The following is a 110,534-nucleotide window of genomic DNA, read 5'->3' as shown; positions in this document are numbered from 1 at the left end:
TCAGGGCTGGGGGAGAGGCAGCTTCTGAGGCTGTGCTCTGCGGTGTGTAGGCTGGAATTCACGCACTGGCAGAAGCAAGAGCAGACCCCGAGCCTCAGTGTTGCCTCTGGTTTCTATGCCCACACTGCAGGGATGGAGATAAAACAGTGACGTGAAATCCAACCACCCGGTGCCCGCACACGGGGAGGCCAAGGCAGCGCGCCTCCAGGCCACTCACTGTGGATTGCAGGATGAGAACCTGTCTCTAAATAAATGGTTTGGAGCGTGCAGTTCTCAGCTCCCACATTAGGGGGCTCACAACCACCGCAACTCCAGACCAGGGCATCTAACATTCTTTGGGCTTCCAAGGGCAGCTGCACTCTTTTGTACAGACTCCCTCCCATACACACACACACATAATTAAAAGTAAAATCGTTTTTTAAAGAAGTGTTTAGAGGCCTTGCATTGGTTATGCATGCTTTTAAGAGGGGAGACAGGCTGATCCCTGTGAGTTCAAGACCAGCCAAGTCTACATATTAAGTTCTAGACCAAGGCTATGTAGTGAGACCCCCATCTCAAAATAAATATCTAGGGAGTTGAAGAAATGGCTCAGTGGTTAAGAGCACTTGCTGCTTTGGCAGAGGACTTGGGTTTGGTTCCCAGCACCCACAGAGCAACTAACAACTAACTATCTGTAACTCCAGTTCCAGGGGACCTGGTGCCATCTTCTGGCCTCTTTAGGTACTGCACACACATGATGCATAGATATGCATGTAAGCACTGGCTGGAGAGGCAGCTCAGCCATAAGGCTAAGCTCATAACCAAAAACACATACAGGCAAAACAACCCATGCATATAAAAATAAGTCAGGTTTGGTGGTATGTACATATAATCCCAGAACAATAAAGGCTGGGGAGGAGAATCATGAATTTTATGTCACTTTGGAGTACATAGCAAGACCAAGGGAGAAATGGGAAATTTAGAGAAATAACAAACTGTCTTTCAGTAACTCATTTCCTAGGCAGATGGCAAACCTCCTTAATACAAATTCCAGGAAACAAAGAAAGAAAAACAACCAACCAAGGGGAGTTGGCTAGGGAGGAGAGACGCTGGGCTGAGCCGTGGAGGGAGCTGTTGCCTGGCTGTGGACGGGGTGTCCATACTCTCTCCTCTGGGCCTGTGGGCAACTGTCATCTGGCCAACAGCCAGCATTTGACAGGCGCTCTGCTGATAAGGCTAAAAGCAAACAGAATCTTAATCCAATGTGTGTGAGTGTGTTGATTTAGTCCCGAAAAGGGGAGATCTGACAGTGTCCGAATTACCACTGTCAGGAACCTTCGGGAAACTCGTGGGCAGACACGCTGGTGTTTGTGTGACATGGTGTTACATGCAGTTGTGTGGGACATGGTTCGAGTGAAACTTTCTGAGTGGAAAATGGGTGAACACATCTCTCCCTGGGACCGACCGTAATCGAAGCCCCACGTGGCAGCACCCTGCAGTCATGAACAATGACAGCGATAAAGGACACAAGTTTGGGGACACGTCCTGCTGTGTGGGGTGCTCCCTCCAGCCCTGCTTTTCCGAAGCCCTGGGCTCTGATGCTACAGCTGCCTCACCCCAGGCTGTCACTCTGCTGTCCCAGGATGTCCCTGGCCCTTTTTAAAGATTTACTCTTTAATTTTGTATATGGGTGTGCATGTGTGTGTGTGTGTGTGTGTCTGTGAATGTGTGTCTGTAAGTGTCTATGTGTTGTTTTGTGTCTCTCTGTATGTTGTGCATGTCTGTGTCAGGGTGTTTGGCTGTTTCTGTGTGTGTGTGTGTGTGTCTCCGTGTCCGTGTGTCTCTGTGTGTCTGTGTATGTAGAACTGTGTCTCCGTGTCCGTGTGTCTCTGTGTGTCTGTGTATGTAGAGCTGTGTCTCCGTGTCCATGTGTCTCAGTGTGCACTCTTGGCTGTTGAAAGTCAGTCTTGGGTGTGGTTCTCCCTCCCCCTGGCACTTGAGGCGGGTTTCTTACTTCCTGTGTGCAGGCAAGCTGGTCCTCAAGATCCCAGAGGTCTTCCTGTCTCTACTTTCCATCTTGTTGTGAGAACTCGAGGGTCACAGGCACACCAGCTTGTACAAGGTCCTGAAGACCCAATTCAGGTCCTCACGATTATGTGACAAGCACTTCACCACTGACCCCCAGCTCTCCATTTTTTTTTTTTTTTTTTAAGACAGGCACTCTGACTAAACTTGTAGCTCCTGACTTGGCTAGATTGACTGTTCTGTGAGCCCCCAGGGTTCTCCTGTCCCTGCTTCCCAGTGCTGGGATCGCAGGTGAGCACTGTGAGGGATGAGACTGTTGCTTTGAGCCTGCAAGGCGAGGAGTTTTACCAGCAGAGCCGTCTCCAAAGCCCTAGCTTTTTTGTTTTGTTTGGGGGTTTTGAGACATGGTCTCAGGCAGCCCAGGCTGGCCTCAAACCCACTGTGTAGCTGAGGAGGACCTTGAATCCCTGATCCTCTTATCCCCCCCCATCCCAAGAGCTGAGGTTACAGGCATTGTAGCCCGGCTACCCTCTCTGTCTGTTAGGCTCTGTCATTAGACTGAGAACCCATCCAGACAATGTGGCACGACCTCATTTCAAGACCCTTAACACATCTGTAAAGCTCCTATTCCCAAACAAGATCCCACCCTGGTCCCAGGCACCAGACTGAGTGTGTCTCTTCTTGGATGCTAGACTTGGAGCTGAGCACTTCAAATCACACACACACACACACAAGTCCTCAGCGGCCGATAAAGCAAACACACGCATTGCCTGCATCTTCTCAGTGAGCTCAGAGAGGTGTAAAGCCTTCCTTCAGGCACACAGCAAGCTGGATGAGCTCAGATTTCAGATTCTGTGTAAGGCACTGAAGAGACTCCTGGCTGGACCAGGCAGGCAGACAGGCAGGCAGGCCCCAAGGGACCTGCTCCTGTCTGTCAACAGGCTCCTGACCAGACAACAGATGCAGGAGACAAAAGGGCAGAAGGTGTACCCTGGGAGCTGCACTGCAGAGGGCAGCTGGGATTGGAGAGCAAATTATTCATCAGCCCTTTCCAGGTGGCCCAGTGACCCCCAGGACACCCACCGGGGCAACACAGGCCACGAGACTGTGACTGAGAAAGGACAAAGGTGCACGGCGCTGACCACAGTGTGACATCAGAAGAACTTGATGCACTCATCCAAGCCTCCCCGTCCTGTAGATGAGGAACGGCCACAGTGAGGTCGAGCGATCCCTGACATTCACACAGCGAGAGTCGGCCGAGGTGACAGGCAAGCCTAGCCTGCCGTCACTAGAGTCTTGATTACCACTGTTTTCGCATTTTGATATAGTCTTGCTCTGTAGCTCAGGCTGGTTGGGAACTTACTATGGAGCCTTGATTGACTGGAACTTGTGGCAATCCTCCTGCCTCAGCTTCCTGAGTGCTGGAATCAGGAGGTGACCACTGCTTGCATTTTTCACTTGGTTTTAATTTCAGTGTCATTTCGTTTTGCTCATGTGTTCATGTGGTGCATGTGTGTGTGGTGTGTGTACATGTGGAAGCCAGAGGCGGTATCGCGTGTCATGGGATCTCTCACTGAACCTGGATCTCATCCATTCAGCTGGCTTGTGAGCTCCAGGATTCTGCCTGTTCACCCTTCACCCCTCCCTGCCTCACAGCACCATTGGGGGGGGGGCAGACGTTACTACTAAACCTGGCTTTGAAAGGGCTTCCAGGATGGAGCTTGGGCCTTCACATCAAGCGTTTTACCAACTGAATCACCCCCAGCCGCTTGTTCTTAGTGTTTAGAATGAGGTGAAATGACAAAAAACTTTCTCTGTAGCTCTAGAATCCACCCAGCCAGTCACGATAAGCACCGAGCCACACCCTCGGCCCAAACTGATTACTGTAAAGAATTCTATTCCGGGGCTAGGGCATGGCTCAGCAATCCAGCGACTATCTGCCTGGCATGTATGGAGCCTGAGCTGGAGTCTCACTGAAGCCAGATCCGGCAGAGCCAGGGACCCAGCTCAGCAGGTAAGGGTGTCTGCTGCCAAGCCTGAAACTGAGTTTGACCCACTTGGTTCCTGGAAGCTGTTCTCTGACCCTTGAATGTGCACAAACACTCACCAAATGAATGTGATGATGACTATGAAAGGGTGTGGTGGTGCATGCCTAGGTGGAGGCATGATGATCGGGAGTTCAAGGTCAGCCTCAGCCACATAGTGAATTTGAGGGACATATGAGACCCTGGATATTAATATATGTGCAAATATTCATGCATATATGCCGGCAGGTAAAGGCTCGCACTATCAAGCCTGAAGACTTGATTTTCATGCCAAGACCCACACGGCGGATGGGGAGAACTGAGTGCCAAGTCTTGAAAGGTGTCCTCTGACCTCGCATTCATATCACAGGACTAGCACAAGAACAGAAGCATAAAAAAGACACTAAAAATTTGATGATTTAAAAATACTATTAAACTATAATCCAATAAAAAAAAAAAGCCAGCCATTCACAAACCCATGTCTGTGGACTGTGGTAAGGCTCAATATCTCTTTCCAAATGTGTCTGAGGCCCTGGGTTCCTCTCCAGGACTTCAAAACACTAAAAATCTATTAATGGACAACAAAGCAATGACGCAAAGGTGAAAGGTGCCAGCCTTCTGTGATGAAGGGAAGAATGGGAACCAGCAGGATCCAGTAGGAAGAGGACATCTGCGTGTGTGCTCATCCAGTCTCCGGTCCGAGGAAGAGGAGAATGGGCAGCCTGTCTATATCCATCTTTAAATAGTGCTTGTCAGGACTGAGGACACTGCTCAGGGGGTTTGCTGCAAAAGCATAAGGACCTGAGTTCAAATCCCCAGAACCCACATTAAAAACCTGGATGTGGCCCCACGGGTCTGAATCTCCACTGCTGTCGAGGTTGTAGACAGACCACTGGGGCGTGCTGGCTGCCAGCCAAGCTCGGGTTTGGGGAGAGACCCTGCCTCAAGAGAACATGCTGGAGAGTTATAGCTGAGGATGCCTTATGTCCTCCGATCTCTGTGCACACCTGTGCTCCCCCTGCCCCACACCACACATGCACACACTGCACCTATGGCATACCCACCCACAGCGCGCGCACACACACACACAGACACACACATACACACACACACATACACACACACACACAGACACACACACAGACACACACACACATACACACACACACACACACACACACATTACACCTGTGCCAACCCATCCCCTCAGCGCACACACACTTTTTTTTTTTTTGGTTTTTCGAGACAGGGTTTCTCTGTGTAGCTTTGCGCCTGTCCTGGAACTCACTCTATAGACCAGGCTGGCCTCGAACTCACAGAGATCCGCCTGGCTCTGCCTCCCGAGTGCTGGGATTAAAGGCGTGCGCCACCGCCCGGCAACACACACGTTTTTAAATGACTGTATTTGTACTCATGGGTTTTTCTTTCCAGATAGCCTTGGAGTGCTGGCTAGTCGATGTACTCGTTAATGTTTCAAGAATCTGACAGGTCAGGAGTTGAGAAGCATAGTGACTGTTCTAGAGACTTGGGTCTGATTCCCAGCACCCACATGATGGCTAAAAACTGTCTGCAGCTACCATTTCAGAGCCTCTGACACCCTTTCTGGCTCCAAGGGCTGTGCATGCATGTGATACTCAGGCACACACACATGCATGTGATACTCAGGCACACATGCATGCATGTGATACTCAGGCACACACACATGCATGTGATACTCAGGCATACATGCACAGACACCCACATAAAATGAAGTGAAATGCTGGGACTGGAGAAATGACTCAGTGGTTAAGAGTAGTCCTTGCTCTTCCAGAAGACCTGGGATAGCACCCATATGGGGCTCACAGCCTTTTGTAACTCCAGTTCTGACCTCTTCAAGAAGGGTGGGACACAGACAGACATACAACCAAAACACTCATACACATAAAATAAAATAAATCCAAAAGAATTTTTTAAGGTTTTTTTTTTTTTTTTTTTTTTTTTTTTTTTTTTTTTTTTTTTTTTTTTTGGTATTTTGAGACAGGGTTTCTCTGTGTAGCCCCTGGCTGTCCTGGAACTCACTCTGTAGACCAGGCTGGCCTTGAACTCAGAGATCAGCCTGCCTCTATTTCCTGAGTGCTGGGATTACAGGCGTGTACCACTACTACCAGGCAGTAAATAAAAATTAAAAAAAAAAATTTAAAGAAAGATTTGAAGACATCGAGCTGCCATCTCACTGACAGCTTGGAATCAGCCAGAAACTGACGAACACTGCAAATCAGAGCCGACGGGCTGACCGCAAACATTTCCCCAGCCGGCCCCAGAGCAAGCACTGTGGCTGAGTTCTGTGGAGGCTGAGGCAGGGGGAGGGCAAAGTCAAGGCAGCTTAGACTGCGGAATAAGTGCAAAGGAGACATGGCAGCTGAGTGAGACCCTGCCACACAGCAAAGCAGTGCTGCCAGGGAGGGCTGGCTGGGTGGGTGGGTAAGGGTGCTTGCCACCAAGCCTGAAAACTGTGTGTGCGTGTGCGTGTGTGGGTGCGTGCATGCGTGCGTGCGTGTGTGTGTGTGTGTGTGTGTGTGTGTGTGTGTGTGTGTGCCTTCCTCCCTTCTTTCTATCCCTTTCTTTCTCTCCCTCCTCTTCTCCCTGGATTCTCTCTCACCCTCTCCCATCTCTCCCTTTTGCCGCCAAAGGAAAAAAAAATAAGAGAAAAACCATATCACTAATCACTTCTCTGCAGGGGCAGAAGTGCGAGGGTTCACTACAGGTTCAAGACTGTTTTTTTTTTTTAATTATTTTATTTTAAAATGAGTCGGGCGGTGGTGGCGCACACCTTTAGTCCCAGCATTCGGGAGGCAGAGGCAGGCGGATCTCTGTGAGTTTGAGGCGAGCCTGGTCTACCAAGTGAGTTCCAGGAAAGGCGCAAAAATGCACAGAGAAACCCTGTCTTGAAAAACCAAAAAAAGAAAAAAGAAAAGAAAAGAAATGATTTTTATATGTGCACGGGTGTTTTGTCTGCACGGATGTCTATGCACCACATGCATGCCTGGTACCTGCACAGGCCAGAAGAGGGCATCAGATTCTCTGGAACTGGAGTTACTGATGATTGTGAGCTGCCATGTGGGTGCTGGGAATTGAACCCAATCCTCTGGAAGAGCAGCCAGTGCTTCTCGGAGCCACCTCTCCAGCCCTAAGGCCATTCCTGTGTATGCAGTAAATTCCAGGCAATCCAGAACTACAGAACAAAACCCCATAATAGTAAATTGGGGCTGAGAGGCAGCCCCGTGGCTAAAAGCATTTTCTTCCTGTGCAGAGGACCCAAGTTCTGTTCTCAGCAGTCACGTCAGCAGCACACCCTATGGCTCAGCTCCAGGGGTTTTGACGCCCTCTTCTGGCCTGTAAATGTAGCACACACACAGTGACATAAGTAAAAATATACACATAATTCTAAAATAATTTTTAAAAGTTGAGCTTTGTAAGACAGGGGTCTTACAATATAGCTCTGGCTGTCCTGGATCTCACTCTGTAAACCAGGCTGGCCTCAAACTCACAGAGATCTGCCTGCCTCTGCCTCCTGAGTGATGGGGATTAAGGCTGTGAGCCGTCATGCCTGGTAATAATAATAATAATTTTAAAGCAAAGTCACACCTGTCACCTCAGCACTCAGAATCGGAGGCCAATCTGGGATGTGCAGTCACTGACTAATCCAGTACTCGGTAGGAATTCTGTCTTTATTGTTATTTTTTTTTTCAGCAATGAGGATTGATTGCTCTACCACTATATTAAAAAAATCTATTTATTTGTTATTTGATGTGTGTGTGCCCGAACAAGTTTATGTGTAGCATATGAATGCAGATGCCTCTGGAGGCCAGAAGAGGGCATCAGATGCCCTGGAACTGGAGTTCGGGGTGATCGTGAGCCCCCCGGGGTGGGTGCTGAGAACTAAATGCCTGTCCGCTCCCTGAAGAGAGCAGCCAACGTTGTGGCATCCCTCAGCCTCCCAGCCTGTCTATTTTCAGACAGCGTCTCATTATATTGCACAGGTTGATCTCACACTTCTACATTCCCACAATCCTCCTGCCTCAGCCTCATGAGTACAGGGAGCAGAGTTGGCCCCCAGGATCCAGGGGAAAGGTCAAGGGTCACAGCTGTCCTGCAGGACAGTGACCTTGCTTTAAGGCGTGCTTTTTATTGTTGTTTATGTCTGTATATGTGCACACATGTAGAGCGTGTACATGCAGGTTCCACAGGAGGCCAGACAGGGGCGTCAAATCCCTGTAACTGGAGTTATAGGCAACTGTGAGCTTCCTGCTTTGGGTGCAGGAAGCCAAACTCAGGCCATCTGGAAGGGCAAGACGCCTCTTATCTACTATGCCATCCATCCAGCTCCAGTGAGATCTTGATGCCAGAGTTTGAGGATAGCCAGGCTAGGAGATTCTGTCTATAGGTAGGTAGGTAGGTACATAGGTAGGTAGGTAGGTAGGTAGGTAGGTAGGTAGGTAGGTAGGGGATAAGGAAGGAAGGGAGGGAGGGAGGGAGGAGGTGGCTTACTCTTATGATCCCAGCATTTAATAGACGGAGCACGAGAGTTTCTCCGTGTGGAAGATGACAGAGAGCTGAGCCATGTCACCCTGTCTGCACGAAAGGTTATCTCTTTGCAAGGAGATGGTAAAGGTCAGGTTGCCAACTACCTCCCCTCTGCTAGGAAGATAACTCAGGTCAGCGGGCGAGGCTGAGAGCCAGCCTGTATAAATGGGGGGACAGAGGTGGTACAGAGGGAGCACCTCGGTCACAGGCATCTCAGTTGAGCATGGCAACGCTCGGGCTGCTGCTGCTGGCTTCCTGGGCTCTCACTGGGACTCTGCAGCTGCAGGCTGATGCGAGGCCAGCGCCCTATGGGGTGAAGTTGTGTGGCCGCGAGTTCATCCGAGCGGTCATCTTCACCTGCGGGGGCTCACGATGGCGCAGGGCAGACATCTTGGCCCACGACTCTCTGGGTGAGTGGGGGTGGGGTGGGGAGGGGGTAATCAACCTGGAACAGGTGGCCAGGTGGGCACATAGCCACGTATGAGCCAGGTCTGGTGCACACTGACCTTCCAAACACTTGAGAGGTGGTGGCAGAGTTTCCTGCATTTCAGAGCAGCCTGGGCTCCAAGGTAAGACCCAGTCTTAAAAATTCAAAGGAAAAAAAGGGAGGTGTGGAAGAATAGAGTTCCTGTCTAGCTATATGCAGTGGGAACACCCCTGCCTGGCCTTTTAGCTTCCCCCAGACCAGGGTGGTACAATTATAAGGTTGAGACAGCTGGAAGCCAGCCATTCTGGGTTTACCAGCAGGAGTGGGACAGTGGGAATCACCAAGCCACCCTTTCCTGAGTCCTGGCTGTGTGCAGCGTGGCTCCAAGCACGGAGCAGAGGTGCCACTGATCCGGAGGTGCCTGACGGGTGAGGGCCAGCAGGGTTTTTAGCCTAGTGAGCAGAGGGGCTGGAGGGCTCGATCCTGCCACCTTCTGGACTCTCTGCCCCTGCCCCCCCTTGCAGAGACTAATTCACAGTGGGTGAGACCTGGCAGAGTTCTTTACAGGGTAGACAGTTTAGTGTGGTTGGAGTAGGAGAGGCCAGGAGAGTGCAGCTCCTTAGAGGCAAGGGAGATGATGAAGGCTCACACTGGGCTAGAACCCCACATTCTGGGACAGCTAAGGCAGGATGGTCATGAGTTCTAGGGCAGCCTGAGACCCTGTTCTCAAAAAAACAAAAATGGAGGAAGATGATGGTGGTGATGGAGTGATGTATGGGTGAATGACGAACATACACATGGGTGATGGATGTGTGTGCAGACAGGAGCGTGCCTGGGTTCAAACAGTAGCTCTGGGGCCGAATGGTGAGTCCTCACGCAAGCTCACTGAGGAGCCACGGTCTCATTTGGATAGTAGGTGGCAGCCACAGGTCAGCGGCTGTCACCGAGTGGACCGAACAAGTTAATGTGGTGGACGATCAAGGCAGTCAATAATGATCGACGTTCATTTGAGGCCCAGCGTGTATCCAAGATTACTGTGCTTTTACTGGCGTTAAGTCCCCCACTCGTGATAAAACCAAAGAAAGTAGGAGCTATTATTACACACACACACACACACACACACACACACACACACACACACACACACACACACACTTTGTGGAAAAGAAAACCGAGCCTCAGAAAAGTAATCTCATTTATGATTCTAATTTAGGGAGCCTAGCTTCCAAATGCATACCTTCATCTACGTGAAATCCGTGACAGGAAAGTCGGGCTTAGTATTGAAACTGGTAACAGAGCCCAGGACTGCAGGAAATAAAATTTTAAACAGCCACCTCGATCCTCAAGACCAGAGATATAGCCTGGTCAGACAGGAGCCGACATTCTGAGCCCTAACGCTTCCTCCGCTTTGCAGGGGACTTCTTCCCGGATGCAGAAGCCAACACGGACCACTTGGCCAGCGAACTGGACGAAGCTGTGGGCTCCAGCGAGTGGCTAGCCCTGACCAAATCCCCCCAGGCCTTCTATGGTAGTCGACCCAGCTGGCAAGGGGCGCCTGGAGCGGTGAGGGGCAGCAGAGATGTCCTGGCTGGCCTTTCCAGCAGCTGCTGCGAGTGGGGCTGTAGCAAGAGCCAAATTAGCAGCTTGTGCTAGGACCCGGGTGGGGAAGCGTGCGGTGCCTCCAACCTGCGATGCTCACGACCATTCCTATACGCAAAGCGTTCACTGAAGCCTCCGCCAAGACGCGGTGTGCCAACCCATTCCCACCTTGCTCCGGGCCACACTCCTACCTAGCCAAACAGAAACTTGATCTTCGCGGCTGAGTTCTTCCCCTCCCCAACCCCAGCCCCAGAGAGCCTGGCTGCAGCCAGGTGCCCACCTATTCAAACTGGCCACCCTGAGCACCCGCGCCCTGTGCGGACCTAATTGCCGCGCTGTTTCCCGGCCAGGCCAGTGTAACCTGCCCCCTGCTCCTCTCCCTTCGGTCTCCAACCCAAAGCACTCCGCATGCCGACCCCAGGGCTGGGGACGCGGGGGCCCCCAGTACTCAGACTTTCCCACCACAAAATAAAGGTTCAGTTCCGAGCATTTGCACGCGTGCGTGTCATTGTTGGGGGTGGGCGGATTTGGGGACTTCCCGCCAGGGGCGGGGTGTCTTCCTTCTCGAAAGCTGCAAGCCCCAGGCCTGGAGGTGTCTGTTGTCCCTGGGAGCCATGAGCGGGCCCCGGGTTGCCAGCCTCAAGCCTTTGGAGCTGCTGCTGCTGCCGCTGCTGCCGCTGCTGCCGCTGCTGCTCGGGACGCGGCCCCAGGGTGAGAGGCTTCGTGAGTGCCAGTTTGGGATCACAGTTTTAGGGCGGCGGGGACCAGGCGACAGCAGGAGGTAGCAGGATGGGGAGGGACCCGGGAATCGCTCTGCGCCATCCCAGCACGTGCCAGGTCCTGGGCTCCGGTCCCACACCCTCGCAGGACCGGAGAGTGGACGCATCCACAGTCTGGCCTGTTTAGGCCCCGATAACTTGATCGCGGCCCTCCCGGCCCTCTGCGCCCCCACAGGCAGCCCTGGTCCACTGCAGTGTTACAGCGTGGGACCCTTTGGAATCCTGAACTGCTCCTGGGAACCTCTGGGCGACCTGGAGACTCCACCTGTGCTGTATCACCAGAGTCAGAAGTAGTGAGTAACCTGGAGTGGTCTGGGGAAACTGAGGCACGGGGAGTGGCCACTCGGATTTCAACTGGCTTTGGTTAAGAGGACCCCCGAATCCAGCTACTGGGAATTCCTTCCACACTTTCAAGACGCTCAACCAGGTCCCACTCACTTCCTTACGGCATGAACTCTGCATCAGTCAGTTTCCCTCTTTAAGTGTGCTCCCCCACCAAACCACAGTAACGACGACACGTGCCTCCCACGACTGATTCTGCCCATCGGCGAGGGAGGCACATGGCAAAGGGAAAATGCTTAGTCCTAGGAAGCAGGTTTACATCGCAGACATCAGGCAGATCGCTTGACTTTTTGGAGCAGTTTAGTTCACTCTTTGAACACACCACCAGTCTAAGCTGGCATGGTGGCACACACCCTTAATCCCAGCACTTGGGAGATGGAGGCAGGAAGGTCAGGAGTTCAAAGCCAACCTCAGGTCAGCTTCATAATCAGTGGCCAGCTTCAGCTACATGAAATCCTGTCTCCAAAAATTAATTAATTAATTCAAAATTGGTCTAGTGTTTGGAATCACAACAATGAAAGCTGGTCCTGGTGGGGTGCAGGGTGCAGATGTGTGTCTGGAAACTCCATTTGCGTTGGGCTAAGCAGAGGACAGCGAAAGGGACTTTGGGAGGAGGGATGGAGGAGGGTGTGTTTTCCGCGAGGGGTATCACTCTGTGAGGCTGCCTCTGACAACACTCCTGCTTCCGTCTCCGGTGTGCTGGGGTGACAGGTGTGGACGGTCACCTGGGCCACTGTTGAGCTCTTTCAGGATGTGCACATATTGTGTACATTTTGTAGAAGAGGAATCGAGAGGTTAAGTCGTCACTTGCCTCAGGGCCACACCAGTTTGAAATAGAGCAGGGGCTTCAAACGCCGGCAGAGCAGACTGAGGGCAGGAAGTCGGTGCAGGGATGCTCGGCCTGTGCCAACGTGTGTCTCTCCTCTGCATGTCTCCTCACAGCCATTCCAATAGAACCCAGGAGGTGAAGGTGCCTTCCAGGCAGAGCTGGGTGACCATTCCCCGGGAACAGTACACCATGGCCGACAAACTCCTCATCTGGGCGACCCAAGATGGCCAACCACTCTGGTCCCCTGTCTTTGTGAACTTGGAAACCCAAAGTAACACAGTGGGAGGGTGAGGCGCAGGGGTGGGAGGGTGGCTGGAGGGCCGAGCTCAGTGCACTCTGGCCTCCTATCTGCAGTGAAGCCAGACATGCCCATCTTCTCTGATGTGGAGATTTCTGAGGATGAACCCCTGGAGGCCACTGTGCTGTGGGAACCACCCCCATGGCCAACTCATAAGGTTCTCGTCTGTCAATTCCAGTACAAAAGATGCCAGGAGGAAGAGTGGACCCAGGTGAGTGTACAGGGTGACTGGGACAGGGCTTCCTTCCACCCCATCTCCGGTAGGTGGGATAGCACCCCAAGTCCTAGAGAGCACAGGCCCACTTGGCACCTGCCACAGAATCCCCCCAAACTCACATAGACAGCCTCAGAAGCAACCTTTTCTTTTGTTTCTTGTTTTTGAGAGAGTCTGTCTGTGTGGCCATGCAGCCAGCCAGGCCGGCCTCAAAGCCGCGATCCTTCAGCCTCAGCTTCCTGAGCTCTGGGGCAGCAGGCTTCCTTGCCACCTCTAGATACTGCCTGGGTATCTTTTCGTGAGTGTGGGAGCCAGTGAGACAAGCTTTCACTGTGTGGTCCTGGCTAGCCTGGAACTCACAGAGACTCACCTGCCTCTGCCCCCCCCATGTTGGGATTGAAGGGTGTACCACCACACCTGGCCTGCATGACTATCTTGATCAGTTAAAAATTTTATCTCATCCTGGAGCTTATGCAGGGACACTGGGCTCAGACTGAGAGGAAGGGACTGGACCTGCCTGGACTGAGTCTACCAGGTTGATCGCAGTCCTCGGGGGAGGATTTGCCCTGGAGGAGGTGGGAATGGGGGGTGGGCTGGGGGTAGGGGAGGGAGTGGGAGGGGGGAGAATAGGGGAACCCGTGGCTGATATGTAGAACTGAATGGTATTGTAAAATAAAATAAATTAAATTAAAAAAAATTTGTCTCAGGCTGGACAGATAGCTCAGTGATTAAGAGCACTGGCTGCTCTTCCAGAGGTCCTGAGTTCAATTCCCATCAACTACATGATGACTCCTAGCCATCTGTAATGAGATCTGGTGCCCTCTTCTGGCCCGCAGTCATACATGCAGGCAGAACACTGTATATATAATAAATAAATAAATCATAAAAAAAAGAACATGCATTTACTGTGTTAAAAAAAATGAGCTACATAGGAAGACATTTGACATCAACACCTGCACACACACACACACACACACACACACACACACACACACACACACTCCCAGGGCTTACTGTAACTTCTCAGTGTTAGAGGGCTAGCCCGTGCCAGACCCCGGATCATAGCATTGGAAAAAGAGGAAGTCTCTGCACAGAGGGCTACCCCATCACTTTCCCCATCCTTTTCCCAGCTGGAGCCACAGCTGACGACAGACCTACTGACTCCTGTTGAGATGCAGAACCTGGAACCTGGCACCAGCTACCAGGTGTCTGGCCGCTGCCGCGTGGAGAGCGGATATCCATGGGGCGAGTGGAGCCCGGACCTGTCCTTCCTGACGCCGTTCTTGGGTGAGGATGTCTCCATTTGTCTTGCACTCCTGAGCCTCGGCCCACCGTAGGCCAGGCAGCCGTGTCCGTCTAACTGTCCCCGCTTCTCCTCGTCCTCATCAGCTCCTGAAGATCTGTGGGTATCGGGCACCGTCTGTGAAACATCTGGCAAAGGTGCAGCCTTGCTTCTCTGGAAGGTAAACTGCAAGTCGAAGGTAGTTAGTTCTCTGCAGGGGTCTGGGAACGCCCAAGCAGCGATGGCTTCCTCTGCTGCCCCCTGGAGGTTACTTCCTGGATTGCAGGGGTCTCTTGCCGTGCTGGGGGAGGCAGAAGTCTCCACCGACCATGAACTCGTGAGAGATCTGAGGTGTTGGGTGGAATCTAGTGTCCCCGGGAGGAGACAGCAGATATGAAAGTGTAGACTCAGGACATGATCGCAGTGCATCTTGGCAAGATGTAACACTTGTGCTGTAGATCCGGTGCTGCCATCAGCACGGTAGAGGACGGTGTCATAGTCCTCCTGATTCCAGGTGGCCCACGCTACTCAAAAGGCAGAGGCAAGAAGATTGCACGTTCAAGACCAGCCAGAGTGAGTTCAAGGTCAGGGCATCTTAGTCTGAAAAGCAAAAAAAAAAAAAAAAAAAATTTAAAAAGGGGGCTTGGGACTGGAGAGATGCTGAGCAGTTAAGGGCACTGGCTGCTCTTCCAGAAGACCCGGGTTCAACTCCCAGCACCCACATGGCAGCTCAGCACCCTCTGTAGCTCCAGTTCCAGGAAATCTGACACCCTCACACAGACACACACGCAGGCAAAACACCAATGCACGTGACATAAAATAAAACAGTGGAGAACACTAGGTAGGAATGTGTGAGGTCCCAGGCTCCATACTCAGCAATGAAAAAATACACTATTGAACATCTAATGTCTGCTGGGCATGGCTGACCTCTGCAAAGAATAAAACATATATGGCCCCTGGGGCCACACAACTGCCATCCATTTAGTTCCACGTGTGTGTATGCATGCATACACGCAGGGATGTAGGGGTGCATGCATTTGAATGCATGTATGTGTACATGCACATTTACATGCAGGTGTGTAAATGTATGCATGCACGCATGTAAAAGCATGTATGTGTGTACATGTGTGTGTACATTTATACTGTCTAACTCACAGAGATCCACCTGCCTCTGTCTCCCAAGTGGTGGTGTTGAAGGTGTTAGACATTGCTCCTTGCTGGAGTTTTCTGGAATCACTTAAACTATTACACATTTCCATCCTTGTAAGTTTCCACTGGGGAGGAAGTAACAAAGCCACAAGGGAGGGAGCCGGGGGTGTGCAGCAGGGCAGGAGCCTTTCATGAATATTTCAAAGCTCTTAGGTCCTGCTGGGACGCAGTCCAGAAGTACAGCTTCCCTGGGATGTCTGAGGTCATGGATTCTGTCTGCCGCGCTGCATGAGCCAGATGTGACGTGCCGGCAATGAGAGGTAGAAGCAGGAGGCCAGGGGACCAACAGTTCCAGGTCACCCTTGCTGTACACTCAGTTTGAGGCTCTATTTGTGACGTCCTCTATTTGTGACGTCCTGTTCCAAAGAAAAGAGAGAAACAAGGGGTGGAGGGCCGAGGGAGGCCTGAGAGTCAGAGTTCAGTCTCAGGAACTGTGTAGAAAGCTGGCTGTGGAGCTGGAGGGACGACTCAGCCCTGGCTGCTCTTCCAGAGGACCGGGTTCGGTTTCCAGAACCCGCCCCTCAGCTCACAACCAACTGTAGCCCCAATTCCAGGGCATCCAATGCTTTTTTCTGGACTCTGAGGGTACACTCACACACACGCAGTCAAAACACCCCTACACACACACAAAAAAAACATATGAACAAACCTTTTTTGTTTTTTATTTTGAGACAAGCTTTCTCTGCAGCCCTGGCTGTCCTGAAACTCACTCTGTAGACCAGGCTGGCCTCGAACTCACAGAGATCCACCTGCCTCTGCCTCTAGAATGCTGGGATTAAAGGCTTGTGCCACCATGTCTGGCTAATAAATCTTAAACAAACAAACAAACAAACAAAGCCACAATAAGCTGGGTGTTGTGGTGTGCATCCCAGCACTCATCCAGTGAGAGGGACGGAGACAGAAGAGCCCCCTAGTTCCTGGACCAGCACAGTGGCAGAAACGTGAGAGACGCCACTTAAACAAGATGGAAAGAGGAAGCCAACTCCTGAGAAGCTGTCCTCTGACCCACACATGTGCCATGACACACACACACACATAAAATAAAAAGAAAAGAATTTGGTATTTAAGATAAAGGTTTGTGGGCTGGGGAGTTGGCTCAGGAGAGCTTACTGCTCCTGCAGAGACTGTGATCTGGATACTAAGTGCCCACATCAGGTTGCTTTCAGCTGCTCATAACTCCAGCTCCAGGGAATCCTCTGGCCCCTTGGGTACTGAAGTCATGTGTACATACCCCAAAACACACACATGCTCATGCACACACACACACATACAATCTTGAAAAAAGACAAGTATCAGTGCTTGTGTGTTTGTATGTGCTTAGGTGTGTATATGAAGAGGCCGAGGACTCTTATCTTTCCTCAGGCTCCGACCACCATGATTTTTTTTTGTTTTTTACTTTTCCTGTAGCTTGCCAACCAGGGTAGGCTGGCTGGCCAGTGAGTCCCAGGGATCCACCTGTCTCTGCCTCCCTAGCGCTGAGGTTACAAGCATGCCACCATGTCTGGCTTTTTAAACATGTGTGAGGGATTGAACTCGGGTCCTTATACTTGCACAGGAAGCCCTTTACCAACTGAGCACCTCTCCAGACCTAGAGATGAGCATTTTCAAAAAATCCAGTCAACACACTCAAGTGCCAAGACCAAGGTGTTGTTGTTTTGTTTGTTTTTAGAGTCTTGTCTGATTGCTACCTAAGCCGGCATTAGTGAGAGCAGAACAGGGCAGGGCCGTGAGTGCACAGTCAAAGCTATCTCTATGAAAAGTCGGTACCCTGCTTGCTACACATTGACTTTTGTTTCCTAAGACAGGGGCACATGTAGCCCAAGCTGGTCTCAAACTGTGGCAACTCCTCCTCCCCTGCCTCCTGAGTCCTGAGATTCTAGATATGAGCCACCACGTCAAGCTCCTTAGATTTCAGACCCTCGGGGTGTCTCCTTTCCCTCCCTAGCCCTCCACTGTAAACCTCTGTAAACTTCTCCGAGGCTCAGTGTCTACATCCATAAACAGGGTGTCCCATGCTGCCACACTGCCTGACTTAGCAGGTGTCTTGCCATTATAAATAGTGGACACTCAACAAAATGGGGGGATGCTAACCTCAACTTCTCCTCACCTCAGGACCCAGGACCCTGTGTGCAGGTGACTTACAGAGTCTGGTTTGGGGTTGGAGATGTTACCACAACTCAAGAAGAGGTCCCTTGTTGCAAGTCCCCATCCCCGCACTGATGGAGTGGGCTGTGGTGTCCACTGTCAACACCACCAACGGGCCGTTGCTCACCAACCTGTCTTTGGTCTGCTTGGGTAAGACAATGTGAACGTCCTCTGTCCAATTCCTTAGGGGACAAGATAGACTTCCTGAATGGACAGTCAAGATGTCTCCTCCTGTTCCAGCTCCAGAATCTGCCCCCCATGATGTGGTCGTCAGAAGCATTGATGGGAGGCCAGGGCTACTGGTGACCTGGCGACAAGGGACCAGGGAACCGTGGGTGTATGTGGTGGACTGGGCTCGAGATGGTGACAGCCTGGACAAGCTCAGCTGGATCCATCTCCCCACCAAAAACCTCAGCACTTCATTACCAGGTTAGGCCCTGGGGCCCCTGGGATCCCATCTCCTGGTACCCGGGGCTGGACACTTATAGAGATTGCTTTAGCTCAGTTTTGCAGCACCCAGAACATGGTGCTGCCTCTATGGGTCGATTTCTCCATGGTGCCCTGGTGGGAGTCTGTGCCAGAGAGGGATTACATGCTGACACAGGAAGCCAGATAAGGTTCAGATTGTAGCATTATGGGGGAAAACTCCAGACGCCACCACAGGCTTCTAGACTGAGGCCTGATATTTGGACGAATGTCTCAGGTATGAAGGAAGAAAATGAGGCAGTCGGGGAGAAACGGAAGTGAGATGCTGGAGCTTGTGTGTGCACTGGATGGAAAGAGAGGAGTCCCAGCCCGTGGTGGTCTACATCTGAACTGAGGAGGCTGAGGCAGGAGGATCACTATTTACTAATTTTAGGACAGCCTGGGTGAGGGGGGAAAAGGGGGGAAGGGGGAGAGTGAGGGAGGGGAAGGGAAAGATGGAGGGAGGGAAGGAGGGAGGGAGGGGGAGGGAGGGGAGGGAGGGGAAGAGGAGACAGGAAGACCAAAGGTACGAGGAATGAGGGGGCATGTGGAAGGAGGGGAGAAAGAGAGAGAAGAGCACTGGATAACGATTCTGGAACATTCCTTCTTTGGCCCACTTTGTAGGCACAGCGGTTTAGAGGCAGGGCTCTCCTCAGGAGCCTGACTCTCTTGAGAGGAGTGTCCTCAGTGCAGGCCTGTGTCCATGCCTCTCTGTACTGGTAATTTTATTACCTGGCCTTGGGGCAAAATCACTGTAGTCACTGAGGAGCAGCATTCCTGACGACAAATGCTGGAGAATCAAAGCCCCTCAGGAACAGCCCTGACCAGCAATGAAGAAGGCTGAGCTCTGCTCTCCATTCTCACACCCAGCCGCAGAAACTCGCTTCCCGACTTTGGGGACTGACTTATCTTATTTCATTTTTATTTGCTTATTTTTTTGTTTTCATTTTAGGTTTTTTGAGACAGGGTTTCTCTGTGTAGCCCTGGCTGTGCTGGAACTCACTCTGTAGACCAGGCTAGCCCTGAACTCAGAGATCCACCTGCTTCTGACTCCTGAGTGCTGGGATCAAAGGCATGCGCCACCACTGCCCCTACTTATTTTATTTTTAGTTTTTTTTTTTTTTGAGATAATAATAGAATTGCACTTGCCCCTGCCCTCTCCTCCCCCAAACCCTTCCATACACCCCTCCATGCTCTCTTTCAAATTCATGGCCTCTTTTTCATGAGTTGTTATTGCATGTGTATGTACACATATTTTTTAAAAGATTTATTTATTATTATGTATACAGAAGAGGGCACCAGATCTCATTACAGATGGTTGTGAGCCACCATGTGGGTACTGGGAATTGAACTCAGGACCTCTGGAAGAGCAGTTGGTGCTCTTAACCTCTAAGCCATCTCTCCAGCCCAAAATTTATTTATTTTTTTTATAATATATGCATTGATGTTTTGCCATGGGTGTCGGGTTCCCTGGAACTGGAGTCACAGTTGTGAGTTGCCATGTGGGTGTTGGGAATTGAACCCAGGTCCTTTGGAAGAACAGTTAGTGTTCTTAACCACTGAGCCATCTCTCCAGCCCGTATGTACACATATTTATCACATGTAGTCCTAATACAACTTGCTCGGTCTGTATAGTGTTACCTGTGTGTTTCCAGGGCTGACTGGTGTTGGCTACCCAATTGATGTGCTCTTTCCTGAGAAAGACTGTCTCCTGCTCTCTGCATGCATTCCTTGGCAGCTGCCATTTTGTGTAGGGTTGAGGCCTCCGCGCGGGGTTCCCCATCCGCTTTGGCTCTGTTGGTGTTGCCCTTGCTCAGCTCACATTTGGGCAGTCATGCTGGTGAGACTTCACCGGTGCATCTTTTTGTTGTTGTTGTTGTTTTGGTTTGGTTTTTGGTTTTTCGAGACAGAGTTTCTCTGTGTAGCTTTGGTGTCTGTCCTGGAACTCACTCTGCAGACCAGGCTGGCCTCAAACTCACAGAGATCCTCCTGGCTCTGCCTCCCGAGTGCTGGGATTAAAGATGTGCACCACCACCGCCCGGGAGCAGCAGTGCAGCTTTTAACTTCAGTAGGAGACACATCTGGCAGCAAACTCCCAACCCTCTGGCTCTTACTCGGTGCCTGTGAGCGAAGGCTCAGGAGTGGTTTGTAGATGTATCCGTTTGAGACTGGACTCACAACTCCACGTGTTGTGTGGTTTTATTCTTAAGGGTTTTAAACAGTTTAATTGTGTGTCTGTGCACGCGGGGGCAGGTACTCTCCGAAGTCACTGGAGCTGGCGTCATACACATGGTGTGGAGACCAAACCTGGGCCCTCTGTAAGCACAGGATGCTCTCTTACCCATGGAGCTATCTCGCCAGCCCTTGTTTTATTTAATTTTCTTTCTTTCTCTCTCTCTTTCTTTTTCTTTCTTTCTTTTTTTTTTTTTCTTTTCTTTTCTTTTTTTTTTTTTTTTTTTTTTGAGGCAGGGTTTCTCTGTGTAACCCTAGCTCCCCTGGAACTCACTCTGTTAACCAGACTGGCCTCAAACTCTCAAACTTACCTACCTCTGCCTCTCAAGTGCTGGGACTAAACGTATATGCCACCATGCCTGGTTTCTAATCCCCCCCCCTTTTTAAATAATTTTTTTAAATTTTTTTTCCCCCGGAGCTGAGGACCGAACCCAGGGCTTTGCGCTTGCTCTACCACTGAGCTAAATCCCTAACCCCATAGATTTTTTAAATTATTATTTATGTATATGGGTGCTTTGCCTGAATGAAAATATTTTCCAAGTGTGAATAGTACCCATGGAGACCAGAAGAAGGTGCTAGATCCCCCTGACATACATACAGATGGTTGTGGCTGCCATGTGGGTGCTGGGAACTGAACCTATGTCCTCTGGAAGAGCAGCCAGTGCTTAAGCCCAGAGCCACCTCTCTGGATGCGTCACGCAGCCCTTTAATCCTGTTTTCATTTTTGAAACAGTCTCACTGTGCAGCCCTGCCTGGCTGGAACTCCCTGTGTAGACCAGGTTGGCTTAGATTAAAGGTGTGTAAAGCTACACCCAGATATTACTTTAGTTTTACCCCACCCCCACCCCAATACTCTTCTGTATCCCAGGCTGGCCTTGAATTCACTAGCCAATGATGCTCCTGAACTTCTGCCCCTCCTGTTTCTGCCCCTCAAGTGATGGGATGACGGGCATGCGGCCCTACACCAGTGCCTTTAATCCTGGCACTCAGGAAGCAGAGGTAGACAGGTCTCTGTGAGTTCAAGGCTGGCCAGGACTATATAGTATGACCCTGTGTGAAAAATGAAGTAAGAGTCTGGAGAGACGGCTCAGTGATCGAGAGACATGTCACTTTTATTGAGGACCTCACTAGGGCTTTGTGGGAGCCAGGCAGGCCCTCTGCCCACTGAGTCACACCCTCAGTCCCGCTCTTTAGTTTTCGGAGGCAGGGTCTCTCTGGCAGTCCAGCCTCAGGGCTCCACAGGTTCAGGTCACTGCACACAGCTGGGACTCGCCTGCCTGTGCTGTTTACAGCTTGCTTTCTCTCCCTTCAGTCTCGGTCCCCCCAGGGGCCCCAGTGACAGCTCCTGTAAGTGAGCTCTGCCCTGGGGAGGGAGAGCCAGCTGTAAAAATGTTCTCTTCTTCCTGTTCCCTCCAGGGGATTTCGAAGGAGGGGTCCCCTATCGAATTACAGTGACTGCGGTCTTCCCAGAGGGCTTAGCTGCCGCCCCCTCAGTTTGGGGATTCACCGAGGAGTTAGGTGAGAAGTGTCACTGAGGGTGCGGCTGGGTCTTAGGGAACTGCACGAGGTGCTGACACACTGCGTTTCTTCACAGCACCCCTTGCTGGCCCAGCAGTTTGGCGACTCCAGGATGACCCTCAGGGACACCTGCTGTGGCATGGGGAGAGGTGCCAAGACACAAGCTCCGAGGCCAGGTTGCTCACTATACCGTGTGCATGCAGGGCAGAGACTCCCCACCGTCTGCATGAATGGTGAGCTTCCTGCCTCCTGTTCCTTCCTCTATCCCCAAGATCCGCCTGTCATCTACCCTGTCTCTACCTTCTCCGCACCTGGGAATTCTATGTCACCAAGTTCCCAGAGGACAATAACAGTCTTGGCTACTGCTGAAAAGCTTACCGAGACATTAAAGGTGAAGGCTCCAGTGTGTCTTCGCTGACAGTGATGGATACCTGTCATATTTCATTAAGTGAAAAGTATAAAAAGGATCACAGGTTCTGAGATGGCTTTGTTTTTGGTAAAAAGGCCCAGCATTGAGCAAAGCCAAGACTCAAATATGCCAAGAAAAATTTCTCTCAGTGTTAACAGGGCTTGTAGGATTGCTTGTGATTTTTATTTCCTTCTGCTACCCTTGAGATATTTTACTGTAATAACAAATTCCTGGGGCTGGAGAGAGGTTCAACAGTTAAGAGCTCTGACTGCTCTTGCAGAGGTCCGGGGTTCGGTTCCCAGCACCTACATAGTCTCTGTCCTCCAGTCTCAGAGGCTCTGGTGTCCTCTTCAGGTCCCCATGGGTACTGCATGCATGTAGTGCACAGACAGACATTTAGGCTAAACACCCGTACCCATAAGAAAAAAATCTAAAAGAACAGATTCCTTTTTAAAAGTATTGTTCTTGGCTTGGGGCAGTGCCTCAGCATAGAGCTCCTGTCTATAATGCCCAGTGAGGGTCTGGAGTGTGGCTCAGCAACGGAGCAAAGTTCAGCATGTACAAGGCCCGTGGTTTTATCCCCATCATTGAAGAAACAAAACCATTATTCTTTTCTTCCTAACCATAAAAGTTATCTGAACTTGTTACAAAATCTGCCTCACAGGCCTGTGAAATGGCTCACCAAATTAATACTCCTGCCATTGAGTCTGATGACCTGAGTTCAATCTCCAGGACTCACACGGTCAAAGGAGGGAACCAACTCCCACGTGACCTCCACACTTACCCCATCACACACAGAGACTGAGGAAATAGTAACTGAGTCACCATGGGGACACTCCAGGGACATCAGCACCCCCTCTTGCTCCCCATTCAGAAAGTGCAGCTTTCTCGAATACTGTGCACACGTGGTTACAGTAGGTTTGGGAAACTTGAATTTTTTGTTCGTTGAGACAGGGTCTCTCTTGATCTCAACCCGACCTGGAAATTGCGTTCTGAGAAACTGGAATGACTGACAGGCGCACACTACAGTGCCCTTGACAATTCCCTTCCCTCCTCAGGGCTGGGGTTCAAACTCAGGGCCTTGTGCGTGGGGGGCATCACTCAGGCAGCTGACTCCCCAGTAGGAGATTCACAGGCACAGACAACTGAGCTAGCATCTAATCAGCCACATGGCGGTTAGAGCTGTGCACAAAATCAGGGTCCATTTAAATGAGGGGTCAGAAGATTGGTTAAGGAAGTGTGATACTGGACAAAATTTACAGACCAGGAGCTATGAGATGGCCCCTACCACGAAGCCTAAGACTCCTATGGTGGAATGGGCGGTGAGAAATGACCCCTGACCTCCTCATGTGTGCCATGGCAATGCTTATGGACAAGCGACCCAGAAAATAGTGTCACATAAATAAATAAAGAAGACGGAGACAGAGCCACATGGAAAGTCGCACAGAGGAAGGGGTGTGTGCAAAGTCCCCAGGGCATGATTACTGCCCCCCCCCAACTCCTCTGCTCCTGTCCTTCAGTGAGCTGTAATACCCAGACGGTCACTCTGCCCAGCCTTCACTGGGGTTCCTTCGAGCTGTGGGTGACGGTGTCCACCATTGCAGGGCAGGGCCCACCAGGTCCCAGCCTTTGGCTTCACCTACCAGGTATGAGGTGGGGATGGGGCTGCCTGCCCACTCCAGGCAGGGGTGTCTTGAAGTCCTAATGTGGGTTTCAATGGTGGAGAGCCTTCTAATGGAGAGGATGTGTATAGGATAGTACTGAGGATGGAACCCAGGACCACACCCCAAGTCTGCCTCAGGACACTTTGCTTCTTCTAAATGCTGTTCTATTAGCCAGCAATTTACATCTGGAACAGCGTCTCCCCGACCCTGCCCATGCCTGTCAGCATACCCTATGCCCCTTCTTCATGATGGCTGCCCCTTCAGCCCCGCCCATGACCAGACCCCTTGTTCAAGGCGGTGTAGTCCTACCTATTCTCCCCACCCACAGATAATGGGATCATGTGGAAGATTCTGCCTTGGGTCCTGTCCCTGTGGGGCTTGATCCTGATGGGCTGTGGCCTGGGCCTGGCTACCACCAGGTAAGACCGTCAGATATGGGACCTCTACCCTGGTGGGTTCAGCAGCTAGGCCCTGGATGGGTGGCCTTGGGGCTCAGGAAGTTCATGGATCCTAGCAACATGTTTGCCACTGGGTCCCTGCTGGCCAGGTGCCCCCGCCAGCGACACAAGTTGATTCCCCAGTGGATCTGGGAGAGGGTTCCCGACCCTGCCAACAGCAATTCCGGGCAGCCTTACATAAAGGTGAGAAAATGCTAACTGGGGGAGCGCCACTCTCCAACTGGAGGATGCTGGGGCAGGTGGGAGGGGAGGACTACTGAGTTCCCGGCCTCGGTCTCCCCAGGAGGTGAGCCTGCCCCAGCCACCCAAGGACGGACCCATCCTGGAAGTGGAGGAAATGGAGCTAGAGCCCATTATTGAGTCCCCTCCAGCCTCTGCCCCGCTTCACTCTGGGTATGAGAAACACTTCCTACCCACACCAGAGGAGCTGGGCCTTGGGCCTCCAGCCCCCAGGTTCTAGCCTGTGTCCCTATCTTGGGTTAGACTTTTTTATTTTTAGTTTTTTGAGGCAGGATCTCACTACGTAGCCTTGGCTGGCCTGGAACTCACAGAGATTCACCTGGTTCTGCCTCCCAAGAACGGAAATTAAAGGCTGTGCCGCCATGCCCAACCGACTCTGTTTTCTAGCTTCGGCACCATTGACATCTTTTTGTTGCTGTGGAAGAATTAATATTCTCATTGGCCCAACCCTTTTGTTGTTGTTTTCTTTACTGTGTCAGAGTCTTGGTCTCAAACCTGTGATCCCCCTGCTGCAGCATCCCCGGTGCTGGGATCACAGGTGTGTGTCATCTCACGCAGCCACAGCCTTTGATGCTAGGAAGATCGACTTCTGAGCAGCAAACCAGGAGGGAATTCCACGTCAAAAGGCACATTCCAGGGGCTGGGGAGACGGCTGAGCAGTTAGAGCCCTTGTTTGCATGCAGAATACCACAGCCTGGTTCCCTGCCCTTGCAGAGGACCCAGGTTCAGTTCCCAGCGCCCACAGGGTAGCTCAGACTCACCTACAACTAATTCTAGGGAACCCAATGCCCTCTTGTGGCCTTAGTGAGCACTGCACACACATGGTTACTTACGCCCAGGCAAAACACTCACATATTATAAAAATAAATAAAGAAGCCAGGCAGTGGTGGCGCATGCCTTTAATCCCAGCAATTGGGAGGCAGAGGCAGATGGATCTCTGAGTTCAAGGCTAGCCTGGTCTACAGAGTGAGTTCCAGGACAGCTAGGGCTACACAGAGAAACCCTGCCTTGAAAAACAAAAACAAAACAAAACCAAAAAAAAAAACGACACACAGTCAGACTGCCAGATTGCCTTAACATTTAATTTTCAAGTATAAAGGCTTCATTGCAGAAGGGAGTCAGGGCCACGGGCAGTGGGCAGGGAATCTAAAAGCCCAGGTGTGGATAAACACAGGACCTGCTGGCTCCTGGGTAACCACTGCCAGTCCTGTGGTACCCTGTCTGTGCCTGGGACCTTCTGCTGGAAGCCAGGCAGCGAGGTAGCTGTGAGAGGAAAAGGGTGCTGGGCGGCCGGTGTCGGCTCACATGACCACACAACACTGGCACGTCTTTTGCTTAGGGCCACCAGCCTCTTTGGCCTCAGCTACCTCAAGCTGCCGGGCAGGTGCATAAGTGGGTGCAGGGTGGTCGCCAGGGTTGGTGCTGGACACCTCCTGATGGAGCAGTGGCTGGCCTTCCACAGGCTGCTCCGGGGCTGGGGTCTCTGACAAGAGCGGGGTGGCATCGCCGGGAGGACCCTCACTCTCAGCACAGCGCTGAGGCTCCCTGGCTGTCTCTTCCACCGGTCCTTCTTGCTTCTCCAGGCTCTGCAGTCCTTGCTCCTCTGACGTGGGCTCCTCCTGGACACAAAGAGGGGTCCCTGGCTGCTTGGCGTCCTCCACCCGAAACTCTGCTCCTTCATTGGATTTGCCTTGCTCTCCCGGACTCACCTCCTCCTTGGCGCCTGGGGTCTTCTCTGCCTCTGCTGATGGTTCACTGCCTCCTGGCTCTCCTTCCAATAGTTTCTCGCTTCCTTTAGTTTCTTCATCCAACGAGCTCTCGCCTCCTGGCTCTCCTTCCAATAGTTTCTCGCTTGCTTTTGACTCTCTGTCCAATGAGCTTCCGCCGTCCCTCTCCTCCTCTGACGGCTCCAGTGGACCCTCTGTGTTTTTCTCCGCCACCAGTGGCTTCTCCGTGGTGTCTGGCTCTTCCTCACCTCCTGTTTTCACTTCCAGTGGCTCTTCACCCTCCTTCCCCTCCACGGCCCACTGTTCCTCCTCTGTGGCTCTCTCTGCCCCCAAAGGGCCCTGGCTGCCTTCCCCCGCCTCCTCTTCTGCCTGGCTCTCCTCTCTTCCCTGGGCGGGCTCCGGCGCCTCAGGGGCCCCACCCCGCTCTACCCCGAGCTTTTCTGCCGTTGGCCTTTCTTCCATGCCCTCTGATCTCTCCACTTCTCTCCTCTCCACCTCCCAGGACGCTTCACTCCCTCTGGGCTGTGCTCCCATCAAAGCCTCGGGTCCTCCCACACAGCCCGCCCCTGGGGGTGCTTCCAAGCCCTCCATCAAGAGCTCCTCCCAGTCTTCACTGAGGGCCACTCTCTCCACCCAAATGAAGGACCCCTCCTCTCCTCCAGGGTCCCCCTGCCCGGCACCCTCAGGACTGTCTCTAGAAGCACCTTCCTCTTTCCTGGAAATTTCCACCTCAACCTGCTCCTGGAGCCTTGGGGGACTGATTTGTGCGGCCTCTGCATTACTGCCTGACTCCCCTGTGACATCGGGATCACTGCCTCCCAGCCCCTCCCAGACCACCTCCACCACACCCCTGCCCTCCTTCACCCAAGTGGGGAGCTCAGGGCTGCTGGTGCCCTGCCTAGTCCCGATGGCCTCGAGGACCACCTCTTCCACCTTAGCCTCCAGCTCCACGCCCGTGGGGTCTGTGGCACTGTTCTCAGTGGCCCGAAGCCCAGCCCAATCCACCTCTACCACCCCATCTCCTTTGGCCTTAGTGACACTCGCCGCCCCTCGGCTCAGCTGCTCTGGGAGGGGGCTATGCTCCGGGCAGGGGCCGTTGGCTTCTGAAGAGGCCCCTGTGGCCTCAGGGGATGGCCTCAAGGCTGGCAGAACCTCAATGAGCTCCTCCCTGGGACCAGAGGGGGACTCAGGGGACATGCCCACCGGGCCAGCTGGCAGGGAAGTTCTCTTGTCCACATCAGTGAGGCCTGGGGGAATCAAAGGAGGGAAGGGCAGGGAGGTCAGGACGATGCGGGACGAAGAGGACCCTCACCCCAGATTCTTTTGGGTCAAGTGAACTGGTGGTGACTGTACCCCAGACCTTGGGATTCCAATACTTGCCTGCAGGACCTGCCTCCATGGTGGGCTGAGAGAGAGGACGGGGCCCCTGCAAATGGAATAGAGACAAGGTCCAACGGGCCCTGGTTTCTACCGCCCAGGCACGTTTGTACTCTACCTGCTTAACCAATACTATGTTAACGCTTCCTTGGCCAGCTTCTGAGGTCGTCCTAGACAAAGGATTTGGGGGGAGGGAGGAAGTGCTGGTATAGAACCAGGGCCTTGGCGCACACAAGGTCAGTGTAGTACAGCTGAACCATATCCCCAGCCTGAAAAGACCTGATGCAATCAGACGGGAAGAGGGAAGTGATAAACAGAACAACCAATAAATACACAGTGTTTGCACATTGGAAGGGGAGAGGAAGAAGCAGCGATGGGAAGAAGCCGGGAGAGGTCGGGGGTGTGGGAGGTGTGGGGGTTCCAGTGTTTCCTGTAGAGACAAGCCTGGGCGTGGCTTCTGGAGGTGTGCGGGGTGGGGTATGCTCTGTCCAGAGTGCTGAGTTGGAGACCGTTGTTCCAGGCTAAGGAACAGGAACAGCACTGATCTAGACACGAAAGGGAATAGGAAAGAGACAGTGTGACAGCATGGAGTGACGGGAGAGATGAAGAAAGGCCTGGGGCAGCTGCACACATCTGCACGCACACAAACCCCCTTTGTGATCCAGGCATGGAGGTGGACGCCTGTAACCCTGCCACTGGCAAAGCTGAAGCAGGAAGACAGTGAGTTCTAAATTATAATTTCACTGGCCCCTCCTAAAGGCACTTCTGAGTTGGTTTTCCCGTTTTAGGGATAAGGAAACTAAGGTCTAGACAAGGAAAACCAACCTGCACCAGAACACAGCAAAGTAACAGTGGGTTTGACTGCACACCAAGGCAGAGGCTGCCTCTGAGAGAGCACACCTCTGCTGAGTCCCGGCCTAACGCTGCTGACCACACCCCCCTCTCCACCCCTCCCAGCCCCTGCTCACCTCTCTGCGCCAGGAGGGCCTGCCAGCAGGTCTGTGTTGGGCACCTGTGGACGCACTTTGCAACAGCTGCAGCTGTGACTGGAGTCTGAGGGAGAGAGGAGGGGGGCTGCTGGAAGCGGGCCGGACTAAACCTGCTCCATTTCTGGGGGCTGTCAAAGGCTGGGGCATGGCTCAAAAGCAGGCATTCCCGACTCACGAAAACAAGCTGTCTTCCAGGTTACGAATTCGAGCCTGGGCCTGTCCCTCAGGCGACTGTGGGTCCTTGGAGGCCAGGTCCTCCGGCCGCTCTGGCCCTTCAGCCGCCCCATCCATGAGCCAACGTTCTCGAAGAGATTTCCTCTGGACATGGGAAGAGAGTCCGGAGCTAGCCACGGGAAGCCTGCCTTCCCACCCATTGCTTGCAAACGCCCAGAGGGCACATCCATCAGGCTGGGAGACATGCCCATATCTGGTCCCCCAACACCATGCAAGCAAGCATCCTTCCCAAGCAGAGGCACACAACCATCATCCTTCCAGCCTGCTCAGTCCACTGGTCCTGCCAAGCCAGAAAGACCTCCCAATGCGCCCCTCTCCACCCCAGCGTTGGCCTAAGTCTCCTCCATCACCGTCAAACGGGGAGAAGCCCTCCACCTTCCCCACACTCTTCCAGAGTGCGGCTGCTGTCTCCATGGCTACCTTTCGCCCGCCTCCTCTCCATCTCCCCCTCCCCAAATTGGACAGAGGTTCCTATTGTCTCTCAGCCGGCCTCACAAAGATAATAACCCCACTTCACCGCCGGGGCTGGACGGGAGTCGCCAACCTTGAGCCGCTCCACGCGGAGTTTCTCCTCCTCCAGCTCGCGACGCGCAGCGCCGATCTCCTCCTGCAGCCGCCGCTTCTCCTGCGCACACACGACCCAGAGCTGCGGGCGGGCCCGGTGCCGCCCTTCGCCCGCCTCCCCGGGGCTCCCGGGACTCCCGGGGCGTCCTCCCGCGGGCGGGGGCCGCAGAGCGCTGACTCAGCAGCGGGAGGGGCGGGGCGGGGCGGGGCGGGACCGGGCGGCCGCGCCCTGATGCTGCGGAGGCCGGGCGCACGCCCAATGGTGGTCCGAAGATGGGGGCGGGGCGGGGCTTAGGAATGGGGACTAGGGTTTCGGACCTCTGGGATGGGGAGGATGGCCAGACGAGGGGCACACCTTTGTAGCCCCAAGACTCAGGAGGCAGGAGTAGGATGGTCTCCCTGAGTTCCATGCCCGCCTGGACTACAAAGGGAGCAGTAACTTGGAGGCTACTTTGGGCCACAGAGACCCTGCGACAATAAATTCTTTAAAAGGGGGGTGAAAGGATTCAAAGACATGTGGGTCTAGATGTAGGGAACGTGCTAGTGAGATGGAGGTCAAAATGGGGGTGCAGGGGTAGACATCCAGAGAGACTCAGGCGTAGATAGAGGTGGGGGCAGAGAGAGGGTACAAAGATGGAAATGCGGGGTGCATGTTGTGTTCAGAGACATGAACGACAGCCGGGCGGTGGCGGCACACGCCTTTAATCCCAGCACTCAGGAGGCAGAGGCAGGCGGATCTCTGTGAGTTCGAGGCCAGCCTGGTCTCCAAAGTGAATTCAAGGAAAGGCGCAAAGCTACACAGAGAAACCCTGTCTCGAAAAACAAAAACAAAAACAAAACAAAAAAAAAACAAACAGAGACATGAACGAGGTGATAGTGCAAAGCACCCATGGGCCACTTAAAGTTGGGGTGCTGAGGAGTCGGGTCCAGAAAAATGGGGGTGGATGAGGTGGGGAAGTCAGTAAGGTGGAATACAAAAGGAAGGATTAGAAAAATGGAGAGTACACAGGTGACCAGAGACTTGGGGTACAGAGGGGCTCCAGGGTTGAGGTGCAGAAGTGGGCTACAGAGAGTTGGGGAGCTAAGAGGTAGAAGTCTGAGATGAAGTACAGAAGATGGAGTGCCGAGTGGAAGCCAGAAAAATGGAGCAGACACAATTTAGAGGTCAGGGTTCAGGGATGAGATATAGAAACAGGTTTTAGAAAGGGTTCTGAAATGTGGGGTGCAGAAATATGGAGTGCAGAGTTGGCTTGGAGACTAGAGGTGCACAGTGGTGGTCAGAAATACGGAGTGCAAAAATGAGGGTGCAGAGAACCGAGGTCCAGAAACAGGCTAGTGAGGAAGGGGCGCACGGAGGCTGTCAGAGCAGAGGTAGGAGGCACACGGGTGGATTAGCGTCACGGAGTGAGCGGACTGAAGGGACAGCGCGCAGACGGTGGGGTTCCCTAAGGAGGGGCTCCAAAGGTGGGGTGCCATATATGGAGACCTAAGAGGCGAGGCGTGTGAGTGGCTTCGGAGGAGGTGTTTCTGGGCGTCCCAAATGACACCCTCCATTCAGCCAGTGACAGGGACCAGGCACAGGAGCTGCCTGAGGCGTGTCCTGGACAGGACGGGAACGTGCAGCTCAGTTCTTCACAGATCCAGACTCGCTCCCTATGGGGTAAACATGCCCTACTCCGATGGAGCAGGGCAAGAGGAAGCCTGAACAACTCCTGGGATTCTCAGGGTTCTGGGAGTGTGGCACTTACAGCGATGACCTCCAGTCGCTGCCGATAGAGGGCGCTCTCCGCCATGACCCTGCGGGGGGAATGGGGAGCTGAGGGGCGTTTCCTAGGGACCCCGGCCCTCAGCAGGCGAGCTCCTAAAGGTCCTTTCCTAATTAAGAACCCTGGGCTGCCAAGAGAGAGCCCAGTGCCTCTGTTTCCCCCTCTCCACCAGGGAAGAGCCGGGAAATGACTGGAGTGTGGGAATGCGAGGCCACGACCATCAAGCTAAAGGAGGGTTTCACACCATCTTTCTCAGTCTCAGTCTCAGCTGTGAAACCCCAATCGTGCAAGAGAGCAATCTAAGCAATTTCCACACTTCATACAATTTATACTCAGCTGTAATAACTATTCTTACAGGCTCCCACAGACTCTCCAGTTCTGCCGGGCTCCAAATATGCTGTGTGTCTCCTGCTAGTCCCACGCCTTCTCTGGACCTTAGCTCCCACCCTTAAGCACCAGGGTGTGCGGTATGAGGGAATGTGGGGGAGAAAAGTGACCATTAAACCATTACCATGGTAACTCCCAGGCTGTCTCCTTTCCACTTGTCTACCCCCTTCCTGCTGGGGGCAAGGGTCACTGGGCCATCCTGCCTAGCTGTGGACTTTGAGCTTCAAGGAGGGGGATTTGAGGTTTACGGTTTAACCCGATCTTTCCCCACCCTTGTTCTAACTGGAATGTGTCAGCATCCTGCTCCCCACCCCCAGGGGGCCCTGGGTCTTCATTTAGGGGACAGGCAGTGTCAAGATGACATGGTCACTGAGCAGCACAGGTGTGGGGCTGTGTTAGGCCCACTTCAGCCACGGGGCAGAAACGGGATCTCCCAGCCTGCCTTCCTCCAGGCCAGACAGGGTGGGCACGAAGATCTTAGTGTTTATTAATTTAAATCCTAGCACATCGGGGAGAGAATCCCAGCGCCACTGTCCACATTCCAGCCAAGTCCGCTCAGATCCTCCCGCCACACCCTGAAGACATAACAGTGCTATTTATAGTGTCCTAAGTGCCCTGCAGGGCTTCCGCTGAACCACAGCCACCTCGCTCAGGCTCCACCCCCACCCCGGCTGGCTGCAGTCCACTCTCCCAGCTGACATTCCAGCTAAGAACAGACCCAGCGTAGCCACAGCCACGTGCCCATCGGGCTTTGAAATGCCCTGTCTGGAGAGACACTCACTCTTCCCCGAGGTCCCGTGCGGCAAACAGCTGACGGTCCCATTTACCAAAGGGGAAACTGAGCCTCTCAGGGTAGCAAAAGGACTTGTCCAAGGCTGGCGACAATGCCCAGTGAGCTGATGCTCAGAACCAGCTTAAACCTGTGCTCTCAGCTCTGCTGCAGCAGGATAGCCTGGTGTCTGCTGCAGCAGGAACAAAAGCCTGTCTCAAGGTGAGTCAAAGACCACACCAGGTTGTCCTCTGTCCACACACACGTGCAAACATGCACACATACCCTTACTCTCACAACCTTGTACACACACACACACACACTCTTACACACACACTCACATAGTCAAACATGCACACACACACAAACATGTACACATACACATACTCTCACACTCTTGCACACACTCTCATATGCACACACATTCTTACACACATATACTCACACAAGATGCACTCACACAATGCACCCACACACACTCACAGCACAAGACTTGTCCAAAGTCGGAAGGCAAATGTGAAGCAATTCTCCCTTGGTGCTGGCAACACACAGTTTGGGGTTCAGGGCCTCCAGAGACCCACCTAGAGGTGAGGACTTCCACCGGGGCAGGGGCTGAAGGTCGCCTGTCAGGTGTCCCTGGGGGAGGGCTGAAGTCCCCTCGCAGTCCCCCTCCTAAGATGCTATCTCCCTAACTCTTCCTTGGGGGGGGGATCGGGTTCCCGTTGCTAGGCAACCAGGTTTGTACTTGGTAAATAATGCAATGGAGGGCACAGGAGAGTGAAGGACAGAATTGGGGTCCCAGGTGGAGGGAAGCCTCTTTCTGGAAGTTTCTATAACCCCTGGGAGCCCTGCTCGCTGCTAGGGATGGACCAGACGCACACTAGGCAAGAGCCGGCGACTGAACCAAGCTTCTTTCATTTGAAAAGCCCTCGGCTAGGGCCAGCTCCCGAACCTTCCTCCACAGTGCTCATCGCCAGCTCCGGGGTCGCGCCTCAGCCACAACCTGCTTAGTACCAAAAAGGCGCAGAGAGGTGGCCACTGCCTGGCTGCGACTTTGCCAGTCTTTGGAAGCTGGAGCGCTCGCTTCCTCCCTTCCTGGACTCCAGCATTCTCGCTCACTCTGCAAACTTGGGGGTTCGGTGGCACATTCGTGTACCCCGACATTCTCTGCCCCCTAACTTGGCAGCAGGCCCCGCTCTCTGGGGAAGTGGCTCTCAAGGAGCCCGGGCTTGGCCACTCCACGTTCTCCCCAGGCTCCCTTAGGAGAGGCCAGCTGGGGCTCCCAGGGTAGGCCGGCGCGCACCCCCCAGCCTTTCCACTCTGCCCATCCGTCCCCACCCCAGACACTTACATGGGTGTGGCTGTGGCCGGGGACAGTACCGGGGTCTGCAGGGCCATCTCTGCCCTCGCGCGCGCGCGGTGTGAGCCGAAGCTCGCGGTCTCGGCCCTGGCTGGTGGGAGGGGGCTGCGGGGCGGAGCGGGAGAGCAGGTCCGGCTGGTTTGGGCGGGAGGCGCGGCCCGGCTGGGGCTGGGGCAGTGTAGGGAGCCCTATCAACTTCTCAGGATGAATTATTTACCAGCCTCCGGCCTCCGCGCTGCACTCGGCTGCTTCCCAGTTCACGCGCGCGCAGCCACGCTGGTGCTCCAGCAGGTGGGGGAGAGCGGCCAAGCACTGACCCGCGGCCGCCCGGGGACCCACGCCTGCGATGGGCACTCAGACATGAACGTTTTAGTAAAAACCCAGGGTCACTGCCTCCCTTCTAGGACCTTGGAGCAGGCGGGAGGGAGAGCTCTCTGACTCAGCTTCTGGAGACTATAGCAACCAAGAAGCCCGGGATGAGGGTCACGGTGGACAACTGGCATCAGGTTTCAAGGCCTCAGTTTGCCTCGCTGTGAAATGGGAGAATAAATTCAAAAGGCCTGCAGATCAGAAGACCTCGTTGTATTATACAACGTTTAGAGGTGAGGGTAGAAATGAGAAAGGACAGGGAGATGACCTCCAACTCACTCCTGAGGACGCCTTCCCTTTGAACTCTTGGGTGCTGCAATGTCAGACCAACACACTCAGACCAAGTTTGCTCCTCACCTTGTGAGAGTGGCCCTGGTCTCTTTCCCTAGGCGTTTCAGAGGAACTCTGAGCAAAGACCCTCCCCGCCAGGCTAAGTGGTATGCTCACCCACCTCCAAGCCTTTCCAGTCCTGACCGCTTCAGGGCTCCATGCGCACCCTTGGCATGTAAAATGGAGATCTCCTGCGTACACACGCTCCACCATGCTGGCTAGGGGCTGTCCACAAGGGCTGGGATCTCCTGTGTCCCACCGTCTATGGTCTGATTGAACTCAGCCAGGCAATTGGCCTGACTTGGGATCCCACTACTAGGGAGGCTGAGTTAGGAGAATGGCAAGGTCAAGCCTTACCTGGGTTACAGAATGGCTTAAAAACCAGCCTGGCAAACGGATGGAACTAGAAAATATCCTGAGTGAGGTAGCCCAGACTGAGAAGGACAAACATGGTATGTACTCACTCATAAGTGGATACTAGATATAAATCAAAGAACAATCAGACTGCAACCCACAGAACCATGGAGGCTACATAGCAGGGGGGACCCTAGGGTGACTGTGGTTTATAGCAAGTTTTGGTTTTACCCAATCACTGGGCAAGTTTTAGTGAAACATTTCACTATTAGGATAAGAATTTGTACTGTATCAAGCTGATGAAAGAAAATGCTGGCCGTACTTTCAGGAGGGGAGGTTAAAATCTTTTTAGAATATGGATTAGCCTATAGAAAAATGTCTGCCGTAAATCAAACAGTGAAGGGAAAGATGAATAGGAATCTCACTTACACAACTTAAGTAAAACATAGCTCTCTGAACAGATGAAGACAGGTTTCTTCTGTATCCCAGAATCTAATCAATATTTATATGTATAATTCAGCTATCATTTGGCTTAAAAGGGCTTATTGGGAAACATTATCATTTATACTATTTTCTACAGAGAAAATATTTTACTGTTTAAAATAACCCTGGATTTTTAAGTTATAGCCAGTTTTTATGTTCAGGTTATCTGTGTATTATTTCTCCTGCAGTTGTATATAAAATTGTTTTTACATTAAAAAAAAAGGACAAATACTATAGAATTGTATTACATGAAATATATAGAATATATAAATTCATAGAGACAGAAGGATTAGATGTTATCTCAAGATGGAGAAGAAAGGAATATAGAGCAATGGTTTACTAAGTACAGAAGCTCTGTTTTGTGTGATGGAAAAGCCCCACAAATGGACAGTAGTATCAGGACATAATATCATGAATGTAATAAATCAATACAATTAATGTAATTAATGAATATCATAAATATAATTATTGAATGAATACTGCAAGTGTAATCAATGAATACCACAAATGTAATTAATATCATGAGTGTAATTAATGAATATCATAACAGCCTGGGCATGGATGACACACACCTTTAATCCCAGCACTCTGGGCAGAGGTAGATGGATATCTGTGAGTTCAAGGCCAGCCTGGTCTACCGAGTGAGTTCCAAGACAGCCAGGGCTACACAGAGAAACAAAAACAAAACAAAACCCAAAAAATCTAGCCTGGGCAACTTAGTAAGATACTGTCTAAAAATAAAGCGTGGTGGGGGGTGGGCGGGTGCTCAACATGTAGTTTCCTGGTGAACTTTTTTTTCCAAGTTTCCTGCTTGTCTGACATACATGAGGCCCTAGATTCAGTTCCTAGTACAGGAAGGGAAAAAAGTTAAATTTGAGTTTCTAGCTCATTCTGAAAATATATTTCCACGATGGGAAGAGAGAACATGTATGTGTGTATATATGAATACACATTTGTGTGTGCTGGAGTGGATGGAACCTAGGGTCGTATACATACATGGTGGGCAAACCCTCTACATGGAGTCACGCCCCAGCCCTTGTTTTATGTGTCTATTCTTCTGCATGTGGAGGCGGATGTGAGTGTCAGGTGTGTTCTATCCATCTCTATCTCACTTTCTGAGACAGGGCCTCTCACTGAACCAGAGGGTCACCACGTGGCTAACTAACTGGCCAGTAAGGCTCAGGAACACACCTATCTCTGTCTCCACAGTGCTGGGATTGAGACATGAGCTCCCACACAGGCTCTCGCACACTCAGGCTCCCGCACACACAGGCTCCCTCACACACAGGCTCCCTCACACACAGGCTCCCCCACACTCAGGCTCCCCCACACTCAGGCTCCCGCACACACAGGCTCCCCCACACTCAGGCTCCGCACACACAGGCTCCCGCACACACAGGCTCCCGCACACACAGGCTCCCGCACACTCAGGCTCCCCCACACTCAGGCTCCCGCACACACAGGCTCCCGCACACACAGGCTCCCCCACACTCAGGCTCCCCCACACTCAGGCTCCCGCACACACAGGCTCCCGCACACACAGGCTCCCGCACACACAGGCTCCCGCACACTCAGGCTCCCCCACACTCAGGCTCCGCACACACAGGCTCCCACACACTCAGGCTCCGCACACACAGGCTCCCGCACACACAGGCTCCCGCACACACAGGCTCCCCCACACTCAGGCTCCCCCACACTCAGGCTCCCCCACACTCAGGCTCCCCCACACTCAGGCTCCCACCACTGCCACACTCAGGCTCCCATGCACACACAGGCTCCCGCACACTCAGGCTCCCGCACACATCAGGCTCCCGCCACACACTCAGGGGCACACAGGCCCATGCACACAGGCTCCCATGCACACACAGGCTCCCGCACACTCAGGCTCCCGCACACTCAGGCTCCCGCACACTCAGGCTCCCGCACACATCAGGCTCCCATGCACACACAGGCTCCCATGCACACGCAGGCTCCCGCACACACAGGCTCCCGCACACTCAGGCTCCCGCACACTCAGGCTCCCGCACACTCAGGCTCCCCCACACTCAGGCTCCCCCACACTCAGGCTCCCCCACACTCAGGCTCCCGCACACACAGGCTCCCGCACACACAGGCTCCCACACTCGCACACACAGGCTCCCACTGCACACACAGGCTCCCGCACACTCAGGCTCCGCACACTCAGGCTCCCCACACTCAGGCTCCCCCACACTCAGGCTCCCCCACACTCAGGCTCCGCACACTCAGGCTCCCGCACACACAGGCTCCCATGCACACTCAGGCTCCGCACACACAGGCTCCCATGCACACACAGGCTCCCGCACACTCAGGCTCCCCCACACTCAGGCTCCCGCACACACAGGCTCCCGCACACTCAGGCTCCCGCACACTCAGGCTCCCCACACTCAGGCTCCCCCACACTCAGGCTCCCCACACACAGGCTCCCCCACACTCAGGCTCCGCACACACAGGCTCCCCACACCAGGCTCCCGCACACACAGGCTCCCATGCACACACAGGCTCCCACACACAGGCTCCCGCACACACAGGCTCCCGCACACTCAGGCTCCGCACACACAGGCTCCCGCACACACAGGCTCCCATGCACACACAGGCTCCCATGCACACTCAGGCTCCCGCACACAGGTTCCCTCATAGGCTTTTTTATGTGGGTGGTGGAGACACAAACCCAGGTCCTCACGCTTGCACAGAAGGAACTTTGGACTGAGTTATCTTTCCAGATGCCTTGAATGTTTTTTTGTTTTGTTTTGTTTTTAACATTTTCCATTTGTGGTAGTTAGCACACTCATAATAGCGGACGGCTCTCACTCTATCTAGTCCAAGAACATCTCCAGGCAGGCGGTGGTGGCACACACACTTGGGAGGCAGGGGCAGCCAGATCTCTGAGTTCAAGACCAGCCTGATCCACACAGCGAGTTCCAGGACAGCCAGGGCTACTCAAGGAAACCCTGTCTCAAAAGCAAAAACAAAAACAAAAACCATCCATCTCCATCACCCCAGAAGGGAGTCCTGTCCCTATAGCAGTCACCCCAATCCCTGTGCAGCTCCCACCCCTCACTGAAAACACCCTCCTGCACCTGTCTGTGGGGTTTGCCTGTTCTGTTCTACACACCACACACACACACACACACACACACACACACTGACACACACACACTGACACACACACATGCACACACACACACTGACACACACATGAGCGCGCACACACACCACGCACACACACACACTGACACAATGTAGTTTTTTGCATCATTTTCTCATTCAGCATCATGGTTTGGTTTTGTTTTGTTTTGAGCTGAGGATCGAACCCAGGGCCTTGCACTTGCTAGGCAAGCGCTCTACCACTGAGCTAAATCCCCAACCCCGTTTTCTTATTTATTTATTTATTTAGTTAGTTAGTTATTTTGCAAGTTCTTGTGTAGCCCGAGGTGGTCTCAAAATCACTGAGCAGTGAAGGGGACTGTGAAGTTCTGACCCTCCTGCCTCTACCTCCCAAGCGCTGGGATTACGAGAGTGTGCCCCACACCCATACCTGGCCAGCATCCTGGTCTCAGTTTGTCCACACCATGGCAACAATCAGTTCTTCATTTCCCTTTATGGGTAAATAATATTCCACTGTGTGGATGGTCTACTTTTCCCCCTTAAGTTTTAAAATATTTTTATGGTGTGTGTGTGTGTGTGTGTGTGTGTGTGTGTGTGTGTGTGTGTACATGTATATGTGAGTACGTTTGTTTCAGGAATTCTGTAATCAGGCTAGTAGTCAATGGTAAGGAGCAGCTTGGCCCAAAGGGTGGGGTCTTCTCTGGAGAGATGTGACCCCATAAGAAGTCGAGTGAGCCGGGCGGTGGTGGTGCACACCTTTGATCCCAGCACTCAGGAGGCAGAGCCAGGTGGATCTTTGTGAGTTCGAGGCCAGCCTGGTCTGCAGAGTGAGTTCCAGGAAAGGCTCCAAAACTACACAGAGAAACCCTGTCTCGGGAAAGGAGGAGGAGGAGGAGGCAGGGGAGGAGGAGAAGGAGGAGGAAGGAGGAGGAGGAGGAGGAGAGGAGAAGAAGGAGAAAAAGAAGCTGGTGGGAGGCTCTCTTGGACGGTGAGGGCTGGCATTGAGCCACAGAGAAAGCTCAGCTTGGAGCTTCCGATCCCCCTTGAGAACAAAGAGGCAGCAGCAACTGGACCCACAGCGGTGTGGCAGCTTGGTGGTTTTGTTTTGTTTTGTTTTTGTATCATGAGTGTAGCACATTGACTTTGCAGGTTAATAACTCTGACTTGACCCACAGACCTCCTTCTTTACACACTCACGTGTGTGAGTGCCCTGGCGTGCGGATGAAGGTGTAAGCACAATCTTCCTTGAGGGTCTTTGGCTGTCCTCTTGTTGGAGATACAATCACTGTGTTTGCTGCTCTGTGCTCCAGACTCGTTGGCTTCGAACTCCCTCCATCTCACCATAGCAATGTTGCAATTGCAGATGTGTGTTGTGGGATATCTGATCACAGTGTGTGAAGATGTGTCTCTGTCCTTCCTCACCTGCCTATGGCACCTTCTGATTGGTTTAATAAAGAGCAGAACGGTCAATAGCTAGGCAGGAGATGCTAGGTAGTAAAAGGACCAAGCAGATGCCATAGCAGGCTGTCAGTCTTCTCTCACTGGTCAGGCCTCAGTTTCAGTTTCCTGAGACTTGAGCAGCAGTTTCTGGAAGGGCCATGACATAGTCCTTGCAGTAGCTCCCTTTCTGCACGTACTCTGACTGCTCAAGGTTCAGCCAGTTGTTTACTGTCTGGGACCCCTCACCAACTTAGAGCTGTGTGCATGTGTACATCAATGTGAACGTGTGAGGCCAGCCAGCCCTATGGCAGCTCAAGGACAAAGTCTGGGATTTGTTCAGGCCTGCCCCCAAGATGATAACTGTAACCTCCAACCAGTAAATTCAAAGGTTATATACCCTCACCCAATCATATGATGCCAAGGCTTGTACCACCCTGCTTGTGGTTTTTCCCTTTAAAAACCCCTCACTCTGAGAGCTCAGGGCCGTCCTCCTCCACCTGCTGTGTTGAGTGTTGGACGAGGACCAAGTCAGGCTTGCTTATTATCAATAAACCCCTGCGTGTTTTGCATCGGATATTGACTCTGTGGTAGTCTTGCTTGGGGGTCTCAAGATGCAGGCACACAGTGGGACTTCCATGGAGAGAGAGGAACTCTGGGAAGGTCCGAGGGGCAAGGGATTCACCAGCAAGATGTGGAGGAATCAGACCTACTGTACTGAGGAGAGGTAAGGCTCATGGTGGGACATAGATAATATAAACGAGTTAATTTAAGTTCTAAGAGCTGAGCCCAGGCTTTCACACTTAATAAGAAGTCTCCGTGTCATTATTTGGGATCTGGCAGTGCAAAGAAAGACTTGCTACAGCTGTGCACGGCCATGACCAGCCTCTGTGTGGTGTTATACAGGACTGTCCTCCTAACCAAACTCCCACCCCTCAGGTGTTCATCCGGGACGGCTGGGCTTGTTGACTGTGGACTTTCCCACTTGGAAGAAGTTAGGGAGGGTCATGGGACCCTCACCGGAATATCCGGTTACTCTTCCCAACCAGTTCATGTAATTCTGCTCTGGTTGCATGTGGCCTCTGGGCCTGTGGGAGGGGCTGGAGCACATAGATGGGGAAGGATGAAGGGGCAGGGCTCCATCTACATAGCCATTGGGAAGCCATCATCTGTCATCCATGCTGGATGCAGGCCTACAGCCCCACCCACTGCTCTGTACGTAAGTCTCAGAAACTCATGGGTTCCCCAGTATGAATTCTGGTGGAATCACACATTAGCTTGTTGCTGGGACAGAGGAGGAAGGGTGGGTGATGTTCATATCTCCCCAAGGGAGGTAATTTTAGAAACAGTGACTGTGGTGGTTTGAATGAGAATGGCCCATACATAGGCTCATCTGTTTGAATGTTTGGTCTCCAGTTGGTGGAACTGTTTGGGAAGGATTAGGAGGTGTGGCCTTAGAGGAGGAGTGTCACTGGCTGGATTTTGAGGTTTCACAAACCTACACCATTCCCAGTTAGCTCTCACTCTCTGCCTCTAGCTGTGTTTCAAGGTGTAAGTGTTCAGCTACAGCCCTAGTGACATACCATGCTCCCTGCCATGATGGTCATGGGCACTAACCCTCTGAAACTGTAAGCCCCACGTAAGTTCTTTCTTTTATAACTTGCCTTGGCTATAGTGTCCTGGCACGGCAGTAGATAAGTAACTAAGAGAGTGGGTTCTGGAGATTTGAACGCAGGTCAACACGCTTGCACAGGAAAGTGCTATACCCCCAGGGTCTCATTATGTTGCTCTGGCTGTCCTGGGACCAGGCTGGCCTTGAACTCACAGAGATCTGTCTGCCTCTGCCTCCAAGTGCTGAGATTAAAGGTGACTGGGTTTTTTATTTTTTAAACATTGTATAGCTAGTTAAGATGCCAGATGGGCTGGGTGGTGGTGGCGCACACGTTGATTCCAGCACTCGGGAGGCAGAGGCAGGCAGATCTCTGTGAGTTCGAGGCCAGCCTGGTCTACAGAGCGAGACCCAGGAAAGGTGCCAAAGCTACACAGAGAAACTGTCTCGAAAAAAAAAAAAAAGATGCCAGATGGTCTACTGGGAGGTGAAACACTCCACTCAGCAGGAAAGCTCCTTACGCTCAGGAAGTACACACCTTAAAGGCTTCAGGAAGCCCCTGAAATTGAACACATGTCCTTGGCCCCCCCCCAACAGTGTATAAGCAGTAAGAACTGCGGAGAGACAACCTCAGAGGAACGGAGTTGCCTGAGACACTCGAGTCACCAGACTGTACAGTGACCCAACTTCTCTGCTTCTGTGTGCTGTCACCACTGCTGGGTTAGGGGTCTCAGTAATGCCGTGGTCTTTGTAAGTAACCGTCACCCACACTCCCGTAAGTAACCCTAATAAAACCTATTGGTTTCACCAAGTTGGACTTGGGTGGTGTCCTTACTTTGGTCTGTCCTTGGTTCCTCATCTGGGATGAATAAGTGTTTGCTCCTATCTCCCGAAGAATAGTGTCACTCCACAAAATTTTCACACACACACACACACACACACACACACACACACACAAGCGTGCGCCACAGTGCAGGAGGAGGTCCGAGGATGAATGGAGGAGTCTTTTCTCAAGGAGCTCAAGGCATGATGCATGGTGGTGAGCATCTTTACTTTCCGAGCTCCTCACCAGCCTGACTCCAGAGCTGAGTAGACAGTCACCCCGTGTGTGTGGTGGTACTCAATTTGTACGTCCTCAGTCTGAGGTGTCTGTCCCACTGCAGGCTGTGGGTAGGAGGCCAGGCCCAGGAGAAACTAGAGAAATGATGTTTAAAGCCTGAGGTTGGCCTGGTGAAGTGCTGCACACATTGAATCCCAGCACTTGGGAGGCAGAGACAGGTGGATCTATGAGCTAGAGAACAGCCTGATCTACATGGTGAATTTCTGGACAGCCAGAGACACATATTGAGACCCCATCTCAAAAAACCAAAAAAAAAATTTTTTAATAAATAAATAAAGCATGAATTTGAGATTTTACAAGGTCAGACTTCTGACTGTTGGTCTGGGTGGTAATGCCTATATCCCAGAGCTTTAGAGGCTGAGACAGGAGTATGGGGGTTCTCTGTTTCAAAACAAAAACAGCTGGATATGGTAGCAGATACCTTTATGCCAGCACTCTGAAGGCTTCTGCTGAACTCCGTGAGTTCAAGGTCAGCCTGTATACATCTTGAGTCTCAGGGCAACCAGTGAGGCCCTACACAGTGAGGCCCTGTCTCTGAACAAGAGCAACATTCAGAGAGACTCCACAGTAGTTAAGAGTGTTCACTGTTCTGGCAAGAACCAGAGCTTGATTCTCAGCACCCATGTCAGACAACATACAACCCTCAAACTCCAGCTCCAGGGGATCTGCTGCCCTCTTCTGGCCTTCTTAGGCACCTACATATATGTGATCATACACATGAATAAAAACAAAATAAATTTTAAAAAGGAAACTGCTCCTAAGAAGATCCAGTTTGGTCCCAGCACCCATTCCAGGTGGCTCACAACTACTTGAATTTTGGTTCCAGGAGATCCAAGGGCATCAACACTCGTTTGCATAAATCTGCATGCACACATACATGCTGTGGAATAAACCTCTTGCACAATGTAAAGATTTGTCCCTCAGGGGCTGGAGAGATGGCTCAGGGGTTAAGAGCACTGACTGCTTTTCCAGAGGTCCTGAGTTCAATTCCCAGCAACCACATGGTGGCCCACAACCATCAGAAATGATGCCTCTTTTGGCCTAAGGGACACATGCAGGCAGAACACTGTATACGTATAAATAAATAAGAAAAAAAAAGATTTGTCACTCGAATCGGTTTAATAAAATGCTGATTGGCCAGTAGCCAGGCAGAAAGTATAGGCAGGGCAACCAAACTAAGAATGCTGGGAAGGAAAAGGGTGGAATCAGGAGTCACAGCCAGACACACAGGGAGCAGGAGATGAATATACTAATAAATGTACCACCATGTCGCAGAGCATAAATAGAATTATGGGTTAATTTAAGTCTAGGAGTTAGCTAGTAACAGGCCTGAGCTATCGGCCGAGCATTTATAATTCATATAAGCCTCCATGTGGTCATTTGTGAAGTGGCTGCCAGGTATTTGGGAGTTGCTGGTGGGACAGAAACTTCCGTTTACACACACATACACATAAAAATCTCTAAAACTAAATTGAAACAAAAGAAAGAGTAACTGAAGAGCTGAACGAAAAGAGTTTACACACTCTCGCTTTTCATATAGCATAGTGCCGGGGTTAGCAACACACAGTTGCTGTCCCTCTCCAAGGGAGAGTTTGGTGTGTAGCTAGAGGTAGTCAGTGGGCTTGAGGGAGGATGACAGGGGACCTATCCTGTTTGCCTTCTCCTCCACCCGATGGCCTTGATGGAGCCAGAGTCTGAGGAGGGAATAGTGGCTGAGTCAGAGGAAGCCAAGTGGAAAGGGCAGAGGGAAGTGACCGGGGCAGCCAAGTAAGAATCACAGGTGCCCTTCGATGAGGAAGGCTCGTTTGTTTGGGCATCATGGGGCCCCGTTAGAGGGACCACATCCACATGGTAAAGAGACAAAGCACAACATGCCCCACAGAGACAAAAGTATTTGTTAAAGTGGTGTCCCAGGCTGGCCTCAAACTTACTGAGGAGCCAAGGATAAGCTTCAACTTGGAGTCTCCTCCCTATGCTATTCCAAGCGCTGGTCGTACAGGCATGTAGGTAGCACCATGGCAGTGCTGGGGATGGGACCAGGCCTTTGTGTATGCTAGACAAGCACTCTGGGTGAGCCATGTCCCCAGTCCCTTGTGTGTGTGTGTGTGTGTGTGTGTGTGTGTGTGTGTGTGTTAAATGTGTGTGTGTCACACACACATACACACATGTTCCTAACTAGGTACAGGACAAAGGTCAATGTTAAGAGTCTCCCTTTGGGGTTGGAGAGATGGCTCAGTGGTTAAGAACACTGACTACTCTTCTGGAGGATCTGGGTTCAGTTCCCAGCACCCATATAGTAGCTCACAACTGTCTATAACTCCAAGATCTGACGCTCTCACACAGACACACATGCAGGCAAAACACCAATGCACATAAAATAAAAATAACCTTTTTAAAGAACAGTCTTCTTTCATCATTCTCCACTTAGTTTTTGTTTGTTTGTTTTTTGGGACAGGGTTTCTCTGTGTAGTCCTGGCTGTCCTGGAACTCTCTCTGTAGCCAGGCTGGCCTCAAACTCAGAGTTCCACTTGCCTTTGTCTCCCAAGTGCTGGGACTAAAGACACTTGCCAGCCAGGCAGTGGTGGCGCACGCCTTTAATCCTAGCACTCGGGAGGCAGAGGCAGGCGGATCTCTGTGAGTTTGAGGCCAGCCTGGGCTACCAAGTGAGCTCCAGGAAAGGCGCAAAGCTACACAGAGAAACCCTGTCTCGGAAAACCAAAAAAAAAAAAAAAAAAAAAGACACTTGCCACCATGCCTGGCTTCCACCTTGTGTTTTGAGACAGGGTTTTACCCACTCAGCTAGACTAGGCACCGGTGGGTGCCAGGGATCCTCCTGGCGTTCCCCAGTCCTATACATGGGCCATTGGCACTTTGCAGACTGAGCCATTATCCCAGGCCTTATTGTTATTATTTAAAGATTTGTTTATTTTTATGGGTATTGGTGTTTTGTCTACATGCATATCTGTGCACCATGTTGGGACAGTGTCTGGGAGGGGCCAGATTAGTGTGAACCACCGTGGTCACCTGGAAGAGCAGCAAGTCCTCTTAACTGAGGAGCAGCCATCTCCCCAGCCTAAGAGAAGGCAGCATTTGACGCTGGGTATAAGAGGAGAAACAGCCGGCTACAGAGCAAGATCCAGGACAGGCACCAAAACTATATGGAGAAACCCTGTCTTGAAAAACAAAAACAAGAACAAGAGAAACAGAAAGAGGTGATCAAATGGTTGGGGTTTGTAGCCCTCTATTTCCTGTTTGTTTGTTTATTGGAACAAGAACTCGAAGTAGCCCTAGGTGACCTGGAACTTGCTATGTAGAACAGGCTGGGGGCTGGCCTCCAGTTCATGGCAACCCGCCTGCCTCTGCCTCCTGAGTGAGTACTGGGATTAAAGGTGCGCACCGCCGCTCTGGCTCCTCTGTTTTCTTTTTTAATTTATTTTTATTTTGTGCTCATTGGTGTTTTGCCTGCATGTATGTCTGTGTGAGGGTGTCAACAGCCCTGGAACGGGAGTTACAGGCAGATGTGAGCTGCCATGTGGGTGCCGAGAATTGAACCCGGTCCTCTGGAAGAGCAGTCAGTGCTCTCAATCGCTGAGCCATCTCTCCAGCCCCTCTTTCTATTTTCTTTAGGTAATTGTCTTTCTTCCAGATTACTATAGCATGACTCGAGTGGGTGGGCCGGTTTTACTGAAAGTCGGCATCCCACAAGAGAGTGGAACATCTCCCTGGGAGTGGTTGGCCCGCACTCTGGAGCATGGATCTTGCTGGTGAACACAGATCGGCCCCAGACAGAGGTCTCTCCCGCTAGCCCGTTGGCTCCTGCTCCAGCTTGGGCCTCCTCAGCAACTTGCCCCAAGCTGACCGCCTTCCAGCCGCAATTGCTCGGCAGAGGCCGGGAGTCTCTGCTCTCAATCCTCGCTCCTTCTAGCAGGACACTTGGCTGCCAACGCCTTGCTGCGAGCTTTTCTGGAAGGGAGGGAGGGAAGCTGCTCCAGGGCGTAGAGTAGCCGCAGCGCCGCCGCGAACCTGGCAGCGCCGAGCAAGGCAGGGCAGCAGCAGCTCGCAGTGCGGCGGCCCCGGGCGCCCCTTGGGCCGGACCCGAGCTGTGTGGCGCCGCGATCTCCGTGCTGCCACGGGGGCGTCGCTGGCCGCGGGCTGGCACCTACTGAACTAGACTGGTGAGGTCAGGGAAAGACGACCGGGGAAACAAGGAGGTGGTGGTTCAGAGATCAGCGCGGCGCTCCACTAGAGGTCAGGGCTCCGGGCAGTGATGGAAAATGAGACCCCCAAAGTGTCAGCGTGGTCCCAGAGGGAGAGCGACACATACCTCCTGGGTAGGGAGTTCAGGGAAGCCCCTTCCGAAGAAGCTGTCCCTCCAATCAACCCGTGGGCGCAGGTGGCGGGAGTCCGGCGTCCAGCGGAGGAGCCCCGGCCTTGGGGGCGGGCCCAGGGCCGCTCGAATCCCGCTGGCAGGTGCGGGGGGCGGTGCCCAGCCTGCCCCCGGGGGACGTTCTTGGAGGCCAGAGGCGGGTCAAAGAAGAGTGCTGGCGACGCCTTAGAACCTCGGGCGGCGGCTGCAGCTACAGGTACTGCGCAGGTCACCGCGTCCTACCCATCTGGGCATCTCAATCCCGGCCCCGAGAACCGAAATTTTCAAAGTGCGCCTAACTCGGAACATCCAGGCCTCCGCGCCCGAGAGCGGAGTCCTGGGGTCACCTGAATCTTAGGGCTACGTGCTCGGGGAGCCGCAGAGCCAGGGCACCGAGGGCTGCCGGGGAGGCAGTGAGGTCCTGGAAACCTCTGGAGCGGAGGACTTGAAGACCTCGGAGCCAGAGAGCCAGGTCCCGCAGGTACCAGTTGAGCAGGACACAGAAAGCCTGGACGGTCCCTAGCTGGACCGCCTGGCACTCGGATAACGGAGGTACTGGGGCAGTGTCCCTCTCTCGACTCGGAAACCTCCCGGGGTGTTTTCCACCGAGGCCCGCGGCATCTCACCGGGCGCCTGCGGAACTGCTGATGGAGACGCCCATCCAGCGCGAAATCCGCCGCAGCTGCGAGCGCGAGGAGAGCCTGCGCCGGAGCCGGGGTCTGAGTCCCGGCCGTGCCGGCGAGGAACTCATCGAGTTGCGCGTGAGGCCGGTGCTCAGCCGGCCCGGCCCCGGCCCCCAACTGCCGCGCGCCCTGGAGCGCGCTCGGGCGGGCGCGAAGATGCAACGGGACATCGAACGCGAGGCTCACAGGCAGGCGGCGCTGGCGAGCCCCGCGGCTCCGCAGCCCGGCGCCCGGCGGCGGCCACAGCCGCTGGACGAACTCAAGCGCTTCTTTGAGGCAGCAGCGGAGGACGGCGGGGGCTTGCAGCGGCGGCCGGAGGCGGGAGGCCGGCTCCACCCCGCCGTTCAGGACGGCTGCCCGGTGCTGGGGCAGTCGCCGCCGCTTGTCTCCCTGTCACTGCTGGAGCAGGAGGTGCGCCAGGTGCGCGAGCGCGAGCGGGAGCTGCAGTTGCAGCGGCGCAGCATCTACGGGGCCGCTGAGGTCGAGGAGCCAGCGCCCAGCCTCACCCGTAAGCCGGTCACCCCGGGTCCCAGAGCTCCCGCTGTCTCCACCTCCAGTGGCCCTACATCTGTAGGCTTGCAGACTCCCGGGACCCTTAACTATTCTTCGGGGGTCACCTTCTGTTCCCCACTCCCACACCTGGAGTGAGGATCACCAGCAGATCCACCACACATTGTCTTGGAACCTTGGCTGGCTTCCGGCATTCTCGGGTCCCCGTTGTTTTCAGGCTCCTGTCTATGCTGGGTTTGCCTCACTCCTGTTCTTGGGTCCCCAGAACTGGGTGGAGGCCTCCACGGGGAGGGAGGGGTGCACACCTGTATGTGTTTAAGGGGTGCGGCCACCCTCCAGCTAGCGCCCGGGGAGGGGGGGCAGCCGCGGCTGAGCGTCCCTTCCCCCACAGCGAGCAGGGGAGACGGAAAGTTGGCGGTGATCTGGCCCCCGCGGAGACGGGCCTCGGAGAACGGCCTGGACAAGGTAGGAGCCTCTCTTTCCAAAGCTTGTCGCTCTCCCACCCGTCCCTGCAGCGCCTGGGCACTGAGAAGGGAAAGGTGCATCCTGGTCCCCCTGGAGCGCCACTCAAGCCCAAACTCGAAGTCTTAGACGTGACCCGGAGAGTGAAGAGGAGCTGGGGGCCGGAGCACAGACTGTTTCACCCCCACGCGCCTGGGTATAGCTCTTGCCCCTGATGGTGGCCTTTCTCTCCTCTTTTCCCTAGTAGGAGAGCAGACCCTGAGGGCTGCGAAGGCTGGGACACTCGTCCAGAAGTGACAAACCCTTTAAAGAACCAGGGTAGAGTTACCCTCCGGATCAGCAGAAGGCCTGGAGAGGGAGGAGCCAGCTCTCTTCGATGGCAACTTGAAATCCTGCCCATCCTTGATACTGACTATGGAATTAACCACCTTTCTCCATTAAAATTGTTTAGTCTTCACTGGAAAACTAACAACCACCCGCAAAACCTGTGAGTGAAACACAAAATAAAGCCCCCCGCCCCCCACTTCCTGGGTTTTAATGCAAGCTGTTTTCTACCGGAACCTCCTTAGTCTGGGTGGAGCGGGAGTTGGGCGGGTGAAGGACTCCCAGGAAAGCCACCAGAGGATCGCATCGGAATGTTGGAATTCGAAATGCGCTCTGGTCTCTGTTCCCGGCTGCCTGCTAACCCGGGGCTGGAGGCCGGGGCCCTACTGCCCCCTGGTGGTGCGAGTGCAAAATGTTGCGCACCAGCCCATAGACTCCACTTTGGGTCTCCAGATCTCAGCTTTTATTGGTGCCAAAGGCGTCCTGTGCTCAGGGCGCTGCTAGAAAGAGGTGCGCTGTGCAATTGTCCCTGCTCTAGGGAAATAAACAATAGTGAAAAATACCAGTGGTGGGCTGGAGAGACGATTCAGGATAAAGAGTGCTTGCTTTGTAAATAACCTGAGTTCAGTTCCCAGCATCCACATGGGAGGGGCATAACTGCTTGTAACTCCAGCTCCAGGGGATCAGTCATCCTCTTCTGGCCTCCGGGAGCACTTGAACATACATGGCATACATTCACACAAAAGGCATACATATACACATAAATTAAAATAAGGGTGCATTTCTTTCTTTCTTTCTTTTCTTTTCTTTTCTTTTCTTTCTTTCTCTTTACTTTCTCTGTCCTTCAGTCCTCTCTCTTCCTTCCCCTCCTTCCTCTGCCTTCCTGTCTATTGGTGTGTCCCCCCCTCTGTAAAATTTTTTTTTTTTAAAAAAATAGCAATTATGATACCGTTTCCTCCACCCTGTCTTCTTCTTCTAGCAGGTTTCTTTCATATTCTCTTCTCTCTGTGGTCAGGTGCTTTTTCTTTTTTTTTTTTTTTTTGTTATGTCTTTGTAGTGTGTGTGTGTGTGTGCTCTTTGTGTAGGCCTGCGCGAGGCCCAGTCCTGGAACTCAAGCTACTGGTTGTCGACCAGAGGCTCAATACTCACAGAGATCCCGCCTGCCTCTGCCTCCCGAGTGCTGGGATTTAAAGAGCGTGCGACTGTTCACCAGACCAAGCCAGGACGGAGAGTGGCTTAAAGTTAAGAGTTTTTGCTACTCTGCCAGGCAGTGGTGGCGCACACCTTTAATCCCAGCACTTGGGAGGCAGAGGCAGGTAGATTTCTGAGTTTGAGTCCAGCCTGGTCTACAGAGTGAGTTCCAGGACAGCTCAGAGCTACACAGCAAACTCTTGTCTTGAAAAACCAAAAAAAAAAAAAAAAAAAAAAAAAAAGAAAGAAAGAAAGAAAGAAACAACCAACTAACCAAAAAAATGTTTGCTGCGCATGCAGAGGAGCCAGGTTTATTTCCCGGCACACAGTTTTGAGTGGTACACAATCACCTGTAACTCCAGCTCCAGAAAATCAGATCCTGTCTTTTGGGCTCCTCTGGCACCCTGGAATACACAGGAACACTTTCATGCCTGAGCCCACACATACTCATGCACACACACACACACACACACACACACACACACACACACACTCACATTTAAGACAGGCTCTCTCCTCTATATAGTCCTAGTTGTCCTAGAATTATGTAGACCAGGCTGGCCTTGAACTCACAGAGATCTTCCTGCCTCTGCCTCTGAGTGCTGATATTAAAGGTGTGTGCGACCATGCCTGGCCACATATATAATTTTTAGAAATAAAAAATCCTTGCTGGGCTGTGGTGGCACATACCTTTAATTCCAGCACTCAGGAGGCAGAGCCAGGTGGATCTCTGTGAGTTTGAGGCCAGCCTGGTCTACAAAGCGAGATCCAGGACAGGCACCAAAACTACACAGAGAAACCCTGTCTCAAAAAAAAAAAAATTCTTTAATTAAAAAACAAATCTTGAGCATTTGCCTGGCAAGTAGAAGGCCCTGGGTTTGAGCTAAAACAAAACTACTGATTTTTACTATTTAGGAACCTCTTTCCCCTTTAAAAATCTTTTGAGATGGGGACTCACTATATAACCCTGGCTGGCTATGTGGATCAGGATGGCTTTGAACCTGTGATCTTCCTGTTTCTGCTTCCTAAGTGTTGGGATTCAAGGCCTATGTCATCAGACCAGGTTTTAAAAAAAACTTAAAATTATTCAAGTGGGACTGGTAGGCAGCCATTTGCCTTTAAACTCAGAACTTAGGAATTGGAGACAGGCAGATCTGAGTTCAAGGTCAGCCTGGTCTACATAGTGATCTCCTGTTGCAGGAGAGGGAAAACACAAGTGGGAGTGACCAGTGGCTGGGACACTGCAAACTGCTCAGCTTCTGGTAAACGCTCTAAACAGTCTGAGAAAACGGTATCTGTGTAATTCACATACTGTCAGGGTAGTTGAACAGCTTCTTAGAAGTGCGAGGACTGGAAAAAGTGGGCGGGCCCTCAAAACACTGTACAAGTGTGGAGGGCTGGGGATACGGCTCAGTCGGTGAAGTACTTGCCCGGCAACACACAAACCTTGGTGCAAACCTGTAATTGCAGAGGTCGGAGCAGACAGATCAGAAGTTCAAGGCCATCCTCAGCTACATGGAGAGCTTGAGGCCGTCTGGCTATATGATACCCTGTCTCAAAAAATATATAAATAATAGAGGGGCTGAGGAGGTGTCTCAGTGGGTAAAACATTCGTCATGCTCGCCTGATGATCTGAATTCAGATCCCCAGAAACCACATAAAAAGCCATGGTGCATGCAAAGTCCTGCAGGCCCTTACTAGGAAGTGAGGGGCAGAGACAAGAGAATCCCTGGAAACTTGAGGGCAGCTAGTCTGCACACACGACAGCTTTGTGTAAAACAAGGTGGGAGACCAGGGCTGGCACCCAGAGTTCTCTTCCAGCCACCACACATATGCCATGGCCTGTCCACAATAACACACACGCTGACACAAATAATTAAATACTAGCATTATGGTTTAAATTTCGGACTTGTCGGTTCTGGCCCCCGAGTCTCACTGTGCTAACCAGGCTGACCTCCAGCTTACAGCAAGTGACTAATGAAATGGCATCAAATAAACAAGGGAAAGGTCCATATGATGTCAGCCCCAGAAGGACCCCTCCAGAGTCTACATCGCCGAATGCTTGACTGTGACCTTGGGACTGATGGGAAGACAGTGGAGAGCCACTAAGGTGGCAAATGGATCACAAGCTGCTCTTTGGTGGGTGTGGTGTGTCTGAGTTCATGTGAGTGCACACATCTGTGTGTGGAGGCCAAAGGTCAACCTCGGATGTTCCTCAGAAGCTGTCCACCTTATTTTTTAAATTAAAACTATGTGAGTGTTCTGCCTGCATGTATGTCTGCGTACTTGTGCCATGGGAAGGGTGCTCAGTGCTGTGGAACTGGTTGCCAATCACAATGCGAGTGTTGGGAACTGAATCTTGGTCTTCTGGAAGAGCAGCCAGTGTTCTTACCTGCTGGGCTCTCTCTCCAGTGCTCCCTCCCACACTATGTAGTCCTGGCTGGCTTAGAACTCACCAAGATCTGCCTGACTCTGCCTCTCAAGCACTGAGATTAAAGGTATGTGCCCTCATAGACAGCATATTTATATTGTGTATGTGTATGATGGGGGGGCGACATGCTACTACATATGTGTGGTGGTCAGAGGACAACGTTTTGGGGTCAGTTCTCTCCGTCCATCTTTAGGTGGGTTCCAGTATTCAAACTGAGCTTGTGTGACAAGTACATGACACACAGCTCCGTTTTATTAAGCAAGGCTGGCCTCCAGCTTACAGCCATCCTCCAGCTCCCGAGTGCTGGGATCACAGGTGTGCATGCACCACTGTGCTCAGGCAACTCTTCTGTAGTGCTGGGGATCAAACCTAGAGCCTTGTGCATGCTAAGTTCAACCACACCCCCAAACCCTGACATCAGTATTTATACTTATCTGTATGATAGTATAAATTCCCTTGCAGTATGTTTGTGTACTACCTGTGTGCCTGCAGAAGCCAAAAAAAGGGCACTGGATCCCCTACAACTGGAGTTACAAATGGTTGTGAGCCCCCAAGTGTGTGCTGGGAGGGACGATGTGAATAGGCACAGCAGTTAGTCCAGTCAACACTAGGAGGAATCAGAACAGTCTTGGATATTCTGATCCGAGCTGTGGAGTAAAACATGATGCAGTCATTGGTGTCAGCAAAGGCCTCTCCGTAAGAGCCTGGGTTTGGTGTGTAACGTGGAGTCAGCGCACTCGTCACATCTGTTTCAAACAGGTTTAGATTAGTATGTACCAGGTGTTATCAGCTGACTTACTGACGCATAAGGCATGGTGGCACACTCTGGAGGCCCAGGCTGGACAAAAAGGACAACCTGGGCTATATACTAAGACTGGATTTAAAAAGAAGAAAAAAGTGCTGGCCAGACGGCTTTGCTGATAAGAGCCCTGGAGGCTCTTCGAGAGGACCCTTGTTCAGTTTCTTGCACCCACACGGAGGCTGACAACTATAATTCCAGTCCCAGCGTATCGATGCCCTCTTCTGGCCTCCTTGGGCAAGCAGGGAAAACTCACATATTAATAAAAATAAAACTTTTTTTTTTTTTTTTTTTGGAGAGAGATAGGGTCTCTTTACATAGCCCTGACATCCCGGAACTCACTATGTAGACTCGGCTGGCCTCAAACTCAAAGAGACCCCCCTGCCTTGGTTTTCCCGAGTGCTATGATTAAAGGTGTGTGCTACTATGCCCGGCTAATAAACATTACCCTTTTGTTTTTTGAGACAGGGTTTCTCTGTGTAACAGCCCTGACTGTTCTGGAACTCGCTTTGTAGTCCAGTCTGGCCTCAAACTCACAGAGATCCACCTGCCTCTGCTCCCTAGTGCTGAGAATAAAGGCATGCGCCACAACACCAGGCAAAAAATTACTCTTAAAAAATCAAAACCCACAAAGGCATGGTTCTGGGCCTCAATAATTCTGGGTCTCACATTCTGACTCTGTGAAAATTTTAGGATCCAAATATCGACCTCTCAGAGTGACCCAGGGGAGGAGGAAGAACCCCATTCCTATGCGGGGACCAGTTTCGCTCGGAAGACCCAGATCCTGAACCTAGAGCATGGCACGGAGCAGGAGTTCATTTCTCTCGGCTAGAGCCTCCTCGCCAGCCCAAGACCGATGTGAGGCCGAGAGCCCCAGGACTCGGCTACCCTGCACTCCGGACTCTTCGTGGGGCAAGACAACAATCAGCTCGCCTCGGGCACCCCAAAAGCTGAAGAAAGTCCGACTCCACTCTGCAAACTGAGCCCCCGCAGTTTCCTAGGGCACATCGGGAAATGTAGTTGTGGGGTTTTTTTTTTTCTTAACCCTGGATAGGAATCACTTCCGGGTTAAAAAAAACGGGCGTAGTTCTAAGTCTTCCTCCAGTGGGCCTAGAATTTTCCTGCTACCAGAAACTTGTTTTCTGGGTTCCGGTTGCTGACGAGAGCCGCTACTTCCCTCTTTGACTCATGTGTGCTTCTGCGCACGCGCAGCTCTCTCGCTGAGGTCTTTGGACTACACTTCCCAGAAGGCCCCTCGGTGGGCGGGGCCTACCCGCCCCCAGGGGAGGGACGCGGCGCTCACAGGAGACACAGAACCTCTGACCTCGCTCTTTTATTAACAGAAAAGTGTGTGTGCACTTGGTGTTCGGTGGCCCGTGCCGCGGCGTCCTCAGTGCAGCCCGCCCCTGTTCCTGCCTGGAGTTTGGGGTTATCAAGCCGGGGCTGGCGTCTTCTCCTGGGGCTCAGGATGCCGGGGCAGCCCAAGCCGAGGGCCCGGCAGCGCTGGGGGGCCGGGCGGGGCCGACCTGGCCCATGAGGATCTGTACCAGCAGGTCGGTGGCCAGCACATGCGACGGCTCCTCGAAGCCGATGGTTAGTAGCTGCTGGTAGTCCCCGGGTGGCTGCGGGCACAAAATCCTGGGGGCCCGGAGACAAGCCTGGACTTGAGCACCACTGCTTAAGGCTGGGAGGGGCTTCCAGTTAGGGGTGGGGGATACCCTAAGGGAAAGTGTTTCCTCTGTTGACAAACTCCTGAGTTGAAGCTCTGGACTTGAGGCTGCTAATCACTTTACTAGCTTCCTGGGAGAGTGACTTATCCTCTCTGAAAACATGTTTTCTTCTTTGTAAAATGGGTTGGTCCACACCCCTATGAACTGCTGTTTGGTCTGCATAAAGCACTCTTCAGGGCACAGTAAAACGCGATACCTGCTGCCAGTGGAAGCTGAGTGTTCCCCCGAGATCCAGTCCTTGGGGTTCTGTCCCGCCCTCCCTCAGACCTCAAGCCTACATCACCATCACTGGGATCCTACCATGAATCAAGGTCATCCTCTGCTGGTCCTAGGGGTATCCACCGGCCGATGGACCAGAGTTTCTGGATTTGGGGGCACGAATTGGCTGGACCCTGGCCTGCATCCTCCCATGTATCGCGATAACATAAGAAGTAGCTGAGAGGGAGAGAGGAGAAAGAAAAGCAATTCCTTAAGTTTTTCTGCTGAGGGCTTTAATTCTGGAGGTGAGGTTCAAGTCCATCAGAAGTTGCCTGATGTTCTCAATGTGGCTCAATGCTGAGGGCTTTCCTCCCTGGTGGCCTAACCTGAAGATGAGAATTTTTATTTTAATGGGAAGGTGGAGTTAAGAAAACTAAAGGTAGGAGGTGAAGCTCAGTGGTGTACATTGCTGGCCTAGTTAGTATATGCAAGGTCCTGGATTTTACCCCAGCACTGCAGAAGGTGTTCCTTTTCCTGTCTTGCTTTTCGCTCTTTGGTGGTGGTGTAAAGGTTCAACCTGACATTCAGCACAGGAGGGGAAAGATTTTGATTTTGACAAAGAAACTCACTAATCCACGTGGGAGTCTTGTCCCTGGCTGCTGGCCTCTGTGGTGGTCTCTAGGTTCCAGCGCATCTTCTTGTAGAGGTATCTCGGGAAGTGACTGGCAGTGTACGCAGCTGGGGTGCAGTATCGGAAGATGGACACATCGTGGGAAGGGCTAATGGAGAACCTCCCGCAGAAGAAGCAGGAGATGCTAGCAGGAGATAGAGTGGACAGCAAGCTGGGTCCTGGCCTCCGCCACCCCACACTCATTTCCTGCCCCCTTACCTCAAAGGGTTGGTTTCCTCCAGGTCCACGAACCCGAAGGAGGCATACATGAGAACTAACTGCTCCAAGCGCAGGGTTAGCTGCTGAGAGATCTCCAACAGCTGTGGAAGGTGGGACTTCATGACCTCAGATGGTCGGCCAGAAGCAACCCTCCTCCCCCTAGGCAGAGTCCAGAGGAGAAAGAGGCCTGGTAAGACAGCTCCGGTACACACCCCCTTCCGGACCAGCTCCTGCAGGGCTCCGTAGATCGGAGGGACGCTCCTTGCAGCAGCCTCAAGGTACAGGAAGTAAGGCTCACACATTGTTAGGAAGGTGGGCATGGCCTTGGCTAGCTGTTCTTTCTGTACTCGGTCCCTGCTGAAGGGAGAAAGGGACTTTCACGTGGCATCACTTTGCCTCCATCCCCAGGTGTCCCATGCTTACTCTTCCACCTGTATCCCTGGCTGAACCCATTACAGAATTCCCCCGGTGCTGAGGCTTAATGGTCAGAGCGCTTCAATAGCACGTGCGGAGCCCTGGGTTCCATCCCCAGCACCCAAAAATTAAACGTAAAAAGGGACTGGAGGTTAAGCCAGCAGAGACTAGGGCTCACCTGGGTAAAGCTTTAGTCTCTGCCCAGCATAAGAAGGACCCCCCACCCCCTGTTAAGTCTTCCTCCCGTCTTCCAGAACCACCTACATCACTCATGTAGAAATTTGTTAAAATGCCGACACCTGGGCTGGGGGGCAGCTCTGCGGTCCAACGCTTGCCTAGCACAAGGGCCTGGTTTCCATCCCTGGTGTGTTTGGGGGGACGTGCCACTTAGTTCTCTCAAAGCTCTGAGTGATACTCCGAAAGCTGGGGTTTAAGCCAGCCTCCTACAGATACCACAGTCCTTTTCCCCTGGTCTGGAAATTGCATTTTTCTTTGGGAGTGGAGGGTGGCCTCTCACATTAGAAGTTCTCTGGCCAGAGGTGATGCAGATAGATTTTGTTTAGCTGACTTTCACAGGTTTAAAAAAAAAAAAAAATCTAAGCCAGCATTTCAAATTTGGTAGGCAGTACTCAGTAGACTGAGTCGGGAGGGTCATCACTTCGGGTGTGATGAGATCCTATCTAAAAAAGAAAGAAAGAAAACTCGTCCAAATAACCAACCAACCAAAAACAAAATTCTGGAAGAAAGACTTGGTATCCCAAGCCTACACACTGCCCGCCCCTGCCTCTCAATTCTCCATAGCCCTCGGCACACTAGTAAAGTGCATTCCTAATCAGCTAGCCTTGAGTACTGTCTCTGGACCCTGAGTTCAGTTTTCGGCCTTTGTGTGAGCTGCACAGCCTGTCCTCCTGTCCTGGAACCTAGGCCCCTGCACAGGATCACCTGTAGAGCAAGTAGCTTTGAAAGTCATCCGCCTTCCTGAGCAGGTACCGGAGCTGGTCAGTGATGGGGCTGAACATGGAGTCCAGTGGGAGGCGAGCCTGGGCCGGCCCGAGCTCGGCTGCCAGTGGCTCCCGGGAAGACGCGGAGGCTGGGGCTTCCATCAGCTGCTGTGCCCGCTGGGGCTCCTGCTCCGCCGAGGCCTCGGGTCTCCTGGCGGGTGACCACGAGGGGTCTCCATAGGGCGGCGGCCCGGGTCCCAGTTCGTCCGAAGGCGGTGCTTCTCCAGGGCCCAGGGCCAGCGACCCAGCGACCCAGGGCTCCGCAGCCATCAGCGTCCACCGCAGCCTCCTGCAGCCTCCGCGGCGTCCCGGGAATGCAGCACACCTGGGGCCGATCGGCCGGGACAGTGAGCGCAGCCACGACCCACTCGGCCCGGCCTCGACGTCTCTACCGGCGCCGCCCCGCGGGGCTTTTGCCTCTTTTGAATTTGAGCACGCGGAGGGCCGCGCAGCCTGGGCCTGCACGGCGGCGCACGAAGCTCGGCGGGCACCTGGCGCGCGGGGCAGGGCGATGCCAAGGGCGGAACCCCAGACCCGCCAGGTGGCAGCCTTTTCTCTCACAGGCCGTTGACTGGGCTGGAGGGGAAGGGGTTCCTAACGTGTTAGGAATCCATGAGTGCAGTTACCGAGAGGCCTAGGCTCCACCCCAGCCGGTGACCCCCAAGATCTGACTCTTCACTGAGCTGGGATCTGCATGTGAGTCTACCAGAGGCTCGTGAGCAGCAGTTACTTTTACAATAAAGATTATCAGACAGATGACCTGGCTTTTCCCATTGTCTCCTTTGCTCCAGTATGCCTGCCCCGGTTCCAGAACACACCTCTGACACTTGGAGACTGGATTCCTAGCCACGTGCAAAGACCGGGATTTAAGTGTGGCTAGGAAGCCAAATACATTAATTACAAGGCTCCCAGTAAAGCAGCAACAGGTGACACACTGTCCTGTGTGACCCTCACACCTTGACTGTGTCAAAGGCAGTCGGCCTGTTCTGTAAAGTGAGTTTTTATGACGTCTGCTTCATTAAACTACAGAGGAAACAAACCGCTCAGGAAGTGTGCGGTGAACTGTTAGTCACTCAACAAACACTTGAGCAGGCAGGAGAGGGCAGAAGACAAAGGAACTGTCTGGTCCTAGAGCATATTTTTTTGAGACAGGACTGCATGTAGCATAGGCTGGCCTTGCACTATGTAGCTAAGGCTAGCCTTGAATTCCTGATCCTGCGTCGTCTCAAGTGCTGAGGATAACAGGTGTGCCGTAAACACCATTTCCCTTAGCAGTGTTGGGGATGGAAGCAGAGCATTCTGCATGCTTGGCCAGTCGGCCCTACTGGAGTGGGCTGAGGAAAGCCGTCAATGTTCTTCCTTCCTCCCCAAAAAACTTCTCACATTAAACTCTCCAAGGTTCTTAGCACCTCCTGCCTCCATTCAGAAAAAAGGACTCTTTTTTTTTTAAAGTTTTATTTAAAAAACCTTCGGTGCAATATTAAAAAGCAATACAGCCAGGTGGAGCAACGATGGACAGACAGAAAGGGAGGAGCCGGAGGACCCAAGGTCCCTTACCTCACCTGCTCTCCAGAGGCCAGAGGTCAGGGTGGGGGAGGGCACGGGGGAGAATGAGGAAAACCCACCACCAGGATGGATAGGCAGAACAAAACACTTATATAAGATACATCTGGCTGAACTGAAGAGGGTTTGGGGGCCACAGGAAGCTCCCCTGGTTTTTTTTCAAAAGTGTCCTGGTTTGGGGAGAAAAGGTGGCCCCTGTGAATGAGCCAACCAAGTCCGCCTACCCCACCCTCCACTGCTGTGGAGAGGGGATGTACTAAGGTAGGGCGCGAGAAAAAAGGGAGATGGAGGAGGGTACCCCTTTTGGGTAACCGAAGTCTGTTAGGAAGGTTGAGGGTACCCCCATGTCCAGTTCCTGGACTATGGGGGCCCTGCGGGTGAGATCTGGATGGCCGGGGAAGGGGCAAGGCTGGCGCTCAGCCTAGGAAACCGTCAGGGTCTTCATCCTCAAAGTGGCCTTGCTGAAGGACCTTGATGTGGTGCTCGTAAATCTTCAAGGCTGGGCCCAGGCGGATGGACAGGCCAGTCAGCACATCTGTCCGTTGCATGAGCAACAAAGACTTGCCATCGATTTCCTGGGCGGGACAGAAAGGGCAGGGTCAGTGGACACCTGTGAGGCCCTGTGTGTGTGTGTGCAGACATGTGTAGTCCCGGGCTGGGAACTCACCTGCTCTTGAAAAGCAGTGGCCTGCTCTGGGAAGCCTGCCTCAGTGAAGTATTCCACCACATCCATGACCGTCCACTCCACTGGGTCGGTTGGCTTTTCTTTGCGCCCAGGACTGCATCAGAATGGAGAGCAACAGTGACCATGGATCAGCTGTGACTGTCCAATACACCCGGGCGCTAATCCCAGCGTCCCTACCGCCTCAACTTACGGACAGCTAAAAGGTGTCCCATCAGCCCCAGGTAGGGCTGGTTTTCCTGGGGGCAAAGGCACAGGAGATGGAGAATCCGGAGCAGCCGCAACACAAGCTGAGAAGGAAAAGCAGAGGGCAGCTCCAGGCTGGGGTTCACAGCTCCCTGCTCTGCGCTGCCCGGCCCAAAGGGGTCCTTACCTGATCCCCCTTCTTTATTCACAGCTGTCATCGAGAACACCTGGCGTGTGCAGCTGCCAGGTGCTGGTCCCCGCCCTTCGTCCTGGCTCTGGTAGGGTCCACAGGGCGACCACTCCTTGGCCCTCTCCTTAGCACTCTGAGGGCCCCGCTCTCCATTAATCTGGTGGTGCTGAGCACCTGCGGGTCGGTCACTCTCAGGCACTTCTGAGCCCTCTGACACATTGTCCTCCTCCTCCTCCTCCTCGTCTTCATCATCGTCTTCCTCTTCTTTCTCAAAGACCCGCTCTTCTCCACCTCTCTGGGGCCAGAGAAAGAAGCAGGCAGAGTTAGAGCTCTTCTAGTCCCGGACGGAATCCAGTGTCCGACGCCACCTTTGACAACAACACGGAGTAACTTTTACGCTGTCGCTTCCGTGCCAGGCTCTGGGTTAATAAAGCCCTCAATAGCCAAGTCTTACTAAACTCGCTCAACAACCCCCAGGGGTCGCTACTGTCAGCAATTCTCGGTTTACAGCCGAGGAAACTGAGGCTCCGGCAGATCAGGTCACTGACCAAGATCACCGCGTTCCGAGTCCGCGGGGATCGTGGACGAACCCCGGCCGCCTGACGTCCCGCTCCCTCCCGGGACTCCAGTCCCCGCCAACTTCGCCCGCACCTGCCCGGTGCGCTCACCTTGCTCCGCGCCGCGCGTGCGCTAGCGGCCGGCGGCGCCCGTCCCGGCCTGTCTCCGCGGGGCAGTGCGAGCGCTCCCAGGCGGGTGCGCTCCAGACGGCCCCGCGCCGCCTCTTCTTCCAGCAGCCCCTGCACGCGGCCGCGAGTAAGGCGGCCGCTGGCGCCGCCGCTGCCCCCGAGGTAGCGCACGACTTCCCGCAGGCTCACGGGCCGCGCCGGGCCGCCCGCTCGCGCCGCGCCCCCTCCGGCGGCGGCTGTGGCTGCGGCGGTGGCGGCTGCTGCTGCTGTGGCGGCGCCGGCGGCGGCGGCTCCCGGGCGGCGACGGCGGGCGGCGGTGCTCGGCGCGGGCCGGCTGGGGGCGCCGCGGCCGGGGGCGCGGCGGGCGCTGGTGGCGGCGCGGCTAGGGGCGCGGCCCGCTGCGCCCGGGGACCCGGCTGCGCGGGGCCGGGAGAAGGGGGCGCTGTGGCGGCGGCCGCGCGGGGCGCCCGGGTCGGGGCGGCGACGGGCGCGGGCGGCGGGGCGGGCGTGGGCGGCGGCGCGGCGGGGCCCCGCGGGGGACGCGCGGCGGGGCGGGCGGGGTGGCTCCGCGGCGGGGCGGCTGGACGCGCGCCGCGTTGCGGTACGAGATGCTCCCCTTGTAGCTGACCCGAAGCACGGCGCGCTGCTGGATCAGTTTCTCGAGCTCCGCGCGCGTGCGCTCGGGCTCCGGGCCGTGCCGCCGCCGCACCATCCGGCAGATGCGCTCCAGGTCCGGCCGCGCCTTGCGCGAGCGCAGCGAGTCGATGGTGTCCAGAATCCACTCTTGGTAGTGCGGGGAAGCGGCGGACGACGAGGCGGCGGCCGCCGTGGTGGCGGCCGCCGCCGTCTCCGGCGGGGGTAGGGCCGGGGGCCCCGCCATGCCTCCCGCCCGGCCCGGCTGCACGGTGCGCGCTGCCTCCCTCCCAGCGCGGCGCCCCCTCCCCGCTCCCCTCCCTCCGCCGCTGCCCGCCTCCTCCGCCTCCCCCCGGGGGGCGCAGCGCCTCGGCGGAGCGGCGGCGGCGCTGCTGTTTCTTCGCAAAAAAAAAAAAAAAAAAAAAAAAAAAAAAAAAAAAAAAAAAGAGAGAGAGAGGAGAGCGCGCGAGAGAGACAGAAAAAAAAATAGTGAGAGAGAAAGAAAAGAGGAAAAAAATATGCACACACTCACTCACTCGCACGCACGCACACAACAGCCCCGCTTCTGCTGGGCGCGCGCGGGGCCGGGGATGCGAGGAGGGAGGAGGGGAGCGCGGCGCGGCCGGCCCCTCCCCGCCGCCGCCGCCGCACGCGCGCCCTGCGCCCGGGACACTCCGGCCCCCTTCCTGCTCGCCCTCCCCCGCTGCCCGCCTTCCTCGCTCCCTCCCACCCCCACGCGCCCGCTTTTAAGGTGGAGCCCGGGCCCCCGCCCGCCCCGTGTACCCGGCTCTCTAGCTCACTCCGGCTCGCTCCGGCCCCCCCTTACAACTCCCGCGCGCTTTTTAAGGAGGCGCCGCGGAGTTGGCGCCGGAGCGGGGGCGGGGAGCGCGGCGGGCGGGGGAGGGGGAGGGGAGCGCGAGGGGGGAGGGGACAGGGGCGGGCGGGGCGCGCGGGCGGCGTTCGGCCGCCCTCCAGCCATTGGGCGCGGGACCCAGACGTCCTCGGCGCCCAGCCCCCTCTCCACGCCTCTCCGCGCGCAGCGCTCTCGGGACCGCACTTACCGGGAACTAGCCGCGCCGCGGCCCGACGCGTCGCTCTCCAGGGGAGCCGCGGAGACCTCACCAGCGGCCCTGCCGCACCTAGACGAGGGCTTGGGGGCGCGCGGGGCTCCCCGTTTCTCCTTCTACCCGGCCGATCCCGCTGCAGTTTGGCCGCACCGGTCCGGACGGCTTCCTCCAGTGCCCCTTCGGTCCCGGACTACACGAAGTAGGAGTACGAGCAGATTTGAGGACCCCGAACTCAGGGTCAAAGGACAGTTTGCCCACCCCACCCCTCCTTTCTCTGGCGGGGCGGAGGAAGTGCAGGAATTCCAGTTAAACCCGGTTTCTCCAGGGTCCCGGAGCCGGGGTCTCCGGAGCCTGGACGCTGAGGTCCGAGATTCCCTTTCCAACACCCTGAGGGTGTGAGGGTGTGATCGAAGTCGGGAATACCAGCGACACTTTTATTTTAAAACAAAACTTTATTGGTAATAGTTTTCAAATATGTTTACAACAGCACACTGTTCAAGAGGAAGTCTCATCCTTCGCAGCACACAGGTTGAACGGCCCCCCTCGCCCACCCGGGGCCCCCACCCAGGCCTGAGAGCTCCTCCTGTTTGGGAGAAGTTACAAGAGGGATCAACACAGGGATAATTGGGGTGATTCCCCAGCAGCTCCCCACCTTTCTATTGAGAGAAAAGCACAATCAGATTTGGGGTGCAGTGAGTGGGGATGCACAGCTGACAGCTAAGCTAGAAGTGAGGCGCCCAGGATGGGGAGGGGCTTCTGAAGGGGCTAATGCTCGGAAGAATTGGCATGAGACCCCTGGAAAGGGGGCCGGGAGGCTAGCAGCTCAGGGCGAGGTTCAAAGCCCAGTTCCTTCCTTGACAGAGTCAGTTGGCTACCCCGGCCTCATCAGAGTGGATTTGGGGAGTGGCGAGGGGGTTTCGGAGGGGTGGGACAGTCTGGAGGATGGGAGGCACTGGTGGAACTTAATTTAAATGAAGATTTAAAAAAAAAAAAAAAAACCAAAAAAACCCAAAAACCCACTAGCAAGCAGCCCTCTGTACATGTCACTAAAATCTCCCTTTCCAGGTAGGACTGCATGGAAGGGAAGGCTGGCGTTTCTGTTCCTCCTTAGTGTCCAGTGCTGGGGTGGGGGTGGAGGCTAGGCCCCTCTTTCCATACCCTGCCCTCGGTTACACCAGTAAGACTGGGTGTGACTGGAGCTGAGAAATTCACTGAGAACAGGCGGAGATGTGGGGAGGAGATGTCGGTGGCAGGAAGGGGAGCAGCTCATGTTGCTCCTTCCCCAGTGCCTGGCTTTCCTGCCCCCCTAACCTGGGGGTGTGGAGTGGGTGTTAATTAGATGCATGGAACTCTAGGGCCCTCTGGTGTTCGATCCAACCCTCCCACCCCCAACCAGAAAAAAAGAAAGAAAAAGAAAAAAAAATGAAAGAAAACCCATGGGGCACAAGCACACCCCTAAAACTCGGTAAACTCCTTGCCACATTTCTCATTGATGGAGACCCGGATCTCTTCCTCCTCATAGTCGTCAAAGTTACTCGTGTCCCCAGGGCCTTTAAACTTTGGTATGAAGGGAGCTTCCACCTGGAGAGGGATCAAGAACCACCCAGAGTTCATTAGCTGACCTCACACCATTACAACAATAAAGATGAACGGCTTAATATTCGGGAGACACTTGTGACACAGGCCTGTGCTCAACATTAGGATATTATGTCTTCTTTCCAACCCAACTCACCAAACGGAAGTCACTTCCCAGAGAATACTTCCTGCCCAAGGTCACAAAGTGGCCAGAAGACCCCAGCATCACGTCTGGTCCCTTACCAGCTCCAGGGAGCCTTCTGTTGTTCAGCCTGTCCCCGACTGTCCCTTCCCCCACTCTGGCCATGCTGGGAAAACGGAAGCCCACCTTTCTCTGATAGATGGCAATCCAGTCCGTCGTGGCAAACCACTTGTGGTTCTTGATGTCATTGACCCCGTTCTTGAGGTTCCCAAAGCGCTTGGTGAGGTCCACCTGCAGAAGGTTCCGTAGCAAGTCCTTCAAGTCGGAGCTGAAGTGGGATGGGAACCGCACCTGGAAGGGGGTGTAGACAGAGTGGGGTGCTGCTCACAGACCTGGGGGGTCCAGAATGTTGCCTTTGCCATTTTTTGAAACAGTATTCTCTGCTCCCACCCCCACCCCCACCCCCACGCCCACAGGGTTTTTCTGCCCTGGCAGTCCTGGAACTCTATCTGCAGACCAGGCTGTCTTTGAACTCGAGACCTACCTGCCTCTGCCTCCCTAGTGCTGGGATTAAATTTGTGCTCCACCATGCAGCACAGGATCTTAATGAATAAATAACTCAAGCTGGCCTTGACCATGTGATCCTGTCTCCTATCCTCCCGAGGGTGAGAACTTCAGGTGGGCGCCACTACACCCTGACTGAATGGCGCCCGCTTTATCTAATAACGGCCCTCCAGCGAGAATCTGTTAGATGGCTTGTTGCCGTGTGCTGACTCACCTATAGTCCCAGCACTCAGGCAGAGGCAGGCAGATCTCTGCGATGTGAGCTATTTGAGGCCACGCTGACCTATATGGCAAGTTCCAGACCAGCCAAGGCTACATAAGACCTTGTCCATAAATAAATAAATAAATAAATCAATGTGACTCACTGATGGCTCTGCTCTTGCAGAGGACCTGTGTTTGATTCCCAGTAACCACATGATGGCTCACAACCACCTGTAACTCTAGCCTCAGGGAATCCAATGCCTTTGGCCCCCAAGGGTGCCTACACTCATGTGTACATATCTACATACAGACACACAAATATACACATAATTTAAAAATAAAGTAAATAGAAACAGAAACGGCTCGTTGGAGCTAGGCTAAAGCTCTACAGCAGGTCAGCAGCCAGCACACACGGCACTCTGCCTTTAGGCCCTGGCAGCCATGCAAACAAAAAATATGTATGTTGAGTCCCCTCTGGGTTTGCTGGCTTGTGAACTCTGGGTAAGGCCTGAGAATCTACTACCCCAAGGTCACAGGGACAGAACTGTAGGGAGGTTCTGTCTCAGGTCTGTAGACTTGTATCCTCAGCGAGGATTCTTCAGGCAGCTCTGCTGGGGTCTGAGGGCTTCTGAAATACAGGTATTTCCTCACTCCGCATTCCTGCAGGGCCAGGACAGTTCTTCCGGTCCCTAACTCCAGAAGCTCTTGGACATCTCTGTACACACCCAGCCTCTGGACCGATACCCACAAGAACTGGCCTCTAGGAGCCAGAGGTGGTGGCACAAGCCTGTCACTCCTGCACTTGGAAGGGTGAGTGCCAGGGATGCTTACTGAGACCCTGTTGTAAAGGAAAACCACAAAAGGCCTGGCCAGTGGCTCAGCAGGTAAAGGTACTTGTTGCCAAGCCTCATAATCTGAGTTTGATGCCCGAGTCCCACACGGTGGGAGGAGAGAACTGAAGTTGTTGTCCTTGACTCACATACACTGACACAGTGGGACATGCACAATGAATAGATATTTAAAAAACGAAGGAAAGAAAGGAAGAAAAGGAAGGAGGAAGGAGGAAAGGAGGGAAGGGGAGGCAGATTAGCAAGAAAAGCAGACCAAAAGGAAGGAAGGAAACAAAGACAAAGCAAACCAACTGGTCCCTGCTTTGCCTTCCACAGGGCTGTGTGACCTTGGCCAGGGCCCTTAACCCCTCCAGGCCTGCACCGGCCTCACTGACATGGGGCAGATATCCCAGGGTTCTGTGATACAAGATAACACCGGCAGGGGCGTGGGAACTGTAAATTGCTACAAAGGGGATTATGCTCAGCCATGTGCGGTGGCGCAAGCCTGTTAACCCAGGACTTGGGAGGCGGCAGCAGGACCCGGACGGATGGACGGACAGACGGAGTGCAAGGGTGACCTTGATTACACATGGAGCTGGAGTCCAACCTGGGACTCTGTTTTTAAAACAACAAAATGCCCAGTGACAAAAGGGAACTCACCCCCTGCCTCCTCACAATCTTCCATGAACTTTTTTGTACCGCCTAGGCCACCATCTTGGACATTTCAATTTTTTGTTTTGTGTTTCTTCTGAGTGACACCCTGTAACAGGTCCCAAAATCTCTTTCTCTAACCTCACAACAATCCTCCTGCCTTAGCCTTCTGAATGCTAGGATTAAAGGCCCTTATGAAGGCTGAGTGGTAGCTCACTCATTTAATCCCAGCAGAGACAGAGGCAGGTGGATTTCTGTGAGTTTGCTATCAGCCTAGTCTACACAGTAAATTCTAGACTAGCCAGGGCTACAAAGTAAGACCTTGTCTCAAAAAAAAAAAAAAAAAAAAAAAAAAAAAAAGGCACATGCTACCACACCCCCCTGGCTGTTTTTCTTCTGTCTGATGGAAAGTGTTTGTATTTCACTCATAGGTAATGGAGACTTTGTGCCCAGCCCTGAGTTCCACAACACAGAGTAGGTGTCTTCCAACCTTCCAGAGAGTCAGAAGGCTGATTCCCTAGTTTTCAGATGGGTAAAATGAGGCTCACACAATCAGTGTGATTTTGTCTCGATTTCACCCAATAGTTGTCACAGGGTGGGAACTTGGGGATGGGCTGTGCCCACAACTGGTTGAACCACATATGGAGACTTGGAGCCAACTAGTGGCTGTGGTCCAAGATGCTGAAGCAGGGGGTGACAGCCAGGTTCCCCTGCTAGGTAGGGCTGCTGCACACACAGAGCTATGGTTCTCAGCCCTCCCCCCCTTCCACTCACTTCTCACGGACCACATTCCTTTTCTGTATCTCAGTTCCCTACCTCTCCTAGGGAGCCATTTCTTCAAGGGTATGGCTAAAGAGTGACCCAGGGCTAACGGATGGTGAGGACATCAACAGTCCTCCTGAAAGGGACAGTGCTGGCTTTGTCTTTGTTAAGAGATAGGGTTTTACTCTGTAACCCGGGCTGGTCTGGAACTCAGCAATCCTCCTGCCTTGGGCTACAAAAGAGTGCTGAGATCACAGCCCTGTGCCCCATGCCAGAGTGACGAAGGAGACTCCACATCTACAAAGGCACACAGCTACAGCAGGGTGAGGTTTGCTGGTGTGGCTTCGGTGAACACCTGGGAACCAAACAAGTTTGCTCTGGTCTGGTGTCAGGGCAGCACCTTCTGTAACCAGAGTTCTGATGGAGCTCAGCCTTCCTGACACGCTTGGAACTCAGTCCTGTCAGCTGTGAGATAGATGCTCCAATGTGCATGCATGCACCTGTGTGTGTGTGAGAGAGAAGTGTGTGTGCGCTCATGAGAGGAGAGAGAGAAGTGTGTGTGCGCTCATGAGAGGCAGAGCCACCACCAAGCCTGACTTGAGGAGCTTCCAGATTATGTCAATAAGTGGTGTTCTGGGGTGAGCAAGACCAGGAGGGAGAGTTCTGTGTGTGTGTTGCTGGGGAACACATGTTAGACCTCTGCTCTACCACTGAGCCATACTCCTACCTCTGTGGATTCAGGGCAAGTACTCTGTATCTGAGCCACACACCCCTGTCCTTGATTTTTCTGAGTTTCATTATTTAGCCCAGGCTATCCTGGAAATTTCTATGTGGCCCAGGCTGACCCCAGACTTAAGATGCTCCTGCCTCAGGCTCCTGGGTGTTAGGACAATGGGTTGGTGACAGCACACTTAGGTAGGGAAATGTGGAAGGCTGTTTTGGTTCCTTCCAGGGCTGAACTCCATATCCTGGCCTCACCTTCCCAGAGACGATTTTCTCGTAGATCTGGATAGGCTGGTCAGCGAAGAAGGGCGGGTAACCAGCAGCCATCTCGTAGATGAGGACCCCGAGAGCCCACCAGTCCACAGCCTTGTTGTAGCCCTAGAGCAAGATGGGGGGCCATTCGATGAGGCAAGAAGGTGAAGAGGAGATGGTTCCTCAGGGGCAGGGCAGGCTAGTGAGGTGGAGCAGGCCTCAGGGGTGGGGCAGGCTGGTGAGGTGCCTACTTTGCTCAGGATAATCTCGGGGGCCAAGTACTCAGGGGTCCCACACAAGGTCCAAGTACGGCCTTTCACGCGCTTGGCGAAACCGAAGTCTGTCACCTGTAGGCACAAGAATGGGCAGTAGGTAGGAAGAAGGGCCACAGGCTTCCATGTGCCCGGGAGCGCCCTCCCCCGGCCGCGGGCACCTGAATATAGCCCTGCTGGTCGATGAGAAGGTTCTCGGGCTTCAGGTCCCGGTAGATGAGGTCCAGGGAGTGCAGATACTCAAAGGTCAGGACGATCTGCGCCGCGTAGAAACGGGCATGGGGCTCGCTGGTGGGGACAAGCCAGGAGGGGATGTGTCGGTGAGCATGACCACATCCTCAAGTGGTCCGCAAGTGGGTCTGTGTGCCCACAGAGCAAGACAGCCCATGGCTAGCTAATCAAAATGTAGATTCAAGGCTAGGCATGATGCCATGCACCAGTGGTCCCAGCTATGTGAGAGCTGAGGCAGGGGGATTACATGACCCCAGGATTCCAAAGACGGCCTAGGTAACATTCTGAGACCCAACCTCTAGTGCAAAAACTGGGGAGCCTGGCATGGCACATATCTGTCACCACAGCACTGGGAGGCAGGGGCAGAAGGACTGGCATATGTCTCAGGTCAGCTTGGGCTACATCATGAGTTCTAGGCCAGTCCAGACTACTTAGTGGGACCGTGTCAAAAACAAAACAAAAAAATCAAGCTTCCCACCTCCCCATATTCTAAGCTCTATAATTTTATTCCAAACTCAGCTAAAACAAACTTGAGCTGGAAGGCTTAGAAGGGACAGGTGTCTTGCTGAGGAGTCAACTTATCCAAGAAATTAGTTCAAGAGGATTTTGTCTGATAATCAGAGTTTTGGAAGAAAGTCACCAGGGAACATCCAAGTGTCAAAACAAAAACCACTTTGCCAGGCACGATGGTATACACCTTGAACCCCAGCACTCCAGAGACCTATGAGTTGTGGGCCAGCCTGGTCTACATGGTAAGTTCCAGGCCAGCCAAAGTTACAAAATGAGACTCTGCCGGGCGGTGGTGGCGCACGCCTTTAATCCCAGCACTCGGGAGGCAGAGCCAGGTGGATCTCTGTGAGTTCGAGGCCAGCCTGGGCTACCAAGTGAGCTCCAGGAAAGCTACACAGAGAAACCCTGTCTCGAAAAACCAAAAAAAAAAAAAAAAAAAAAAAAAAAAAGACTCTGTCTCAAAAACAAAGATAACCCCCAAGTACCTCACAGGGTCAACCACCAAGGACTACAGGTCTTGTCTGTTTGCTTTTGCAAAGTCAGGCAAAGCTGACGTTCAGAAAATGAGGACGACTTTTAGAACACCCAGGGGAAGTGAGCTGCGAGTCTCAGCAGCTGCCCAGAGGAAAGTGAAGGGGAAAGCCTCGCTGTGGGAGTCACCAGCAGGGAGGGCAGCCACAGGACGGGAGAAGGGCTTTAGAGAAAAGGAAGCACAAGGTACCAGAAAATCATGCTCAGGGTCGGCCAGCACCCGAAAGACAGAGTCAGAAAGAAACGAGGAAAGGTGCTCTTCTGACTCAGGCAAGCCTCACAACGGCACACGAAGACTTCACTGTTTGACTTTGTTTTGAAGGTAGTTGCTTGTGTTTGAGCCAGGGGCTTTTTATGTAGCCTCGGCTAGCCTCAAACTCCTGATTCTCCTGCCTCGACATCCTCAGTGCTAGGATTAGAGGTGTGCACCACCACACTTGACAAGATGTTTGAATTTTAGTGTATATAAAATATATTTATATCTAGTTGTCAAGTAATATATTAGTATAAAATTTAAAACCACATAAAATTATGCACTGATTAAAAAAAATCTAGCTAGGTGCAATGGTGGGTTTCTGTGGTTCCAGGAAGCTGAGGGAGGAGAACGGAGCCAGCCTAGGATTTGAAGGCTAGCTTGGGCTACATAGTACGATCTCTCTTTTTTTTTCCCCCTTTCTGTGCTGGTCACTCAGCTTGGCTGGCTGAAACATCACAAATTGCTTAGCAAAACAGGAACAAACCCACAGGGGCTGAGTGTGACGACAGCTGCCTGTCACATCAGCACTCAGGAGATAGGACCAAGAGGATCTTGAGCCAAAGACCAGCTTTGGCTATAGAGCAAGACCCCGTCAATAAACAACACACACACACACACACACACACACACACACACACACACACACACACACACACGCAAAATAAATAGATAAATAAATAAATAAATAAAACAAAACAAAATCCCACCAGAACCCAGAGACATCACTTTCCATTTCTAAGCAGACTAGACTCCTGCATGTCCCTGGATGGTGGCCCCTGGGGTGGCAGGGTTGGAGCCTGCTTACCTGAACCTTCCGATCCGCCGTAAGTGGGAGAACATCTCCCCACCAGGCACATACTCCATGACCATGTACAAGTTTGAGTTGTCCTGTGGGAGGCAAAGTGAGTCAAGACCCTGTCTCCAGCCACTGGGCCCCAGCTGAAGACCACAGTGGCCTGGAGGGGTAAGCATTGAAACCTCAGTGACCACTCTCTTCCCAATGGTCCAAGCTTCAAGCATCAGGAGCCGTGTTTTCTCTGGGAGCAGGAAGAGGCAGCTGCTACTCTGTTCTCACAAGGGGAGACAGTGAGCACCTGGCCGCTGGCCAGCTGGAGTTCTGCAGTGGCTACTGTCTCAACCTTCAGTTTCAACATCTGCCAAACAGGTAAGGCAGAATCTGCAGGACCCAGAACAAAGCAGCCTGTGGGGCATGATGGCACACAGCTGGAGCCTCAGCCGCTGGGGTGGGCGAGGACTCTGAGGCCAGCAAGAAGAAAACGTAAGCCTTGCTAAAACAAAACAAAAAGTATTACAGGTTGCTGGCGAGGTGGCCTGCCGTTCCAGGCTCACAACCAAAAAAACAGAAGATCATGAGACTGAGGATGGAGTTCAGTTGTAGAGCACTTGTCGGCCACACACAAAGCCATGTGTTCCATCCCCAGCACAACAAACAAAACAAAAATTGATAGGGAATGATGATGCACACCTGTGATCCCAGCACTCAGGAAGCTGAGGCAGGAGGATCGTGAATTCTAGCCCAGCCTGAGCTACACAATGAGACCCTGTCTCAAAAAACAAAAACTAAGCCAGGCAGTGGTGGTGCACACCTTTAATCCCAGCACTCGGGAGGCAGAGGCAGGCGTATCTCCGTGAGTTCGAGGCCAGCCTGGGTTACAGAGTGAATTCCAGGAAAGGCGCAAAGCTACACAGAAACCCTGTCTCGAAAACCAAAAACCAAAACCAAAAACAAAAAAAAACCCAAAAAACTCCAAACAAACAAACAAACAAACAAACAAAAAAAAAACCAAAGCAAAAACTATGAGGGGCGTGGTGATGCACGCCTTTGATCCCAGCATACGGGATTTGAAGCCAGCCTGGTCTACAGAGCGAGATCCAGGGCAGCCAGGGCTACACAGAGAAACCCTGCCTTGAAAACAAACAAAAAAACTATGAACTTCTGTACAGCTCCTGCACGGGGAACTTCTGGGGACAGGCTCTGCTGACTGCCATTTAAGAGGCGTTCCCACAGGTTCTTATGCACCTGCAAGAACTCCTTACTCTCACAACCTTACAACATGAGGGCTGTGCTAAGGCCCACTGCACAGATGAGAAGAGCGAGGCCCAGTGTGGCCGGTGACTCTCCTGCAGAACAGAGCGGGGAGCAGCTCCCTGGTTGCCTAGTGGCAGTTTGTGTTCCTGGAATGAGTCAGGGTGGTGACTCTGAGGGTGGTCATTCAGGCTGGGTGATGTGCCCAAAGTTACTGAACTAGCAGTTAGCTAAGGGAAGAGCTGAACCCGGTACGCAGGGCCAGGTCCACCCATTTCTGGCATTCCTCCTCCAAGGGTCTTCTTCCTTGAAAGTGGGTGGCCCCAGCCCTGGGGATCAGGAGGCTGTGCCCAGCATGGGCTAGGATCCACCCTCCACCCTCCAAACCCTGGCTGTGCCCTTACCTTGAAGGAGAATTCAAGTTTGACCAGGAACGGGAAGTTGACGGCCTGCAGGATGCGCTTTTCATTTAGCGTGTGTTCAATCTGCTTCAGCTTTACCACCTGAGGCAGAGAAGAGGTGTGGGAGGAGCCTCATCTCCTAGCCTTGGTCAGAACCAGGGGTATGGGAGCGAGGACCATGACTTTAGCCAGAATAGTCCAGAGACCCATAGCCCTGGCTAAGTGCTGAGAGCTGAAGATTCTTGCATGACACACAATCAGAGCAAAGAACATGTGGAGATGCCCCACAGACCAGAAGAATCTTGGGGGAGGAGGCCTAGGGCTTACACATGCCCAGATCAGGCACCTGGAAAAATCTGGAAAGTGGGGGGAACCAGAGAAGGCTGCCTGCAAGAGTGGGAGACTTGGCGACACCAGAGAGGCCCCAAAAGGAATGGCGGCTTAGAAATCAGCTTTTCTTTTTCTGAGCAAGCATTTTTTTTCTCTCTTGTGGTGCCAGGCATGGGACCCAGCACTTTGCATGTGCTAGATTGGCTTTCAATGGCTGAAACTCTAAATTTATTTGTATTTATGTTGGGGGCAACCTATGTATGCCAAGGCATGCATGTGAAGGCCGAGAACAAGCTGAGGAAGTCCCCCTTTCACACGTGAGTCCTGGAGGTCAGATCTGGACCATCAGGCTCGGTGGTCCCTTTACCTGCTGAGCCATGTCGCCACCCCAGCCCAGCAACTTTCGAGCACATTTGAGACAACTGTGACATGACAATGTTTTCAGTTTCTACATTCTCTCTTGCCTCTCCATAGATTTGTAGGTGCAAGACGGTCTGGGTTTGGTAGGCACTTGAAAGACTGAGGCAGGAGGATCTGGAGTTCAAGAACAGCTTTGGCTACACACAAGTGCCAGCCTAGGGTACATGAGACTCTATCTAAACACACACACACACACACACACACACACACACACACACACACACAAAAGCCAGCTAGGTACATAGACTCTATCTAAACACACACACACACACACACACACACACACACACACACACCCTAAAAGTGCCAGCCTAGGGTACATGAGACTCTATCTAAACACACACACACACACACACACACACACACACACACACACACACACACACACACCCTAAAAGTAAAATACAGAGCATTCCAAAGCTACTTACTATGGAAAAAAAAATCACAAAATGTCACACTGGGCACAGTGATGCATGCCTGTAATCTCAGCATTCAGGAAGGCCTCAAGTTGGAGGGCAGCCTGGGCTACATACCAAGACCTTGTCTTAAAAACAAGGCTTTCACCAGGCGGTGGTGGTGCACACCTTTAATCCCAGCACTTGGGAAGCAGAGGCAGGTGGATCTCTGTGAGTTCGAGGCCAGCCTGATCCAGGACAGATTCCAAAGCTACACAGAAAAACCTTGTCTCAAAAAACCAAGAACGAAAAACAAAAAATAAGTAAAAAATAAACCCAAGGCTGTCAAATTTGATCTAATGACCTGAGTTTGACCCCTAGGGCCCCCATGGCAGGAGAGGACAACCGCAGACTGTCCTCTGGCCTCTCCACTGTTGCCGTGGCTCTCACCACCCGCCAAACCCCCCTGAAATTAAAAAAAAAAAAAAGTAACAACAAGCAAAACAAGCAGCAGCAGCAGCAGTTGAGGCTGATGTGACAGTGTGGTTCACAAACCAGAGCACTAGGAGCTCAGGGCTAGCCTTGGCTACATAGAATTTAAAGCTAGGCTTTGATAGATGAGACTTGGACTCAAAACCAACCAGCCAATCCACTTCACATACACTGGTAGCATAGAAATGACTGTGACAGATCCACTGTATTGATCGCAAAACATGTCTAAAATGAATTCCAGGGCTGCGCCTGCAGCCAGTGGGAGAGCCCTTGATCAACAGGTGGAAGGTCTCGAGTTTTAGCCCTAGCAATTGGACAGAAAAAAAAAAAGAATTTCACCTGTTTCTAATATGCTTTTGATGGGATGGCTAGAAAATGTAGAAATCCCCGTTAGGCTGCAGGCGCAGCTCAGTGGTAGAGCAGTTGCCTCGAGTGTGAAAGGTCCAGATTTAATTTCCAGGAGCACACATAAACAGAAGTAAATTCACAAAGAAAACTGTGTGCCTTGTGCTGTGTTTCTGTGTCAGCATCGAACGGGAGTCAGACATCTTCCTGGGTCTGGACAGGTGGCTCAGAGGTCACAAAAGTGTGACCTCATCTTGCACAGCCCTGGGGTTTGATTCCTAGCACCCATGTCAGGGGCTCGCAAATGCCTGTAACTCTAGCTCCTGGGGGATCCAATGCCTCTAGCTGCCATGGGTACCTACAAACACACCCTCAGGCAGGCACGCGCGCGCGCGCACACACACACACACACACACACACACACACACACACACACACACACATGCCCGTACACAGTTTTAAGAAGTCTTTATGGACTTTTAGAGGGACTGAGGGATGGCTTAGTGGGTAAGGTGTCCACTGCACAGGAATGAGGATCTGAGTTCAGATCCTGGAACCCATGTGGAAACCAGGTGTGGTGCTGTGCATCTATAACCACAGTGCTCTGGGGACTGACCAGGTGTGGTGCTGTGCACCTATGACCATGGTGCTGGGACGGGTGGGGGTGACTTGCATGGTGCTCTGGGGACTGACCAGGGGTGGTGTAGGGCCTTACCTTCCATCTTGTCTGCTGCTGCCTGAGAGGCTGGATGCCCTGGAGCTCAGGGACTCTCGGTCCCTGCCCTCTCTCACTGTAGGAGGTGCTGGTACAGACAGCGCTGCTGTGCTGGGCTTTGTGTGCACTGAACTCTGTGTGGGACTGAACTCTGATTCTCAGGCTTGCCCGAGATTGATCCTTCAACTCATTAAGTTTTTTTCTTTAAATTCACTTCTTGTATGTGTGTGTGTGTGTGGGGGGGTACATGCTTGTGCCACGACACACTTGTAGGGATCAGAGGACACTCGATCTTGGTCAGAGGACAACTTGAAGGAGTGGTTCTCTCCTTCTACCACCTGGGTCCTGGGGCTGAACTAAAGCCACCATGCTTGGTGATGAGCACCTTTAACTCACCCAGCCGTCTCTACTCCCGTCTCTACCTCATTGTTTTGAGACAGCTGGTCAACAAGACACACACAGACACACAGACACACAGACACACACACACACACACACACACACACACACACACACACACACACACACACACACACACACACAGAGTTTTTACATTTTTTAAAGGACTTTTGTGTAAGCCAAGTGATAGCGGCCCATGTCTTTAATACCAGCACTGAGGAGGCAGAGGCAGGAGAATCTCTGTCAGCTCAAGTCCAGCCTGGTCTACGGAGTGCTACACAGAGCTCTATCTTGGAAAAAACCAACAAACAACTTCTGTGTAAACTTTACTTTTTCCAGAAGATCCTGGCTGCCCTTGTGGAGCGGCACACACCTGGCACACCTTTGGGTCTGACAGACTGTGGAGGATCAGGGGACACACATGTGGCTGAGTACTCACGGGGACAGGTTCAAAGACACTGCTGAGTACAGATGGTCAAGTCTGCAGAGCTCTGGCCCGTGGGTGCAGCAACTCTGTGAACCTCACACCCTTTCCCACTTATTTCATCTTTTGCAGAGGTGAGGATGAGCCTTGAGAATGCTGGCCAAGTGCTCTGCCTCTGAGCTGCACCCCAGCAGTAGACATTAAACCAGCAATGGAATACTTACAATGTCAGAGAAGATGTACACACCCCTTCACTCTCATGGACGCAGCACGGTAGTGCGCATGTGGCAAGGCCAAGCTGCATTGGACCTTTCTAAGACCTGAGGCGCAGGGGAGGGCTGCATTGCTAATTTATAGCTGACTGGATCTATTACTTGTGGAGCCCTTGGAGCTGGCAGCTGGTGAGTGGTGGTGGGCTTGGCATGGGTCTGGTGGCCAGAGACGGGAACGCCTGGCAGCCGGTCATCTTACCTTCTGTTTGTCCAAGATCTTCATGGCAAAGTGGTTGCCCGTCTCCTTGTGCTTCACAAGCATCACTCGCCCGAAGGAGCCGGTGCCGAGGGTCTTGATTCTATCGAAGTGATCCAACTGGGCTGTGTTCTGTAGGCAGGGGTGGGAGGGGTCAGGGGCCACTTCTCCAGTTTCTGGGCTAGGGAGTCCCCTATGTCACCGGCAGAGGGGGCCCTGGGGAGTGGGTGGAGATGACCCAGGGGACATTCTTCCAGGCAGGGTGGCAGGGGCCAGATCCGGCCCTGGCCTGGGGCCCAGGAGTTGCTGGCAGCTGCATGGCGAGCAGGGGCTGCCAGGTGCAAGGGTACAGCGGGGTGGGGGCCTGGGGATGGCAGGGGTCAGCGTGGGCATGCTGGAAGGGGCTGGGGTGGGGGCCTGGGGATGAGCAGGGGTCAGCGTGGGCATGTTGGAAGGGGCTGGGGTGGGGGCCTGGGATGAGCAGGGGTGTGGGGGGGGGGGGGGGGGGCCTGGGGATGAGCAGGGGTCAGTGTGGGCATGCTGGAAGGGCTGGGGTGGGGCTGGGTAGGTCACACGGTGACAGAGCCAGGCACTGTCCCCTGGGAACTGCTCATTTGAGGAGCTTACCTGAGAAGGACTCTCCCATTTTTTCAGGAAGTCTTCCTTGGCCTTGGCGAGGAACTCTTTCACTGGGGAGAGAGGAGAAGGTTAGGCGGAGTGGGCTGCCTCAAGGCACATAAAGTCTTTCCACTCTGGTGGAAACTGGGTGCAGCTGTTTCAAGCCAGAGTCTGATATTTTACCAGTGTCTTTGGGGGAGGCTAGAGGCAACTTGGGGACTCTTGACTAGGCTGGGGCCTGAGTACCCCTTTAATTACAGAGGTGGGTCCCAGATTCTGGTAATTCCTAAATAAGGTTCATGGAGACTCAGGGGCACACGAGATCGAGCGAGAGGCACACAGCCCACCCCACCCGACTCCCTAGCACTGACATTCCTTGGCCAGGGCTGTGCCAGCTGAGGTATTTATAGCCTCTGATCTGGCTGCTTGTCTGTTGAGGCCAGGCCCTGGTGGAGGCCTGTGGGGCTAGTGTAGCAGGCGCTCTTGGGGGGGGGGGGCTCAGCTGTCACCTTGGCCTCCACTGGCTCTGTGCCTGTCTTTGTGGAGGGGAGAGCTCTTGCCCCGAGCTGCTTCACCGAGTGCCTCCCTTCAGGCACGCTCCTCCCTGGCGCCTGCAGCATCCTGAGGCCAGCATCTCATTTCCTAATGTAGACGCTGTCCCTGGTGACTGGTTGGGGCACACACTTCATCCACACTCTTATTGGATCTGTCTGACAACCTTCCTTACATCTATCTGTTTTACCCACTCAACAGCTCAGGAAAACGAGGCCTGAAGACAGTTCACTGTTGTGTATAGCTACTGAGAGGCAGCTAAGGGACATGACTTCAAGACAGTAGTTCAGAGTCTGTCTATCGTGGTGGGCGGTGTCTTTGGACAACTGTTCTGATGTTTCTGGGTCTCCGTTTTCCACATGAGCAAATGAGGATACAGCACTGATGTTCTTGTAGGGTGGTGGTGGGGAGTCATAATTCCATTCTGGCAAAGGGGACTGGCCAGTGGCCTAGCACCAGGTCTATGGTACAGAAATGCCAGCTATCCCCTCTGTGATGGTGAACCTGGCAACTTAACTATATCTGGAGTTAACTGAAACCTCAGCAGCTGGACACACCTGTGAGGGTTTCTTTATTAGATTATTGGAGGTGGGAAGATCCACATAAACCTGAGCCTCATCTTCTGGCGACAGCCACATAAAAGGACAGAAAAGGAGGGAACTCTGAGTTCTGCCTGCTTGCCCTCACTTGCACAGGCAAAGTCATCTGTCCTGTCTCTGAGGTATTCCTTTGCTGATATTAGAACCTACTTCTTCAGGATTTCAGTGTAGACTGAAGACCAGCAGCTGTCCAGGAATCTTCCAGAACTCCAGCACTAGACTGGGACTACTGGACATGCAGTCTTAGGCCTGAACAACTACCCAAACCACAGCCTGCAGCCACTCTAATGAATTCCATATATAAATATTCATTCTGCCAGTTCTCTCCCTTTGGAGAACTATGGCTAATACTCTCTCTTGATTTCTTTTTCCTTTTTTCCTTTGAGACAGGATGCCTCTCTACATAGTCCTCACTGTCTTGGAACTCACTATGTAGACCAGATTAGCTTCAAACTCACAGAGATTCACCTCCTCTGCTCCTGCCTCTGTCTCCTGAGTGATAGGATTAAAGGCATGTACAACCACACCCAGCCCCTCTCTTGATTTTCTGAGACAAGATCTTACACTGTAGCCCAGTATGACATGACACTATGTAGCCCAGGATGTCCTTGAAGCTAGAGCAGTCCTCTTGACTCAGGTTCCCTAGTACTAGGACAGGTCAGGGGGCAGGAAGGACGGTGCCGAGAAGAGCAGGCTTGGAATAATGGCACAGGCTTGTGAGATCAAGACTTGTGAGCTGCAGCAGGATTCTGAGTTCAAGGCCAGCCTAGGATGGATAGCATGAACCTGTACTGAAGGACTAGAGACGGGAGCTGCAAGTCAGGGCAGAGCACTTGCCAGGATGCACAAGGCCTCGGTTCTAGCCCAAGATCGACAACACAGAAGAATAGCTCAGCTGGAACCCCAGAACTAGGAGGCTAAGACAGGAGGATCTCAAGTACAAGGCAGGCCTCTGAAAAAATAAACAAGAAAGCCAAGGGGTGGTGCACAGCAAGAGCAAAGCCTAACCCCGGAACCCCACACTCACCTGCTGCCTGCCTCTCCCAGCAGAGTGTGGCATGGGGGTTAGGGAACATGGGGCAATCTGGGGCCCATCAGTTCTCAGCCAGGATTCAGGGTGCTGACTGGGGCTTTAGTCCCCAGAAAGTGGAGCGCAGGTAACCCAGGAAACGGACAGCCAGGTGGGCACAGAGGAACAGCTGCAGCCACAGCTGGAAGGTGACATCGTCCTCATGCTCACTACTTCCAGACCCCAGATCCATCCCAGGTGGCCCTGGGGTCTATCTGCAATCTTCTCTTTGCTGGAGTAACCAGTGCCTCTTAGTAAGGTCTGGGAGTTGGGGAAGGAGTTGGTTGCCACGGAAGCATTTAAAGGCACCTGCTCCAGGCTGGCCAAGGTCTGCAGAGGCTCTCTTTGGCAGCGGGAGGTGGGAAGATTCTCTAGAGGGTGTCCCTCTGGCTGGCCTGCCCTTCCAGGGATGCCCATGGCTCCCAGGATGTCTCCCCCAATGGTGCAGTTTGCATGAAGTCCATGTGCCCAAAGTACTGCCCATGGGCAGAGGTGAAGGAGTTAAGGGCCCAGGCAACAGGCCCCAGTTCTCCAGAGGTTAAAGAAGCCCCAGAGCTTGTTAATTGGCTGAAAGAACAGCCAGAGAGGAAGGCAGGGTGGGGAACAGTGGCGAAAGCCACCTTATCTTCTCTGAGTTTCCGCTCGACACGGAGCCCCCAAATCTTGCTACCCCTGAGAGAAATGGGTACATCTGGTTCCCTGTCTTGTTCCTCTGAAGGGGCGAGAGGGGAACGGTGTCCTGGGATGTCCTTGGCCTCTGTCAAACCTTGCCCTGTGCTTGGCTCTGTTCTCAGCCATGAAAGTCCAAACCGGAAATGAATGGCTAAACTTGGGTGGGGGAGGGGAAGGTAGCGTTAATCATCATCTTCCTTCTTTCCAGGCTCCCAAAGCTGAAGCTCTATAGTGGCCTTCCTGGGGCTGCCTGGCACCCATGGACCCCCGCTGGACAGGAAGTGGACAAGGAGGGTAGCTCAGCAGCTGTTAGCCTTCTCTCATTTGGAAGGGAAGGGTGCCACTGGCCTCCACTCTCTGGATTTGATGTGCTGAGAAAACTCCAGACACCTCTAGGAAAGTCAGTGCCACAGACACAGAAATCACCTTGGATTCAAATGTGAGGGTCATAGTAGCAGGCAAGAGTGCACTACACTGCACCCCCAGTTTGAAGAGGACCCCCTAACACTGGGTCTCATCTCTCTCTGGGCAGGGTTCAGGGTACCAAGCCGGACTAGGGTGGTCTAGGGTGGACCAATCTTCATTCTGGGCTGAATATCAAAACTGGGTGGGACTACTCATGGCCCTGTCTGAGCTGGAACCCCACTCTGGACAGACCATCTGCTTTGGTCTGAAATGGACCATTCATCCCTCTTCTCTCTCGGGCCCCCTAGTCCAGGGTGTTAAGAAGGGAGGTGTTCCCAGGGGTACCCAAGGACCCACAGACTCCTTCCCTCTACTTGCTCCCCTAAGCCCTATCACAGCCCTTCCCTGACTTAAGGGGCAGACAGTGCCTAGGAAGTTGCTATAGCAACAGGGCTCAGCCTCACCATCGTTGGAGCTGGAAGCCATCACTCAGTCTTTCTCAGGGCACTAGCACTACGGTGGCTGGGAAGCCTCATAAGATCTGCCGCACCGGTCTGGCTGCCAGTCTTCAGGGCCCTGACTGTAGGGGGAGCCAGGGAGTTGTAGGGTGGGAACAGGAGGAGAAACTCGACCTGCAGACTAATCAGTGCAGGGGAGGGCAGATAGAATCCTTCAAACTTCTGTTGGCCTGACTGGGCAAAAGGCAAAGCTGTCTGGTAGGACCCTCTTGGGCACCCATACAACTGCCAATGGTAACAAGGGTTTGACCCTTTTGAGCCTCTATAGGATGTTTAAGGCAACAATTCTTTCCATCCAAGAACGTCCGAGGGTGTCTTTTCCTCAGCGACTGGATCGACTTGCCTTGTCTTTGGGGTTCCTCTCAGCACTCCTGCCGTTTTCCTGTGGCTCAACTCCCTGAGGTGTGTACCAGCTGAGACCTGAGCCCCACTTGGCCTGTCTGCGCTGACAGCCTCCTGGGGCTCGACCTTTTCCCTCTGTCCTCTAGGCTTCTCACCGTGGCCATCAACATCTGTGTCATTTTAGGGCGCAGACTCCCCTTATCCTGTTCCATGCTGGGCTGCTTCTAGACCCTCCTGGTCAAGGAGAAGCCCACCCTGCCTTGCCTGGCACCGAGATGGCAGTGCAGTGGCTACACGATGCCTGTGTGGTGCCTCGGAAGGCTTAGGCATCTTCCCAACTCCAGTGGGGCAGGCATGCGGCAGATGAAATGCAGGTGCCCCCTGCAGGCTGGTGTGGCTACTGCCCCAGCTTCCCCCCTTCCTCTAAGAAGCTTCCCGAAGGGTCTTCCTCTTTGGGGCAGAGGGATGTCTCCCCAGTCTGACTAGGTCTCAGGAGCAGAACACATTATTTGTTTTTTAGTGGTACTGAGGGTTGAACTAGGGCCTCGGACCTTCTGTGCCAGCACTGTACCACTGAGCCGCATCTCCGGCTCTTATTTACTTTTATTTTGAAATAGCTTCTCATTAAGCTGTCCAGGCAACCTTAGAATTTAAGATTCTCTTGCTTTAGCCTCCCAGGTAGCCAGGTTGACAGGCCTCAAGGTTGTCAAGGTTGACAGGCCACTTCCGTTTAGTTACGTTGTGTTTTAATGTTTATCAGAGACTACAGCAGGCAATCTTAGACTGTGATAGCTTAGGGCCTATGAGCAAAAACGAGTCAAGTTTTTACTTTTACTTTTTTTTTTTAAAGGCCATGTCTCCTTTGTAGCCCAGGTTGACCTCAAACTCAGGTCCTTCTGCCTCACACTCCCTCTTTTGCTTGTTACAGACGTGAGTCGCTGTGCCTGTTTTATATTTTTAATTTTTTACGTGTATTCTGTGTGCACACACATCCTTGTGGAGGTCAGAGGACAACTTGTAGGAGTCAGTTCTCTCCTCGCACCAGAAGACGATGCAGACTGGCATGTCGGCAGCAAGCATCTTTACCTGCTGAGCCACCTCGATGAACACGGGTTTTATTTGTATTTTGATATAGGATCTCGCTGTCACCCAAGTTAGCCTTTAACTGTTGGGCTCAAACAGCCCTTTTGCCTCAGCCTCATGAATTGCTGGAAATACCAATATGCACTATTATTCACGGTTTGTTTTTATCATTTTAAATTAAGAAAGTATGGCTGGGGTTTAACTCCTGTGAAGGTACCTTAGGAATGTCTGGGTTAAAGGCTGGACATGGAGATGCATGCCTTTAATCCCAGCACAGGAGGCAGCGATGGGTGGATCTCTCTATGAGTTTGAAGCCAGCTTGGTCTATTTGACCAAGTTCCAGGCCATTTGGAGCTATACAGTGAGACCCTGTCTGAAAAACCCAAAACAAGCAAAGGAATGTCTGAGTTGAGACTTTGTGGGGTCCAGGATATCTGCTGGTAGACAGATCTGGGTGTGAATTCTGCCTGTATGCTCTCATCCGTGCCCAATTCAGATGGCTCATTTGGACAAAAATCATCAAAATAAGTGTGTCTGTGGAGACCATTTTAGTTAGTCCTCTTGGATGCCCGATGAACAGCAGCTGGGATTTCATCCCCATGAAAGAGCTGGCCAGCTCGGAGACTCTGATCTCTTCCTTGGGCTATTCCCCCTCTGCGGCATTAGGTCCTGCTGAATCTGTCCGATATGCTTCAGGCCTTTCTAGCACTGTCTCCTCAACTTTCAGAAGGGCCACTGCAACATACAGCCCACTGCCAGGACCATCTACCTCCTGGTGGGCCTCACCTGCCAAGGGGGCTGGCCCCTCCCCTTCCGCCTGGGCCCCTCCAAGCTCAAGCCCAAGACCTTTTTGGGCACTACCCACCTGCTCCTCTGTCATCAAGCCCTCAACTACAAGCACTTGCCTCTCTGTCCCCCGCCCATCGGTGACATGCCAGGCCTCTTAAGGCTGCTCTGCTGTTTGAAAGGGGGGGAGGGGCAGAAGGTTCTTGGGCTTCGGTGGCATTCTGAGGACCCAGACACTGAGAAGGGCAGAGCTGGTCATAGCCTCCCTTTTTGGGAGGTCTGACTATTTCTGGGTAACTGAAGGGGTTCTCAGTGGCAGTCCAGCTTTAGCTTGGAGTTACATCATTTTAAGAGATGTAAGTATTGGGAACAGGGCACAAGGCCCTTTCTGAAGGTATTTCAAATACAGAATCAGTTTCTTTCCTTGGCTGGAAAAATTCAGCATGTTTAGGGGTGGAGAGGGGTGGAACACACCTCCCTTTGGGGGCGTCCTGGTTTGCACAGAATCCACCTGTCCTCAACAAGCCAAATCACTAGCTGTCACCTACTGCTGGATGGCATTGCGCTACCCTTGCGATCCTCTTTCTGACCATCCGAATTCAAGCCGAATGAGCCCTCGCTAACACGACATTTCCCTCTCAGCCTTGAACCAGGAGTGAAGCAGCCCCAGGGACCGGGTCAATGACAGAACCGCCGTTGTGAAATGACCATTTATTGAGGGGCCTTCCAAGGAACCCAGAGCTCAGGCCAGGAGATGGGAGGGTGCTCTGCCGATTCCCCTCACACGCAACCCAAGAAAGAGGACAGACGCAATGGCTCTGGACGAGACCAGCTCAAACTTGGATCTGGAAGCGCAGAAGCCGCTCTCTAGGTTCATAAACAGTCTGCCACCCCAGCCAGAGCCAGACGCTTACATGGAGGAGGCAGAGTGACAGGCTGAAAGGGGCAGAGGGACCCAGAAAGATCTTGTCCCCCATGCCAAGTGACACAGAAGGAGAAAACAATGCAGGAGGTGTTCCTGGGAAATGCTCATGGGGCAGGGGGGCTTGGAGGTGGGGGCTGTGGTTAGGAGAAAGATGGCGGGGGCTGGAGGGGGAGGGGTGTGGTCACCAAGTGGCCAAGGTCCCTGCAGGGTGGACCACAGCACTCCCAAGACTGGCAGGAGCCTGGATCAGGGTCAGGCATTGGGGCTCTGTGTGGAAAAGGTGAGTGACGAAGTCTGTGGGGGGATTAGAATCTGGGAAAAGGGACTAGGAGGAGGGGGTGGGGTGGTGACAGGGCCCCATCTGGGGCCCCGGCGGTCATACATGCAATGGTTGGCAGTGACAGCTGGGTGGGGGGGCACGGCCTTTGCAGTGGGGGATGGTAGGCCATGGACACGGGGGCCCAACCGGGGGCAAGGTACCTCTGCGGTGCTCGGACCCCAGCGTGGACAGGCAGCAGACAGGGGTGCAGGCGGGCAGGATTGGGGGGGGCACATGGGGGATGGGCATGCAGTGATGAGCAGAGCACGGGCAGGCCGCACGCAGCAGAGATCAGGGTGACGGCCGGGAACTCACCGCTCTCCTGCTCGCTGCCCTTCTTGGCGGCGGCGGCGTTGCCCATCGCGGCGGCGTCGCGGCCGGGGCCGGTCCCGGAGCTGCGGCGCGGTGGGTGCTAAGGCGGCCGGCGGCCCCGGAGCGCGCTGGGCAGCAGAGGCGGCGGCCCCTGGGGCTGGCTGCGCTGGCTGCGGCGCCACGACCCCCGCCCAGCCCCTGCTTCCCGCGTCTCTCTGCGCCCGCCCGCGGGGGAGCCTCAGCCCAAGTCCTCTGTCCGTGACGCCCCCGCAGCCCGCCACCCATTGGTTCAGGCCTCCCTGACTGACAGCCCCGCGCCGCTGTCCATTGGCCCTCTGAAACCTTCCCGCGCTACCATAGGCTGCCGCATGCATGACGCGAGTTGCAGTCGCTCAGCCACTCACGGGCTCGTGGGGCCATCGTCGGGCGGGCGGACGCATGTGATTGGCCAAACTCGCTCTGCGAGGCCGCCGATTGGCTGAGACGCACGGCCCCGGTCAGTGTCAGTCTCGGGGTGAGAGGGCGGGGCAGCTGCGCAGGCTGAGGCCCGGGCAGCGGGCGGGGCGGCGGCTGCGGCGGCGGCGGCTGGAGGGTAGCCGGGCGACAGGCGCTGCGAGGTGCGGGAGGCGGCCCCGGCGGACGCCCGTGTGGCACCGTGAGCGCTGCAGTCTCCCGCCCCTGCCCAGTGCGGCGGCGGCCATGGGCCAGCGGAGGTTGACGCCACGGCGGGCCGGCGCAGCGGCTTGTCCACCTGCCAGCGGGGGAGGGGCCGGCTGGCGCCGCGGGTCAGAGGTCGCCGGGCGCCGTTCGGCGTCATTCATAAGGCCTGGCGCTCGGCAGCCGTGACCCGGCCAGCTCGGGGTTCGCCTTGTTTGCTCTCGCCACAACCGGAGCTGCAAGAGGTTGCTGGACCCAGAAGTGAGGGCAGGCTGGGAGGGCGCTCTCAACGTTCACCGTCTGCTGTGGGCCAGCCCTAGGCCCCTGAAAAGAAATAACACTGGCCAAGTACATGACTTCTCCTTCTCAGCACGTTGGTACTGGAGGAGGAATGGTCAGACTGGTTCCTTGCTCTTAACTAATCTCCATTTGCCTGGACATTGCCAGTGTAACCTGCCCCCTGGGGGCAGGTGGGGAACCATTCTCTTTCCTTCTGAATGCCCATCTTTAAATTTTATATTTATAAAATGCAGGGGTTGAACACAATGCCTACCAGCTGCTAAGCAAGCGTTGTACCTTGCCCAGGGTGCTCTTTCAAGTCTGAGCTGCCAGAACATGGTCAGTTTCCCACTGCGCCACTGACACCACGGGCCTGAGCACTCTGCTCAGTGTGTAGGAAGGGGTCTCCTACACACTAGGTTGGTGTTCGGAACCCTCCCTTAGCACGCTGGATGCTAGTACACCTCGATCTTCTGCTGTCTGAGGCAACATAAACATCTCCAGATACTGCTAAATGTACTCTGGGAAACAAAGCTATCCCAACTCCCACCAGAGAACCTCTGCAGTGGAGGGTGGCCAGGGTGGAAGGTGCCGAGGGACAATGAGCTAGCTTTTCCTGACCCCAAAGGGTAGCTGGTTCTTAGCAACATATACCCATAGACTCAATGCTGTGCTCGGCAGTTCATACCCAACTTCTAAGCCAGCAACTTAAGCACTCCTGCTACTAGTTCAGTTGCAGTCCACCAGTAGGTAAGTACCCTGCCCGAGTAGGGCTTCTCTGGATTATGGGAGCTGCCAGAAGAGCCAAATGCTCCATCTCTGATTTGGGGAGTTACACCATAGCTAAGTGAAATTATCTAAATTGTGGCTGTGTGTGTCCTTGGGTCACAATGTTGCTCTATGCCTGTGGGTCAAGGTCAAAGTGAGAAAGAAAGATCACTGGTCATCAGTTGAACAGCTGGTATACTTCTGCTTGAACAAAGAAAAACAATCTTTGAGCCTCAGCTTGTGGTACAAACTGCACAACCAGATGAGACTAATAGGAAGCAAGCAAGAGAAGGGCCAGCCACTTTCAGGACAAGAGGCCACCCATGATATGGTGAAGGAGACACAGGAGGCCAAAGAAGAAACTGCATAAATAAAAAGTAAAAGTTAGAGGCTACAGAGATGACTTAAGAGCACTGGCTGCTCTTCCAGAGGACCTGGGTTCAATTCCCAGCTCCTACATGGGAATTCACAACCCTCTGTAACTCTGGTTCCAGGAGTTCCAAAGTCCTCCTGGCCTCTGCAGACACCAGGCACTCAAGTCGTACACAGACAGCCACACAGGACAACACATAAAATGTTTTAAGCTGGGGGGTGGTGGCACATGCCATTGATCTCAGCACTTGGGAGGCAGAGGCGGGTGAATCTCTGAGTTCGAGGCCAGCCTGGTCTACAGAGTAAGTTCCAGGACAGTCAAGGCTACAGAGAAACCTTGTCTTAGGAAAGAAAAAAAAGTGTAAAAAGAACCAACTTTCTCCAGGTGTGGTGTTGCACACTCTTAATCCTAGCACTCCAGAAGCAGAGGCAGGTGAATCTGTGAGTTCCAGGCCAGCCTGATCTACATAGTGAGTTGCAGGCATGCTAGGGAGGGAGAAAAAAAAAGTGGAAACAGACAATCTAGATGAAGTGCTTTTATTTTTAAACCAACAAAAACTTTGAATATAAAAGCATTTTAATATACACACTGCAATCACAATAGCATCCATGTAGCAGCAAGGGGACCCAGGGCTCCGGGTAGGGGTAGATGGAATAGGAGTTTCTTAGGTCAGCCTGCCAAATGCCTCCCTTATCTCAGAGGACTGGGTAGCTCATGAGAACATGTCAACAGTCAAAGCAAACCCTGATGAGTCCATGGGGCCAGACTCCACGAAGCAGGATCTCCAACATGTCTCCTACCCAGAGCAGTCCTCTCAGAAAGCCAGGCTCAGTCACCAGATGAGAAGGTGGCTGTGACCAAAGTACCCACCATTCCTCCTTGGCCTGGGGAGCTTACCTTTGGGAGTTTTCTAGTAGTGGTTAGACTAAATGACACCCTGGAAGTACAGTGGTGGTACTGAGTTTGCCTGAGACCCCCCAAGAACTGGATTGGGAAGGGGTGACAGCCTCTGGCCAAAGGCTAGCCAGTCATTGCCCAAACAAGCCTCAAGGCAGGCGATGTTCAGAGAGCTCATGGGAACTGCCGGTGTAGGAGGAAAAATGGTACAAAGAATGAGCATCTAAGTACCTGCTTCTTAGAGGCTGGTGGGTCATAAGTGAGATGATTCTTCCGGACCTGAGGGGAGAGACTGGGGTCCATATTTTCTTTGAGGCTGAAAGGTCTGGAGGCAGCCGGTGGCCCCCAAATCCTTGAGATGACCACGCACAAGAGCCTGTAGGTGCCCCCAGGTGTGCAAGGAGACTGGCCAGCATCCTACTGGTACCAGTCTGGCCCCATCAGATGCAGTCCATGGAGTTCTCCGGGAGGAGGCCTGGGATGCAGCTAGGGAGGCCCAGGCTTTTGATAGGAGTGCAACTGAAGGGAAGGCCCAAGTCTGGGTTAGGGTCCTGGTTCTCTATGGCCTCCAGTCTATCTGCGTTGTTGTCCCAGTTGATATGGAATCGGGTCACCCGGGGGTTAGAAACCAAGATGTTCCGCTGTAGCTGCACAAGAAGAAGAATGCCAGTCCCTATCACCTAAGTGTTTGTTATTCCTAAAGGGCCAGGACTCCCTCAGACAGGACTCCCTCCAGTTTGAGCCCAAAAGATGCTTGAACACTGTGGGGTAGAACAGGGCCTTCCTCATGCTGGTTTTGTTTGCCTTTGTTCATTTGTTTTTGGATTGTTTTGAGAGAGAGTCTCAACTATGTAGACCAGGCTAGTCTGGAACTCACAGAGATCCCCTGCCTCTGTCTCCCAAGTGCTGGGGGGGGGGACACGTGTTTAAAGGTATTAACTACCATGCCTAGCATAATTTTTTTTTGAAAAGTTTTATGTATATGAGTGTTTGGCTACATGTATGTCTATGCACCATGTGTATGCCTGGTGCCTTTGGAGGCCAGAAGAAGGCACAGCCTAGAACTGGAGTAACAGCCACCATGTGATGTCATGTGGGTGCTGGGAATTGAACCTGGGCTCTGAAGAGCAGCAAGTTTCTTAACTGCGGAGCCCTCTCTCCAGCCCATTTGATTTTTTAAAAAATATCCTTATTTTTATTGTATGAATGTTTTGCCTACATGTATGTCTATTTGTTACCTTTGTGCCTGATACCCATGGAGGTCAGAAGAGGGCATAGGGAACTGGTTAAAGGTGGTTGTGAGGCTGTGGGTACTAGGAATCAAACCCAGGTCCTCTGCAAGAGCAGCCAGTGCTCTTAACTGCTGAGCTATCTCTCCAGTAGCCCTCCACCACTGCCCGCCCCCTCCATAGGGTCTGCTATGTAGTCTAGGTTGGTCTGGAACTCACTGTACAGATGAGGCTGGCCTCTAACTTTCTGAGGGCTGGGATGCTGGGACCACAGTGTGCTCCACTCCCCCTAGCTCTGGCTCAGAGGCAGCATGACCTGTTAACCTTCACTGCCCTTGGCTCCTATCCCCCTCAGCTGTAAAGGAACGGGACTGTCTGGAGCAGGAAGTGCAGAGACAAGCTCACCTGAGAGAAGTCTGGCTTTGGGGGTGGGCTCTCCCGAAGCTCTGGGTTTGGGTACTCATTGCTGACATAGTAGCCCACACGGATGAACTCTTGCCCGTGGTAGGTGCAGGTGATGAGGACCACAGTCACACCCACAGCATCCGTCTCAGGAATGAGGGATGGGTTTGGGGCATCAGCCTGGGGAGACACAGCCTGGCCTTTAGCACTGCCAATCATGACACAAAGTCTACCAAAGAACTAGGACTAGACAAACTGTATAGGTAACTATAAATGTAACTATAAATCATAGATTTGATTCGGCAGCATGATTGCTCAGCATGCATAGTCCTTAGTCCCAGTAACCACAACAATAATAATAAATCCAGAACTGCTGAGTTTGACCAGGAGACAAGGGTGTTCAGGTGGAATGTGGTACACAAGGGGACTGACATGAGATGAAGCTGGTCAGGTGGATACGAGGCAACCCCAGGCCTGCTGGGTCAGTTCAGGGCTTGGGAAACAGCAGTGTTTAGAGGACGTACGGTCTGAAAAGACGGGCAGCATGTGGAGGCCTGGCTGCAGAGGGCTGCAGCAGAAGCACGGAGGCCAGGCAGGAGTCATCCTGGGAGGATGACTAAACCCAACAACAGAGAACGGAGTCACAGATCAGCGTGTGTGGCTGTGCAGCAGCTGTGCTGTATGAAACCAATGCAAATGAAAACATGTACATTTGACCAGATTCATGGCAAAGAGCAGAGCATCACCAGTGGGGCCCTGTTCAAGAGCCAGGCTGCATGCTCTGCAAGTAGGCCTTGGCTGTGAACATGGGGCTTAGTGGGCTTGACAGGCAGGAGTGTGGGAGGGACCATAGGAGGGGACAGATGAGCCCAGTGACACTGGACTGGACATAGTACCATTTGGCAGTCACAAGCCCATCTTCATAGTCACTGATTTTGAGTTTGCAAATCCACCAACTCAACACATCTAGAAACTTCAAAACCAGTAAGTATGGTACTTCCATACTTCCTGGCACGTGAAGAACAAGGCAAACCCAGGGCTTAGATTACAGCAGGGGGCCAAACTTGGGCTCCTTGGCCTTCGGCTTTGCTTCCAGTGTGGAGCACAAGGACCTTAGACTGTCTGCCTAGTGCCGAAATTCAGGAGTTTCATGTGGTGAGCCTGGCTTCTGTCTGTCAGAATGTGAACAGTTCTGCAACACATTCCAGCTACCAGTGTTGTCTCTCTCCTGGCCTAGAAACAAAGCTTAGCAACCAAGACTGGAACCCTCTGGAACCTTTCTTTGCTACATTGCCAAAATCCCAGGGCAGAATACAAACACTAAGTTTTATATTCATCACCACCTCTACTACACCCCCTATATGGGTATATGTATTTTGTTTGTTTGTTTTTTTGTTTGTTGAGACAAGGCCTCACTATGTAGCCTTGGCTGGCCTCCAACTCATAGAGATCTACCTGCCTCTGCTTCCTGAGTGCTCAGTTTAAAGGTGTACCACAGCTTGCCTAATTATTTTTTTAACAGCATTTGGCTATGTAGCCTAGGCTAGCCTTGAACATGAAGCAGTCTTTCTACCTCAGTCTTCCACGTACTGAGATTATAAATGAACACCACTAAACTCAGCTACACCTTTAGTAGAAATTAAATACTTACTTGATTCTTCATTATACATGCAAATGTTTAACTCACTGATGCCAAATGGTTTATTGAGATGTCTTAACATGTAATCAATGAGTAAAGACTTACATCATACAGTAAATAACAAAATAACTAAGATCCCCAAATGCAGTGCTGAGTGCTGCCTGAATAAAAGCAACGTATGGAGGAAATCGGTGTTGAGTAAGCTTTGTTCAGACTCGGGTTGGTGCGACTGGCTGAGGGCACAGTCAATATTCACTAGTACGGCATTTGAGACAGAGTCTTGCTGTATAGCCTAGGTTGATCCCAAACTGTGTGCTGGGCTTACAGGTATGTGCTCAGCTCTGGCTGAGGAACAAGTAACAACAAACCCCCTTAATCCTTGAGGGGAGTGGTGCAATATTCATGAACCATGTTCGTGGGTTTGGTACAACTCCTGTGAAGAGATGACAAGTCAGTGGCCTAGAGGTCACTAGGAGCTGTGACCCAGAGGTGAGGTGACTCCAGAGTAGTGGTTCTTGAAGGAGAGCTTCGGGTAGACAGCTCCTGGCAGTCAACTAGGATACATGGCTCAGGCAGGCCTTGAACTTGTGGTCCTCCTGCTTCATCATCCTGAGTATTGGCATTACAGGGCTGTGTTACCAGTCCACGCTCAAGTTAGGATCTGGACTTAAACCTGACTGCTAAAACCAGTGTGCTTTCAGGTAAAAGAGGAAGTAGGTTCTAGGCTTGGGTGTGGCTCAGCAGTGGAATGCATGTCTAGTATATGTCAGGTCTTGGGGCTCCATCTCCAGCCTGAAACATTTCTAGAAATCAAGGGCTAAGGTGCAACTTCCTTACCTGAAAGACGAACATGTGCCTTCCAGCAGGGACAGGACCCACCAGCACTGAGTCTAGGATCTGATCAAATTCCTCACTCTCGGCTGAGCCCACATAAATGATCTTCCACTCCAGGTCTGCAAGCACATGAGGGGTGGGAAAGTTGAGGACTGAAAACTGCTGGAGAGCAAGGCAAGGGTCCTCCTGTTAGTTTTAGGCACATCTTCATACATTAGAGGGTCCTATAGACTGGCGTGTTTGCTGGGCAGTAGGCTGTCACCACAGTCCTATATTACAGCAAGTATGAGTGCTACTTTAGTGGAGACATTTTTCCTGTGGGCCTAACTGGGCCAGGTGACCTTGACTCTGGCCCTCCAGGGGAAACTTAGGCCTCTCAGTAGCAGAGACGAACCACAGAGCACAGGCTGACTCAGGAACCTGTGACAACGCTTGGGGAAGGAGCAGGGAGTTGGGCTGCTCAGAGACCCTGGTCTCTGGATAGGAAGCAGCATCCTCTTTCACAGAGGGACTGGTGCCACCACGTAGAGCAGATCCCTCGACAACTGGGGCAGAGTGGCAGATTCCAGTCCAGCCGGAGAGCCAGGTGGCAGGAGGGGAAAGGCAAAGCTGCTGGGGGAACCAATCTGTCCCAAAGTTGTCCACATCTGGCACCAACTCCTTGCCTCCCTGTGCACATTTGTGGGACAGAGGCTCTGCCAACAAATAGTGTGTGGCAGGGAACACCTTCAAAACCCGATTCTGTACTCCACTGCTAACGGGGCGCAGTCCTGTAGTAAACCCAGAAGAGATGAGCAAAAAGTATCTGGAGACCCTTCCCATCAATCTCGGGAGATCCCTGGTGCCCACAGCCTCTTGCAGGAGGGCCAAGGTCATGCTAGTACAGAGAAGCTTGGCCTCAGACCCAGAACCTATTTTAGGCTCTTTGAAATTACACAACCCCTAGCTCCAGCAGCTGGGAAAAGTTGCACAAGCTGAGATTTTCACAGACAGCATGCTCTTGGAAGCTGCTTGGCCCTTGGTCCAGTGTAGCACAGGCATCCAACACTGGAAGCACACCGACACCAGATCATTCTATGGAGGTTTGTCACCTAACCACAAAGCTTTGATACATCCACTCCCTTGTCCCTTTACAATTTCACCTAGGTACTTCTGAGTGACCCCCATGCCTGTGGCTCACCAGGGTTCAAACTCAAGCCTCGACATTTCTGGGAAATTTTATTTAGCTATATTTTTTCTTTCTCTCTCTCTCTTTTTCTTTTTGACCACTTCATGAATTTTCGTGTTATCCTTGTGCAGGGGCCATGCTAATCTTCTCTGTATTCTAATTTTAGTACATGTGCTGTTGAAGTGAGCACACTATTTCATTTTTTAAGCTTTAGTTTCCTGTGTGCTTTTCCAAAGGTTGTTTTCCTTTTATGTATATGGGCGTTTTGCATGCATGTCTATGTACCGTTTGGTGCTTTGTGTCATGGAAGCCAGAAGATGGTGCTGGGTCTGTTGGAACTGGAGTTACAGATGGTTGTAACCACATGTAGGTGCTGGAGCTGAACCTGGACTCTCTGGAAGAGGGTCAGTTTTCTAACTGCTGAACTACCTTTCTAGCTGTCCCTAGCTGTTTACTATTTTGCAGTGCTGGGATAGAACTCAGGGCCTGCCCAGGCCAAAACAAAAGCACTGCTGTGGGGCTGAGCCAGGCCCCGGCCCCACGGCTTAGTTTTGTAAAAAAGAAGTGACACACAAGAGGCCATGTTTCTGGAAGGACAGAAAAGCATGTCGCCCTTGCTCTCACTTGCTTAGATGGCTCTGTCGAACTCTACTTTCTTCAGGCCCCTTCCCCAAGATCCCTGGAGTCATTCATATATTCAGAGATTTATTTAATATGCTGGAAGGAGGGCTAGGCAAAAAGAGCTTAACCCAGGACAGTCCCTTGTGCCCCCAAGGCACCTGACCCTGCTTCATCTAGGTCAATACTTTTTGGCAAAACCTATTGAAAGAAAAGATGTAGTAAATTCAGAAAGAAAGTAGACAGTGAAGCCCCCCCCCCTTCTTGCCATGGGCCAGACAGACTCAAGAATTCACAAAAGACCACATAAAATACTTACTAAAAAGTCAGTTGATCAGACCATCTACAAAAACAGATGCCTGAAAAAAAGGCCCATAAACTGCAATCATTTTAAACTTAATAAAGTTCTATTTTATATTTTCTTTCTTCAAAGGATAGAATCGCACTGGTACATGCCTTTAATTTCAGCTTGTAAGACACAGCTTTAAAAAAAATAAAATAAGCCGGGCGGTAGTGGCACACGCCTTTAGTCCCAGCACCAGGGAGGCAGAGCCAGGCGGATCTTCTTGAGTTCAAGGCCAGCCTGGTCTACAGAGCGAGATCCAGGACAGGCACCAAAACTACACAGAGAAACCCTGTCTCGAAACTACCCCCCCCCCAAAAAAAAAAGTAAAAAAGATAGGGTTGGGCCTGAGAGATGGCTCTGAGGGTTAAGGCACTTGCCATGAAACCTAAAGACCCAGCTCAAGCCCCAGAAAACACATGGGGAGAGAACTAACCCCAGCAAGGTGTCCTCTGACCTCTCCATCCATCAGCACACACAAACACATAACATATGTAGAAACAAAGGGACAAGTGACAGGATCTTCCTATGTGGTGCAGGATGGGCCAGAGCTCACACTATTCCTGCAAGCCTTCAAAGTGCTGGATTACAAGTGTGAGCCCATGTGTATCTCTGTGTCAGCCGGGCTGGGGCCAGTGAGCCCCTGGGATCCACTGGCCTGTACCCCCTTCTCCCTCCCCAGTATTTACCTGAGTGCTAAACAAGCTCAGGTCCTCCCTGAGCCATTTCCTCACACAACAGAGAAACTCAAGATTTCATTTCAAAATATACTCAGCTTTTAGCACCTGTAGGTTCTGTAGCCATAAACTCAACCAAACACCATAGATTATAAATATTGGGAAATAATCTGGGGCTGGAGGGAAAGCCTAGAGGTAGAGTACTCATCTAGCATTCATGATGCCTGGGGTCCACCCCCAGCGCCAAACATAAAAATAAGTTTGTACCAAACATGAATATATACGACTTTTCTTTTTTTGACATTTATTCTCACACTATGTCTCCCTGGCTGGCCTGGAACTCAAGAGATCTACCTGCCTCTGCCTCCTGAACACTGGAATTAAAAGCATTTCATGTTTCTCTAAACAACATAGTATAACAGTTATTTCTACAGCACTGACATTAAGAATAAGTCACCTAGGGCTGAGGAGATGGTTCAGTAATTACAGTGGTTTCTATGTAAGCGTGTAAAAAGGGCACAGTGGCCCACCTGTTTAACTGCAGCCTTGGAAGGAGACATAGGTGAACCTTTTAACAAATCGGCTAGTAAGATTAGCCATACCATCAAGCTCTGGGGTTGAGAGACCCTTTCTTAATGAATAAGAAAAGAGCAACTGAATATTGCCGACATCAAACTAGGAACTCCACAACCTGTCTGCCCTATATCCCCTAAAAAAATGAAAAAAGAGAGGCAGAGCCAGGCGGATCTCTGTGAGTTCGGGCCAGCCTGGGCTACCAAGTGAGTTCCAGGAAAGGCGCAAAGCTACACAGAGAAACCCCGTGTTAAAAAAAACCAAAAAAAAAAAAAAAAAAAAAAAACCAAAAAAAAAAAAGAAGAAAAAAAAAAGAAAAAAGTCACTTGTAGACGAGTAGTAGTCTATGGGGAGGAGCTGGTTGTTGTGGCACATAACTGTAACCCAAGCATATTGGAGATCCAGAACTCAAGTCTAGATTCTTGTTACATATTTAGTTCAAGACCAACCTAGGCTTCATAGACCCTGTTCCAAAAAAAAAAAAAGTACTAATAAATGTCTATGAGAGACTATGTATATGTGCAGGTTCTGTGCAAATACTGTACCATTTTGTAGACGGGCCTTGAGCATCTGTGGGTACCTGAGGGACTCCTGAAGCCAATGGTGAAGACTATTTCCTCAAAAGTAGGTGTGAACCACCAGTCATTCATACAGTATAAACTCACACTGACCAAAATATAGGATTGGATTTCGGGTTTTTTTTTTTTTTTTTTTTTGAGACAGGATCCCACTGTATAAAACAGGCTGACTTTGAACTCACAAAGATCCTCTTACTTCTCCCTCTCAAGCACTGGGATTAAAAAAGCCCACTATTTTTGTTTTTTAAGTGTGTATGATATGTTTACATGCACGTGAAGTGGGTATGCCTAAGCCATGAGATGTACGAGGATAAAAGGCAGCCTTAAGTGTAGTACAAGTCAGCATATAGAGAGCTTTTGGAGATTCTTGTCTCTACAGTATTTATCCTTTGAGCCATTTCCGTAGTCCAATTCTGTTTTGTTCTGATGCCCTCCTAAGTTCACAATGACACCTGTTAAGATATACCTTTTACTATCTGGGGAAACAAAACCAAAGCTGGAAACATTACTAACGACATGCTTGTTTTACACAGCACTGGGGACAGAATCCACAACCTCACACATGCTAGACAAACGCTTCATTGATGATCTACTCTTCAGCCCATTCCTTTTCTCCCTCCATTGTTTTATTTCTTGAAACTGGGTCTCACTGTGTAGCCTTGGCAATCCACCTACCTCTGATTCCTGAATGCTGGCATTAAAGGTATGTACCACCATGCTTTGGCCTTCTTTGCTTTCTTGAGACAGTTTTAGGTAGCCCAAGCTGATGAGGAACTTGCAATGCAGCCAAGGTTGACCTTGAACTTCCAATCCTCCTGTCCCCCCCCCCCCAAGTGCTGGCATTACAGAGATGTACCATCCTGCTTCTTTGAGACCAGTTTTCCCTATGTAGCTCAGGTGTCTACTTGAATGGTAGGGCATAGCTGTGCACACTATTCTCTTTTCTTAAACTTCTGTATATTGCCTGCCTTTTGTTCACCATACAGATCAACTTTGGTGCACAGAATCTGGTTTCTTTGACTTGTTCACCTGGTGCCTATTGAAATTTTCAGCTGAAAAAGAGAGAGGCTGGGCCAAACCCACTATGTAGACTGAACCTTCAAACTGTCTTCTTTCAGATGTTGAACAAAGGCCATCACAGGCTTAGAGCTTTTTGGAACTGGGGGTTGGTTGACCGGGCTGAGGGAGCATGTCAGGTTTCAGTAGATAGTGCCAAAATGTAAGGAAACAACTTCTTCACAATTCATGGAAAGGAGGCCAGGAAGAAGATTAGACCATCTTGCAGGTAAATCAGAATGTAAGGAATAGAACCAATCAGCATAACTTGAAGGAAAAGCATCCTCTTCTATCTTTTCCAAGGACTCTGGGTGACAAGAAATTCTACGGTCATTCCTAATATGTTCTACTTCCAAACTAGACTGTTGGACCCTGCTCAAGCACAAAGCCACTGTTTAGCATGTGTGTAGTCCAGGGTTTGATTTCCAGACAAAAACAAGAGATGCCACACACAGGACCCTTACCCCCCAAAATAGAAAATAAAAAAACAAACAAACAAATGAAACAAACAAACTTTACAAGTAGGGGCTCAGCATTTAAGAACACTTGCTACTCTTACGAGGGACTCAGGTTTGATTCTCAGACCTACATAGTGGCTCACAACTGTCTCTATTTCCAGTCAGGAAATCTGACACCCTCTTCTGGCTTCTGCAGGCACCAGGTGTGCATGTGGTATATATACATACATGCAAGCAAAATACTCATAAAGAAAAAAGACCTACAAGTAAATGTTTTCTTCCCTTTCTAGGACTGAAGGAAAGATAAAGAATCTGGGAGCTGGCTAGATATCTCAGCAGATAAATTGTTTCCTACAAAAGTCTAAGAAACTGAGTTCAAGGGTGCTAAAAAAAATAGCTCAAGGTTAAAATCCAGTATTGCTTTTAAAGACACAGGCTTGATTCCCAATACCCATGTCAGGAGGCTCAAACTAGCTATAGAGGATCAGATGTCTCTGCCTCCCAGGGACTCCAATGCACATATCACCCCCAAAACACACACACCCCAAACAAACAAACAAAAAATAAATAAATAAAAAGAGGTCAGGTGTGGTTGTGCATGCCTTTAATCCCAGCACTGGGGAGGCAGAGACAAGCAGATCAAAAATTTCTGAGTTCAAGGCCAATTTGGACTTATAGCAAGTTCTAGGCTAGCCAGAACTATATAGTGAGATCCTGTTTCAAAAAACAAAAAAGAAAAGAAAACCACACTACTAAGGAGGAAGAGATGGTGGATGGATCCCTGGCTCACTGGGCAGCCAGTCTAGCAGTATCAGAGCTCCAGGTTTTGTAGAGACACTGTCTCTAAAACAGGTAGACAAAGCTGGAGAGACAGCCCATGGGTTACAAGCACTAGCTGCTCTTCTAGAGGCTAGGTATGATTCCCAACACCTGCATGGTGACGCCTGAAGTCTATAACTCCAGTTCCGGGACATCCCACTTCTTCTGAACTCTGTAGATGCTAGCCACTCAAGTGGTGCCATAAATACATGTAGACAACACACACACACACACAAAATAAAATCTTAAAAAAAATAGGGTAGAGTGCAATGAAGAACAGTTGAGAAAGACAATCTAGTGTGTCTCTGGCCCACATCCACAGACAAATTAAACTCAAAAAAGAAAATAAAATAAATCTGAACTCAGAAACAAATTTCAATGGTAATACTTCTACTAACTGTTTGGCTGACTTGGAGAAATCACCCTGCTCCTATTAAAACATGACCAGCAGGCTGACTTTAGCCGTGTTCAAATTCTATAAATATGGAATCAGAGTAGTACTAGGTAATGACCACGCAACCATTTTTAAATTCAAGGAGCACACTCAGGCTGATCGAAACCTGCTCTCTAAGCACCAGGAACAGTGATCCCTTATGTCTCCTCTTGGCTTCCAAATAAATCTTATTCCACACTGTTATTCCACCTTTTATTTCTTTATTCATTTACACCCTGCCTTGCTCCAGCAAGGATTTAACCCAGCTTATTCTATAGTTAGTCACAAGTAGACTCCTTTAAACTCAAGGAGGAACTAGGGAGGGGCTGAGCCACTGCCCCTCAAGCACACACTATGGCAGTTCCCACTCAACAGGAGTGTCTGGATTTGTCCAAACACCACCCAACAGCCACCAAGAAACACTAGTTGCCACAACCTAGCCTCTCAGCTCCACCTCCTCAGCTGCTACATCTTTTCAACCCTCTGTAGAAAAATGGAGTGCTTCCTCCTGAAAGCAGGGCTTGCCTTGCTGTGGAGCTGAGACTCCAAAGTGACCTCATGGTTTATGTGTTCACAGACTTATTTTGAAAGGTCTTTTGCTCTTTGTGGCCCTTGTCCTCTCATCTGTGAGATGACAGCCATGTCCACCTTTATGTCCTGCAGATGAATTAAGTCATCCAGGGAAAGATTCACAAAACCCCAGCTGATTGAAGTTGGATCCATCCCATCCCAGTTTGGCTAGGTCCCCAGACAAGGTCGGCCCATCAGAACGGAGTCAGCTGGAAGCTGGTAGAAATCTCAGAAACTGGCGGAGGCCTGCCTGGCTGTAGTATCCTTACCTGAGTGTTCATCCAATCCCAGAACAGGAGCTGGGAAGACCAAGTTACCTGCAAAGGCTGGAGTCAGAAGCCCCAGAGCCTCCCCAGGGCAAGCTTCATACACTGGATCTGGGACTAACCTAAAGAGAAGCCCCGGTCTGGGCAACAGCCATGCTGTTCCAGTTGGCAAGCAGGAGTTGCTGGGGACAAATCTGGAGTTGTCTGGGGAGGGTATTGTTAGGAGACAAATATGGGGTGGAGGAAGTCTTGCCATGGGCAGACAGGATGACAAGAGGAGGGTCTGTCTGGTCTGTAGGCCAAGGTGTCTACAAGGAAAACGGGGGGGGGGGGGTACTGGCGGTTGGGTTTCCATAGGAGAGTGGAGAGATGGGAGGTTTCCTATGGGGAAAGGAGCATGACCTCTGGGTCTCGCCAAAGGGAAGAAGGCGTGGCTGCGGGTCTCTACAGGTTCAATGGAGACTGACACTACTACAGAGAAAAAGTGCCAAGGACGCGCAGCGCAGAACGAGGGCTGACGCGGCCTCCTCGAGACAACGTAGGGAACCGTGCACTGGTCGTAGCCACCGAGACGTCGGGGTTGCGGCCATGGAGCATCACCAAAGGGAGATTCGGTTGGCAGGGCAGAAGTTCCCGGGAGATTTGGGGTGGCAAAAACGAGGGCAGGAGGGCCTGGGGTCCCCTGCATAGGCCCAGCCTCACCGTCAGACAGCGCCTCGCTGCATTCGAAGCTGATCTCGAACCGGAAGGGACTGTGGAAAGGACTCGGGTTCTCCAGCACAGCCACGTTCAGCACCGACACCTTGGCCATCACCTCGCCAGGGGACCGCAGCCGCAGTGGAGGCTTCTTCGGTGGCCTGCGGAGGCAGCGGCGACTGGGAAAGAGGAGGTCGGCGGGGCAGAAACCTCGCCGTGACTCCAGCTCTCCCAAAGACCGTCTCGGGTCCGCGCGCTGCCTTCAAATAGCCGACTCCATACTCCAGCCAATCGCCGCCAAGGAGCCATGACGGCGCGCGAGCCCCGCCAGCCAATCCTGGGGTGTCTTCCGGCGCGCGCCTCGACCCGCAAGCCAATCGGAGAAGCTCCCTCTTCACGGTCCGCGGGAGGCGGAACGATACTCTCTGAGCTTCGTAAAGTGTCCATCCGGAACCAATCCCTAGCGTCTCCGACTCGACTAGCTTGCTCCGGGGTGGGCGGAGTTAGAGCGCGGAACTTCTCTTGTCCAATCCCAAGGGTTACCGCACCGGCGTGGCCCGCCCCCTCATTCTGCTCTTCCGGTAGACACACCCCACAGAGAGCAGCGCCGCCAACGGCCGAACGGTGGCGCGCGACTCTCACTGAGCGCGGAAAGAACGGTCCTTGCACTCGCCGTGATTGACTCGCGATCACGGGGCGGGGCTTAAGCGGGCCTCTGGAATGTGATTGGCTAATGTCGTGGCTGGCACTAGGAAGGCTGGGCTGGCTGGAGAGCTCTGGAAACCGCACAGGGAAAACCTTAGACGGGAGAGAGCCATGTCAGCGGCTCGGGCTGCTCAGGCGTCTGTCAGCTGGTGAGCGTTTCCGGGAGCTACTCTGAGGGATTCCTGGCTTTGAGGACAGCGGTCGAAGAGACTGTGGCGAGTGTTGTCAACATTTGGATCATCCCGAGACAAGATGGCGCGGCGGTGAGAGGGATACAGGATCGAGTCCAGGTCGGCAAGGAGTTCAAGTTCGTCGACGGACCAGGGTTTGAATCCTGTCTCTACACGTTTTCCAGAGTTGAAAAAAAAATCACTGCCATGGCCGGCCGTGGAGGCGCACTCTGGAGGCAGAGGCAGGCAGATCTCTGAGCTCGAGGACAGCCAGGGCTACACAGAGAAACCCTGTCTCAAAAAAACAAAACAAAAAAATTAACTACCACTACTTTATGACGATATACGCAATTGAAACTTACCTTTTGCTATCATATCTTTTAAAGGAAAAAAGAAGAAAAAAACCACGAACAAACAAACAAAAACCCGGCCTGGAATGGAAGTGTACCATTACACTGTGAGTTTGGGGAAGTAAATGAATAGATAAATTAGTTTTCACACTTGACCAGTGCAAAAAGGCCAAGAAGCAATGAAATTGACTTTAGTAGTACATTTAACTCAATAAACAAGAATGTGAATTTCAAATATGATCAGTACAAAAGTATTAATGAGCTGCCTTGCATCCTTTTATTCACTGAGAAGTCTTCGGGATCCTGTGTGTGTTTCACATTCAAACACATTTGTAACTTGGCAAGGGAATCTTCACTTTGGTTTGAAAGAGGTAATCTGGCCTTTTATATTTCACAAAATTTACAGTTGAAAATGAAAGCCAGGAATTTCAGCACTTGGGAGGCAGGACAGGAGTTCAAGGCCACCCTGTGAGTACATGAGGAATCTGAGGGGTGGAGAGGTGGCTCAGTGCTTTAGGGAGTCTACTGTTCTTGAAGAGGACCTGAGTCCCAACACCCACATCAGGCAGCTCATACCTGCCTGTAACTCCAGCTTCAAGGGATCTGATGCCCTCCTCTGGTCTCTGGGAGCATCTGCACTCTTTTGTTGTGGATATTTGTTTTACCATGTAAAGATGGGTTGCGTTCGTTTATGGTGCGTTTGTTTTAATTATGTAAAGGTGTGTTGCTTTTGTTTATGCTGGACTTGTTTAACTATGTAAAACTGTGTTGCTGTTTCACCTTGCCTGCCTAAGGCACCGGATTGGTCTAATAAAAAGCTAGGCAGTAGAAAGATAGGCAGGGTTGGTGGGCAGAGAGAAAGGGAAGCCAGTCCAGCCAGGGGGCAGAGGCAGCCTTGGGGGGTGGTGGTGGTCAGCCAGCCAATCAGCCACGGAGGAAGCAGGAAAGTAGGACCTACAGAATGAAAGAAAGGTAAAAAGCCCCAAGGCAAAACATAGATGAATATAAACACGCTAAATTAAGTTAAAAGAACTAGTGGGATAAACCTAATCAAAGACCAAACATTTATAAGTCTCTGTGTCGTGATTTGGGGGTTGGCAGTCCAAGAAAGCCTGCCTCACTCTTTTTTTCCTTATTTAAGGTGTTTGAAATGGGTGGAGCGATTACTCAGCAATTCAGAACACATACTGCTCTTGAAGAGGACCCAAGTTTGGTTCCCAGCACTCACATGGCCTGGTGGTTCAGCCATCCTTGGCTTCAGTTCCAGGAGCTCCAGAGTCCTCTTCTGACTTCGAGTGCACTACACACCCATGTGTTGCATATACATATTGGCAAGCCAAACACTCAATATTACATAAAAATAAAAGAATCTTTAGAAAAACAGCTGGGCATGGTAGAACACTCCTTTAATCTCAGCACCCAGGAGGCAGAGGCAGAAGGATCTCTGTGAATTTGAAGAACCCTGACATAGTGAGTTCCAGGCCAGCCAGGGCTACACAGCAAAAACCTTGTCTTTAAAAAAAAAAAAAAATGGAAAGAGCTGGAGAGCTGGGTTAGTGATTAAGAGCACTGGCTGCTCTTCCAGAGGACCTGGGTTCAATTCCCAGCATCCACATGGTGGCTCGCAACTGTCTCTAACTCCTCTTCCAGGGAATCCGACACCCTCACACAGACGTATATGCAGGCAAAACACCAATGTACATAAAATATGAATAATTTTTTTTCAAAAGGAAAGAAAGAAAAAATGTACTTCAATCCCAAATTTACCCACTGTGGTGGTTCAAATGAGAATGGCCTTCCTAGGCTTGGATGTTTGGATGTGTGGCCCCCAGTTGGTGGAACTGTTTAGAGAGGATGAGGAGGTGTGGTGGTGTTAGAGGAGGTGTGTCACTGAGGGTGGGCTTTGAGGTCTCAGAAGACTGGCAGGATTCTCAGTGTGTTCAGTGCCTCTTTATGGATTGAGATGTGAGCTCTTCCTGCCCTGTGCCTTTGCTTCTATCATGGACTCTAACCCTAACTCTGAAACCCTAAGCCAAGTTAAACTCTTATAAATGGCCTTGGTTGTGGTGCATCCCAGCAACAGAAAAGGTAACTAAGACACTCACATACTTAAAAGCTTTCTGTCCCCCAAACTGAATAAAGTAGCCAGGTCTACTTTGGGAGGGTAAGATGGGATTGTATACAATTTTGAGGCCAGCCTGCACTGTATAGCAATGCTTTCTCAGAAAATAAAACCAATTTAATGATGAGGTTGCCATGTGTTTCCTAGGCGTAAGCCAAGTTCCTCTCCTTTTGCGTTGTGGACTTCTTTATCCCCAGCTCTGTTCTCTTCATACCCCAGGAAAGCTTAGCCACAGCAGTCTGCGGTGCTTATAAAGAAACTCCTGTCCATTTCATTCTTGGTACAGCTAGCTAAATGATCTTCAGCCATAAACCAGATCAAGTTATTATTCTGCTTAAAACCTTCAAAGGCTTATCCTGCTTAGAATGAAACCTAAGATCTTTACCGAGGCTCAGGAAGTGCTGTGTGGTGGCCCTGTCAGCCCTGCATGGTGGCCCTGGCTAATCTCACTGGCCTCATCTTCCAGTCCCCTTCCTGTCACTACTCAAAGCCTTGCTGGCTTTATTTCTTCTCTTTCAGCACACCAATCTGCTTCCTGCTTGGGGGCTATGCACTTGCTGTTCCCTTTGCACAGAATATGTTTTCTCTGGGTAATCACTTGCTGCTTCATTCTCACTATTAGGGACCAACTCAAATGTCCTCAGAAGATCCCTCAGACAACCCTGTCTAACATGGTCCTTTATTTTTATACTCTGGATCTACTGCTTGATAGTCAGTCTGATAGACTACTTACATCCTCTTTGTGCCTTAGTTTTATCATATTTATTACATTTATTAGTTACTTCCAAAATATTACTTTATGTGTATGAGTGTTTTGTCTACATGTGTGTCTGTGTGCCAGGCCTGGTACCGAAAGAGGCCAGAAGAGCACGTCAGAGTCCTTGGAAGTGAAGTGTCAGGTGACTGTGAGCTGTCATGTGGGTGCTGGGAATTGAACTAGGGTCCTTTGCAAGAGCTGCATCAGGTGCTCTTAACCACTGAGCCATCTCTCCAGCCCCATTTATTTATTTGTATTTGTGTGCTTGAGCACAGAGGTCACAGGACAAATTGCAGAAACCAGTTCTCAGGGGTTCACCTCAGGCCATCAGGCAAGTGCCTGCGCCTACTGGGCCACCACACCAGTCTTTATTATTATTTTTTAGTGTGATGGGTGTTTTGCTTGCATATATGTCTGTGCATTACTATATGAGCCTGGTGCCTAAAGAGGACAGATGAGGGCATTGGATCCCCTAGAAATGGAGTTACAGACAGTTGTGAGCTGCCATGTGGGTCCTGGGAACTGAACCTGGGTCCTATGCAAGAGCAGCAAGTGCTCTTAAAACACTGAGCCATGGGGCTGGAGAGATGGCTCAGAAGGTAAGAGCACTGGCTGTTCTTCCAGAGGTCCTGAGTTCAATTCCCAGCAACCACATGGTGGCTCACAACCATCAATAATGAGATCTGGTGTCCTCCTCTGGCGTGCAGGCATACATGAAGACAGAACACTGGATACATAATAAATAAATAAAATATTAAAAAAAAAAAAAAACACTGAGCCATCTCCCCATGAGCTTTTTTCTTTGGCACAGGGTTTCACCTTGTAGCAGGCTGTCTGCCAATGCAAGGATCCTCATCACCTCCCAGTGATGAGAATGGACTCTTGGTCCTTTGGTATGCTGGGCAAGCACTGTACCTCTGAGCTCCAGCCTTAGACCCTTACATTAGGTTTGAACTGGGCTTTGTCTTATTACCTCTCAGTGGATTGTAATCTGCTTGAAAACAGAAGTCTCACCTGGCTCCCATCTTATTGTTGTAGCTCAAAAGCTTAGCATAGGACCCGACACACAGGTAAAAATCTGCCATTTTTTTAAAGAAAGGATAAATTCATATATAGTACTTGAAATATGGACAGCAACCAGGAAAACCAAGTTGTTGATAATACCAAGAAATAAGCAGCTTCTTGACATTTAGGTTTTTATTTTTAATTATGTGCATCTCAGTGTGTAGGTTTGTGCTTGAGTGCAACTGTCCTTGGAGGTCAGAAGAGGGCATTTGATCCTCAAGAGCTGGAGTTACAGACATTTCTGAGCCACCTGATGTGGGTGCTGAGATCAGAACTGGGGTCCTTTGTAAAAGCAAAACATTCTTAACCACTGAGTCATCGCCCTTGCTCCAAAGTTTTGTTTTGTTTTCGAGGCAAGGTCTCACTATATAGACACAGGCTGGCCTCACACTTACTCTATGGACTAGGCTGACCTGGATTCAAATGTCTGCCTGCCACTGTCTCCTGAGTGCTGGGATTAAAGGTTTGTGACACCATACCTGGCTTTTATTTTATTTTTTTAAAAAATATTATGTATGTCTGTTTTTCAGGGATGTATTTCTATGCACCATATGTGTTCCTAGTGTGAAGAGGCCAGAAGAAGGTGTTGGATCCCCTAGAAATGGAGTTAGAGGGCTGGAGAGATGGCTCAGAGTTAAGGGCACTGGCTGCTCTTCCAGAGGTCCTGAGTTCAATCCCTAGCAACCACATGGTGGTTTACAACCATCTGTAATGAGATCTGGTGCCCTCTTCTGGTGTGCAAGCATACATGCAGGCAGAACATTGTATACATAATAAATAAATAAATCTTTAAAAAAAAAAATGGAGTTAGAGTGTTGTGTGGGTGCTGGAAACTGAACCCGGCTCCTCTGGAAAAGCAGCCAGTGCTCCTAACCACTGAACATCTCTGTAGCTTCATCCATCTTTTTAATATTAAAATATTCTCTGGCTAAGTGTGGCGGTCCTTTCTTGTCAGCAATTTGGAGGCAGATACAACTTTTCCATGTAGCCCTGGCTGTCCTGGAACTCACTCTGTAGACCAGGCTGGCCTGGAACTCACAGAGATCTGCCTGCCTCTGCCTTCCAAGTCCTGGGTGTATATCACCACCACCTGGTGTGAGACTCTGTCTTTAAAAAAAAAGTCTTCTGATTGAATCTGTGATTAGCTTAACAAATACAATTTTATTTTATTTTAATGTTTTATTTCATGTCTATGGGTGTTTTCCTGTATGTGTCTGTGTACCACGTGTGCCTGGTGCTTGTAGGAGTCCAACACCCCCTTCTGGCTTCAAAGGGCACACACATGGGACATATACATACATGCAGGCAAAATATCCATACAATAAAATAAAATGATTAAAAATTAAGATACTATATAGCGAAATGTAATTTGATAGATTAAAGTTTTCCCAGAAGACCATAAAATCACAAATGATACTAAATACATTTAAATTATAAGTTGGAAGGAGCCAGGCATGGTAGTTCATGCCTATAGTCTCAGTGCTCATAAGGCTGAGGCCAGAGAATTGTGAGTTCAAGACCATCCTTGACTGCATAGTAAGTTCAAGGCCACTTGGGCTATAAGAGACCTTATCTCAAAAAACAAACTAAATGGGAACATGTGCAATGGGTTTTCAGGTTGTAGAGTGAAAAGTTTATTAATACAGTCTCATAGTTCACATTTCAATAAATTCTCCAACCCCAGCTTGGGGTGGAACCCAGAGCCACACACACGGCAAGCATTCCACCCGAGCCGTTGCTTCTGGTGCCCCAGCTGACTCACACCGCACCATTTGTTAAGATTTGGTACAGAAAACAAAAAGGAATATCCTTATCTAAAAAGGTCATTAAAACACTGCTCTCTTTGCCAACTATGTATTATAAAAACCTCAAATGGCACATTGTAACAGACTGCAGAGGCCAGTATGGGAATCCAGTCTGTAATCCCGGCACTCAGGAGATTGGGAGAGACAGGATTGCTCCAAGTTTGAGGCCAGTTTGGGCTGCATAGTAAATTCCAGCCAGGAAATGAAAACGGCAAAAAGGCATCCAGCTGTCTCCTGTTAAGCCAGCTTGTAAGCAGCCGCACACCAATGGGAAGTGGGGGGTCATCGATATGGCTCAGTGGGTAAAGGTGTCTGCTACCAATCCTGCAGAACCCGAGTTCAGTCTTGGACCCATACGGTGAAGAGGGAAAACTGATTTCCTCAAATTGTTCTCTGACCCCCACACATGCATGTGCCTGAGGTACCCACACATGTACACAATAAATTAATAAACTGTAATTTTTCAAAAGGTGGGGGGTGTCAAAATTTTTTGGATTATTATTAGTTTTTGTTTTGTTTTGGGGGGTTGGTTTGGTTTGGTTTTTGAGACAAGGTCTCTCTCTATAGCCCTGGCTCTCCTGGATCTCACTATGTATACCAGGTTGGCCTGGAGCTCACAGAGGTTTGCCTGCCTCTGCTTCTGGAGAATAAAATAATCTCTCAGGCTTTGGCCAACAAGCCGGAGAGATTATTTTATTTTGTATGTATGAATGTTTTGCCTACGTGTATGTATGTACACCATGCACTTGCCTGGTGTCCACAGAGGTCAGAAAAGGGCATCAGACCCCTTAGAAACTAGAGTTCGGGATAGTTGTGAGATATCCCGTGGGTGCTGGGACTGAAGCCACATCCTCTGTAAGAACAAGTGCTCTTCACTGCTGAGCCATCTCTCCAGCTTTCGTTACTTTTTAATAAATGTAATTTCAAGCCGGACATGATGCAGCACACCTCTAGTCACAGCATGTGGGAAGCAGAGACAGGAGGATCTCTGTGAGTGCCAGGCCAGCCTGGTCTACATAATTATTTCCAAGCCTACCAGGACTACATACATACAGAGACCCTGTCTATAAAAAAAAGGGGGGCGGGAATTGTGTTGTATTAGTATGTTTTTAAATTTCCTGGTTTTAATTTCTAATATAGTAGATGTTAATATAGTCCTCATAAACAGTAGCACTTGAGAGCTAGATATGGCTCATTTGGTGAGAGCTCATTCGCCTCCCAAATGTTGGGATTAAAGACATGTGCCACTACATCTGGCTGTTGAAGTAATTTGAGACCTTGTAGGCAGAGCTGTTCTTCCTCTGGCAATTTCTAAGACGTCCTTTGTTGTAGAGCAGGTCACCATCCATTCAAGTCCTCTCAAGTCTCTGCCTGTACCAGTACTGTATTGTCTTAAGCATCACCACAGTATAAGCAGCCCTGCCCTGGCCGCCCCTTCTGTCTTTCACTGTGTCAGTCTGACACCCTTTGTTCTTGCATAACGAATAGTTTTTTTCTGTAACACAAGTGAAATGTGTTTGATGCAAAAAACAGTTAACCATGTTTTAAGAAAGTAGAAATTAGCCACTGTACATGGACTGTTGATATTTTGGTTTGGCTTCATGCTCTATGTGCAAAGAGGAGAACAGTTTACTCAGAACTGGCCAGGCAGAGGCTCTCGTTTTTTTTTTTTATGGGATTAGATTTCAAATCATATATAAAGAGGTAGAGACACAGGAGTAAGGTGACTAAGGCACACAGGATTCCCAAACTGTTTCAAAAGCCATCTACATGTATATACACTTATAAATGGGATTTGTTGAAGTGGCTTAGAGGCTGGCCACTCCAACAATGGCTGTCTCCTGATGGAAAGTCCAAGAATCCAATAACTGTTTGGTCCGTGAGGCTGGATGTCTCAAGTGGTCCTCAGCATACACTGAAATCCTGAATAAGTAGGCTCTAATGCTAGTCAGTGAAGAAATGAATTTACCGGTGATAGTAAGGTAAGAAGAGAACAGGAGGCAATGAACAGGAACTCTTCACCAGGTGGTGGTGGTGCACTCCTTTAATCCTAGCACTCGGGAAGCAGAGGCAGGCAGATCTCTGAGTTCAAGGACAGCCTGGGCTACAGAGTGAGTTCCAGGACAGCCAGGGCTACATAGAGAAAGACTACCTTGAAGAGAAAAAAAAAAGAACTTTCTTTTTTTCATATCCTTTATATAGGCTGCCACCAGAGGGTGTGGCCCAGATTTAAGATGGGTCTTTCCACTTCAGAAGATCCCATCTAGAAAAATCCCTCACAGATGTAACCAGTAGCTTGGGTTTTAGTTTATTCCATTCCAGATGTAGTCAAGATGACAACCAAGAACAGCCATCACAAGTCCACCCCTTGTCAACTTGACACAATCATATCTCCTTATGTCATGCTTAATTTCAAAATGAAAACAACTGGGTCATTATTACACAACTTGATATAACTACCCCATGTATATAACCACATGCATTACATATGTTAGAATTGGTGGCATGTCCCTTGAGTGACATTCTTTTAGTATCTCAAAACTTAAATATGATAACTGATATTATCTCAATTGATGTTATATTACATGATAAAAAAAATCAAGGAAAGAAAATACAAATATCTGTAAAACACCTTAACAAAATATGATAGAAACACTTGTGTCAATTATAATTCTTGTTTCTGCAACTGGTCATATGATCATGGGTGGTATTATAATTACTTTCCTTTACTACCCATTCCATATTTCCTCTTGAAAGCACAGGTCTTGGCTGTTTTTCTGGAGGAGCGATCCATACCTTCATTCCAGAAGGTTCTGTGCCCTTTGTCATCCTGCCTGGATTGGGTTGTTATAGTTTCCCATTGACTTTAATCACAGGACATGGTGACACCAAGAGACACCCTAAAGGATCATCTGCACTCCAGATGTAATATTCCTAACCCCCATTGTGAAGAAGCAATCCAATTTCCTCTTGGTAATCTGGATCAGTCACCCTTGTCCTTTCCACGAAAGAAGTGATCTAGCGTAGTCAAGCTGCCACCAGGTCACTGGGGGGTCACCCCAGGGAATGGTGCCGTATTGGGGGCTCAGTGTTGGTCTCTGCTATTGGCAGATCTGCCACTCAGCAGCAGCTGTAGCTAGGTCTGCTTGGTGAGTGGTAGTCCATGTTAAGTCCATGCCTAACCCCCATCTGCCACCATGGCCACTTTGTTCATGGGTCCATTGGTCAATGACAGGGATGGCTGGGGAAAGAGGTTGACTGTTCACAGAATAAGACAGTCTACTTGATTATTGATATACTCCTTTGCTGAAGTCACTTTTGATAAGCATTTACATGGGGTACAATATCTTCACATCCTTCATCCATCTGGAGAGATCTATCCAC

The 110,534-nt window shown here is 51.8% G+C and overlaps 8 protein-coding genes and 1 non-coding gene across 13 annotated transcripts; 3 read left to right on the top strand and 6 right to left on the bottom strand.

Moving 5' to 3' along the window:
* The first annotated feature begins 8,761 nt into the window (after positions 1 to 8,761).
* Positions 8,762 to 11,076, top strand: Rln3 (relaxin 3). The gene is made up of 2 exons (XM_028858656.2): positions 8,762 to 9,001; positions 10,433 to 11,076. Exons 1-2 carry the CDS (start codon positions 8,815 to 8,817, stop codon positions 10,669 to 10,671), a joined length of 426 nt encoding a protein of 141 aa, XP_028714489.1. The 5' UTR covers positions 8,762 to 8,814; the 3' UTR covers positions 10,672 to 11,076.
* An 88-nt stretch (positions 11,077 to 11,164) lies between these two features.
* Il27ra (interleukin 27 receptor subunit alpha) lies at positions 11,165 to 25,148 on the top strand. Its single transcript, XM_037206034.1, is given in 17 exon segments — positions 11,165 to 11,340; positions 11,572 to 11,689; positions 12,681 to 12,838; positions 12,922 to 13,076; positions 14,210 to 14,366; positions 14,469 to 14,542; positions 17,683 to 17,773; positions 17,776 to 17,865; positions 17,956 to 18,144; positions 21,829 to 21,930; positions 22,007 to 22,042; positions 22,045 to 22,146; positions 22,149 to 22,163; positions 23,860 to 23,985; positions 24,332 to 24,422; positions 24,551 to 24,644; positions 24,745 to 25,148. Coding segments are annotated over 17 exon segments (1,884 nt in total). The 5' UTR covers positions 11,165 to 11,231; the 3' UTR covers positions 24,922 to 25,148.
* Positions 25,149 to 25,762: 614 nt separating this feature from the next.
* Palm3 (paralemmin 3) lies at positions 25,763 to 34,023 on the bottom strand. The gene is made up of 7 exons (XM_028858653.2): positions 33,866 to 34,023; positions 31,341 to 31,389; positions 29,573 to 29,653; positions 28,970 to 29,112; positions 28,774 to 28,858; positions 27,809 to 27,854; positions 25,763 to 27,675 (listed from the first exon to the last, which is right to left on the bottom strand). The coding sequence occupies exons 1-7, from the start codon at positions 33,910 to 33,912 to the stop codon at positions 26,003 to 26,005; spliced, it is 2,124 nt and encodes a 707-aa protein (XP_028714486.1). The 5' UTR covers positions 33,913 to 34,023; the 3' UTR covers positions 25,763 to 26,002.
* A 13,193-nt stretch (positions 34,024 to 47,216) lies between these two features.
* On the top strand, positions 47,217 to 49,266 carry Misp3 (MISP family member 3). 2 transcript variants are annotated; one of them, XM_037205616.1, is made up of 3 exons: positions 47,217 to 48,259; positions 48,653 to 48,726; positions 48,971 to 49,266. In XM_037205616.1, exons 1-3 carry the CDS (start codon positions 47,716 to 47,718, stop codon positions 48,983 to 48,985), a joined length of 633 nt encoding a protein of 210 aa, XP_037061511.1. In that variant the 5' UTR covers positions 47,217 to 47,715; the 3' UTR covers positions 48,986 to 49,266. The 2 variants fall into 2 exon arrangements, with proteins under 2 accessions (XP_037061511.1, XP_028714493.1); XM_028858660.2 differs by having other exon boundaries at positions 47,218 to 48,259; positions 48,968 to 49,266.
* A 5,520-nt stretch (positions 49,267 to 54,786) lies between these two features.
* On the bottom strand, positions 54,787 to 57,991 carry C5H19orf67 (chromosome 5 C19orf67 homolog). 3 transcript variants are annotated; one of them, XM_028858659.2, is made up of 6 exons: positions 57,642 to 57,991; positions 56,498 to 56,642; positions 56,286 to 56,386; positions 56,026 to 56,211; positions 55,499 to 55,633; positions 54,787 to 55,106 (listed from the first exon to the last, which is right to left on the bottom strand). In XM_028858659.2, the coding sequence occupies exons 1-6, from the start codon at positions 57,968 to 57,970 to the stop codon at positions 54,932 to 54,934; spliced, it is 1,071 nt and encodes a 356-aa protein (XP_028714492.1). In that variant the 5' UTR covers positions 57,971 to 57,991; the 3' UTR covers positions 54,787 to 54,931. The 3 variants fall into 3 exon arrangements, with proteins under 3 accessions (XP_028714492.1, XP_037061926.1, XP_037061927.1); XM_037206031.1 differs by having other exon boundaries at positions 56,286 to 56,642; XM_037206032.1 differs by having other exon boundaries at positions 55,015 to 55,106; positions 56,026 to 56,134; positions 56,286 to 56,642.
* Positions 57,992 to 59,138: 1,147 nt separating this feature from the next.
* Positions 59,139 to 61,902, bottom strand: Samd1 (sterile alpha motif domain containing 1). The gene is given in 7 exon segments (XM_028858657.2): positions 59,139 to 59,838; positions 59,931 to 60,042; positions 60,139 to 60,235; positions 60,319 to 60,616; positions 60,990 to 61,234; positions 61,237 to 61,539; positions 61,542 to 61,902. Coding segments are annotated over 7 exon segments (1,560 nt in total). The 5' UTR covers positions 61,888 to 61,902; the 3' UTR covers positions 59,139 to 59,679.
* A 1,237-nt stretch (positions 61,903 to 63,139) lies between these two features.
* Prkaca (protein kinase cAMP-activated catalytic subunit alpha) lies at positions 63,140 to 85,101 on the bottom strand. Of its 2 annotated transcripts, none has more exons than XM_028858624.1 (10): positions 84,847 to 85,101; positions 77,271 to 77,332; positions 76,647 to 76,775; positions 72,659 to 72,757; positions 71,013 to 71,095; positions 68,841 to 68,967; positions 68,659 to 68,754; positions 68,411 to 68,533; positions 64,611 to 64,775; positions 63,140 to 64,288 (listed from the first exon to the last, which is right to left on the bottom strand). In XM_028858624.1, exons 1-10 carry the CDS (start codon positions 84,890 to 84,892, stop codon positions 64,163 to 64,165), a joined length of 1,056 nt encoding a protein of 351 aa, XP_028714457.1. In that variant the 5' UTR covers positions 84,893 to 85,101; the 3' UTR covers positions 63,140 to 64,162. The 2 variants fall into 2 exon arrangements, with proteins under 2 accessions (XP_028714457.1, XP_037061925.1); XM_037206030.1 differs by lacking the exon at positions 84,847 to 85,101 and adding an exon at positions 81,023 to 81,224.
* Positions 85,102 to 87,440: 2,339 nt separating this feature from the next.
* Asf1b (anti-silencing function 1B histone chaperone) lies at positions 87,441 to 100,430 on the bottom strand. The gene is made up of 4 exons (XM_028858644.2): positions 100,183 to 100,430; positions 91,925 to 92,040; positions 89,452 to 89,628; positions 87,441 to 88,464 (listed from the first exon to the last, which is right to left on the bottom strand). The coding sequence occupies exons 1-4, from the start codon at positions 100,289 to 100,291 to the stop codon at positions 88,258 to 88,260; spliced, it is 609 nt and encodes a 202-aa protein (XP_028714477.1). The 5' UTR covers positions 100,292 to 100,430; the 3' UTR covers positions 87,441 to 88,257.
* On the bottom strand, positions 93,176 to 93,279 carry LOC114684175. Its single transcript, XR_003733238.1, has one exon. It is a non-coding gene; the product is annotated as a U6 spliceosomal RNA (small nuclear RNA).
* Positions 100,431 to 110,534: the final 10,104 nt, after the last annotated feature.

This window comes from Peromyscus leucopus, chromosome 5 (genome assembly GCF_004664715.2).
Source record: "Peromyscus leucopus breed LL Stock chromosome 5, UCI_PerLeu_2.1, whole genome shotgun sequence".
Taxonomy (NCBI): Eukaryota; Metazoa; Chordata; class Mammalia; order Rodentia; family Cricetidae; genus Peromyscus; species Peromyscus leucopus.
This window is presented reverse-complemented; position numbering and strand designations above follow the sequence as displayed.

What these genes read in the sequence shown, in the direction of transcription:
- Rln3 (XM_028858656.2), top strand. Translation starts at nt 8,815, where the DNA reads ATGGCAACGCTCGGGCTGCTGCTGCTGGCTTCCTGGGCTCTCACTGGG. An exon ending in CTTGGCCCACGACTCTCTGG is followed by an intron (nt 9,002 to 10,432) that starts GTGAGTGGGGGT and finishes TCCGCTTTGCAG; the next exon opens with GGGACTTCTTCCCGGATGCA.
- Palm3 (XM_028858653.2), bottom strand. Translation starts at nt 33,912, where the DNA reads ATGGCCCTGCAGACCCCGGTACTGTCCCCGGCCACAGCCACACCCAT. An exon ending in AGCGACTGGAGGTCATCGCT is followed by an intron (nt 29,654 to 31,340) that starts GTAAGTGCCACA and finishes GTGTGTGCGCAG; the next exon opens with GAGAAGCGGCGGCTGCAGGA. An exon ending in GGCCCTCCTGGCGCAGAGAG is followed by an intron (nt 27,855 to 28,773) that starts GTGAGCAGGGGC and finishes TTCCATTTGCAG; the next exon opens with GGGCCCCGTCCTCTCTCTCA.
- Misp3 (XM_037205616.1), top strand. Translation starts at nt 47,716, where the DNA reads ATGGAGACGCCCATCCAGCGCGAAATCCGCCGCAGCTGCGAGCGCGAG. An exon ending in GCCAGCGCCCAGCCTCACCC is followed by an intron (nt 48,260 to 48,652) that starts GTAAGCCGGTCA and finishes CTTCCCCCACAG; the next exon opens with CGAGCAGGGGAGACGGAAAG.
- C5H19orf67 (XM_037206031.1), bottom strand. Translation starts at nt 57,970, where the DNA reads ATGGCTGCGGAGCCCTGGGTCGCTGGGTCGCTGGCCCTGGGCCCTGGA. An exon ending in CAAAGCTACTTGCTCTACAG is followed by an intron (nt 56,643 to 57,641) that starts GTGATCCTGTGC and finishes TTCTCCCTTCAG; the next exon opens with CAGGGACCGAGTACAGAAAG. An exon ending in GAGGATGACCTTGATTCATG is followed by an intron (nt 55,107 to 55,498) that starts GTAGGATCCCAG and finishes CCGGGCCCCCAG; the next exon opens with GATTTTGTGCCCGCAGCCAC.
- Prkaca (XM_028858624.1), bottom strand. Translation starts at nt 84,892, where the DNA reads ATGGGCAACGCCGCCGCCGCCAAGAAGGGCAGCGAGCAGGAGAGCG. An exon ending in GGGCAGCGAGCAGGAGAGCG is followed by an intron (nt 77,333 to 84,846) that starts GTGAGTTCCCGG and finishes CTCTCTCCCCAG; the next exon opens with TGAAAGAGTTCCTCGCCAAG. An exon ending in AACTTGAATTCTCCTTCAAG is followed by an intron (nt 71,096 to 72,658) that starts GTAAGGGCACAG and finishes TGCCTCCCACAG; the next exon opens with GACAACTCAAACTTGTACAT.
- Asf1b (XM_028858644.2), bottom strand. Translation starts at nt 100,291, where the DNA reads ATGGCCAAGGTGTCGGTGCTGAACGTGGCTGTGCTGGAGAACCCGAGT. An exon ending in CAGCGAGGCGCTGTCTGACG is followed by an intron (nt 92,041 to 100,182) that starts GTGAGGCTGGGC and finishes ATGTGCTTGCAG; the next exon opens with ACCTGGAGTGGAAGATCATT. An exon ending in GGCACATGTTCGTCTTTCAG is followed by an intron (nt 89,629 to 91,924) that starts GTAAGGAAGTTG and finishes GTGTCTCCCCAG; the next exon opens with GCTGATGCCCCAAACCCATC.